At 47.0% G+C, this 133,090-nt stretch overlaps 1 protein-coding gene and 4 long non-coding RNA genes across 14 annotated transcripts; 4 read left to right on the top strand and 1 right to left on the bottom strand.

Annotated features, from left to right (window-relative positions):
- Positions 1-36: 36 nt before the first annotated feature.
- Positions 37-6,079, top strand: LOC139585312 (uncharacterized). Its single transcript, XR_011677032.1, has 4 exons — positions 37-454; positions 3,321-3,427; positions 4,204-4,370; positions 5,313-6,079. It is a non-coding gene; the product is annotated as an uncharacterized lncRNA (long non-coding RNA).
- A 6,689-nt stretch (positions 6,080-12,768) lies between these two features.
- Positions 12,769-77,142, top strand: PRR5 (proline rich 5). 8 transcript variants are annotated; one of them, XM_071417948.1, is made up of 14 exons: positions 12,769-13,498; positions 13,860-14,016; positions 17,670-17,852; positions 31,019-31,203; positions 36,601-36,719; positions 36,955-37,093; positions 47,556-47,669; positions 54,622-54,702; positions 55,895-55,943; positions 56,575-56,632; positions 58,615-58,706; positions 60,489-60,629; positions 72,773-72,911; positions 75,590-77,142. In XM_071417948.1, the coding sequence occupies exons 7-14, from the start codon at positions 47,566-47,568 to the stop codon at positions 76,129-76,131; spliced, it is 1,206 nt and encodes a 401-aa protein (XP_071274049.1). In that variant the 5' UTR covers positions 12,769-13,498; positions 13,860-14,016; positions 17,670-17,852; positions 31,019-31,203; positions 36,601-36,719; positions 36,955-37,093; positions 47,556-47,565; the 3' UTR covers positions 76,132-77,142. The 8 variants fall into 8 exon arrangements, 7 of the variants coding, with proteins under 7 accessions (XP_071274049.1, XP_071274048.1, XP_071274053.1 ...); XM_071417947.1 differs by lacking the exons at positions 12,769-13,498; positions 13,860-14,016; positions 17,670-17,852 and adding an exon at positions 18,896-19,084; XM_071417952.1 differs by lacking the exons at positions 12,769-13,498; positions 13,860-14,016; positions 17,670-17,852; positions 31,019-31,203 and adding exons at positions 18,896-19,084; positions 19,427-19,490.
- LOC139585313 (uncharacterized) lies at positions 15,091-18,591 on the bottom strand. Its single transcript, XR_011677033.1, has 2 exons — positions 17,991-18,591; positions 15,091-15,713 (listed from the first exon to the last, which is right to left on the bottom strand). It is a non-coding gene; the product is annotated as an uncharacterized lncRNA (long non-coding RNA).
- Positions 77,143-101,259: 24,117 nt separating the features above from the next.
- LOC139585311 (uncharacterized) lies at positions 101,260-103,563 on the top strand. Its single transcript, XR_011677031.1, has 2 exons — positions 101,260-102,649; positions 103,059-103,563. It is a non-coding gene; the product is annotated as an uncharacterized lncRNA (long non-coding RNA).
- A 16,207-nt stretch (positions 103,564-119,770) lies between these two features.
- Positions 119,771-124,021, top strand: LOC139585307 (uncharacterized). Of its 3 annotated transcripts, XR_011677028.1 has the most exons (4): positions 119,771-120,434; positions 120,928-120,992; positions 121,613-121,676; positions 121,935-124,021. It is a non-coding gene; the product is annotated as an uncharacterized lncRNA (long non-coding RNA). The 3 variants fall into 3 exon arrangements; XR_011677027.1 differs by lacking the exon at positions 120,928-120,992 and having other exon boundaries at positions 119,784-120,434; XR_011677026.1 differs by lacking the exon at positions 119,771-120,434 and having other exon boundaries at positions 120,443-120,992.
- Positions 124,022-133,090: the final 9,069 nt, after the last annotated feature.

Here is a 133,090-nt window from a genome sequence, read left to right as displayed (position 1 = left end):
AAAATAAAACATTCTTTGTTTTACCTGTTCCAGGAGATTTCTCCTTCAGCCAAGCCCACAGGCAGCAGCTGGCACTGGCCCACCCCGCCGAGGCCGTGAGGGCCCCGCCGAGGCCGTGAGGGCCCCGCCGAGGCCGTGAGGGCCCCGCCGAGGCCGTGAGGGCCCCGCCGAGGCCGTGAGGGCCCCGCCGAGGCCGTGAGGGCCCCGGCGCCATGCTGGGAGAAGCGGCCTGTGGGCAGGAAGGCCAGTGATGGCAGCACTGCAGCTCGGGACAGCCAAACACCGGGAAACGGGCAGAAAACGAGCAGAAGAGAGCCAGCCTGCAGTGCAGGAGCTGCAGGGATCGAAGTTCCCAGCCCAGCACCCAGGAGCAGCCGTGGCCAGCAGGGCTCCGGCACAGGCCCAGCCTGAGGGGCACCCTCACTCTAGGCTTCCACACCACGGGGAACAAAAGGTGAGTGAGCGAGCGGGCAGGCCCTGGGCACAGTGCCCAAAATGTGCCACAGGGCAACATGAGCTCAGGCCAAGCTTACATTTTTTTCAATATTCCCCCAAGCCACAGAAAACATGGACAGCAAGGCTTTGAAAAATGCCTGTGCCCAAGCAGGGCCTCTCCCGGCCCCACACAGAACCAGTCCCTGGCCCTAAAGATACAGCAACCATTCTGGGGCACAAAGCAAAGAACATGGAATATACTATATAATAGCTTACTCCAAGACAACCCATTATAAGGTTTATTAAGTGTCTAGGGGTTTTTTTTCCCTATTGTCATTTTCTTTTTATTCATCATTTACTATATTAAGTTAAATTAATTTTTGTCCTGTTTCTTTGTGATATCCAAATCACAAAGACATTTTTCTAAACCCCCTTCTGTCTAAGCTGTGCAACACAAGGCAGTGCAGAGATTACAGTGTCACTTGTGAATGACTATGGTCACACCACTGTGACAATTTTCCTTAACTAAGTGGTTGAGTCACTTGTCCAATTCGTTCAGACATAGCACCACAGTAAGGAGCCTATTGCCAGTGCCTCTGGACCCACATACACTGGAATCAGGCTTGCAAAGTGCTGTCAGAATCATCCATCACCCCCCAAAATCCTGAAAAACTGGAGGGAGCTTTAACACTTAGGAAGTGACTTCGAGGCTTAAAAATCTGCACTGTACTGGGAGATTTAGAAATTCCTTTGATTCAGCTCATTGGAGGGAAAGCATGAAACATCACAGTCTGAAACACAAATATTTTTCTTTAGATAAAATTATGTCAAAATTAGGGTCGAGGTAGAGGTAAGAGGGAGCCAATGGGAGAAGAAGTGACTTGTCTAGGTCAGTCTTCAGCTGATATAATATAGCCAGAGGAACTGTGCTTTTGCAATGCTTCTTTTTTTCCTCTGTCTATAAAAAGAGTCTGTCTCAGGAATAGGTATCCAGAACCAAGAGACAGAAATCCTGCTCACAAGATATAATTTAAGACTATGTGGATCAATTTGCAAAAGGGAAGGTGATGGTTTTTTACACCATTTGCCATCCTTAGATCAAGACTGGGTAATTTTTAAAAATTTTTCTCAACCTGAGCCTGGAATAGGAATATTAGATAGGATGTCTTGGATGGTGATACATAGATGAGACTGTTTCAGTAACAAAAATCAGTGTCCAAAAGGGATGAGGAGAATGCAGTGTAATTCAAAATCCTGACAAGTCCTCATACTGTAGCTCTGTGTTTCTGCTATGCCAGAACTGCACAATGAGAGTTTGATGCCCTTGACTTTGCTATTAAGAGGTAGTGTGAATAACCAGAAGTTTGGGGCACATTGTACATCATCTCTGGATACAACAACCCAAATTCAGCCATCTGGAAACTGCCTGAAAGATAAGGAGCCAACCCCCCCCGTTTAGTAGTGATTAGAAATTGGGCCAGTTTTGCAATGAACCAAGTATACCGTGATTTTAAGGCCTAAGTGGTGCTAGCAAAGCAAGAAAAAAGGCCATAAGTTTAAAATATTGTTTTATCTTCAGTGAGCACTAAGTATTCCTTCCTTTCATGGAGTTTAATCAAATACCATGAAAATAAATTCTAAGCCACCAGAGACATACCAATAAAAATGTCTCAGGTGCTAACTCCTAACCAAATTATGAACTTAGCGTCTTTCTCAAAAAAACATAAAAAGAAAATTTACAGTTTATATTTTCTATTAAGCTTCCTTTTTGGATTTGCAGTCAGTTCATATGTCTGTGTGCAATACCCTGGAATATAGAAGGAAAATTGCCTGCCTGAGTGTTCATTTCTCTTTGGAAAAGCTGATAATGCTTCCTGTTCAATGCTATTCAATAGCAATTCACTGTTTCAACTGAATGCAAATGCCACACCAGGAACAGGCTGGTAAAACCTGTCAGGAGCTGAAGTCCATGAGCTGTCACCTTCCCTGAATGCACTTTCCTTCAAAAGGTCATGAAAGTGCCCATACAACTGCAAGGAAAGGGGTGTAGGAGCTGAGTGAGCTGGCCACAGATTGAACCTCCTGTGTGCTGGAAAATGATTTGTCAAGGGAAGACCCCTTGTGAAACAGAAGTTCCTTTGTAATGTGCAGGAGGTTCAGTAATTGCTGCAGCTCTGCAACCCCTCAGGCAGAGGTCACTGGAATCTGTGACCAAGCTCTAAATGTTATTGTGTGCTCTGGTGACTGAATGCACCCTTTGTCAGCACGGAGGTGTGTTAGCATTGAGCACTGGTGCTCACCTTTGCACGGGCTGAGAGCCTGCACTCGAGTACAAAATGATTGCTTGTTCTGCCTTGGACACTGCTCCTCGCCTGGCACAGCTGCCCAGGAGCTCTGGGGTTCCCTCAGCCAGGCAGAACTCCTTTGGAACAGTGCCTGTGTGGTTAAAGCAGGCACTGGTGGGAGCAGAAGGAAAGGGGGCTGATGACTGAATAGAAAACGTGAGGATCTTTGGATCTTAGGAGTTAAACTTTTCCAGACACTACCTCCTTCTCCAGAGCTGCCAGGGGGATTTCTACTGAACATAAAACACAGGGAAAGGCAGCCTTTTGTACACTTCCAGAAATGTTGCCTTACACTGTTGCCACCAAGAGGCTGCAGCAGAGAAGAGCAGTAATTCCTACCTCAGAGCAACGTGTAAATCAGAGCTGGGGCTTCAAAATCCATACACCAGGATTTTCCACATCATCCAAACACAAGATTGGTGCAAAGGGAATTCTAAATGTCACAATTACACACCAGGTGCAGCTGTTATTTTATTCAGTGAGAAAACAAAACTGAAATGTCAATAAGTTTGCATGCAGACTTCCAGCTTGTCCTTTCAGGAATGCCAGGAGGAAGACAGAATTAGGAGAGCTGCTCAGCAGATTCTTGTGACAGCAGCAACTCAGTACCAGCTACTGACTTCCCCAAGACTGAGTGGTGGGCTGAGGTGAGAAAAATTAAAAAAAAAAAAAAGAAAAAGGAAAAAAAAAAAGTAAGAACAGTTTAATAGCTGTTCTTTTCTTAATAAAAGAAAATATAAAAATTATTATTAAGGAAAAGGAGAGAGAAAGGAATTAAAGCTAAGAGAGGAATAAGCACCACTCCCCTCTGAGTGATGCCCAGCCCATTCCGGAGCAGCTCACGGCCAACTTCTCCCAGCTTAGCTGCTGCTGTGGAATATCCCTTTGGCCAGTTTGGTTCATCTGTCCCAGCTTTTGTACACCTGCTCTCTGACAGACCCTGGGAAACCAGGAAATGCTTGCTTTAGGGTAAGCACTACCCAGCAACAACCAAAACATCAGTGTGTTATCAGTGCTGTTCCCATTCTAAATCCAAACCCCAGCACTGCCCCAGCTCCTGGGAAGAAAGCTCACTCCATCCCAGCTGAAACTAGGACAGAGATCCCTCTGTAAGAGCAGGACATGCTGCAGTCTCCCAGGGTACTTATTGGAGGTGAGTGAGCTGGACTGCAAACTCTGGAGTTTGAGTTATTTTAAGGGCCATACTGAGCAGCATTATTTTACCTTCTGGGCATCCATTCTCCAGCATTGCTCAGAATCTTGTTTAAACCCCTACAAAATAACTGTCTTCTGCTAGAAGCCTTTAGTTCAATGATGAGCCAAAAGGATTAAACACATTGATAAAAAACTAGATTTCGGACAAAAACACGGCTGAGAGCTGTCAGAGCAATCAATGCTTATCTAAGCCTTCCTTTTTCTCAAGCATTTGCTAGCAAGGAATGGTGGAGGAGCCTTGAGAAGAGGAGCTTTGGGGTGACCTAATTGTGGCCTTCCAGTACCTGAAGATATCCTACGGGATGAATGAAGAGAGGCTATTTACCAGAGCCTGGGGTGGCAGGACAAGGGAGAATGGCTTCAAACTGACATAAAGTAGGTTTGGATGGGATATTGGGATTAAATTCTTTCCTGTGAGGTTGCCCAGAGCAGCTGTGGCTGCCCCATCCCTGGAAGTGTTCAAGGCCAGGTTGGATGGGACTTTGAGCAACCTGGGACAGTGGGACAAGCTGATCTTTAAGGTCCTTTCTAACCCAAACCATTCCATGGTTCTCTGAAGTCTGTGGGTTTCTTTCATACCTATCTCATCTATGCAAAATTGTACAGGTTGTTTTTCGATGGGCATTTCCCACAACTCTCCACTCAGCACTTCACATCATGTTTGGAAAACAGCGTTTGAGCTCAGGCGTAGCATTTAGACTACATGGATTCTCCCTATGGATCACTCAGAAAGCTGAAAGAGGATGTGGAGTTTATTGGAGAGAAAGGAGTTTTGTAATGCCTCTCCAAGTTATAAATCTAACAGGGACAAAGCTTTTGTTCAGTCACTTTTGAAGGAGTCTCAGATTTACAGCCCCCACATCTTTGTATTAGGAATTGTTTGGAACCTGTGACTGTTCTCTTGGATTTGTGAGGAGAACAATTTGTAAGGTTGGGATTTTGCTAGAGCCAGAGCTGCACAGGTCAAGAGTATGTATTTGGTGTTGTTCTGAAGGATTATTTTTCCAGCTTGTGGACTGCTCATTAACATGATGGCCTGCTTTATTAACATGCAATGTGAGACTTGTGGATGAGAGAATGTGAGAGAGCTGCCAACACTCTCTTCTGAAGCATTTGGGTGGTTTGGGAGCTGCTCCAGTGACTGAGGGACCTGCAGTCCTCAGCTGGAAACACGTAGCTTAAGGGCTGGAGAGAAGGGGATGATGCCATCTGTATAGTTGGGAAGGAAAGTGCAGATCACTAAGTGTGTTTGGTCAAGTTTACAGGGGAGGATGAACATCTGCACTGGCTTTTTGTTGTTGGGCTTTTTCTTTGCAGGCAACAAAGCAAAGTCCATGGATGTTTTGGAGGGGTTCAAGATCAGCAGAGCCTGAGTGTAGAGTGGTACCTAGAGCTTGAGGGAAAGGATGCAGCTCAGCGGGTGCGAGTTACCTGTTGAGCACCTGCTCCCGCAGAAAAGGTTCTAAAGAAGGCGGCCGTGCTGGAAGTTGCATTTTCCTTTGCAGCCTGTACAAGGCAAGGATCCCTCTTGCGTGCCCGCTGCCTGCAGGAGCCCGAGCTGCCGGTGCCCGGGATCCGCAGCGGAGCCGTTCCCGCGCCGCCCGCACGAACGGGGCCGGGCCAGCTGAGCGCCCTCTGTGCCGGGCGCTGCCGGCGCTCACCCAAGCAGCCACAGGACGGCGGTGTCTGCTCGCGGAAGGGAGGGACCGCACCCAGCCCAGCTCGGGAACAGCCCACGTGCCCAAGAGCCACGCTGGAAGTGTCGCTGCTCTCCGATCCACTGTGTCAGCAGGACAAAACGATTTCGCTGGTCTTCCCCTTCCAGGGACTAACTCCTGTTTGCACCACACTCAAACGGCACCACGAGCTGCTTTGCCCTAGGAAATCTCTTCACTCTCGCAGAGTCTGGTATAAACTCGAAAAACAAGCAGAGCTCACAGAAGTGCCCGGTGAGAGCTCTTGCTGCTCTCACCTTCAGCTGCACCCACAGAGCCAGCAGCACACCCCTGCACCTGCGCTTTCCTTCTCAGCTCTGTGTATCGAGGGGTGGGCTTGCTGAAAATGCCATCACCATGCTGTGGCATGGAGGCAGGCCGCCCATTCAGAAATCATCGTCTGAATTGCAGCCAAGGCAGCAAACTTGAATTATTCATGAATGCCTGTTACAAGACTTGCTTTTTGCTTGCCTTTTGTTGCTGCTTTTTTTTTTTTTTTTTTTTTTTTTAACAAAAGTGGATAACATCTCTCTGCTTTCTTCAGCACTCTAAGTTTGGACAGCTGGAAATCTCCAGTGCAAATCAGCAATAATGAATGCAAGTAACAGACTAGATAATCATGTGGAATTTATCAGGTACATATGGGTGTCTATTGTCAGGGTGCCTTTGTGCTTTATATAGAAGTTTTCAGAATGTGCCTGCTCAGCAATAATGAACAGAAAAGTCAGTCTGAAAAGAAAAAGGCATTTCTAGAATATTGAGGTTTTTATATAAAAGAAAGAACTACATTTATTGTGTTCAGGTCACTCATAAAACAGATATAGCAGTTTACTTTTAATGTAACTCTTCTGAAATGCACAGGACCCATAATTATATATTTCTATTTATAAATGAATAACATGGGAATTTATCATCAATAATATGGGTTTGTTATAACCGTTATTTCTGTGACCCAAATGAAGGTATTTAATATTTTTACTATAAGTCACAGTCCCTATGAGTGTATTTTCTAGGTGTGTTGGAGCTCAGAGGGGCAGCCAAATGAATACAGGTTTGGATCACAGACTGCAGTTCAGAAACCTTCAGAATATGTGTATTGGTGAGTACAAAGGCATCCCTATTCACCCTGCCAAACTAAGGCCTATCAGAGTTGCTTTTCCTCAGCCATTATACATTACTATGGAAATTTAATCTGTTTCATCATTTCAATTTCATAGTGTGTTACAGCTCCTCCCTTTTAAAACATGTTGGCATTTTACATGGGAGACATGCTTGTCTTTGAGTTGTCCCTGACAAAATAGCTACAGTTATTTCTTTATTTCTTTTTTATTACAGTTGTTCTTCCAGTTTTCACTCTTTACTCATTGCTTTAATTTCATGCTCATCATTTAGGTGTTGTTGATACCTAATAGCATGATGACTGCTCCGTTGTAAATAGGACAAGAAATATGGGACATCTTAAGGGATTTATAATTGAAAATAGGTTGAAAATCATAGTCACTGCATTGCATTCCAGAGTAATCCTCCCTGGGTCTGTGGTTTGTTTTCTTGGGGTTTTTTTCCCTTATGGCTTCCAAATATTTCACAAACTGAATTCAATTTAGAGCACTGGCTCTGTGGTTCATAACTGCTCACCAAATCCCTTCTGCAGCTTTTGCAGCCCTGTCTTTACTGGGTGTTGATACAAAGATTTGTGCCTGGGTTTTACATTGCTGAGTTGCTCCTAAATTCTTGCATAGGAGACTAGAATATGGAAAAAGAATCAATAACAAGTGACTAATGTAATTATTTACTTACTTGTAATAAAATTTTCCAGAATGCAAGTTCAAGTCAAAGACACAAGCAGACAATAAAAGGAAAGATAGTGTGAAGTCTATGCCATTTCTTTAGGAGAGCCCATTGTATAAAACATGTGTCTGTTATAATTTTAATTTCAAACAGGGAGCATAGGACTGTCTTCATTTTGTAAAAAGTAATCCTTTCTTTTGGAATTGTTGAAGGTTTTGTATCAGCCAGTATTTTTATTGCTATCTAGATTTCGTTTCTCTCAAACTTGCTTCTCTTCAGGTAAGGAGGCATGTCCTCAGGTCCTGTCTGCATCCCAAGGCATGAACAGTTCAGCCCTGCAAGCAGGTCAATATCAGTATTCCCATTCAGGATTATATTTCTTCTTTGCTTTTCTCAGTTTGGCGTTTTTTGCATAAGTTAATGACAAACAGCTTAGATAAAGAATGTGTTGACTGAGGAGATTTTGGAGGACCCCTGCATTAAGTGATGTGGGTCTCTTAAAAATATATATCCTGTTTCTCTCATCTGCAAATCTGTGTGAGAGAGGGCTGCCTCAGAGAATGTCTGTGAGCAGAGCAAAAAGCAAAACCTGGCACAAGTAAAGAACCAGTGAGTGTGGCAGAGATTTGGGATTGTCACTTGCCATATGGGCATGCCAAGTAAAGAAATGCAGCAAAGTGTTTCTGCCTTCTCTGCTGTGGGGGAGGCTTAGGACAAATACCTACATTGCTTTCTGGTTTGTTGCATTTGACTTTTCAAGCGTGAAGATTTATTTATGTGTTTATTTATTTGTGTTAGAAAGTTATTTCTGAAGCCCACTACCTTCACTGTTTACTTGTCTCCTTCTTTAGTAGAGATAAAAGCAGGTAAATATGGAGCAAATTATTATTTCCTTGTGTTATCATTGGAATTTCCACCCTGCTGCAGATGGCTTAAGGTCTTGTAGCCTAATTTTTGGCAGCAAGAGGCCTCTTTTTTTACATCCACAGCTAATACTTCAATAATCTACGCAGCTTCTCCCATGTAAATTTTTTGCAGTTTGTGATGAGCATCATATCCTTAGACTAGCAGAAGGAAAAAAGCTAGTAAACTATCCTGTGCATCCTACACAACTCTTTCTGAGGCCCAAGAGATGCAAGGGTTAGACATATGTTAGGAATCCCAGTCAGGAATCTGTCTTCATTGTTTGCCCAGAATTGCCTGAAAAGAAATTAAATGGAACACCATAGCTGCTCTCTTCAACTTCTTTGCTTGGAATTGTAAATGCAAGCAAATATTTTGCATTTGTAGTATTTTTGAAGGTACTTGTGTAGATTCCTGAAGAGGGAGAGGGTTTGATGAAGTAAAAGCCCTGCAGAATTTGAGGTGAGGGGTAAGGAATTGCAAGTGATGGGACGAGGTGAGATCTCAGTTAATGCCACAGTACATGGAGGAAGCTCTGGGAGGGAGAGCTGCGCCCCTCAGTGCATCATTCTACTCCCCAGAAGGGGACAGGCTCCTGCTCATCAAATGACCAGTGTTCACCATCCCCTTGGGCCTGCTGGGCTTACAGACATATCAGTATCCATTGTAGTTACACTGATCTTGGAACAAAGCTTGTATTTTTGATGCTAAGGTTTAAAGAGTAGTTTATGTGGGTATGATGTTCTTGCTGGTGTGTTTTACAGGGACGAGGTGCAAAGTCTGCAGCAGGTATTGTAACATTAGGTGAAGGAGCTGACAGGAGCAAGGTGTGGAACGTGGAATAGATTTGTGTTAGATTGCTGCAGTGCCCACCCTTAGAAAGATTAAAAGGTCTCTAGTATTTATACTCTTTCCCCTCAAATTACTGATCTCAATTAACAACCAGGAATTTGTGTCAATGGACAATAAATTGAACTAAATAAAAATTCCTTGGGTTGAGGTTTTTGCCGCTGATCTTGCAGGAGGACCTGAATTCTCAGGTGAAAGGGAAAAACAAAGGGTCAAAAGCAACCATTTGAATAGGAGCTCCCTGGTCCCAGCTAAAGAACAAGAGAGAGCAAGGAAATGAGGCAGGGATGGTTATGGGGCTCATTACTTTGTCTGGACCATGTATTCCTTGGCTAGAGCTAGGAACAGCAGTAGTCTTGCAAGGTTCCTGTGGCATTTTTGGGTATGTACCTACATGACTGCACACATGTGTTTACACCTGGAATGCATCCAGAAAGGTGAACTAAGCCAAACACAACAGTTGTGTGTCTGGGGCTGGAGTGTGTCCGGGGCACTGCAGAGCTGCACCTGGCAAGTGATGCTAGTGCAGCAGTTCCCTCGTTGGTCACCATTTTAATGGTGTGATACCTCAAAAAAGGGATGTATTTCGTCTGGCTATGAACTTTTCCAACCTCCAATCAATGCATTTTGTAGAACTAGGTTAATTATCCATTTAGTGTTATGGGTCTCCTCTGTTGGAGGTTGTTAGATCACTATCAGGTCTGCCCAAGTGCTTAACTTGTCTGTGATGGAATGAGGACAGGCTTTCCATCCTGAGGTCACAAATTTCATCCTTACACCTTATTTTGGCTTCTTTGAAATGTGGTCATGGGCAGATAAACTGCTGGCTTGTAAATGGGAAAGGGGAAAGTTGAGAGACCATGATCTTTGAGTCTTTTCATTTTTGCTATTGAATTTGTCTTTTCCTGAAGGCTGTGTATTTGGAAAACACCAGACCTAGACTAGAAATATCCATGGTTCTTAGGCTTGTTTCATGCAGTGCAGGTATGTTTCTGTAAGATTTTTAGAAGTGGGTAGGTTTGTCCCACCCACTGAGGAGATGTCTGGGTCTGTTTAGTGCCTTAAAATTTCCCGGTCCTTCACAGAACTTAAGCTGAACATTTTTAGGAAATTTTAATCAAATTGGCTGCTTTTGGCATGAAAAGTCAGGTTTTGAGTCATCCCTTCCCCCCTGGAAAATGCAGCCTCTGTTAGTTCTGAGCTGCATAGGCAGCATGAGCATTACTCCAAAGAGGGAAGCAGCTTAGGCTGAATGCTCCAGGAAGCTGCTGTGCATTTTCCTTCCTGGATCAGCTGCATGGAACGGTGCAGTGCTGTGTAAAGATGTTCTTATTTCCATGCAGAGTCCCACTGACGTCAGTAGGTTTGTGTTAACATCAGGTCCACAGCTCTGGCTGTTAAAAACAGCCAATGGATATTCACTATAGCCTAGGCTGAAACAAGATTAGTGTTTTTTATATGTGCACAATAATGCAGCTGGATTTCATTCTTCTGAATTCTTCTCCACGTACACATGTCTCTGGCAATATGCACTACAACAGGAACCCACTGGAGCAACTGCAGAGCATGAAAATATTAGAAATACTATATTGTCAAACAATACATTTCTATCCAAAAGCTTTAATGCATTATGTGGTGGGTATTTAGAAAATGAGATATTGTGATTTAAGGGCTATTCTGCTTAACTTAAATTGCTGTGAGAAAGAAGAAAAGAACTGAGATTGAAGAATTAAAATTGGCGTTTCTGAAGCTCTTCTGAGCTGGAATGAGTATCAGCAATGTGATACCTGAGAAGGGAACTGCCAGGATCTGCCTCATTGGAGTAGAGGAGCTTCACAAAAGGTCTCTCGTGAATGTCACAGAAGTTGCATTTACTATTCTGGTATATTGTCATGAGTGTGTCTTAAATGCAAAAATCTTATTTGTTCTCTCCATCTCTTCTGCAGAGTCACTGTGGAGGGAGTAGGATAAGGCATTCATTAAATATTTTGTTCTGTGCTGTCAGTCTGCACCTCCCTCTCTCAGGCTCCCTTTAATCTTTCTGAGCAATTTTCTCTCTTCTTGCAGGGGTGACTGAAATGATTCTTTGAAGCCACCGGCTTTGACGTTTGGAAAAAAGAATTAAAAACCAAAAGAATGCTCTAATTAAGGAAGCATCAGTTAAAGCTCAAGAAGAAATCCAAGATGTTGATCAGTTCTTTCATGTCTGCCTGACAACTGCACAGCGTTAGCAGAGGGCCTCATTAGAGGGTGCTCACCCAAAGTCCAGATGAAGGTGCAGAAACACCCATGAGTGATATGCAGGACTGCTTTGTGGAGGAAAATTAAATATCTGCTACCCTTCCCATAACACAGGTTGTGACCTACGGCCCAAGCAGCTCCGGAAAAGAGGACTTCGTTTACAGAGGGGCTATTTAGCACTGTTTCAGAAGTGAAAATGGGCTCCAAAGGCTGTGTATGTATGTTCTCCACTGTTGGTTTCACTGAGAGTCAAATCCTCTGGCTCCACGTGCTTGCCCAGAGGTGTGCTTGATTGTACCTGCATGACTTAATGAGTATATGGCAAGATTGAGAGAGGTTTTTCAAGGCCATCTTCTTCTTTGTCCAAGTGTTTTGTCCTTCCCCAGTGTTATCCCTGTGGCAGGGGCTAATGCTGATACCCTGATGCTCACAGCATGGTAGGTTGAGGAAGTTATGAGAGTGCAAACTTCACCTTGTGTCTCCATGTTTTGTGGCCACCTGCTACAAAATGCTGAATTTGGATGTTGTGAGAGCTGGGTCAGCACTTTTCCACGCAGGATTCCCCCAGCTCATTGTTCCAGCTGTGAATGCCATTGTAGATAAGCAATTTCTTTTATTACAAAAATTATACACATTGTAATGAGTTTTTGTGAAGGGTCTCTGCAGGGCTGGGGAGGATATCAGGGCCCAGCAGTGCCTCAGCCAGACAGTTCACAGAATCCATAACAGCAGTGAGATAGAGTTAAAAATGATTAATTGTGGCATGCTCACACAGCCCTTTGAAAAGCAAGTGGAGTGATATAAATCACTTGCATTGTTTTACTCACTTTCTTTTTTTTGCTGAGTGAGGCATAATTTTATGCACTGAGGTTGTGTGCTGCTGAGGCTTTTTGCCTTGCTTTCTTAATTAATTTAGTGGTTTGGGGGGAAAAGTTAGCAAGACAGGTGGGACTCAGAGAAGCCCCTGGTTTCAGCCAATTTTGGGTGTGTCCACTTCCTGGAATGAATTGTCTTCATTTAGTCACAGGGTTCTTGCTCTGGGCCTGTGGACAGCTAGTTAACTGCATCTTTGCAAATACAGCCCAAGCCCTGTTGCTGGGAAGCTGCCCACGCAGGAGGCACCCACAGGGGGCTCAATGAGCACTGAGGCAGAAGGTGCCAGCACTCTGGTACTCCCAGGAGCTCATTGCCTGCATTAATGATGTCCTGCGCAGGAGAAATAAATTGTGAGGAGTGCCAGCTGGTGGAGGTAGCACTGCGGTGTGAAGGCCTTTCCTGCAGGACTGCATAGGCTCTGTCCTTCAATGTCTCCTGGCCATCAAACACCGTCCCAGGGCACTGGGCAGCCACCCCCTGGCTGCTGCAGGGGCTCTCCTCAGGTGCTGCTGAGGCACGGCTGTCACACAGCACTCTCCGCGGGCTGCAGGGGAGCCTCCTCAGTGTGGAAGCGCTCCTGGATGCTGGGGGAGCAGTGCTGGGCTCTGGGGTCTTCCTGCTCCAAGGGCACCTTGCAGAAATTGCACTGCTGGGACTGAGCAAGAGCCTCTTCCCCTGGGCAGAAACATCTTTTTGTGGACAATGTTGGGTTTTTTTAATGGGGACAACAGACAATTCCTGAATACTCTGGTCATCAGACAACTCAGTGCTCATGCAAGTGGAAGAGCTTCTACCCCCTTTGCAGTTATCAGGGTGGTGCTCCAGAGACCTCCACAGTATACCTGAGATGTGGATTCCTGTGTGGCAATTATTTTCTCATGCTCAAGTACAGCATAACTTAAAATGTGAAGTACTGAAATCCTGAACTGCTAGCAGAACAAGGAAGAGATTGTTCTTTACTTCTTCAGTCATCAGGCTTTTGCTGACAATTATTTTGGCATCCATAGCACGTACACACACAATGACTGACCATACGTTTATGGGAGCTCCTGAAAAAATGAGGATTGTGCTGGTGTGTGATTCTGCAGCCCTATCTGATGCCCACTGTGACAGAAAATAAGATCTAACAGAGTAAGTCTAGTTTTAGTTTTATAGCACACTCCCAGAACATTTACTGGCAGCAGATAGGGTGATTCCATTTTAAAGTTGACTCCTCTGATATCTTCCGTCAGATCTGAAAAAGAAGTCTGTTCCCAACAGATATTTGGGGCTTCTTGGCTGAAGCATCTTCCCAATCTTTTGACAAATTCAATGTCTCAACACTCTGAATCTAACACCCACCACCCCTAAAATACTGTCAAAGCAGGTGGCTTTCTTTAGAAATGCCCTTTTTCCAAGTTTGGGATGCTGCAAATTCCTCTCCATGCATTATGTCTAGCTTAATGCATGGAGAGGATCTGATGATGTCCTTTCTTTTTCTCTTCGTCTGTAGCACATCAGTTGTTCCTGCCCTGTAGCCTTGCTGGGTGATCCTCTCTGGCCTGCCTACGGCTATTAACGAGGCTCCAAAAGGAGTTTCCTGGTGCTCCTGCTGGTCCTGGAAGCTGCCACAAGCACAGGCTGGAAAGTCAAGCCATGTCACCAGATCAGTGAGTAACAAATATTATTGCCACCTGCACACTGAGAGTGACAGCTGTGTGTGACAGACAGTGTGTATTGTATTGTCCTTCCTTTGTAGGTTATCTCCCTGTGAGAGGAGAGTGGGTGTGTACAGAGGGCTCTGACAAAAGAAAGGATGCCCCTTCCCTTAGGGATCAATTGAATCTGGCCAAGGGCCAGAGATGTTTGGGTCCTGGGGTAAAGCAGAGGAAGCAGCAGTTTGCAGCATAGGGGGAAAGGAAAGGCTGCTGAGCAAAGCTGTGAGCATCCTCCAAGCTCTGCTTATGTAAGAGAAAATATCTTAGAGAGCTGAGTGTGCATAGCCGCAGCCCACCAAAACCCCTCAAAAACAGCTTGAGAGCAATGGTCTGCTTTTCTAGGACACAATGAATAGGGAGAGATTTGTTGATAAACCTTTTCAATTATTCCTCTGTCCAAGTGACTCCTAGACACTTGTCATCGTCTGATCTAAAAAGTCAGCAAGTCAGGTTTTTGGTGTAGGGTAGACTAAATTTGAACACCTTCTAGATTGTCTTTGAGGAGCTCCCTGTGAAAGAAAAGGTCAACAGATTTCTATAAAAGCTAGGTCTCGTGTGAAATTCCATCACACAATCCGGTGATTTTCATAAAATGAATTAGCAATCTGACCAGATTTACAATAATTTTTAGTAGTAAATGACACTTTGTTCTCCTGTTACCAAAATTTCTGGGAAATCGTGAGCTCACCATGAAGTGCTTTTCCATCCTCTGTGCCTGGTCTCTGCAGATCTGCTCTGAGGGCGTTGATCTTTGCATTGACACCCAATGGTCTCCTCCATCACGTATTGTACACCTCTAGCACAGAGAACCTGCCTCCCCAAAATGTTCCTTCTCATTTTGCAATATTTTGGGGTGGGTATGCTTTCCTCTGTCCTGAGGGGCAGAGGGCACTGGAGTAGTGGTCACATTAAGTGTGTGACCCTTTCCTTGCATGCTTTTTCTTCTCTCCATCTCTGTTCCACTGGCATCTCTTGGGGCACGAACTGTCTTGCACTGGGAGAAAGAACCACAGTAAAGAGAAAACAGGTACTTCCCACAGGAAAAAAAAAAACAAAAACTTTAATAGTACACAGCTGAATTTGAAAATTGTTACACAAATCACTTTTAAACTCTTCAGTGGATTTGTAGCTGTTCTGACCAGTCTCTACATCACAGAATCTTCCCCTCCACATTATTCATTAAGCAAAGGTATTTATTAGAGCAGCGTGTGGCATAGATAACATCTCTAGTGCAGAGGAAAGAAGCTCTAACAGTCTTTAGAACACACCTTGCTTTTGTGTGAGTAGCAGGTACAACATATGCCTGAGGCCTGGGTGCAGGATTCCCCCCATGGGAGCAGGCAGGAGCCAGCAAACGCCCTACAGGTGCTCCCACCCACCTCACTCATCTCTGCCTGCTGCTCTTGGGATGCTTTCCCCCCTCATTTATCTGGAATGCTCCATGCAGCCAACTTCCAGCTGCTCCTTGAGGGTAGCTTCTAAAATCACTGTCTTTCACTTCCTGTCCCTGGGGACTCCCAGGTATCTCTGATTTGCAGGGGTCCACCCAAATGTACAGACACAAGAGCCATCCTCCTGGCAGGTGGGTTTTCATTCAGCATGTAGGAGGCTGCAGAGTCAGCCCCTTGGAAGATGTTTCAGTTACAAAGCTAAAAGGAGGTTGAAAAACACAGATTAGATAAGAGCAGGAAGGTTATACATGTAATTGAGTATGTTTTGGCTGCTGGATAATGGTCATAATATGGAGCAAAGGCCTTCTCCAAAGAAATCAAATTACACAGGCAGCATTTCTGATGACACACAGGCCTTTCCTTCAGTTGTTTGGATAGGTTGTTCATTTCTTTGTACTGATAAGCATTTTTGTCTTTTAAATTGCTTTGAACTTCTCATTCTGAAAATATGAAACCTACACACTTTGGATCTTGATGGAATATTGAGCTACCTACTGGCATTCTGGTTTTTACATCATCCCAAGTCTTCAGCTCCTTCCTAATGTTCATGAACAGCGAGAATTTTCTCAGTCTTCCATTATTTCTCCTCTCCCTCACAGTGAGTTGTTCCAAGGTGTCTGTGCTGATGCCTCACTGCTCTATGGAGCCAGCAGATGCCAGCAGCTTAAGCTCAGAAAACTTCTAACCTTCAAATATATGAGATTTATATTTGCTGTTGGAGAAAGGTCAGCTACAGGTGCTGCTGCAAACAAGTGTTAGCCAAAGGATAAATGAGGTAGAACAGATCTGATCAGTTCTGGGCAGACAGTTATTATGGGAGCAATATCTCTGGATACATTGAGAGTAACAAAACCACTGGTTTTTAATTTGGAAAAAGTAGTGTCTGTTCAAAGACAAGCAGGATATGCTGTTGAGGTCTTACAGAAATTTCAGATCTTTTATGGTAATTTTTTGAAAGATTTGTTTCAACAAACAGCAAATATGTAAGGATTTATGATTTCATTGCTTTTAGTCTAGTATCAGAGTAATAATCTTATTGAAGTAATTTTGGTGAATGGATATTAAAGAAGATATTATCATTCCCTATGCCATTACTAGTACACTGCTATTAATATTTAAAATCTATTTTATAGGGCTACTGTAAGTTTGTTCTTCAGGGTATTAAAAACAGTACTTAAAAAAGAAAACAGACTCCCTTAAGGAAGAGTCTCAGCAGCAATAAACAAATTGTTCAAAAAACAAATCAAAAATATGAAATGAAAAATATTAAAATTCAAGTATTTTTGTAGAAAGTTGAAATCCCTGCAAATGATGCATGTGGACTCTTTAGCTGAAGAGACCACTAGCACTTAAACTTTTAATGATATGAGATGTAAGGATCCCTCTTTGTAATCAGGGAAATGCAGCCAACACTGGCATGGAAAGTGGCAACCCCTTAGCAGCAAGGCCAACAGCAGTCCAAATTTATTAATCACCTAAAATCTTAGAAGGATGCCCAGAGAAACCCTAAAAGCAATTCCCTGGACCTGAGTAAGTGACAGATTTGGAAGGGCAAGAGCATGACAGCAAAAAACTACCTGCATCAGTATGTGCAGGAGAGCACTGTAGAAACAGCTTGTACCTCCTGCAACACTTCAAAATTCAAATTACTATCTTTTGTTTGTTTTGATTTGGTTTCTTTTGTTGTTGGTTGGTTGGATTTGGTTAGTTTGTTTTTATTGGAGGAGGTGATGAGACAGTGTCCTGGCTGGCAGAGTCCCAGTAATACCTGCTGCCCAGGGAGAGGCAGGGACGGTGTGGGGCACGAGGGAGCTTTGGGAAATGCAAGGACAAGGGGGCAGTGGTGTGTGCAGCTCTTCTGCAGCATGAGGAACAGCGACCCTCCCTCCAGAGGCCCTGCCAGCATGGCTGGCACTGGCGTGAGAGGGCAGCAATGGCTCCTTTGGTAGATTCCTTTTGCTGGGGACCCATGGGATTCACGCTGCCACTCTGCAGTTTTCTCCTGTGCAATAGCAGGGTCACGGGGCAAGAGCCTCCTCCTTCTTCACCCAGTTCACAGTGAGCCATTTACACCAAAATTAATAGTTGCAAAGAAAAGGCAGAGATGGATCCTCCTTCAAGCAGCCAATCACTGCTGTAGTTTTGTTCCTACAGATGCTGTGTGGGACCTGCCTGCAAATTCAGCAGCTGAATCAAAGCAGGACTGTGGGTCCCTGGCATTCTGGACAAACATCTTCAGCCCTCAGGTGCACTGTGTATTCGCAAGGTAAACTCACTGACTGGGATGAAAAATTTCAGATCTTCCTAAAGAATGCTTCACTCAAAAATTACCCAATGGTAAGTAATCTTACGTTCATTTTGATCTTTTAGCTATTGCAGCTATTTTGCAAAATGTCTATCAGCATCTCAGCTAGATGCTATGGCATCTAGTGAAAACTAAATATTTCTCACACCAAGACACCATATTTCACCTACCTAGCATAATCACAAATTAATCCAGCAAAGTGAGGCTCTGATGCCATAAGAGGTTCCTAACAGAAGTTTAGTTCCTTGATGTGCCATCACCATTTAAAGTCCTTCTAGTTGGAATGCAAACTGGATCAAATAGTAAATTGCAGTAAATGGTGATGTCCAGCTTCCACTGGAAGACTCTGAAGCATGAGCAGTCCCTGAGACTGTGTAGGTTGAAACCCATGGTACTGTGACGTGATGTAGTGGCAGTAACACGCAAACACAGCTGGCATTTGAACTCGCTTATTGGCACTGTTATTCCCTCAAGCAGGACAGCTGAAGCAGGTATGAGACCAGTGCCTGCCCGATAGCCCAACCAAGCTATGATTTGATGTGGCTGAAAGTCAAGGTGGAATTGATTTTATAAAACTTCCTTTGGTTTAAACCTTGCAAGGTGTACCTAAAATCCCGCAGCTCAGATCCAAACTACCCCTTCCAGCCGCGGCCAAAGCACCAGTTTGGGATGATCCAGGGGCCGTGTATGCACTGCGTGCTCTAGCAAACAAACCCCTGGCCAGCACCACTGCATACCGGCTCCGTGTGCCAATGGAGAAGGGCGTGATGCTTCCTAGTGGCCTCCCAGCTCCTGCAGCCCTGGAGCACCGGGAGCAGCAGCATTTCTCCTTGGCACGCGTGGATGCGCTGCTGCCTCCACCTGCACCTTTCTCGTGGCCGTGTGTCGCTGCCGGTCGCTCTCGCTCGTTTCTCTGTGGCTGGGCCGGGGCGGGGCCCGCTGGCCGGGCTTGTTCCGCACGGCAGGAGCAGCGGCGCCGGCCCGGCCGTGGGGCCGCACCCGCCCCGGGGCCGGGGGTGCCCGCGGCGGCCCTGCGGGGCCGGGCTCGGGCGGCCCCAGCGGCGCTGGGCGCTGGTTCGCAGCCCGGTTCCGCCCCGCGGGGCCGCCCCCGGCCCGCCCGTGCCCGCCCCGCCGGCGTGGCTCCGCGGCCGCGCATTGTGCGCCGTGCGCTGCCCGGGCGGAGCTCCGGAGGGGTCGCGGCCCCTCAGCGCCCCCGAGCCGGGCCGGGCCGGGCCTCGCCGCCTGCTCTGCCCTCAGGGGCGCGGTGAGTGCGGGTCGGGCGCTGCGGGGGACGCGGGTCCGTCCAGCCGGGGCTCGCCCCGCAGGGCTGCGCGAAGGGGCCGTGGGTCGGTGCTCGGCCCCCGGGGGCTGCGGTGCCGGGGGTCGCGGCTCCCAGCACCCCCGGGCCGGGCGGCGGCCGAGGGTCGGGGCTCTCGCTGGGAGCCGTGGGCGCGGGGGCTGCCGGCTTTGTTCGTGGCTGTGAGCTGCGGTGGGTGAGACGCAGCCCTGGCAGCCTTTGGGAAGGTGCCTGGGAATGCTGGAGCTCGGGCTCGCAGGTTTTGCTGCCTTCAGTGTTTGTGCAGGCACTGCTCTCCTTCTCTTGCAGTCTGTAATAGCCATCTCAGGTAACTGGACTTGGCTGTAAATGCGATTCCTGTGCTCTGACTGCTGTAAGCTTTATTTGCGCGAGTAAGACCTCAATGCATGAGTGAAATGTTCTTGCAGAATGATTTTGCATGTTTCCACCCTGAAATGCAGAGTCTCCGATGGCTCATGCAGGAGATGGGCTTGTCCCTCTCAGTGTGTGTGTCTGTGCGTGTGCGGTCGTTGTTGGTTTTAGCAGCTCGTAAGTGATCATTGGTAAAGGTCCGGTGTCTTCGTGTTCTTCAGGCATGCGTTAGGCTGGATGTGTGCCTGTGTTTTGATATTGCAGAAGCAACAAGAGAGAACAGCCTTTAAAAAAGGTTAAAGGAAATTGTTCAGTTTTCCTAACGCTTATCATTTCCAGCTGGCATACTTGTAAGCAAGTCGTGGTAAATTGCAGGAAACAATTAGGTTTTGTATTTACTAGCACGTTGATGAATAAGAGAAGATAGGTCTAAAGCTAAATTTTGATGCTTCATTTAAAATAAATTCTTGTCATTTCTTCTGTCTGTTGCACCCGTTAGCTCTTAGGAAAAGATGATTGTTAGGTGATGATTAGGCAGCTTTCTTACAACTTTAATTAAAGGAATACTTCACTATAGGCCAGCTACAGAATAATGGACCCACTTGTCATCTTGTAGGTAGCTGAGTGTAGAGCTGTGGTACTGCCTGGCAAAACTGTTCTTTGTCTGAAACTTGTCTCGTTGCCAAAGCAGAGCTAAAACTTCATTCTAGGAGTCAGGTGAATACAGTGTATAAATCTACTTCTCTGTGGTAAACTAGTGACAAGTGGCTTCTTACGAAACATGTATTGACAGGGATTTCATGTCTGTAATACACATCGTTGATTGAGTGACTTCATGCTTCATCTCACTGTTACTTATTAATAATCTAATTAGGGGAAAACTCTGGAAGGAATATGGAACTGAGACACAGTCCCAGTGGAACTCAGTAAAAAAGGCATTGCAGAGCAGACAGAGTATAAGAAGAATTTCCAGCAGTACTTACTCATCACCCAAGACAAGGTCAGATTTTCAATACTTCTAGCTTGTATTTAGGGTCCAGAGTTAATTGCTAGATTTTCAGGTCTTTCTTTTCAGTATTCAGACTTTTCTATCCAGAGTGCTTTGGCAGACAGTGAGGGAAATGTGTCTGCTGTAAGCCAAATTCTCTATCTTCAGTGCATAAGAAAATCACACCCTGAGCACTTAAAAAAATCTGATCCTTGGGCTGCAGTCATAACTCCTACCACTTCCATTCTGGAGGCACTTCCATTTAATTTGTGTAACAGATAGAACTACAGTTGTAAAACCTAGCCACAATAAGGCACGCCAGTAAAATTACTTTAATTAATTTTTTTTGTAGTGTAGAAGCTGTCAGGATTGATGAGCAGCTCTGTAAATACAGTAATAGTATGTGGCACTTAATCTCTGAACAAAAGTAATAGGTAATGGCTAAAAATAGTATTTCCTCTTTCAACTGTAGAGTTAAATATGGATATTAACTGCAGCAAGATAGATTGGTCCAGAGCTGGAGGCTCAGATCATTCATGCTTGCTGACGTGGCCTACTTCTTCATTTTCCTTTAAAGTATCACTTTTGTGAGTGTGTTTGAAAATAAATCACAACTGCAGATCAAAAAGCTGTTCTTTACAGCGCAAACTGGAGCATGTTTTGCTGCAGCATGAAGGCAGTGTAATTTCCAGAATGTGTTCTGATCCCGTGTGGCTCAGCACAAACTGCTGAGCTGCACTGGGGCTGTGCCTCCATTTACACGAGTGGCTGGTCTCACACGTGGGCAGCAACAGCTTTGTGCCAGGGAGAGCTGCTAGGGTGGTTCTGATCATTTCAGCAACATCCTTGTGCCTGGGAGAGCTCCTAGGGTGGTTCTGATCATTTCAGCAACATCCTTGTGCCAGGGAGAACTGTAAGCTCTGGTTCTGATCATTTCAGCAACAGCTTTGTGCCAGGGAGAGCTCCTAGGGTGATTCTGATCATTTAACCCTGTCTGAAGTGGTTCAGTGTCACTGCTCAATAAATGCCTTCAGAAAAAGGGCAGTGAAATTTTGCCTCTGCAACAGCCCTGTCACAGCCTCTCAAGAAACTGTTGAATTATGAGAGCTGGTGATTACCTGCCTGTATCTGTGGCCTGGGACTCACTGGCACTGAGCACAAAGTGACAAAATCACAAGTGCTTGTCCAGCAGCACATCCTCTCGGAGGTGTTTGCTTTCCCCCAGTTTCATAGGATAGCACTGGTGAGTTTGAGGTGTTGCTAAAAGAGTGATTAATTAGCCAGTGCATATTAGCCCTTGGAAGATGGAAAATAATGTATGGGGATGATTTTAAATTAAGTGCTTTTATTCCCTACTGTGAAGGAAATTCCTTGCCTGCTCTGTGTCTCAAGTTGGAGCTCTAGGCAATTTTAAAGCATTATTTAAGCTGTGGTTTAGGTTTCTTTAAGCAGAAGAGTGAGGGAAAGTCTTTCAACAGGAAAAAAATAGTAGATAAAGATTTTCTTGTTTAAGCCTTTTTTTTAGTAGCAGCAAATCTGTGTATATGGGAATGAGGAAAAGGGAGTTGAATGGAACTGAGCGAGGAACTGTCGTGTGAGGTAAAATTCTGATATTCTTCTCTCAAGTCATCCTGAAAATACATTTGCATTTAAAATTTCCAGGCGAACCAAGCCACAGGACCAGTGCAGAATGCTAAATGAAACCTGAGAGCTCACTGAAAATGCCACTCAGTGGTGCTGGGCATTCCTCTGCTCACACAATTGAGTTGGAGATTGTTTCTTTTAATGATTGCAGATCTGAAATGAAGACTGGTTCTGAAAACAAATGGGATGGCAATTTTATTCTGAGATATTTTCACTTGAAAGATATTTACTTTCTGTCACATTACCCCACAACAGCTTGAAAACTCCCAGAAACTGTAAAGTGAAATCCCTTTGTGCCCATCAGATAGCCACAATATACTCCTTTGTGCTGCTCAGGCTGAAATTCAATCTGCCTGGGAGGCTGCTGAGTGGATTGGAGCACAGTTGTGATTCCAGAGATGCTGGGTGCCCCCACAGAGGTTCCTTCGTGTTGCTCGTGTGAGTAGACAAAGGAGCAGCTCTGTCAGGAAATGTGGTGCTGCATTTCCTGAGCAAGAGTAAAACTCTTTCTGCTCAGGAGTAGTGAGACGTAGAAGCCAGGATGATGGCAGCTGGGGAGGGAATGTGAAAGGGGCCATGAAAGGCATCACAAGAGAGGGGTGAGTTTTACCTTTTCACGTGTCAGACCTGTGTGCCTGCAGTTCCTGGCAATACACTGTGCAGACACACCAGCGATGCAGAACAATCTGAGGAGACTGAGGGCGGGGAAGAGAGAAGAGAATGATCGGTGGGTTGATGTGTGCACGGGCTGTGAAAGGGCGCCTGCAGCCACAGGGGGCCTGTGCGTGGCTGTGGCTGTACAGTGTACAGCACTGTACACACAGCACGGGGCCCAGGCAGATATCCCAGCTATGGACAGGGAATAGCAGGCTTCACATAGGCAGTCTGGATGCACATTTAGCTCCTGCCATAACTGTAAGCTGCTTGCCCTTGGGAAGTTTCTGAGGGAGCGCAGAGAGCTGACTAGGAGAGCAAAGTGACTGATTTCTGAGCAATGATTAAAAATACTTCATATAGATAATCTGAGAAGCAAAGACTCCATTGATTTCAGGTGTGATTACTCAAGAAACATAATCTCTTAGCCTTGGCAAGGGGGTGTGATTAGACATAAGGGGCTGCAAAAGAGAAGGTACCTTGAGCATCAAGAAAAGCTGCTTGGGATGAAGCTAAGTAATCTTCCATGGAAAATGGGTAACGTTGTTTGGTGTTGTGTGACACAAAGAGCTGGGAAAAATGTTGTGCAGGGCTGGTCATTTGGAGACATCTTCCCTGGCTGAGCTGTGCCTGGGGATTAAGGGTGCAGGTTTTGGAAACAAAGCTCCTCAGTCTGCCAGGTCAGCTCCTCTGTTGGGAGCTGGCTGCTGAGCCGCCTCTGTGGTCTGCTGGAAGGGCAGTCACTCCCTGGTAGCTTGGGTTTGTATGGATGAATTAATAGGTCCCATTCCATCCTTAGCCTCTGATGCAGGAAATACATGAGCATCAACTGGCTGCTGTTCTGTGAAACAAATGCTGGAGCATCTGGAATTCTGTTCTGATCCTGTGGTGAGGGAGTATGGGAGGAGGCAAGTGATGGAAGGTGCTCCAGTGGTGAGCACAGCAGGCTGGGCTAGAAATATTGCTGGGTTTGCATTGGCTTTGTTGATTTGTGTTCTTGGACCCATGGTGCATTCTCCTCTTGAAGAAAAGCTGGAAAGAAACAGACCTGGGGTGCTTTCCTGATTTTAGTTTCAGCCGTAACTGGCAAAGAAAGCCTAAGGGATAGTCTTGGACAGTAGTGGATAAACCTAATGGATGGTCTGGGACAGCAGCTGCCTCTTCCTTTGCCGAGCCCAGTAACAGGCACAGCTTGTTGGTAGAATGTGGAGAGCCATTTCAGAGGCTTGTGCAGCTCTGGGCTCTGTTGTGTTACTGCACTGCTGCCTTTATCTCTTCAGATACCAGGGGGCTGGGCTCATGCAGAGTCTGATCAGACACTGAGAATTGCAGTGTGTGATAACTTGTGTCTCCTGGTGACTGGATGTTGTAACAGGCAATCTCTCCTCCACTAGATTTCTGCTGTCCCACAATAAACTGAGAGTTTTTATAAATTGGACGGGCTCTTCCTGCAGAACTGGTGGAGTTACAAGGGCTCCAAGATGGCATGTTGTTGCTAGATAGGGAGGAGTACACTTATTCTGATTCACAGTGGCTGGTTTAAAAATTGGAGATGGTTTGTCTGTCTTCAGCATGAATGGGTTATTGAAGGGCAGGCAGGTAATACATGGACAAGCATTTACAACACTGGTTTAAGGATGAACCTCTTTTAATGAAGTGTAACTAGAGTCACAGAAGTTCCTCATCTGGTGATTTGGGGGAAGGGGTCACATTTTCCATTCCAAGATAGGTTCCCACCTTCCTTGGCAGATCCCTGGCCTTCAGACCAGAATACTTACTAGTGAAGTCTGGATCAATCCAATTCACAGTGCCCGGAAAAATACATACTTGTGGTAATTCTGGCATCCCTGATGACAGAAAGTGTTGGAAAATTTGAGAAAGACTTGGTTCTTATAAAATATCCAGGCCAGTCTTGTGAAACCGAGAAGCAGCTTGCAAAGTTCAGATAAGAAGCCAGATGTTGGCCCGAATTAGTGAGATTTGCTTGCATGAATCAAATTTGGCATTACAGCATGCTTCCCAAATTAATTCTGTCATGTATAATTCCAGTGTGAGTTGGTTTTCTGTTTTATTCTGCATGACTTCTGTTCATTTATCATTATTAAGCTATTTCCTGGAGATACTCAGGCATAAGTGTGTGCTTGTGTGACTACCAGAATTGTCTGCAGTTACACACACAGAAAATACTAATCCAGGTTAAAAGGTAAATTTTCCCTGTGTACTGTGTATACTGTGTTTCAGTCACCATTTCTCAGTTTACCTGAATATTTGATTTGCAGAATTATCCCAGCCACGAATAAGATACAAGGTTTACAGTTAGAATTTACTGTACATGCGTACAATAAGCTTTCTTTTGCTGTTTTTAACATTGGTAATACACTTCTGGTATCATCTCTTTTAATTTTTTTGCTGGGAAAAGACTATGCAAAAGAATATTTATTAGCTGATTTAAATTCAATTAACTTCATTTCCCTTTCATGGAGTTTTTAACAATGCTTAATGAGAGATGTAACTGAATTGCAGAGCTTTTACTTCCCTCTGAATACATTGAGATCTTTACTGAATTCTCATGGAGGTTTCTTGATCATTCACACTTTAATCCTGGCCTTTGTAATTATTTTGTAGCATAAGGAAAGTCCCATAGATGCTAATTCTATTAGCCTTTGCCATGCCTATTTAACAAATAGTTTCAGTTCCTCGTTTATCTGCCTTAGTATCTATTGTTGATTGGTGACTTTTTTCTGCCTTTGAACCCCTGGGCTGAGGCACTGAGACCACCCTGTGCCAGGCAGAGTGTAAACACAAATCAAAGTGCATTCCCTGCCTTGCTCATTTATACTTTCATTTTGTCACTGTGTGAGGGAGATTGCTAACTGCCTTGTGCTCAAACCTATACAGACACTCAGTTGCCACTTCAGCCACATTTAGAAAGTAAATCTCCAGCTTAGGGAAAAAATAATTAAAATGGAGCACCATTGTTGCTGAAAAAATTCTTGTGCTTGTTGGAAGGTGCAACAATTTAAGTTTATAGAGACTATCATCTGCAGGCATAGGCAAAGATGTGATGCTCTTTCCTCTCCTCTCTGCCTTGCCTTTGCTCTCACACAAGCCAATGAGCTGATAAATGCTGGAAGTTGTGTATCCCTGTTAGCCTCCTGGTTTGCTTGCCTTCCTTCAACAGCTTCTCCACTCACAGTGTTAAACAGCAGGAGAAGAAAAATACCCATCAAATGGAAATACTCTAATACCGAGTAATCCTGTGAAGAAGGGTGCCCTGCTTCCCCCACAGATGGTCAAACTGGATGGTCATTTCTTGTCCCAAAGTCTGTTATGGCACGAAGGATGATAAAAGCACACTGAAATTGCAGATCATGGCATTGCTGAGCACAGACTCCTGTGAACTCCTCTGAGCTCTGGGGAGACTGGAGCCTGGGGTGTGATTTTGTGGGCAGCCAGGGTTTGGAGGCAGAGCTGGTGGATGGTAGGGCAGTTAACTGAGCTAGGCTCTTTCCTAAGCATTTCTTAAGCATTCCTTGTTTTTCCTTTGGTTTTCCATGCAGGGACACAGATGTACGTGGACAAACATGCAGCCACACGGTGTTTACAGACTGAGCATGGTGGCTGAGCCACTGCTCTGAAGCCAACATCCCTGCTCTGCTGGATGTGCACTGTGTCCTCTCTGGGGCCTGGTGTACCCTTCTGTGGGGAGTTACCTGGCATGTGACTCCAGAAGCACACAGTATGGGTCTAGATGATGTATTTCTTTATGGATCTAGATGATGTCTTTCTTTATGGATCTAGATGATGTATTTCTTCTGCTGACACAGCTGGTGGAAAATGCTCATGAGGCTTGCCATTCTTTTCAGCCAGGAGGCAGCGTGTCCAGGCAGAGCCTGGCTGGCCTCTCTGAGGTGATGCCATCAGCTGCTGGGAAGGTTGGATGCAGCCCTAAACTCTGGGACATCCCTTGGGTGCTCCTTGCTTCGTGCTGTTATGGGGAATGTGGAGAATGCTGCACAGCTGTTGGGATTCCTGCTCGATCCATCTGGGCTTTGCAAAACCTGGGGGAGCCTTGAGGAGCTCAGAATGGCTTTCTGTCCACAAGCCCTGGCAAACAATGTCCACATAACCTGGGGCAGTGGTCTGATGTTTGGGTGTGACCCAGCTCCCTATGGGATACAGTCCGGAGGCGGGCTGTGGTTTGGGATGGCCACGGTGATCAGGAGAGCTCCTGGAGGGGAGCTGAGGTGGTCACTGCTGCTGCTTTGGCTGGCTGTACAGCTCTGTGCACACATTCACAGGTCCCAGATGGAAGCAAGTCAGAGCTTTTGCTTTGGCTCCCCCTTACTGGTGGCTTTTTATTAACTCCTGCATCCACTATGATGCACATTCCCCTGCCTGCCTGTATGAATGAGACAGCAGTGCAGCAGATTTATTAGGCTGATAAAGAACAGGAAAAATCAGTGGATTTAGTGGAATTTAAGGACAGTTCATAGCACTGAGCAGCACAGAATGCTGTGCTGGAATAAAGTGCTGTGAGATGGTGCCCTTGGTCAGGATTTGCAAAGTCATAGGGGATATTTGAAGCTGTTTAAGAGAGTCTTGCTTTGATTATGCTTTAAAAACACTTTCTTTTGCTGACTACAGCAAAGCTCTTATCTTCCTACTGTGGGAACAGAAATCTCTAGTATGTGAGTGCTGCAGATCCTGCTCAGACCAATATTCAGTTTTGTTCTTAATTTATGATGGTTTTGGCTTTCTGTGAGGAAGTGAAATGGGTTGTGGCTGTTTGGGAAGTGGCAGGAGATGTCTGGGAGTGGTGACTCCAGCCCTGGTGCAAACAGATCTCAGTGTTCATGCACTGACCCTGTGTGGAGAGCATAGCAGCAAGGATCTGGCCCATCTTCCCTTGGGAGCTGCTGCCTGATCATCATCACAGAGATGCTGACCCAGCACGGCATACGTGGAGTCCCCCAGCCTTTTGTGACATCTTGACTTTTTCTCCCTCCTTGTTTGAAAATGAAAAGATATAGGAGTTTTCAGGTTTGTTTTTGAGTCATCTGGCTCCTGCTGTGAGATTTTGTGGAAACGCTGTCGCTGTTCTTTAGTTACCCATAAATGGTTGTGCCTAGAATGTATCCTGGGAGAACACCTGCTTCTATTATTGCTTAATGCTTGATTATCTTTTCTTGTGCTGCATTCCCACAACAGCTACCTCTGTCGAATTTTGGTCTGGGAGTCTGTGACTGAGCTTCCACAGTTTGAGAATAATGAAAAAAAGAACCCAAGAAATAAGAATTCTAAGCCTTTTAGTACAATTGCTTTTATGCTATTTGGTAAATGCTTAGGAGCCTGCTCAATAAGGCCTGGGGGAAAACCTGCCTGACTTGCAGTTAATTTTCACTGAGTGTAATCACACCTTCAAGGTGCACTTGCCCTTGACGGTCAGAGAAAGTTTTCCCTGAATAAGAAGTCTGAGAAATGGTGCTTAGGTTTGTGCAGGCTTCTGAGCATCTTTCAGGTTTGGCGTTAGTTTCAGGGGGGTTTCCCCTCCTAGTTTGCTTTGCCTGGAGCCTTGGCAGGTTCCCAGCACTGACCTGCTGGGAAGGAGTGGAGAAACAGTGCTCTAATTCAGCAGAGGTTGGGTGGTTTTGTGAAGGTTAGAGCTCTTAGCAGTTGGTATTGTGCACCATCACAGATTCAACAAGCTCCCCAGTATGCCTTGATACCCAGGTTCTTCCTCCTCTTCAGTTACCACCTAATTTTTGCTATTGTAATTTTGTAAGATTTTCCAGAGTTTGGTTTCATGTGTAGCAAAATCTTCTGGTTGGGTTGTGCCACTGGATCTAAAATCTAAATCGTGTTGTTCTTCAGTTACTTGTCATGTGGGATCTCTGGTGTTTCCTCTGTTTTCATGGAAGCTTGAAAACTCTTCAACTCTACCATCTTTTGTGGAAGAAGCAGTTTTGTTCAGGTTTTAACTGGTATTGTTTTCAGGTCTTTTCCTCTGTTGTGCCTGGTGAGAGGCTGGTGCTTGAGGCCGAGTGTGTTTTTCATCCCTGTGCCCTTGTGCAGGCTCACAGAGTGCTGTGTTGGTAGCAGGAGGTGCGTGCTCTCAGGAGGTCATACCCCTCCTTTGCTGGAAACAAGCTCATCCATCCATTTGTGGGTGAAAATTGCACTGGTCTTGGACATTTTGGCAGGAGTGACAACGTGACAGTGGCAGTCTCTGCAGCCAGCCTGGCAAATGAAAACAGAGAGGCAAAAGACACCACCCCCCAGACTGAAAAGGTTTTTATTTTAAAAAGCTTGAGGTTGCACAGAACTTCAGCCAAGCTGGCAACCTGTTGGGTGGTCCAGGATAACTTGTTGCTTTATCAAGTGAAGGAGAGTGGGGAAGAAGTCTTAGGTTGTTCTTTATATTGATGAATTGGGGTTCCTTTTATTACCTTTTTTTGTGGTAAGGTTATTTATCTTTAATGATTCTAATACCAGTCTTGCCCTCAAGATGCTCCTGAGGCATTTGAGTTTGTGTGCCCACAGCCATGGCAGCTGGATGCCAGTGAGGCTCTGGGAGCCTCCTTCAGTAAAGGCCCAGTGCCAGCTGGCACAACGCAGGAATTAGTGGGCTCATGCATGAGGCTTTTCTCTGATTAACCAGCAGCCACTCTGCAGGAACAGCTTCCCAATCACACTCCCCTCTGCAGCAGGCAGGGATTTCTTCCTTGGTTTCTTTGCAGCTCATGAGCCAAACCAGCATCGCACCTGCCTGCCCTGCCATTCATCTGCCAGCACTGCTGTGCCAGAGCAGCTGTGCAGCAGCAGCTGCTGTCTGTCTGTCTGTCTGTCTGGGGAGAGGACAGATTGCTGCTGCAGGGACTCAGGAAGCAATTGGATCCAAACCATCATTTGCTCTTTAGGCACAGTGAGGTCCAAGTGGATCTCATTCCCCCCACCAAAGGAACTGGGTGGAGGGAGAGGGGGGTTGGATGAAATAGGACGATAGGAGGGAAGTAAAGAGAGGAAAGAGCTGAGCTGCATCCTCGCCATCTGCCTGCTTGGAGTGGTGCAGCTGCTCTGCCACTGACAGGCTCTGTCTCTCCACTCAGTGCAGACAGCCAAATGGTTTGTATCGAGAACAGCTGAGGGTTAATGCTACTAAATAGCCAGGTCACAAAATGTACCCCGAGGCAAAGCCTCTAGCTGCTTCAAAACCTTCAGAATCCTCTCCCTCTCATTCACACTTCTCTTCAGAAACTTGCACCATTTGGGAGCCAAACATTTGATCCAGAAAAAGCACGCATGATTTTTCTGGATCAAATCCTGTGTCTTTGCAGCACAGTCAGTTTTGGAACATTGATAGGTTATCTAGAAACAAAGAGGAATGGCCAGTTAGAGTTACAGTGGTACTGCTACTGTGCTTAAAATTAGTTAAGGATGTATTTAAAGCTTCATTAGCTCAGGGTCTGTCTGCTACCCAGGGCTGCACAGTTTCTGACAGTCCCGGGGATCTGTGGAAGATGCTCTCCTTTTAATTGTGAAGAAAATGCTCTTTGCATCAAGTGCTGTGGAAAACAGGCAAGCATGAACTGCAATGTAACAGACACAAAACTAAACCAAAATTCCAAAAGTATAGTGTGCTCTTGTGAATGGCTGTAAATACCTTTGGTGAAATATCAGTTGGGCACTCAAGAGGTTTCTGAGGGATTCACCCAGGGAAAGCAATGTAGGGTTTGCTTTTCCTCTCCCAGAGCACAGGCTCTTTGAGGTGGTCTCATGACAGCCTGGGTCCTGATCCTGTACTGTTGGCATCCATTGAAGAATATGTTGTGTACCCAACCTAAAGAAAATAGAACCCAGCACAGCACAATTGTGGATACTCCCCTCCTGGAGTTATCAATGATGATAAAGATTTTCCAGAGATGAGTCATTGGCAAGTGTCCCTTGCTGAGCCTGAAGGACCATTCAGGCAGTTGTTAAGCCCTGAGAATCGTTCTGTAATTGAGTCATTACAGAAAATCTGAATATGGTTTAGGGGCCCAAGGTGTCTCTCAGAACAGTTCAGAGAGGTCATGATGGGATGGCAGCCTTTGCATCACATATATTTGCAGTGTGGGACTATAAATTAGTGACAGCAGATAAATTAGTGATAACAAAAAGATAGCTGAGTTGAGTCCAAGTGCTTTTGGTGATAGCCCTGTAACTGCTGCTACTTCTATTCAGCTCTTCTTTTTTTTTGTTAGTTTATTTCCCACAAAGCCATTCCCTCCATGCTGCCGCCAGCACAGCAAGTCCTGACTTTGGTGCACAGCTCATCCGGCCTCTGGCTGCTTTCAGTTTTGGAGAACCAATGGAGCCATGACCTTGCCAACCTCTGCACAAGCCCAAGGCCTGTACTCACACCACCCCAGACTCTGTGAGCTAAAAGGTAAGGGACCTGCTCTGTCTCCTCCCAGAGGAACTTGTTCTCAGATGTCCAGGCATATCAGCCTCACTGGAGAGGAGGCACAGGCTTCTTTTAGATCCTTTTCTTCTGCTGTTCTCAAGGGGTTCAGGCAGGAGCGTGTGCTCTGAGAATGGCAGCAGATGCAGGCTGTGTTCTCATATTTCTGGGTTTCCTGGGGAAGCTTTTGACTAAGCAGCTGCCATCTCATGCAGAGTCAGAATGTGAGTCTCACAATGTGGTAGAAATGTCAGAGGAAATATGAGAAGTTGCTGCCCCCAGCTATTTGCTGCCTTTCTTCAAAATCTGCAAGGCTGCTGGAGCAGAAAGTTATCCTGCTATTGCATCTGGCAGCTTCAGCAAAGCTTCACCCACTGGGCAGAAGAGCTGATACCACTGGGTAGGAACAGTAGAACACAGCCCCATGACCATCCTTGCTCTGGTGGGCCAGGAGGCATAGTAGTGTGGCATCATTTCTTAAATTTCTCTTTGCAGACTTGAGAGCAATCTCTAATGAGCTTAGGATGAACTGCCTGCTTCATATTCTTATTCCAGTTCTTTCCTGTTTCCATCACACTATTAAATGCAAGTGACAATTATTTCTGTTTTCAGGATTCATGATGCTAGAGTGCTGTCCATGTAAGGATTCAACTCTTTTTATTTTTTCCTTTTTTTTAAGTTTCCCTGTAGTCACAGTGGCCATGGGAATTGAGAATTAAAATGTTTGCCATTGCTTTTGCCCAATCCCTGCCATTCACTCAGAGTTTTTGTTTGTCAGTGGGCTCTTGTGAGCATCTCTTGTAAAATTCCTCTGCATTTCTCCATATGCCTGTACCTGGTGCCGTTGCTTGGCACCGTGTGTGATCCCCACTGTGGAAATGGAGCCATGTGAGAGGTGAATTCCTGGTTTCTGGTGTGCCAGGAGCCTCGTGGTGTGAGTGGAGATGTTCATGATACCCTTGGTGATCCTTAGAGCGTGTTCAGCCAAGTCTACACAAGTGTGAAAAGAGACAGATAAAGTTGTCAAGGAGGTTTGTGAGTTGTGACCCAATAATTCCCTTTTTGCCATGCACTCTGTACATTCCTGCTGCACTGGAAGTCACTCCTGGCTCTGCTCTGCTGTCAGTGCTTCTGTGCCTCTCTCCTCATGCTCCTCCAAAGCTTGCTTGCTGCTGGCCGTGCCAGGAGCAGGGGCTTGGGTGAGAAGGGTGAGATCTGTTTCTCTGAGGGGCTGTGAGTCCAGCTTGCCCAGGACCCATCCCTGTCCTAATCTCCTTAGAGGGTTGCTGTTGCTCCTAATAGGAAGCTGCTGTTCCTGAAGGTGCTTTCCACATGGGCTCTGACACCTCAGCAGACGGGCTGAGCACTGGGCCCAGGGTAAGGATGGCTCTGAGCAGGACATTGTTTATAAATAGGAGCACCAATTGACATGTTCCCATTTTCTATTCCCACCTCCCACAGTTCTGGGAATGAGGAAGGAAGCCAATAAGAAATGTTGATGTTGGCATTTGGCATTTCAGTCAAAAGCAAAGGAAGATGAAGTGGAATGCTTTTTATGCCTTTTTTTTTTTTGTGGTGGGCAGAGAAGTGTTGCTGCAGAGGTAATGCCAGGCTGCTGCCTGGATTTATTCAGTTTTCAGATTCAGGGGGAAAACAGTTGGCAGTTTTTGTCTCTGAGATTCCTGCAGTGACTGAGCCAGGAAAGGAGATCCAGAGCATTCTCAACTGAAATTCTTACAAAATGACCTCGTTTACACTCACTGCATCCTCTAGCATGAAAACCCTTTAAATGCTACTTCAAAAATTCATGACTTCAAGTGCTTTAATGGAAGCAAAGGAAAGGCCTTTCTGTTTTGTCCTGAAAGAGCTCATGGAGGGTTCAAAGGGAACTTTTAGTGCCTGGTTATGCTGTGCCCACCCGTCCAAGAGCCCTTTTCCTTGAGTTAAGCTGAAGCTTTAATGTTTTATTGAAATCACTGTGGGATGTTGACTTTAATGTGAGACTTACAAATGGGCAGCCTGTAAACCAAGGCACTAATACATCAAAGGTGAATTTAACTTCAAATTATGCACACTATGAATAGGATTTTCTAGTCTTTTCCTGCTGAAATTGTTCAATATTTTTCTATGATTTTCATGAAGGCAGAGCTAAGACAGTGCCGAATGAGAGAGTCTAAATATGAATTGCTGGAGCTGTGATGTGAAGAGAGCTTCTAAGTAGTAGCCCTGAGTATTGAAAAAGTCATAATCTGAGATAAGATGGGGGATATATTGATGCTTTTAGACCATGTTAATCCTGTAATTAGCCCCTTAAATTTTCAGTTTTGTTTTTAGTACATTCTAGCTTTCTCTTTGTCTCCAGAGCTAAATTTGACACTTTCTAATCCAGAGCTTTCTAGAACTTTTTCATCTGGCTTCTTTTAAGAGTAGCACAAAGGATTTCCAGGAGAATTATTTCCTTTAGGTTTTGATCTTCATTAGTTTATGTCCTCAGAGATACAAAAGCAGACTCGGTGTAACTAATGCAAAAGAAAAGAAAGTCAGAACTTGTGCAACAGAATAGGCTGCCAGGAGTAACATTTTGGTTTTGAGCAAATTCACCAACAGCATCAGTAACCACACTGCACCTTGTCCTCCTCTGCCTCACATGTGGAATTTACCTGGAAATTGTACTGCCCCATGGCTCAGAGGAGTTTGGGACGAGTTTGGATTTTGTGGCAGCTTTTTAGGGAGTCCTCTGGAGTCCTGTTTGTTTCCATGCTGGTCAGGAGGTCTCTAAAGCTACAGCCTGAAGGTCTGGGTCATTAACAGGGATTCTCCTGAGAGCCTCGTGTGTCTGCTGTCCCTGGGGTGAGGTGGAGGGCTAGGCCAGCAGTGTGTGCCTGAGAAAGCTGCCATGCAATTCTGAAATCCTGCTGCTGGGAAATGCTTGGTTTAAGGGATGGTATCAATACTTGATGACAGGTCAATGAAATCTTCATTTGCTTTATCTGCCCAAGAATGCACTGATTGCTCAGCTGGAGAAAGGAATATTTAATTACAGTCTCCCGGAACTTCTGTGCAACAGCATCATGAGCTGGGTTTTTCTAGGCATTCTCTTTTTCTCCTGGACCTATAAGTATTTTAGATATACTAAATGTTAGATAAAGGCAAGATAAATGTATTTCAACAAGTTTTTTAGAAAAAAACTGTACCTCACACTTGCATTGATGGAATAGCTGGGCTTTAATCATCCAAGTTAAGTCAGTTCAGAATTTTATTCTGAAATGACCCCCTTAAATCCTAAAGAGTAGCACTATGATGTAGGTTTATTATCCTGGCTGATCAAATTATCGTTGATTAGAGGCAAAATGGAGGATTTTTTTTTAAATCTGCTAGCATAGAAATGTCAAAGCAGGTTCTCCAAGCAAAACACTATTTTCATACCCCTAAGCACTTCATTTTTTGAGAGCAAATTAGCTATTATTGTGCTCTCTGTTGATAATACCTGTCTGAAGTCAGGAGGTGTTCTCCCAATTGATTGGGGCAATTTAAAGGGCACAGACACCAATGGAAGGAGTGGTCTCATTTTACTGTGTGTTTCAAGGCAGCACAAAAGTAAAATGATGCATCTAATAAAACTACATGCTTGGCTTTAGCAGCAAGCAAAAGTAAGAAAGGTGATGCACCTAACCAGTGCTGTACAAGAGAAAGATTAGTGATTGAGAGAGATAGAAACATCACCAATTGCCTAAATACTCCAGCAGCATGCAGAGCCCACAGTCCCTGGGGAGCCCTTCCTGGCAATGGGGGAAATCCTACCCAGGGCTTCCACCCACAGGAGAGGTCTCCAAACTCACTCCAAAATGGGCCCAGCATTTATAGGCACAATCAGTAAGTCCAAGTGGCTGGATTGTATTTTATCACAGAAACTCCTGGAGCTGATGGCACACTTCACAACACAGGGACCAGGGCTCGGCCAGGGCCCCGCCTTGGCTGGGAGGGTTTCTCATAAAATACCCCATAAAATACCCTACAGCCAAGTCTCTGCTCATGTCAGTTGGGAAAGATCCTTGAAATGCTGTGTTTCTTGCAGATAACTGCACAGGGTTACGTGCAAGTCTCTAAAGCAGTGGGTTTGGTGTTAAGCAGAGAGCTCCAGCATCTCAGTCATGGATTTTTAGCTAAATAATACTGATGGTGTCAGCCACGTATTGCCCAGGGTGCATCTGTAAGGCAGCTCTGGCCGAGGCCTGCTGCTCATCCTCAGCCTCAGCACATCCGTGGGATTCCTGATGCAATTAGGGCAGCTTTCCATGCACTCCTGCAGGCTCCAGCTGTGTCCACAGCAATTGCTGCTGCTCTGGGTGACCATGTTTGTACCTTGTGGTTGGGTTTTGTTGTTATCTCCTGCGTGCTGCATTTTGTTGCTGCGTTATCTCTGATGCATTTTGTTGCTGCGTTATCTCCTGATGCATTTTGTTGCTGCGTTATCTCCTGATGCATTTTGTTGCTGTGTTATCTCTGATGCATTTTGTTGCTGTGTTATCTCCTGATGCATTTTGTTGCTGTGCTATCTCTGATGCATTTTGTTGCCTCTGAGCTGCGAGTGATGTCTGCAGCTCTGCTGAGCTGCTGTGTGTGTGCTCCTCAATGCGTTGCAGGCAAAATGCACTGGCTTTGCCCAATGCTCTAAGTTCACCTGAAATAAGTGGTAACAGAGTGAAGCTGATATCCATGGAGTAGACAAAGGGGGAATAGAAGGGGGTTGTTTTGTTCTCTCAAGTGCAGCAAAGATTAACTGTAAAATACATACTTTTAAACACATGCAGTCACATCCTTGCAAAGTGAGTGTGAAATGTTACAAAACAAAAGCAAGAGTGATTTATACCCAGGATGAACTAAGCCAAAAAGGACACACATGTATTTTTAGTTAAATTTAGCGGTTTAGTGTTAGAGTTGGTTCTAAAAACTGCCAAGTGCAAGGCACGAAGAGCTGTACTCAGAATGTGGATGCCTGTGAATACCACTATGTATCTGTGTGCATGCTATATGTGTGTATGTGCATGTGTGTGTGTGTGTATATGTATGTATGTGTGTATATACACACACACATATATTACTTTCCTAATAGTGTTCTATATTTATTGGCCAGCTATTTGAAAAAGTAATATTTTAATGATGAAGATGTTTAGTTGGGGTTAGAAGTCCCATAATTCTTAATTCTGTGCTTCAGCTCTTTATCCACTCTGGGTTTGTTAACTGTGTTTATAGTCACCACAGAGGGGCACTTCACGACCAGCCCAGGGCAGGCAGTGAGACTGTGCCCATCATTTGAAGCCCTAAAGAAAGAATCCCCAGTGTTCCTTAATTATTCATTTAAGGCTTTCTTGGGCCTTCCAGGACCTCTGCTCTCCAAAGCTAATCACAGTAGATCATGCAGCATATTTCAAACCCTCTTCTGTCACCTCCTCAATGTTGGGACACAAAACTGCTTGCACCGTCTCGTGCCTTCTTTAGAGGTAAGTGTAGCTTTTGGTGATGGTGCCAATGAATTGCTCCCCATGAAGAAAATAAAACAGAAAAGGGAAAAGTGCGAGAAGAAATATTTGAGTCAGCAATGAGGTGGAACAGCACTGATTATTGTGCTTATTTTACTTCTGTGTATGTCATTATGGGTTTATTAGTGCACTCTTGAAACATCCTGTAGAATAGCAATATTTACAATGCTGATTTTTTGTTCATCTTCTGTTGCAGAGGTGACTTTTTTGCAAGGGCCTGACTTTTTTCAACCAGTTTGAATTGCCTGTCAAGAATTTTCATGTTGACTCTCGGAAACCTGCTTCAGAGTCTTCCCTGTTTACTATTCAGTCCTGTTTTCTTCTTCCTTTAGCAGGTAAGCATATATTTCTGCAATACTAATTCCAACTTGAAAATGTTTCCAAATTCAGACACCTGAACAGTTCATTTTGTTGGACTCTATAGGGTTAACATCTCTCCTCCAAAGTTTCTGCCACAGGAAAATACCTGAATAACAGTGCAGTGCTTTGGAGTCTTTAGCATCAGTGCCTGTCAGTCTGCATCCCCCCAGCTTTAATGCAACTCAGAAAATGCTGTGCATGAACTTTCAGCTGGGAATCTATTTAGAGCTGAATCAGGATTGTGAGCAAGCAGTACAGAAAATTGCTTGAATTGTTGCTGCCTGAGAGGAGCCTCTAAATAACTTTGTGTTCTTGAGGAAAAAAGCCCTGAGGAGGAGAGGCAGAGTGGGTGATGGAAGGGCTGGGGTGTCACCCCACAGTGCCCTCGAGCTGAAGGGGAGCATTCAGCCATTGTTCACCAGGATCAGTCAGTGCTGCAGAAACACATTTAGCTGCCCTGGCTGGCCATATGTGATCGAGATATAGATACATATGTATATATGTGTAGGTGTGGCAGAAGGGACACGGAGCAGCTGGGCTGTAGGAGTGTCTTACACAGCTGCAGCCTTCCTGCAGGGGGGCCTGGCCAGACCCTTAACATTCATTGTTAGAATTGGATTTGTGTTTGAGATGCAAGGTTTTTAGGAAGAAATAGTTTTTTAATGATTTCTTGAAATCGCTTTTGTTAAATGCTGGTTGTCAAAGGAGAGTGTGTATGGTGGTGTGCACGTGCATTTATGTGAAAAGAAAGTAAATGTGCTTTCTCTGTCTTTGCTGTTGTTCTGTTTTCCTGTTAATATTATCATTACATGTAAGAAGTCTTGTTTTTTTGAAACAACTTAGAAATTTTCCCAGAAAACAGTTGTCAGTTTCCTCCTGCAAAAGGATTTCCTTTCAGAATGTATAGTGATTTATTTACTTCATCACTAAACTGCAGAATCTAACCTCTGCCGTGGCTTTGGCTTGTTTTCCTTTGTTTTTTTAAGGATGAGGTCTTTTCTAAAAGGTTGGCTCTGGAAAATTTTTATTTTGATCTCCTTGGTAGTAATGCATGCTTTCTTCCCAGTCTGTATGGGGTGGGAATGGTGGGAATTCCTGCTCAGTGCTACTTTATTGCAGTGGTAGCTGCACTTTGCTACAGTGTCACTTGGTCTCATCCCTATAAACTGCAGCTTGCCAGAGCCTTGCATGGCTCCAATCATAGCCACAGTGCCAGGGTGGAAGGGACCTTGAGGGTCCTCTTGTTCCAATGCCCCTGCCATGGGCAGCAGGAGCACCTTCCACCAGAGCAGGCGGCTCCAAGCCGTGTCCAGCCTGGCCTTGGACACCTCCAGGGGTGTGTGCAGGGCTGAAACCTACAGCAGAACTTATCTTGTCCTGTACATTGGGCACAGATGTTGCAAACTGAGGGCAAAGTGAGCCCACTCCTTTTGAATTGTGCTGCGCTTCTTGTCCCTCAGGTGCTGTTCAGGTACTGCCACTCTGGATTCCTGACACATGAGTTAAGGGTGTCAGTGGCAGAGAGGGGATATTGTACCATGGGAACTTGACAGTCCCAGTTCATGAGGAGTATGGGCATTTTCTCTTCATAAGTGATTCATCTGGAAAAGGTGAGGGGAAAATGACTCAGGCAGGAAATCCCTGCTATCTCTGCCTGCATATACCCAGAAAATTTATGTTTCTGAACTTTACAACCCTCCCTAAAACAAATGCCCACATCTGCTTTTAGCTAAATTAACAGTCTACCAACTAATCTGCTACCAAACATGTGTTCTGTCAGCTGCAACTCCAAATACTCCTAGGAAGATTCAGCCACTTCCAGCAGAGCTAAAAGCTGCTTTCATGCCTCACTGGAATGTTTTAACCATTCACTGTGTACAACTGGTCTTTGGTTTGTTCATTGTTAAACTTTTTATTCTTGGTATTCTAAATAGCTCAGGATAAGCAGAGATACGTGTAAGCTCTCTGATCTCAGTGCAGCATTTGCAAACTATCCTGTTATAAACTGTTTCTGATTGCCATGGAATCTGTAACCTCGCTGTGATGGACAGTCAGCTCAGAGCTCCCACCATGTGAGGAGATATTATCCAAAACTGCACCTTGAGCAACTTACCAGCACCCTGACAGAGTTTGCTGGCTGGAAATAGCAACATCTTACGAAAAATCACTGCCTCCCCACTGCAAACTTGGTTTTTTTCTTTGCAAAAATGCATTACTTGGCTGGCAATATAGTAAACTTTAAGCGATGTTTACAGTTTTAGTCAACTTTTATATTCCAACGTCAATTTATAGTCATAAGTATTACTTGCTGTTCATTGTGGAATGCTGTAATCTAAAGATTTTAGGAATATGGCTGTAACAGGGGCCATAGAAAACAGGTATTGAAGGCTTCAGACCCCATTAGTTTACATCTGCAGGCCACAGCCTTTGTCAGTGTTTGTACTTAGGTTTGTACATTACTTTCTGCACGTGTCCTCTGTTATTTCATGGAAATGTCACAGTTTCAAATCCAGCACATGCAGAAGCCTTGGCATGTCAGGGCCAGTCAGAAATGGCAAAGTGACACATTTGCTGTCCTCATGAGGAGACAGAAGTCACTAGGAGAGTGCTGAGATAATAAAGGAGGTTAGAAGGGTTTACTGTGTCACAGCAGAGGAGCACTCATTTTTACAGTAATCAGTATTATGGGAAAACCCTGGCAAAATTGTCTTTGTTTGTTCCCTTTTTCGCCTCCTCCAAATACAAAGAAGAGAATCTGACAGTATTTTCATTTATTGTTCAATTTTTGTTCACTGCTGGAGGGTGTAGCTGTAAGCTGAAGTCTCCCTAAAATTTCATTTGATTTCCTAGCCAGGAGATGTTCTTAGCCAGTCTTTCTGTTGAGGCTGTTTCATGAAAGCCTTTATCCTTTTCCTCTCAGTCTCTCAATGCCTTTGGTCAGCAGGACATTCTCCTAGAAATACTAATTTACTACCTCCCAACTTGAAATACCAGCTGAGCTTGTACCAGTGATAGCTCTCAAAGATTTCTTCATCCAGGGTCAGAGCATGTAATTGAGGAAATTAAACATTCATTAACTGGATGCCAGATTATTTGTACTTGTATTATGCTCAATGTGGCAAAAAAATCCTGGGGATGACATTCATGTCATCCAATTGTAGGTGTTTACAGCTTGGAATGCCATATCCATATCTGAACTGCTCACATTATAACCCAGCGTGACTTTCCTGACCAGGCTGCAATGTTCTTTAAAGGATGCACTGCCCCCTGAATGTGCCCAGCTTTCTCCAGCAGTTACAGAATGAGATCTGAATTTTCCTGTACTAGAATTTTCTAGCAGCTAGAGCTGAATGAGCTAAAAAAAGGTGGAAGACCAAACTGGAATGACAGAACTTTATCTGAAGAGTGTCTTAAATGCACCTTCCAGTTCTGACCTGCCAGGCCACTACTCTGCTGTTGCTGTGGTCATGAGCATCTTGTCTCTCTTCACAGCTCTTATGGAGAATTTAATCAAAAGGAAGAAAGTCATTCAAATGCTGTTTCCAGTTTTCATCCTTTTACTTATTTGCCATCCACGAATACAGGCAGTAGTAAAGTGTAGGTACAAGCAAAATATTCTATCTATAGATCTACCTGTTACTACTATGTGAAACAATTCTACCCTATAACTGCTTAAGTCTTACTTTTATTACATTGAATTTTGCAGTAAGTAAAGGTAAAAGTAGTACCTTTCATCCCTCTTCCATTTTCTCCAGGAGGACAGGTCACGTCACTGAGGTTTGAATAATCCTCCAAAAGTTAAATTATGAAGATTACATTCCACCTATGTGATAACTCGGATGTTGATGCCATGTTGTGTCCGATTGAAGACTGACACTGGCAGTGACAGTGAAGAGTTCTTCCAAATCTTGCTGTGGAGTGTAAAACATTCCATCACTCTGCCCTTGGAGATAAATTATTTGCCAGAGCATCTGAGAAAACACTCAGAATGTGATACATACTGAGAGAGGTCATGGTGCTGGGCTGGCTGACCTGGTGAAATGAAGATTTAAAGGTGCAAGTGTAAAATAATTTGTGCAATTAAGGCTTTTTATACTCTGGCTGCTTCCACTGCCCAATATCTCAGTCTGAGGGGACTGTCTCAGTATGGGGAGGTGTGAAGGATGGCAAAAAGTCCCCATTTTTAGTTCCTATGGAAGTTCCATCACACTGAGCGCTGCAGAGCCTAAGTGCACAGATAGATGTTGCAATTTGGGATTGTCATTCAAATCTCTCTGGCAATTGTTCCATTCAGGAAGATATCCATGTGAGGCAGGGGGGAATGATGAATTTTCTGAGAGAATCCATTTGTGTGGAGCACTAGGCTTGTGTTGATCCATGCAGGGCTGCAGGACTTGCTCCAAGGAGCTGTATAGCACCGTGCAAATCACAGCAGTGTAATTCCACCAGAGTCAAAGATTGCCCAAGTTCCAGAGCACTGCTCGGGCCTGAGGTAACCTCCCTCCTTGGGCACAGGAGGGGACAGCAGTCTCAAGGCACAGCTCATGTTCTAGCCATGCTCAGAGAGAACACTGCACGAGCAATGCCCTGGCTTGCAGGGAAAGGCAGGGTATTATTGCTTGTAACTCACAGCTGCCCACCCGTGCAGCTCATTAGAAACCCACTGAGTTGCTGCAACGGGTTCTTCGTCTTGGTGACCTTCCAAGGCAATCAGAGCCTTCTTGGAACACCTTGAATCAGAAATATTTGGATATAAGAGAAGTAGCACTGTGCAGCACATGGCTCTGATCTCTCAGGGCTCACAGATTTGGAAGGCAGGGTACCATGTATAACTGCAGAAGACAGCACTGAGATACTGTGGCTGCTGCATTAAGGTCATGGTGTTCTGGGAGCCAGATAAAATTATGCAAGATGGCAATTTAGGAAAGAATTGACATAGAGCTCAGGAAGGCAAAAAATCATGTGTATAATGAGCTCAATTACTTTGTAAGATTAATTTTCCACTGTCTCATGATCTTGTAATAAGGGCACAAAGTATTTTAAATGTTTGATTTACTTACTGATCAGAACTCTTGAGACCTTGCTTTCTAAATCAAAATGTAAGATTTGACTCCTGTTTAAGTGCAAAGTTGTGAGCTTGTCTTGGAGTGTACACTGGTTACTGGGTTAACAGGTTATTAATTTATTTACTGGGTGGGCAGCAGTAATACCTGAAACAGGTACATTTGGCACTCAGAACCCCATCCATCTCCTTTCCTGGGGCATGTGAGTGGGAGGTGGTAATGCCACAGGTCATGTAATCCAGAGCATTGGTCCTCACTTCCTCCAGCAGGGCCACTGCCTTTTTTGGGTCACTGCACTGTCTTTAACTCCCAGAACCTTTACAGAGATAACTAGGAGCCAGACTGCAAGCCAGGAGAATTGATTTATCGTGAAACCTTGATATTTTGCATGGGGGCAGAAAAGGCCCATTCCTGTCCTAATTCTCTCCTGGTGCCTTTATCCTGAAGAACAAGACAAAACAGATTTAGCTGTCGACTGTATTTCAAGAACAGCTTGTGTTGCTGTGCTCTGTAAAACCAAAAACTTCTGACAAAGGGGGTGGGATTTCATGGATGCTTTAGCAGGTATTGCTCAGTTCAGAGCCTGTGTTAGCCTGTGCTGGGGACTGGGGTCTGTACCTGAGTCCAAAGGGAGGGAGGCAGCTGTGCTCGTGCAGGCATGGTTGGTCTCAGGATGCAGAGGTACAGGAGGGGTTCCAAAGGTTGGGAAGATGTCCCAGTAAGGCCAAGTCCTCTCTTACAAATCAGCACTTGGCTGTGGTGAGGGCAAAAATAAGATAAAGGATTAGCAAAAGCAAAGGTGTCTTAGGACTAACCTCAATAAACAAAAGGCATCCTTAAGAATGCCTTTATCTCAGAGGTTGCAGAGAGTCGGTGGGATGGAGGAGGAAGGGTGGAAATAGACCTTGTTTGGTTTCATACTTTCTTTACTCTCTTTATTCTCTGTTTTCTGATGATAAAGGAGCTTTATTTAGATACTGTAGCAAAAGAATTGATGAGTCCTAAGGTTTACAACTTCATTTCCTCCTGGCTCTATTTTTTCCTGGTGACTGCATCTCCTTCCTCTCTGCTGCATCTCCTTCCTCTCTGCTTTGCTGCCCGTGTGCTGCTGTGGCAGGCTGTGCTGTGCCTTTAAGAGGGCTGTGCTGCTCTGACAGACTAATTCCTGAGCCTTGGCATGTGTCAAGGCATGCCCTAAGCTTTGTGGTGTACTTTGTGAAAAACTGAAATGCGTTTTTCTAGGGAGATTTTTAACTCCTTTCTGCCACAGAGGTGCTTCACCATTCTCTTCTTTGGTTGCAAAGTGCACACCACTCAACATCACTATAGCAAGTTCTGCTCTCTTCTCCAAAAGAGATGGGGAGATGAAGTGAAGTAGTGGGCTGCTTTTTTCTTTTCCAATTAAAATTTGTATTTATTGAGTTGTTTTGTTTCATGGCAGAGCTCTGAAGGGTGACTAAAGCTGAGATGGCAAACTCTGTTACTGTTTATATCTTCCCTGGTAGGGATACCACTGCAGTGCTCACCTCTCATTGCAGCAGCAGAGTGGTGTAGTGTGAAACATGCTGACCCACAGCAGTCACAGCTTTATCAGGGATTTCATAGATTGTGAATTTCCTAATGTTTCCCATGGTGAACATTACCTTTTGCTTCTTTTTCCCTCTCCTCATGATCAAAAAGAAACTTTTAAGTAGACAGTACAATTAAACTGTTAAAACTAACATTAGTACATAATATGTATGGTTCTTTCTTTTTCTTTTATTTTTTTTCAGCAAATCTCATTCTATTGAAATCAAGTGTATGCTTGGAGATTTTTTTTCCTAATGTTTTCTAGGCACAGCGATACAGTCTTTAAAGCATAGTCCCAGCAGGAATATTGCAGACATAAATGACATATCAGGAGGTAACTGTGCAGTGACCCTTGTGATTTTAAAAGCAGTGTCTAATACAAGGTCCTGGATCTGTATGTTAACTTGGTTTTCTAGTAAAAGCATAAATCCTCTTCAACTTCCAGGTATTTACCTACCTATATATTGTCTCAGGCCTTTGGAAAGAAGTGAGTCCAGGTAAGCAGAAATTCCCCATGGCTCTGGCACTGTGGTGGCTCTGGAGCTTGCTGTGCAGTCCCTGGCAGGATGTGGGCCCCACAAATCATAGGGCTCTTTCTGGTAGAGACTGGCCTGTTTTTACAGGAGAGATGCTGGAGGGGAGGAGAAGGAGCTAGGGCTGGCAGTGCCTTCCTTGCCGAGGTGGTTGTGTGGTAAACCACTTAACCTTTGAGCTGCAGGCATGGTGTGAGCCAAACAGTGGTGTTGGTACCATGTATGGCATGCTGGGTTTGAGTGAGTTACCCTACAGTGCTTCACAGCCTCAGCTCTGGGGTTGTGCTGAGTACACTTGCTCTGTTTAAGCAGCTTCTAGTGCTCCTTACTGAGCCTTTGGGAGGTCTCCCCTCCCTCCCAGGAGGTCTGACAGGGCTCTCATCCCTCTCCATGGCCAGTGGCGAGCAGTCTGTGCTGTGGAACTGCTCTGGAAGCAGCGCTGCATGGAGAGCTCTGCCCCAGGGCTGCATGGATGGAGAGCTCTGTATGGAGAGCTCTGCCCCAGGGCTGCAGAGGCACAGCTCAGCACAAGCCCTTCCCAGGAGTTCTGTCCTCTCCTGCATTGCCCTCTGGCTGCCCGGGCCCCAGAAATCCCCAGCTACCTGTGCCCTGCAGGATCCACTTGTTCCTCTGCTGGAACAGGAAACAGAGCTCCAGGATCTCCTGCTGTCCCTGCCACCTGGGAATGGGAAACAGAGCTCCAGGATCTCCTGCTGTCCCTGCCACCTGCTCATGGGGTGGCCTGGGCATGTCACACCACCTCTCTCTGCACTTGTAATGCTGAAGTGCAGATTTTGTCTTCTCCATTCATACCCAAGAGCTGCTTAGGCCAAGTTAATGAATGACCTAAAGTCAAGCGTGTCAGGGGACTCACAGCATGGTATAAGTTTGAAGGTTTACTCTGCAGTTAGGGGTGGAGGTAGCCCTTGTTGAAAATTATTTATTTTATCATAAATCATCATTTGGTCAGGTGTAATCATAAAAAGGAGAAAGGAGTGTAGAGAAAGCCCGTCCCCTGTTAACAATGTTTCAGGAGATTGAGGCGCTGGCTCAGCTGTGGTTTTGGTGCATGTGCTGACTCTGAGGCTAGTACTGCTTACTGCAATTGATGGGGTGGCATAAAAACAGAATGAATCCTACAGGTGTAGTGTTTCACCATACAGATGGAATCCAAGAGTTAAAAGATCCAAGGATCTAATCCAGTATAATAACATTTTGCAAAACCTATCAAATTCACAGCAAGTGACAAGCAGAAAAGCTCCTGAGCTAAGTGGAAAATGAAATTAGAGAGAATTAGATTGCTCCTTGTCTATCTAAGTCGTTGTTTCACTTAACAGGGCAAACAAACATTTTATCTGAGCCCTTAGCAGAAACTTAGGCCGGGTTGTGTTGCCCTGCTCTCCCCAGCCATATTGCCCACAGAAATGGAGTACCCTTCATGCTATCTGGATAAAGCAGTGTTCTGCTGGAGGTGTGTTTGCTCCCTCATTGGTATGCCGTAGAAGGCATCTCATCCCTTAAAAAATGAATATATATATATATAGTTGTATTTGTTTTCCTTGTGCTGCCATATACATAATAGATTGTTCTTTGTTTGAAGGATTTAAACATAAACATCTGGCAGAGACTGGGGATAGTAATGTCTTTGTTGGTTAGATGTGGGGCTGCAGGTCCCTTCCAAAGTGAAATGTTGTATGCCATCCACTGTGATCCTGGTTTGTATACTTGAGAATTTTGGTGTGGGAAGGGCAATTAATGCAATGCTAATTCACACAGCTGGATAAAACAACTATGCCTAAAACTGGCACAAGGTAAAAACAGATTTATTTCTGTAAGTAGTTCTGCAGTTGGTTCCCATGGAGCTAACACCAAATTCAAATTTTGGAAGTAAATATTTATAGGAAATAATTTTATCTGACCTCAGTTGGATAGTGAGAGGAATTGTTTTTTACTAAAATATGTCAGTATATGATGCACATGGGGCAGATCTCTCTGTGAGAAATTGAGTTTTCCTGTAATGTAAGCTTTGTCATGTTATTTGGACACCAACAAATCTGGTTATAGCCTGAATCTAGACAACAGGCTATCACAGATGAAAAGAGTAAAGAGAAAACAGAAAGAAAAAAAAAAGCCAAGGCTAGGTTCTTGTATTGCAGCCCCTTTGCAGTGAGTGGAGGTTACCCTGCAAGGAGCCTTTGTGGCTTTTACCAAACCATTTGCAGATCAGTGCCGTGGCCACAGAAGAGCCATTCTGATGTTCTGGCTCCGTCTGTTGCAAACTATCCCAGCAGATGAGCCAGGCACTCGTGGGTTTGAAACAGAACTGCCAGTGAGTGTCAGTGAACTGAGCACGGGCTGGAGTCTGGTGGCAGCAGCACATCCTTCAGCTCCGCTGCTGCACTCAGAGAAAGATTTTCCTTTGAAGATAAGACACATGGGGCTCCTGTAGAAACATAGTGTGCCCCATGTTGTGCAGCTGTTAGCACAATTTAAAATAAAAGCCAGAGAAAGGCAAAGCGTCTGGCTCTTGTGTGGGCCACCAAGAATTCCTGCAAATGCTAAACCCCAGACCGTCACTTTTCACTCTGCAGTTAAATTGCTCGTGAACCCTTCGTGCGAGCTCTGAGCCAGAGCAGCCTCTGAGGGTGTGGATGTGCGAGTACTCGGTGTCGTAACGTGGCAGGGCACAGGCACTTGTTATGAAACTGCACAGTAAAGGCTCCGTGCGTCAGTGCTGGTTCTTAGGTTTGCTGTTTCTGTTTGCTTTTGTTCCTGTCCGTGGCCCTGCAGTTTTGTTTCCATTTATGAGTGCAGGAAGAGGGGGAGAGGTTGGGAAACGCTGCTGGAGGAGCCGGGCAGTTCCTGTGACAGGTGGAGCAGCGCAGTGCTGAGCGAGATTCCTGGGACACCACAGGGAAGGGAAGGGAAGGCTCCACGCCCGGGGCAGCCGCGGTTACAGGGGCCCCTTCAGTGCGCTGTGGCAGCAGCCAGAAGTTTGACTTATTTCTTGAAAGGACTGGAGAAATGATTAACCCCAGTTGGTGACGTCAGAGTTGATCTGATTAAAGGTTTGTTTTCTTGCTGGCAGAGGTGTGCTCCGTAGAGACCGGTTCTCTCTTCTTTCTTTTTTAAGTTTGTTTTTTGCACAGCAGCCGGAGGGAACCGCTCGCGCTGCCGCCGCTGCCCAGCCGCGTGTGTATGCGTGTGCACAGGATGGTGTGTCTGTAGCTGCCACACGCACACACACCTCTGACCATGAGGACTCTTCGCAGGTTGAAGTTCATGAGTTCGCCCAGCCTCAGTGACCTGGGCAAGAGAGAGCAGGCAGCCTTGGACGAGCGGGGGACGCAGCAGCGCCGGGCCTGCTCCAACGCCGCCTGGAACAGGTAAGGTGGCGCCGTGTGCCGGCTCCTGGCACGGGGATTGGTGTGCCGGGGGCTGCCCGCTCGGATAAACACGGGAGTGCTTTTTACCCCGTGCTCTTCATCTTCCTCTGAAGGCTTATAACAAACAGGGATCCCTGCCTTCCCTTTGGGACAACAACTTGTTTCCTAGGCTCCAGCTACAAACATATCTTTGTGTCTGTCTAGATATTCAAAGTTTATTTGGCTTAGGTTGTTTGGTTTTTTTTAAATTACATGTGCGCAGCTATTAAAATACGTATGTGATATATGTTAGAAATCTATTGATCATTTATAACACATACTTTTTATCTGCACGTCTATGGCTGTTGCTGGTAGTTAGGGCAAAGTCTGCTAAGTTTACTCATGTTACAATACACGTACAAATAGATCTGTGCATGTATGTATGTACACACGCAAACACATGCAATGCACTTATTTTGCACTTTGGATGGGCAAAATAAGCCCTGATTGTTTACTTTATTGTATTTATGCATTTTAATTCTGTGGCTGTTTTACAAGAAAACCTATGCAAACATTATATTGTGAATGTGTCAATTAGCTCAGCTAGTCAGAAAGTCCATTTTGGTGACAATCTTAAAAGATTAATCTAAGTCTCTAAATCATTAGGAATTAAATCCTTAGGTCATTTTTGAAAATGAAATGTCACCTCCTGGATCACAGCTTGGAAAGTGTCATCTGTAGTATTTTATAAATGTAAGGTGGTACAACTCTAGGAAGAAAAATACTAGTGAAATGCAGAAGCATTTGCTAAAATTCTGAGAAAAATAAAATATATAAAATAGCATATCTTCTGTCCTTCTCACCACTTGATTTGTGGTTTCGTGTCTGTATTACCAATTAGTTGTTTAATGCCAACAGTGCACTAAACTCTGAAACTGTGCTGATCACAAAAGAGACTGATTTTCCTCTCAAATATCGTGCTGCTAGTATGACCCTGAGTTGTACCTGATGTGCAGATGGATGGCGGTGGTAGTTCAAGGATAGATTGGGCCATCTTGAGTCGTGCCAGTTGGGACTTTATTTGTCAGTAGCCCTAAGGGAAGCAGCGGGGAGTAAGAGACTCCTGGGAGGGGATCAGGGTGACAGAGTCCCCAGACCCTTTTTGTGATGGTGTGCTGACAGCTGTTGTTGGCAGAGGTTGGTTTTTCCAGGCTTTGCATCTGGGGAGGGAGCTGTGGAGGCCGCTGTGAATGGAGAGCAGGTCAGGCACCCAGCTTGCTGGGAGGCAGAGAGTTCCAAGCTTGGGCCTGCTGATATTCAAACCAGAGAATTTCCCTAGTTGGGATGCGTTTGTTAGCAAGTGAGAGTCTGTAACTTTTAATTTTGACAGGACAGGTGCAGCTCTGGCCAGAAGTGGCTGCCAGACTGGCTTGCCAGTCAATGAGCTGTACATCTGCACGTTTCATCCACACAATTGCACAACTGTCCCATTGCCTGTTCCTTGACCGGGTGTCCATGAGTCACCCTGACACTGCTTTGCATGAACTCACACCTGGCCGTGCTTTCCAGCCCTGGGTGGCCTTTGCCAGTGCAGGCATTGGCAGGCTGTCCTTGTGAGGGCATGCTCCCCTGGAACACCCCAGAGCACCAGTGGGGCTGTGCTGTGGCTCAGGTGTGCACCATGGGGCTGTGTTGTGGCTCAGGTGATGGCACCATGGGGCTGTGCTGTGGCTCAGGTGTCACCGTGTCCCTGCATTAGCAGCTGCCAGAGCTGTGACAGCTGTTGCAGACATGAGCTGGGTCACTGCACGGGCAAAGGGAAGGCCCTTGGTTTCTTGTTTAACAGGGCAAGGCCTTCTTCTGAGTGAAAGAGTGAGGGTAATTCTTCTTCCAGGGTCAGAAAGACTCGTATCATCTGTTGCTGTTAAGAAACTCAGATATTCTACAGGCTGAAAAACTGGGTCTTTGTCCTGAGGAAGGTCAGGTCTTAAATGATACTGAACATTCCTGGACTTCTAAAGTTTCACTCACCAGAAATCTGGTCTGGCTTTTTTAAATCTTGGGCTGTGCAATTTCTTTTCTTTTTCTGCTGCAAAATTGAAACAACCCAACATAGGACACTTCGCATACTTCGGTTTACAGGAGTATTTTTTCCTTCCAAATGAAATGATTGCTTGTGTTGTTTCATTCTGTGTAAGCATAAGAGCTTGCTGATCAGGGAAGTCAAGATGCACCAGCAGAGCTCTCCCTTCTCACCAAGGCTGGCTGTTCTATATTTAAATGTCTGCTGTTTCTTTGCCTGGTGTTAGCAGCTGTGCCTGGGTGTGGCACGTGTGTGTCTGCTTTTCAAAGAGGCTTTGAATCTGTCCCTGCTGCTCCTGGGGTCTCTCACAGTACAGCAGCTCTGTCCCTGGGGTGCATGCATGGCTGCCCCTCTGCACTTGCTCTGTGTGTGGCCCCCATGGCCCAGTGCTGTACCCTCTGCTGCCTCTGCCCCCTTCACACCAGTCCCAGCTCAGGCTGAATTGTCACACCTGAGAATCATTTCTGCATTTAGGCACCAGGGCAGGACAGCCTGAGGGAGCCAGATTCAGCCTGCTGGGGGAGCGTAGCACTGTGGTACCAAGGAAGGTCACTTCGTCCCTGAGGACCTCCCTTAGGTCTGAACTAAAACGCAGTGGAACTTCTCAGCACGGTAACATCAAAGGGAAATCAGTGCCAAGCTGCTGCCTGCTTTTAGGCAAATGAGACTTTGTATCATGGCTTTTCAGAGCTTGCTTTCCCATGGACCCTGGATCTGTGCAGCCAAACACTGACGGTGCAGTTAGCTAGCAAGCAATGGCAACATAGCGGGACAGTTTCCTGAATTACAGCTCACAGAATTTGCATTGGATTGAAATAGTTCAGATTTTTTTCACTAGCCCTGTCTTCAGTTCTTGTTCTCCCCCTCAGCCCCCATTTCTGCTTCAGGCAAGAAATGAAGGCTGAATGCTGACTAAACCCATTGGGCTGAGAAACGAAGGGGTTTTAATCCTGAGCTCACACACCAGGGGCCCACTCAGGCCAGATAAAATCCATGGCAGCATTTCCATTCCGACTGAGCCAGCACAGACTGCCTCATCAGGAGCTGATACTGGCTGAGCTGTGCTCTGGGAAAGCCTCTAGTCAAAGGCTTGAGATCCTCTTTGATGTAAGAAAATATGAAAAATTCACAGAGACATGAAGGCGTAGGAGACAGCAAAGAAAAGGTGAAGAAAGCAGGTGAGTTTCTTGTGACATCAGTGAGATCAGCAGTAAATCAGAGGAGACATACCATACCTGAAAGCATTTTTTGGCCTGGGCTAATTTTTTACAGGGTTGTAATAAGCACAACAACTTCCTGTAAAATAACTTTTACAGCCATGAAAACCATATTTCATCTCCCAAGTTATGGTTAATGTTTTTTCAGATCACAGGAAGGCTTTTCCAGTGGAGAAAATATTCCAGACCAGCATATTTTTCTCTTTCTTCCATTATTCAGTTTTTATTTAGAAATATTAGTAATTCCTCATCTCTGTGGCCAGACTGATTCTGACCTGGCAGAAAGCTGCTTTAATCACAATAGTTTTTTCTTCTTGGCTTCCAGATGTCAGTGAAAGAACACTTATGGGTGGTACTGGAGGGAGCCAGCCTCCCACCCTGTGGTGTCTGGATGGACAAACAGCAGCTCAGGAGAAATGTCTGTTCTGGTGGTAATGATGGACAAACAGCAGCTCAGGAGAAATGTCTGTTCTGGTGGTAATGTTGGACAAACAGCAGCTCAGGAGAAATGTCTGTTCTGGTGGTAATGTTGGACAAACAGCAGCTTAGGAGAAATGTCTGTTCTGGTGGTAATGTTGGACAAACAGCAGCTCAGGAGAAATGTCTGTTCTGGTGGTAATGACAGACAAACAGCAGCTCAGGAGAAATGTCTGTTCTGGTGGTAATGAGCCCTGGAGGCAGTAGCCTATAATTGATTAATACTCTGTAAATATCAGAATAATTCAGCCCACCCTGCCCACCTGGAGCCTGCCCCTGTTGGGCTGGTTGGGGGTGCCCTCAGCAAGCATCCAGCTCTGTGCCTCAGGGATTTGCACCTTCCAGTCCCTTCATGGTGAAGCTAATGGTGGGCACAGTCTGTGCTGTGTGTGCTGGAGCTGCCATTCCCCACATGATGGTCAGCTGGAGCCACCTCCTCCTCTGGAGGTTCAGTCAAATGTGCACTGAGTTGCTGTCTTCTGGATGAGATGAAGTTTCTTAGGCTGCTGAGTTGGTTTTTGTGGCTGTGAGGGCTGCCTTGGGTGTTGATAGTTTTCTTTGGCAATCTGTAGCTACCATGGGTAGATAAGTGCAGTAAATTGTTGGAGCCATCTGACATTTTGTTACTCCAAAGGCAACCCCCCAAAAAAGGTCCCTTCAGTTTGCACATCCTGATTTCCCCTTCTCCAGCAAGCCTGCTCTGTGGAGTTTTCTGGGCTCTATTGGACTCTGTTTCCTGCAGCACCATGTTCTGTGCACACACACACAGAGCAGGTGCAGAGGAGGTGCTCACAGCAATGTTAGTGCATGAGGGCACCCATTATTAACTTTCATGTTGTAAAAGAGTTAGAGAAGGGAGTTCACAAGGCATTTTCAGTTCAGGTGAGCTATTGCAATGTAAGTTTCATTGTGTACATCACTGCCTTAAGCCTCAATGGAAGCTGGTTGCAGGCACAGGTCAGGCCATCCACCCACCTCAAGCATCTTGCAGGACTGCTGTGTGTGAGCAGCAGCTCAGGTTTTCTTTACACCAAAAGGTTGAACCATTCTGACCAAATCTTTTTAAGCAATCACTTGTTATGGAAACCCATTGATTTAACCAAGGTCTAGGTCTGTTTTTTTTCATTAGTTTAAGGTAACTAAGAAGATTTAAGCAAACTTTTCATTATCCTTGCACAAACTGAGGCCACCAGCAGCATCCCACATAACCTGCAGGCTGGGGCTGTGTCCTGCGCCCTCCCTACCAGCACTGCTGTCTGTGATGGGAAGGAAAGGCAGCTGGTCACCTTAATGAGGTCAGGGCTTGTTTTCCAGACAAGGATATTGTCCCTCACTACCAGGGAGATCAGGGCAGATTGAAAGTTCACTGTTAGGATGTTTTATGTAGGTGCTGTTCTATACAGACAATAAATTAAATGCTCACAACCTGTCCCTTTTAATTCTGGTTAAAAAAGCTTGCTCTCTCCTATTTCTTTGAGGAATAATGATGGACCTCTTAAGCTGCAGAGAGAAGACCTCTCCCTCATTTAGAAAGGGGTGCCCGAGGGAAAGAGAGGGAGCACGTTGCCTTTTAGGAGAGGTATTTATTTAGTCATTGTTCTCTGCAGAAGTCTGGCAGGCAACATTGCAAAGTTCATTTCTGAATCAGAGGAGCGTGTCAAGACTGCTTGTTTTATTCACTACATTGATCTTATTTCCCATATTACTCATAATGTTCAAATACCCACGTCACTTCACTGTAAACCAGAGACATTTATCTGCTGATTTTCAAGTAATTGTAAGTTGAGTGTGTCTGTGTGAGCCAGCCAAAATAATCTGGGTTAGATCGTGGATGTGTATCTGTGCCTGTGTGTGTAGGGGGGAAGGAGGGACTGCTGTGGCAGCAGTGGTGTGAGAGGCCCTGGAAACATCTTCAAAGGAACAGAAGAGAGAAGAGGACATGGTTCTTATTTCTGGCTACGTCTGTATTTCCCCACAGCCGGTCAGACCCTTCACTGCCACTTTCAGTTTCCTTCTCCTTAGCTGAAGGTGGCTGAGCTGTTCGGATCGTGCATCTCTGCCATTGTGCATTTGGAATCTCTCAGTGAGCAGCGTGGAGTTCACCTTCCAACCATCCTCTGCTCCCAGCCAGCATTGAAAGGAGCTGTCCTAGCATGGGCTGGCGAAGTTTAACGTGGGCACTGGCATTGCTAAGGCAATTTCTGCTGCTGCCTGGCACAGCTCCTGCAGGGACAGCCCCTTGCAATGGGAGCAGCTGGACCTGGGCATGGATCAGGCCAGGGCTGACCACATCCTCAGTACATGAGGGGAGCCTACAAGAAAGGAGAGGGAGACATTTTTCAGGGACATGTGGTGACAGGAAAAGGGGGAATGTCTGCAAAGTGACAGAGAGTAGGTTTAGATTGGATAGCAGGAAGGAATTCCTCCCTGTGAGGGTGCTGAGGCCCTGGCACAGGGTGCCCAGAGGAGCTGTGGCTGCCTCATCCCTGGGAGCATTCAAAGCCAGGTTGGATGGGACTTAGAGCAATCTGCTCTAATGGAGGTTGTCCCTGCCCATGGCAAGGGATGGGACAGGATGATCTTTAGGTCCTTTCCTACCCTGACATCCTGTGATTCTCTGATAAGCTCTTCTTCCACCAGCAGGAATCCCCTGGAGACCTTATACCAGATACTGACCACCTTTAGCTGTTCTTCACAAGGCACAGCAGCCCCACAGCCTGTGTGTACAGGATGGGCAGATCTGGTCCTTATCCTGCTTTCCAGAGTTCTGCAGCTGCTGCTGCTGCACAGACTCCAGCACAATGGAAGCTGTTAATTGTCTCTGTACTGAGCCATGCAGATAAAAACTATACTTGCAAATGCCTCAAATATACTTAATGTGTGTATTAAAAGTTATAGTTGACATACTTGAAGTACTTAAAAATACTGGCCTAAGTTTTTGAAATTACTGATTTCAGATGTGCAGGTGTTGAAGCTACTGAGCTGGAACAATTCAAAAGGAACTGATTTTCAAAGATGTTATCTATTTTCTAGGCAGTAATTTCCTTTCAGGCATTTGGGATGGGGGGAGTACCAGAATCATCTATGACTTTTTAAAAGGTGCTGGAGTGTCTAGACGAAATGCTGGGATAATTGTGGAGGTGATACCCATCTCACATCTTGCTGGGCACTAATGACTCCTCATGTCCTCTTTCAGCATCCACAATGGAGTGATAGCAGTGTTCCAGCGCAAGGGTCTGCCAGACCACGAGCTCTACAACCTCAATGAAGGAGTCAGGTAAGAGCCTGGGCCCTGCAGGGCCTGGCACAGTCACAGCTGCCTCAGACTGTTCAGGTTTGTCCCTGTGCCAGTTGTGCCCAGCTCAGTCACAGCTGCTGCCTCAGAGGGTTCAGGTTTGTCCCTGTGCCAGTTTATCTGCAACAGATTAACTGTAGGCCAGTGGGATGCGTGATGGGAACTTTCTTCCCATTAAAAAAAAGTGAAATATCTACTATTTGAGTTATTTACGTTACAGTTGATAAGAAAAATTACAACGATACAAGCTGATACCTGTATTTACAACACTTCACATTTTACTGCTTTTTCAGCACTTATTATTGTTACCAAACCCTCTCACTGGCAAGAGCAAAGCAGCAGATTTCCTTATAGAAATTTGTCCAATGCTTTATAAAATAAATGGTGGGAAAGAATCTGCACTTACAAAAGACAGACAGCTTATTACATTCCCTAGCTGTCTTCAGATATGATCCTTAGTTATTCCCTTTCCCTTACTACCTTTTGCTGCTTTGTTTGGGCACTGGAGTCAGACTCTGCAGTATATTCCCCACAATACACAGATATTCTGGGTTTATTTGTCCCTGTCTGATTCCCAGGCTGGGATAGATGGTCCAGTCTGGTTCCTTTAATTGTGACAATATCTCAGACAAGTCCAGCCCGATGCTGTTGGGCCTGTGCTTGCTCTTCTTGAAATTAAAATAAACTCACTCTTCAGTTATTTCTTACATGGCTGGTGAGAGAATGACATGCATAGAGTAGCTTTTCCAGGATGTCTGTCAGTTAGCATGGTCCATCAGTCACATTGAGTTACTTACTGGAATAATGGTTAATCAGCGTTACTATTGTAAGTGCCTTTAGGATTATTCAGCTTTACCTGACTGACAAAAAAAGGTACTTCTGGACTGAGATTTCTTGGCCCAGTGCACTTCCCTTAATATGCTCATCTGCTGGTGAGGGACGGAAGAGAAAATATTTTCTGCTGATGTGTCAGACAAATATAATCTGGTATGAGCCAACAAACAGACAGAAATGTGCCCACATTTTGCTTTAATTTCCTTGGCTATAAACCCTGCACCACTTGGTAACATAGTTGACTTGAAGTTATTGCAGCATCTCATTTGGCTGAACATGCAAGCTGACTAGAAATGCATTGATGGAAAGCATGATTCTTTTCTTGCTCTTTTTAATACAGGCAATTACTGAAAACAGAACTGGGATCATTTTTCACTGAGTATCTGCAGGTAGGCCTGTGTTTTCTTTATTTAAAGACAATTCTGTTTTATGCTACCGAGAACAATAATTTTGCCCACTCTAAATGATGACCTGGAGACCCTTGAAACCATTCAGAGACTTCTCTGTGGTTTTGAAATTAACAGATTAATGAGATTGGGATTTTGTATACGCAGGTATAGTTTGACAGGGAAAGCCCAACCCATCATGGTGTTTCTGTAGGTCACTGCTGTCTTTCTTTTGGTTTCAGACCTTGGTTTTTAGCTTAAAATTGAAGTAAACCAGTGAAGTTCATTGACATAGAGTTACTAGGAAAGACTTTTGGAAGTAACTACCACTGTCTGTTGAAGCAGTATTCTTTCTGCCTCTCCAAACACGGGTTTTGTAGGTCAGTCATTTGAAGTTCGAGAAGCACTTTGCAAAATACATCCTTTGCCCTAAAAACAGAGGTGATTTTAGCATAATTTCACAAGGGTCCCAAGTGAGTTAAATAAGATGGATGCAGCAAGAGCTCTTTGATGATTAATTTTTAAAATAAAAGACCCCCTTCACTGTCTAAAGTTAAGAATGAAGAAAATGTAAAATATTATGGCTGTAGGGAAGTACAGGATTGAGTAAATGTAGTCTGTGTTTTATTTACAGAATCAGCTGCTCACAAAAGGCATGGTGATCCTAAGGGACAAGATCCGGTTCTATGAAGGTAACTTGGATTTTAGCGTGGCTGTGTGTGTCATGGGTGTTTTAGCAAATGCTCTCTGGGGGCCCTGGCATGCTTTCCATCTCTTCCTGGCACTGTGGGTCACCATATCTCTGTCCATTCCTCAATCCATGCTCTCCACTCTGTTCCTGTGGGTCACCATGTCTCAGTCCATTCCCCAATCCATGCTCTCCACTCTGTTCCTGTGGGTCACCATGTCTCAGTCCATTCCTCAATCCATGCTCTCCACTCTGTTCCTGTCGGTCTCCATGTCCATGTCCATTCCTCAATCCATGCTCTCCACTCTGTTCCTGTGGGTCACCATGTCTCAGTCCATTCCTCAATCCATGCTCTCCACTCTGTTCCTGTGGGTCACCATGTCCATGTCCATTCCTCAATCCATGCTCTCCACTCTGTTCCTGTGGGTCTCCATGTCCATGTCCATTCCTCAATCCATGCTCTCCACTCTGTTCCTGTGGGTCTCCATGTCTCAGTCCATTCCCCAATCCATGCTCTCCACTCTGTTCCTGTGGGTCTCCATGTCCATGTCCATTCCTGCAGTCTGCTGTTGGGCCCTGCCTTGGTGCTCTCATTTCCCTTTATAAAGGAGAGGTGATTGCCCAGAGCAGCACTGAGGGAGTCAGGGAAGGATTGCCTCCAGCAAGGACCCTTCCTTCTCCTTCAGTGACATCCTGCTCAGGAAAAGTGAAAATAGACCCGTCCCAATTCCTTGTGTCCCCCCAGGCCCTCACTGGTGGGGTGGGAGAGGAGCAGAACAGGCCTTGGCTCTGTGCACACCCTGCTCAGCAATAACTCAAGCATCCCTGTGTTATCAGCACTGTTCCAGCCCCTGCCAGCTACTGGGAAGAAACTGATCCCGGCCAAAACCAGCACATGTTTATTATTACTATTACTACTACTGCCACCATTGTTATTATTATTATTATTACTACTACTGCTGTTACAGCTGCTAGAAATCTTTTTAGTTGGTCTCCTGCTGTATTTCATTAAAACTAATGAAAAACAGATTTTTTAAAAATGGAAATAGAGAACACCCTTTTCAGTCTTGTGCAGGAAAGAGAGAAGTCCTGCCTGGTGGTGCTGAAAACAAGACCTTGGTGTGTTCCCCAAGCCAGCAGCTTGTGGAACACAGTAGAACATGATGGTCCACATCTGCCACTGAAAGCACCTAAAGTCCTCAACGTGGAAATCATTCAGGAGTTGCAGATTGACCACAGCTGATGTTATTATTCATCATGTGCTTAAAAAGGCAGAGGGATCAAGTATCCCATAGTGAAGATTGGCTCACTCTGAGTGCAGTTAGCAGTGTCAGTGCTTTCATGCAGAATTGCTTTGTGATATCTGTGTAATTCTGGACAAAACACTCCCTGGATGAGGCTCCAAGTAATGCTCTCATACAAAAAGTAAGAATAGCATCACATTCTGACACCAGTAGCAATATTGATTGATTGCTACTGAATGTGCTTCGTGGTAAGTCACATCGTCCTGTGCGAATAGGTCAGAATCTCTGATGTCTTTTCCTCCATAACACTTGCTGGTGGAGGTGCAGGGACATTGCTCTGCTCTCACAGCTGGGCTGGGGTCACAGGCATGGTAAAGACCTTCTCCAAGGTCCCGTGGGCCCTTTTGGGGAACAGGGATCTGAGGCCAGAACCCACCTGTTCAACCAGATCTCCTCTGTGGATCTTGGCTCCTGCATTTGCCTCTGTGTTGTGCAAAATGTTCTGTGAGGAGCTCAATATCCAGCTTGGCTGTGCAGCCTGGCCAGAGCTTCTCCAGATTCTGCTGGGGCGGATTCCAGGTGGCTGCAGCTGGGGAAGGATGGACATGCAGGAGGGCTTGTTGTGAGGATTCCAGGTGGCTGCAGCTGGGGAAAGGATGGACAGGGAGGTGGCCTTGTTGTGAGGATTCCAGGTGGCTGGAACAACCAAAACTCTTCACTAGTTTGTTTTGTGTTTTTGCAGGGCAGAAGCTACTGGATACCTTAGCTGAAACCTGGGATTTTTTCTTCAGCGATGTCCTGCCCATGCTGCAGGCTATTTTCTATCCTGTGCAGGTGAAAAAAATTATTGTATTATCATAGAATCTTGAAAAACTGGAAGAAGCAGCTTTGCAGGTTCATCAGCAGATTGACGCAATCCTCAAGTCTCTCTCCTTGGGCCAGCCTCCCAGTGCAGCTGTTCTGTTTAGCCATGTCATGCAAATAAGTTATTTATGCAAATGGTTTGAAGTGCTCAGAAGGAAAAGATGAACGGGAACTTTGAAAACAAAAGTAGAGTGCAGGGAGGCTGGCTAGTCCATCTGCCAATCACACTAAAAGTGAAAAAAGGTCATGAATGATAAACTGAAGTGTTGCACAGTGGGATAAATGGAGTTGTGTTGATTTAAATAGATGCATTTTCCTTCTCTGCAATGTGAATTTTGTCTTTGAAGTATCTCCACTTTTTGAAAAGGAATTGTATTTCTGAGATCAAATTCTCTGCTATGGTAAGTGGACAGCCAAAGTCAGTGGAGCTTGATGAGCACAGACTGTGAGTGCAGTAATTTTAAATACACAATAGGTACTCGATCCTCTGATGCAGTGATAGCCAGAGAGTATTGCTTATCACTGAAGTCTCAAGGAAATCTGTACCAGACAGGTGCAAGTGATCTTTGCAGTTGCTCATGGATGCCTACAGATTTTAGTGGGAGCTGGGTGCCTGAATATATCTGGGGAGACTTGAGAAACCTTCTCCCATGTTTTCAGGTGGACTTTATACCTCAAATGATTACCCAGATGTTAAGGATATTACTGTTTGCATCCTCAGACAGTTACAGATATGGAGTCTGAATTTAGACTCTGTTGTGTATCTGAGGCCTTTCACAATATTTTAGTATCACAAGTCTTATCCCCTGTCAGATGGAAATAATGACTTGAATTTCCAAAGGAACCTTGAGGATTTAAGAATCCTAAGTCCCATGTAAATTCAAATAGGTCTCGTTGCTCATGTTCTGATATTTCTTCCAAAAGCCCAGTTGGTGCTTATGTGCTCTTGTAAATTCTATTCATTAGCAACTGAAGCTGATATGGGGCCTTCTTTACTTCAGTTTAAATAATTTAGGAAGTGAAAAGGAAGGGGTTGGGCCAGGCTTATTTATTCCAGACTTAAGTCAGCACCAGTTGAACACCAGAGTTCCCATATGTGCAGCCAGGTATAGCCAAGGAAAAGCCCTAATGGCAGAAAGAGAAACAGTTGCAGAGCTCTGCATGAGCCTGCAGACAGAGCTGGAGCTGTATTCTTCAGCTGGGAGGCTTCCTCAGTGAGATGGTGCTGCTGAACCAAAGACAGATGGCCTTGAAAATGCAGCATGAACCTTCAGCTCTGCTCCTGCTTTATGGTGAGGTCTCTCAAACTGTGCAGAGAGGAGCATCCACAGCTGGGCTGAGTCAGGATTCCTGCCACATTTGGAGAAAGTCAACAGGGAGTACTCGGCATCTTAATAATGGAAATTCAACCAATGCCAAAGGCAGTAATGCCTTTTTTTTAACTTATGATACATTTAATTTGTGATGAACTGTTAAAATACAAAATATTCCTATCTCATCCCACCCCAGCCCTTCATCCTCTGCACATGCAGTCAGACACAGTCACCATCTGTAGAGTTCATTGGAGCCAAATCAGATTTACTGTGCAGTCTTGGGGGCTGCTCTCTGTCCTTTGGTGTGTTTCCTTTGTGTTTCATTTGGGTTTGCCATTCTTGTAATCCTTCAGGAGTGGAGGAAGGAATTGGAAGAGAGGATTTTGGAACTCATTTTCACACTGCTGATCATCGGTCTTGCTTTCTTTGTGTTTCCAAGGGAAAGGAGCCCTCAGTTCGGCAGTTGGCTCTTCTGCATTTTAGGAATATCATTACCCTCAATATCAAATTGGAGGATGCATTATCCCGTTCCAGAGCCAGAGTTCCACCCTCTATTATTCAGATGCTGCTCATACTCCAGGTAAATTGGTTCCTTTTCTCAGCCTTTCTGTACTGCATTGCTGAAGTTTTCTTAACCAGTCTCTGATTTTGCTCATTCATTGGAAATATCCTACCCAGAATGCCAGAGCTTCTGTGCTCCTGTGGTCATAATGTCTAAATCCTAATATTCTAGTATCCAAGTACCCAAATGTCTAGTGTCTAAAAAATCTTATTAGCCTAATATCTAAACTTTCCCATCGTGTAATAGTAATAATGTATATTAATATGTCATCTAGTATAGAATATCTAATTATAATGTGACATATAAGGGTGTAATAAAATAATAATTGTAATGTAATAATTAAACTATCAAATATCTTCAAGTAGGGACGTAAGATCAAGTGAGTGTGAGAGTACAGACTTGTTTTGCAGCTAGGCCTTGAAAGATGAAGTTTTGAACGCTGACAGGTGTGTGGTGATGCCATGATTTCCATTGGGTGCTGTGTGTTGCTGCATTAGCAGCTCAGGATATGAAGGTTCACATCTGGAATAGGCATCAAAGTGAATATACAATTAATACAGCAATGGTTGAATCGTGGTCATACTTGGTAACTGGAACCAAACTCTATCCAAACTGATGATATAAAAACATTAGGACCAGATACTGGTATTTGACTTCAGTGTTGGATTTTTTTCTCTCTGTGTGTGTGTAGTAGTAGGAGAAACAAAATGAGAAATCCAGGTGAAAGGCAATTTTAAGATATTTTTATTTGCTTAATTAAATAAAAGCATGAGGTATGATGTGGAGAAAAGGAATGAGGCAGAAGGGAAAGAGAGAACCAGGGGTGGATTTTTAAAGGGTGAACGAATTGAGATTTTCATGGCTTCTGATTTTTTTATAAATGTTTCTTTGCTCCTCATCACAGTATGAAATAGTTCTGTATCCAAAATTGTTTTGAAGAGCAAGATAATATAATGAGGCCAATCAATTTTGAAAATGAAGGAAAGGAGCAAGATCCTGTCTGCTGGGTCAAGAAATGGGATTTCAGCTCTCAGTGAAATCAGTGATATCTCAGTGTCCATTTGTTGGGGTGTTCAATGGTGTGTTCAGCCTGATTACCTCAGAACAAAAAATTCTTACCATGTAGGAATGTCTGCTTGGTCTGGTCTCCCTTCTCATGGCCCCCACCTTCCAGAAGCTTCTTGGAACTGCTGGCTGATTGTGACACAGGACAGCAGCTGGGGAGTGTCATGGAAACTGGTGTCTGCAGAGAGGAGAGGAGCCTCAGGGAGAAGCTGGGGCATGGACTCAGATGCGTAATCAAGGAATTGACAGGGACTGAGCCATGAGCCCAGCTGCCTTAGCAGACACCAGAGACTCCACACAGGACAGGACCAGTGCAGAAACCTCCTTCAGGGGGATGCTCTGACTGAAATGTGCAATGAGGCATCAAGGGCTTCACAGGGACTGAGCCATGGCCCATTAGCAGACACCAGAGAGTCCACACAGGACAGTGCCATTGCAAAAACCTTCCTCACAGGGATGTTCTGAGGTCTCAGCCCCTCTGAGATGTGAGTTGAACTGCCCCTTCCACATCAGGCTGCAGCAGCATTGTTACTGGCAGGTCTGAAAGCTTTTTGTGATTGCTTAGGGAGTCTGTGCTGGCTGTGGGCAGGACCTGGCATTGAATGGATTCAGTGCTGGGCTGGCAGCTGAGTTCCATCCTGATTTCTTCTTTGCAAATCTGCTTTCTTCAGCAACCCCAAGTATTGACACCGTGGATGCCCTGTTTAGGGCAAAGGGTCAAATCCATTCTGGTTGCAAAGCTGTTCATGGAAATCAATAACCAAGTGAGAGGGAATTTGCCCCTGGGTGTTTATTTCTGCATACTTTGCCTATGGTTCTGTGGTGGGGATGGTGAAAGTCTTTTCTTGGCAATAGCTCCGGCAATCTCGTGGTTTAAAACCTAATGGGAATTGTGGGAAGAGGTCAGAAGAAAATCTGGGAATTAGCTACTTACATTCTTAGTGGTGTTAGTGAGTAGTTGGAATTCAGAGCAAAGACTTTTTCCTGAACTCAAATGTCATGTTAAACAAAATCAAATTTTATACATTAGTGGCATAATGGAATTTTCTCAATTTAGTTGAACTCCATTTGTTAATAAGGCTGGAAGAGAGCAATTCAGCTGTCCAGTGAGCACATGGTGGTCTCGTGGGCTTTGATTTCCTGGACTGAGACGTGGTGTCCTGATGGGGATGTTACCTAATCCTGGTTTGTGACCACTGTGAATAGCTCTTCCATAAGAGACTTGGGGACTGGAGCAGGCTCCCATGGACAGAAGATCCTGCAGTAATAGCATCTGGAGCAGGTGTTGAACTTAGTGCTGAGATTCCCTGTTTCTGTCCCTGACATCCTCATGCAGCTGTGGGATGCAGTTAAGGAACAGCTGATGTTCTGTAAGACAGTAGCTGTAATGTCAGAGGATGAAATCCACTCTGTTGGACTGGAGCAAAGGGGCAGAGCTTTGGGAACTAATGCAGGGTGCATCTGGTGTTAGTTATGTTTTAGCCTCTCAGGGTGCAGGGGAAAAGCTCTGGTACTTTGTCAGGAGAAGACACTTTCCTTATGGGACAGAAAGGGAAATTTTTTAAAGAGGAAATGGAATGGCTCCATTTGAAGGAGCAGAGATCAGTTCTCAGGTTAATTATTAGGCTTGGGTTCCTCAGTTCAATAGAGCTACTTCTCACCAGGGCTGTGACCTGGTGTAATTACAAACCAGCAATCTCTCAGCAAAGAGGGAACTCTGGGAGGAATAATGTTCATGTTCTGGCAGTCAGTGGTGGTTTTATCAAGGCTTGCAAGCAGGGCCTTGTATCACTCAAACTGTGAGCTGCCAGCATAGCCTGACTCAATTGCCAAGCACAAACTGAAATGTTGATCCTTTGTGGCTGCTCACAGGCAGCACAGGCTGTAGTGCCTCCAGGATGCTCCTGTTTGAGCTGCAGGGAGTTCAGGAGCAGAGTCAGGGAGGAAGGAAGGGAGGAAGGAAGGAAAAGAACTAACACTGCTTGTCAGCACTGAATGGTGCACAGGAGCTCAGGCTGCTTTAAATGAGGATACCAGAAGGAGAGGGGTGAGTAAGAGTTTAAAAAGAACTTTGTGAACCAAAAAGCAGAACTCCCACTATCCAACTTGCTTCCCAAAGTATGTTGTCACAGATTACCCTGGCTGCTGAAACTGGAACATCTTATCTCCAGGTCACTCCCCTGAGGTCTGAGAAAGCTGAAAGAGAAGAATTAGAGAGTGTTCATCTGCATCTTTCAGTTTACATCAGGATTATTTGAATTCACAGAATCTCTTAGGGTCACCTGACATATTTGCACAATATCTCTTGTGCTGAGGGAGGAGGCCTCACTAAATACAAGCTCTGAAGGAAAAAATGAAACCTGTGGTTTCCTCTGTGGCTCTCTGTGTCTTGTTTGAAGTCCCTTGCCCGTTGTCTCTCTCTGTTGAGGAAGACAAAATAAGCTGCCCAGCGTGACTTTTTTTGCTATTTCTGCAAAGTTCCTTCCATTTTAAAGGAGTGGAAAGTCCATTGCAAGATGTGAAAGTGAAATGCAGAGGGTGCTGTTTTTCCATCTCAGCAGCCACACGTGAAACTAAGGACAGCTCGGTGGTTAAAAACAAAACAGCCTTTGCTGTCAGAAAGCTGCAGCTGTGGAGGTGCTGTAACACTGCAATGCCAGTTGTAGTCAGTTCTTTATGGCCACAGGTTCCCACAAGTGCTGCTTGCTTCTGGGAGGCTTTCTTACTAAGTCTCTTAGACCTGAAGCATAGGCTGAACAAAGTGGTGTGGGTGCTTTAATTTATCTTTATATTTGTCTGAGTTCCTGGTTTAAAAGACACAAAAAGCGGAAATCAGTAAATAAATGTATTGTAGACCTTATTTAAATATAAATCACCATATCAAAAACCTATACTTTATCTGGGTTGTGCATAAATTGGGATGTTTTCTTCCTTCCTGGTGAAAGGGGGTTTTGTTTGTGTTGTGTGCATCAGCGCCATGAGGAGTCAGGTAAGAAATCTTGCAGCCAGGACACAAAGGGAAAGAGCCCTCTGTTGCTTTGTGTTCACATGTGCAGAACTGAGAATCTGGCCCTCAGCATTCACACTGCAGAGTATTTTGTAGATACATTTGTTTTTGTGCAGTATTCTCTCTTCTTCTAGTCTGTTTATTGTCTCTATCAGCAAGTGCAGTTTGCAGTAGTTAAATTGACACAGGTATGTTATCCTGGAGTGAATTTGTATTGCTGGGATTTTTAACAAGGCATAGCATCTGATGAGGAGTCCTTGTCATATTTGATTTTGTTGTGTCTCTAGGGGCAGAGACTGGGGAGCCCTGGTGGTTACTCCTGACCATTCCTGACTGCTGGGATTTGCTCAGGAGTAATTCCAACACAGCCCATGCTTCTGCACCTCAGACCTCAATAGTTCTGCACTCATGTGCACCCTCCTTGTAACTAAGGACAGGGGAAGGCAATTGCCACCCAAAAAGAGATTTTATTTTCAGATCCACTACTCTCCAAAACTAGCTCTCAGTATATTTCACAGCACCATGTGTTGCCAGTTTTGTAAACTTAGGCAGTGGAAAAACAAAGAAGCAACATAAAATGATACAGTTCTCCTTTGAGATATGTGAACCTGTCTCATGCACACCATGTCACAGCAATTTAAATGTGCATCTTGTCCCTCATCTTCAGCAGATGGATGGTTTTCTGTACCAATTAAACACAATTATTTTTGAGGGCAGTTTGCATTGTCCAGATTCCCTTTGGGTATTGCAGTCATGGTGCATTTTAAGAGTACCTCATATTAGGTAAAGGATCAGTTCTGTGAAGGATACTGGTTACTTAACCAAAGAGAAGTCTTTGGGCAGAGTTGGTTAAACTAAAATAAATGTCTTCTGGAATTTGCCTCTGGTGATGAAACTGGTCCATTCAAACCAGTACAAGTACATTGCTAGGCAAACCCTTAATCCCTGCCAAAATGGAGTGAAATCAGTAAAATCATTCTTAACTTGAATTAGCGTGTTGTTGCAGACCCTGTAACGTTGTTGAGTAACAGAAGGAGAAGATTTTACCCAATTACATTCATCTGTACAGATGTCTTTTGTGGATCCATTTGGGCTAGTAGACTAAATCTGGCATAAAAGACAGCTAGAAATTTTAACTGTTGAAAAACTCTGAGCAGGAGGTGTTCCCACAGTGCAAGAATGCTTTGAGTCAGGATGCTTTAATTCTGTAATTCATGAGTTGTCTACAGGAGGAATAGAAAAAAGTTAAACTAAGCTACCTTTAAGGAAGATTAATTAAACCTCATTAGAAGTGTGTATGGACACTCATTCTGAGAATGAAAGGAGTAGGAAGGGAGACAATTAATGATGCTCCAATTCTCCATCAGAGGCCTAAGCATAATTTATCTTAACAGATTTGTTCTTAATTCAGTTAGTATAATTTAATTGCCCTGGATGACCCCGGGTGGACAAAGGCACAAGGGAATGGTGGGTTTTGAAAGCACCAAAGAGACCCTTGCTCTCCCCTGTTCAGAGGACTCAATAGCTAAGCTAGTTCTTTATTTCTGGAAATTAGTTATTCTATCACTTATTGACAATCTTCATCTTGATTGTTAAATAATTTCTAGCACAGATTGTTTATGCCTAAGGGATACTGCAAGTCTCATGCAGCAGGTTTTTACATCCCTGTCACTAGCAGCAGCACATCCTCCAAGAAGGCCTGCACTGAGCGTGCCCTATTTCCTTTCTTGGCCTGTACATTTCTCCTGCTATCACTGTTAGCAGGAAAATGTGTAATTTAGTTAACTTTTAGGTCTGAAACTGCATGGCTGATTCTATGCATTGCGTTACCCTTGGTGTCAAGGTAGCAAAAGCTAAGAATCCATTATCACATCCAATACTTCCATGAGTTTACTCGTCGGTGAGCATTGTTTGCATGTGTAAATGGAGGCCAGCTGTTGCTCACAAACGTAGTGCAATACTGCTATATATAAATGTGTATAGTACTGTGGGGTTTGCTCTGCAGGACTGACATCCTGGACACTGGAGGGGAGAGAAGAGTCCTCCTTGCTGTGTGTGAGCTCCTGCAGTGGGTGTAAGAGGGAGATCGTAGAGCTTTTCCTCAGAGTGCTGTGATGGCCATTGAAGAGGGAGGGCAGTGAGCAGGAGCCTTGCAGGACGATGCAGGGTGCTGCGGGGTGCTGCAGTCAGAGCAGCAGCTCCTGTGTGCTAGAGGAAGGCCTCAGCTCTTGGGCAACACTTGCTGCTCCAAGAACCACTGTGATCCCGTCCAGAGCATGTGCTGGATGGGTTTAGACAACCAAACAGGGCTGTGGAGCAAACAAAAGCTGTGCACAGCTGGCGACAGCTCCTGAGGCCTCTTCTCAACCAAGTAAACCACAACGTAACTCACTGCCACAGGTTTGTCTGTGAGCAGTCTGTGATTTTGGCTGGAAGATCAGTGCAAATTGGATGATTGGCTGTGAAGTCTGTGCATCCATCTCTGGTAAGGAAGATCCATCCTGGATGTGACCCACAGTGTAACTGGGAGCATGTGCTGTGCCATTGGTGATGCATGTGGCAAGGACCAGTGACGCACTCGTTTCCAGCTTGTCCCCATGGAGATTTCCTGCCTGCCCTGAGGCAGGGCTGCTCTGTGTTACTCAGGTTCCAGAAGGTTGTGATGCAGTCAAAGTGGGATAACAGGCAGTCCTGTAAGGGCACTGGTTTCTCAGTGCCTCACAAGTAAGGCTGCTGCTCTCTCTTTGGCATCTTGCTGTCTCTGTGGTCGCCAGGGTGTGCAGACTGCCCTGCACCAAAGGTCTCCACCACCAGTACTGGCTGAATCCTGTATTTTCACAGTGGATATTATTCTGCATCTGCCTTGTGACTTTTAATTTCAGTTTTCTCTGTGAGTGTTTGGGCAACAATTGTTATCCAGTCTCTGTCAGATTATCACCATTGCCTGAGTGTTTCTTTCTGTCATACTGAGATTTCCTTTTCTCCAAAGAATCTGCTGCTTCTAAGCAGAGAATAGTTCCATTTCTTGGCTGTTTGCCTGTATGGTTAGACAGGGCAATACCTGAGGCCAAGACATGTGCTTTCAGAACTGAGCCTGTGAATGCTTCTGGCAGTGTTTCCTTTCACATAGCATCAGGTCAGGACTGCTTCAGCATTTTGTGGTAGACAAGGGTGACTCCAGCCATCAAGGGTGCCCCCGATGTAACCATGTGGAGGATGCTCCAGCAGACTGAGATCCAGATTGTTATCTGGCCATGAGCTGAGCCATACACAGTCACTTCTTGTCTGTGAGCAGAGGACTTTGCTCTCTGTTCCATTAAGTTACCAAGAGTGATCATTGCTGAATTGCTTTGTCAAATAACCCAGAGGTTTGCCTTTTCCTCTTTTCTTTGCCAAGTTCAGAAGTTGCACCAAGCCCCAAGCCATGCTGTGTGTCCCTTGGTGCTGTGTCTGTTACTGGCAGGGCCTGGGGCTTGGGTCCAGAAGGTCTGCTTTGTTTGTTCCCCTGGGTCTGGAGGAATACAGATTTTATTTATGTTTTATTTTATTCTTTTTTATTTTTTCATTTAAAAGCTATGCAGCAGTTTATCAGTTGAAGCAGAAGACAATCCTTTGCAGCAATATTACTCATGTACACATGCTGATCAGCTGAAGTGTTAAAGCTCCAGGTGAGTGCTCCAGCCTTTAATCAATGGCCAGTCATTGATTTAGCACATCCACAAGCTTCAGGTGGGCATGAAGCAGTTCCTCCATTGCATCCAGTTTTTAGGGCACCTTTAAACACTAGAGGTACTTTTCAATGTATAATTTATTAGGTGAATGGCCTGTTAATAGCCTGTGCTAAAGAGGATGTGAAAGCAGCTGAGCAATACTGCCCTTTCTAGGTGTTACAGGTGGTGGGTACTATTAACCAGAACTGGAAAACACAGAACCTGTGACCTTTTATAAGTACTGAGTTACTGCTGTCAATGCAAAGCTGTTTGGGTGTTTAATAGTTGTTTATGATGACATTCATACACAGATGAGTGAGGAGTTCCCTGAGGCAATGTGTGTGCAGCTGTTGAGCCAGAGCTGAAGCAGCCTCTGGTGAAGGTGAATGCAGAGAGGCTTTTGTGGCAAGAGCAGAAACAGCATCCCTGATGCTGGGGATCCCATGGAGAGCTGCAGTCCCTGATCCCATGGAGGAGCTCAGCAGATGATGGGGGTTTGCCCAAGGACTAAAAGAGGAGCTGGGGATGGGTGGGGGGTATTAGGAAACCGCAGATGTCAAAGGGATGAAGCAAAGCTTTAAACGGGAAGGAATCAGACTTGAGAGAGTGATGGCCAGATGGACATCCAGCTAAGGCCCTGAAGTGGAATTCTGTAAGGCAAACATCAGTGACAAGCAGCTGGGTAGCAGGAACAGCCAGCAGGCAGGCTTGTTTCATTTCTTTGCCATCTATGAAACATCCCTTTAGGGTGTGCACGATGGCCAGAGGATGTGGTAGCTTTAGCTGTAGATCTTTAGTCTCCACTGTTGTGAGTTCTGTGCTTAGGTCTGTGCTCCGGTGCACTGCAGGATTTTTAGGGTAAGTCATTTTTCCACCAGTTGCTAAGATTTCAAGGCAGCTGGATGGGGTGGTGAATATACTGCTCTTCTGCTGGTGGCTACCAGAAATAGTTAAGAAGAAAAAGGATGGGAAAAATTAATGTAATAGGAAACAGAAGTACAGACTCGTGATTGTGCTTATTTTGTTACCGTGGTAGAGCAAAGCATGGACATTTGATGATTTTTAAAAATTTATTTAAAGAAAAATTGTGGCAAATGTTACCAAAATAATTTATGTTTCTGGAAGCTTTACAAGTCAGGCAGCCTGTGCCTAGATACAATGTTAATAATGGCTTAGCGGTTTTTTTATTAGAATTAATGTACATTAAAAAATTGGAGTGCTTTGAAGAACAGCATTTAAAAGGTTAAAGTAATGAACATGGAATATGTTCTAAGGTTATCTTTGAGAGGGACCCTTTGCATCCTTAAATTCCTGCCTGAGGTGGCCTCTGCTTTAAGACTTTAAAGCTTAAAGAAATCCTATATCCAGCAGAAATTCTTCCCTGTTGCAGTGGTGAGGCCTTAGCATGGGTTGCCCAGAGAAGCTGTGGCTGTCCCACCCATGGAATTGTCCAAGGCCAGGCAGGGTGGGGTTTGGAACAACCTGGGACAGTGGAAAGTGTCCCTGCAGGGGATGGGATGGGATCAGCTTTGAGGTCCCTTCCAACCCCAACCATTCTGTGATTCTGTGATTGTGCATATTGAAAAAAGAGGCTGTGGCCTTATGTGCTCAGGTACAAATCCCCCACCTGTTCTTCTGAACATACCTCTTTGCTCATTTATTCTTTCCTTTGTGCTTTCACAAGGAGCCCTTGTGCCCTCAAAAGCTCAGTAGGAGTTCATGGTTAGTTTACAGAATTAACAGGGATGGAAACCTGAGCAGCTGGACGCATCCCTGCTTGCTGGAATGGTTCTGGATGTGACTTACGGGGTTTTGTTCCTAAATAGAAGAAGAGTTTTATTCCAGTACCACACTCAAGTGTAGCAGATGGGGCAGTGTCCTCATAAAGTAAATACATTAATAACCTGCAGGCTTTAGGGACGGGGCCCTTCGGAGAGTGCTTGCATGTTTCATATAAAAACCAGTCATGCATAGGGCCCTTTTGATGCATTTGAACTGCAGAGGATGCTTGTCATTGAATATCACATCAGAAGGGAATGCAGGAGAACCGCTGGTTTGGGGGTCAGGACGGGATCTGCACACTGGTAATGCTCCTACTCTGACAGAAGCTCCACAGCCAGTACAAGGTTTAAGCGGATTGCTCCATCAGGCCCCCGCAGAAAAGCTTTAAACAATGGTCAACGCAGGAAGGATGTCACAGGTAACAGAGCATGTTTGTGCCAAGGCACAGTGCAGAGTCAGCACTGGCTCCAGCCAGCACCACGTATTTTACCAGTTTTCAGTATATGTTTTTAAAAGTATCCCGCCTGTGGGGCCGGCAGTGCCGCGCCCGCAGGGCCGTGCCCGTGGGGCCGGCAGGGCCCGTGGGGCCGCGCCTGTGGGGCCGCGCCTGTGGGGCAGGCGCAGCTCATACCGCGCTGCCTGCTCCTCGACAGCCATTCCCATCCTGCTGGTCTGAATGCCGCTTTCCCTCTCGGTCTCTCTCTCCCTGCTCTCCTTTTCCATTTTCCTTTCTCCTTCTCTGTCTTTTCTAGCCCTCTTTAGTAGGTCAGCTTCTTCTTTTGTTCTTGGTTTTGGTTACCAAGGAACACTTCTCATATGTAAGGTTGTCTCAGTTCACTTAATTTCGTTCTAGACCATCCATTTTTAAAAGAACTGCGACAGGGTTCTTTACCCACAGCTGATATTTAGCTATTTGTCTTTCACAAGTACAAAAAATACTGAAATGGTAGAAAAGTAACTAAAGCTCTACAGCAAAGCCTGGGCATGAGCAATGCTAAATATCACTGGCTTCTGCCACTCATATGTGTCCTGTTTAGGAGACAGTTCCAGAGGTATTTGGTGCTGTGGCATGTCCCCAGCCCTGGCCTTTGCTTGATGTGCTCATGATCGGTTTGTGAATATGTAGTAAGGTAGCAGGCATGCTGCCTTTCTGAGGGCTTGGCTAAATCCCAGCAGGTTTAGAAACCCTGGAACAGAGCTCAATAAGCCAGGAATGACTTGGAAATAATACATGCACCTTCATTACATCTTCTGAATTATTCCAGTGTTAATTTTGCCTGGCGGAATAACTGTGGGCTCATTCTACTGTTCCTTTGATGTTTGCAAGCTTTTGGATCCACTGGATATGTCTTTGTCCTCACATTTTTATTTGTGGCTGTCCCAAAGGTTTTCAGGACATAGCACATCACCAAAGATCGTTATTTGTTATTTAAAAACTGCTGAGCTGGAATTCAAATTCTGTCCAAATTTGAATTGTCTGTTAGCCATTATTCATTTTCCATTCATAAACTTCTATCAAGTGAGGAGGCAGGGCAGCAAGCAGGGTGTGGAGTCAGCCATTCAGAAACACATCTGAGAGTCACTCAGGACTGGCTGGTGAGTCACACTGAGCTGTGAGCACATCCTGAATGTCGGGATCCTTTCACGTGCTGAAGGAAGTGTTGCAGCTTCACTCATCTGCTCTTTATATTGCTCTCCAGAGCCTTTCATCCCAATCAGTTTCTTTGTACAGTAGCTCAGGAACACATCATGAAATCTCCTAAATTCTGGCAGAGTTCTTGCTGAGTATGGCATTTAGGATCTTAATTCTGCAGCATGACGTGTTGAGCACGTGGAAAATGTGAATTTGCTCCATATTGCAAGGGGTATCCTACTCAGGAGTGCACGGGGCTCTGCTCAGAGCCCATGGAGCCCACACTCTGCAGCTGGGAGCTGAAGGGACAATGCAATTCTGCAAGGTTTGCCTGTCCCCTCTGCCACCTAACAAGTGTGCTTGTGGGTGGAAGTGCAGAGTTAACAGCTCAAGGCTAAACATTTTGGCTGTGGATGATTCTTACCATGCTGATTATAATGTGACTTTTGCCTGGAACATGATAGGTGCCAGGGGATGGATGAGGAAAGCGAACAAACCTCTTTACTGGAAATATTGGTTGTTGAAAATATCCTGGCCAGAAGTATTTCTGAGGGTCTCACTTTCACCTTTTCCTAATGCTGTTGGCATTGCCGAGATGGCAGTGACACCCTGTGGTACCAGATGCCATCATTCAGGAAGTCACTGTAAGGTTGCAACAGCAAAAAATCCAGGGATGTTTTTAATTCCTCCTTACAGATCATGTCCTCTGTCCTTCCCTGAGGGCTGTGCTCTAAGCAGGATGTACTTTGCTGGATTTAAATGTCCTGCAGGTAGCTCTGGTCTGATTCCCATCTCTTGGTTTCACAGCAGAGGAATCAGCTGTACCAGCACACCAGGCTCACATTGCAGGGCGCCTTTGCTTTCATCAGTGGAAATGCTTGTTCTGCTCTGCTTGCCCTGGGGAGCCAGGAGAGCTTGTGATGGAAGGGGGCAGCGCTCATGCTGGCTGTTTGCTCTTTTTCAGGGGGTCCATGAGTCCAAAGGTGTGTCTGAAGATTATTTGAAGCTGGAATCCCTGCTCCAGAAGGTTGTTTCTCCTTACCTGGGCACGTACGGGCTGTACTCCAGCGAGGGACCCTTCACGCACTCTGCCTGTATCCTGGGTAAGCACAGCACAGACTGCTCTGGCACAGCACACAGAGCTTCCCAGACCTCACTCCATGCAGGGCCAGGGCCTGCACAGGAGGTGCTGCCACTGCTTTCATGAGTACATCAGGCTTCTTTTTTAACACCATCCCAGGTGCAGAGCCACAGTGAACCGTGCCATGGCAAAAGATGGAAACAGTTCATCATAAAAGTGCTCAGTAACAAAAACATCAGTAAAATTATTCTAGAGTGTTTAGCATGTCCATTCTGCCTTTTACCAAGAGAGCTTTAACACAGGATGCTTCATGGACAGTGAGAGGAAGAAGCAAGAGGCCACCTTTAAAGTAGTCAGTAGTTCATTTTCATTAGTGTTCATTAGTATACAAAGATTGCACAAGGCTGCTAAAACTAGGGAAGAAAGTAGGAATTTGTCTTAGAAAAGACTAACACCTAAGCCTCCAAGCATGTAAAAGCTTTCTGCAGAATAAAGGTAATAAGCTGTTCTCCATCCCAGTGGAGATAAGAAATACAGAGTGGGTCTTACATAGCAGTGAGAATTCCTAGTACATGGAAGGAAAATTCTCTTTAATTTCCCATGCATTGCCTCTGGAGATCATTGAATCCTCCCTGCTGAGACACTTTTACCTGTCACAAACATCAGCGTCCATAAGGGGCGAGGGGGAAACGTGGGCTGGCCTGGTGGCAGCTTGAGTTCCCTCCAGCTTAATTTCTGATTCTTGGAGCTCTGAAGCCTTTGGTGACTTCTGTGATGGCAACATTTAGCCAGGGTGAGGGTGCAACATCCTACATACCAATGCAATCTGGTCAAAATACAAGGGAGATACTAGCAGTGCAAGTGACAAAGGAAACGTGGTAGTACCTGAGTATTTGATTGTAAATACTGGGAGGGCCTGGTTAAATAGAGCAGGCAGAAGGGCAGATCAGTTCAATTGCATGTTTTCTCTGCAGTCAGTTCAGCCTGTTGGCTTGTCAGAAATGGTCAGTAAAGTAGTTGATTTTCTCTTGGAGCTGAATGGCAAAATGGTTGTGTTGCAACAGGTGTTTAAGAAACAAATGAGTTTGAAGTGACTAAATGGAGGCTGGTTATGTCCTGAAAATGGTTCGGGATTACTACTTCGTATTTATTGCTTGCCATTAAAAGGCCACAAGCATTTAAGTGGAGCCTCAAATGGACATTTTCTAAATACAAGCTTTTGTATGTCAAGATAGGAAAAATGCACCCGAAGAGACCAAAGCATCAGTGAAAGGAATCGTTAGCAAACAAATGTCTGATGACATGAGCGCAGAGGCTAGGAAGATTTTGGTGGGCTGGGCACTTGCTCTTGCTGCAGTCTGGGCTGTAGATGTAGCAATTCTCCTGAAATGGGTCTGACTGCAATCACTGAGCCTGGATGCCAGGGAGTTGTGTGGAACTAATGCATCTCATTCTCCTCAACTATTTTGGTAGCATGTTGTTAGCAGAGTTCACAGCCCCAGGAACCTTTTCTGATTACCAGCTCAAACTCCTAACAATGAAAAAGTCCAGAAATGAACTTGGATCAGATGATTTCACTGCTGAGGCAGACACAGCTGCAAAATCCAGCCTTAAATACAGAAACTGGCTTTTTTAGTAGCACAGCATATGATTGGAATTTGTGTCTAGGTAAGCACATAATTGCACAATAGCATGAATTTAAGAGATTGGAATATGTTTGAGGGAACATGTACCAGCATCCTGATTTAAAGCAGACAGGTTATTTGCAGTGGCTGTGTGACTTCCAGAGGGTAATTTGATCCTCTGCTCCAGCTGTGCCTCTTCATGGGATGGCAAAGTGAGAGCAGCAGAAAGCAAGCTCCAAAAGTGAGACCTGTTATTCACAGCACTTTTTCTTCTGATAGCAGGAGTGAGTCTGAGCACTGAGACTGCACAGAGTTTGAGTGGTGGTTGTGATGGTCACTTTATTCACACTGCCAGGACGTTCCAGCGCTCAGCTACTGCCAGAGAGGGAGCTCAGCACTCACTTGCTGCCATCTGCTGCCTATTTTTTTTGAAATCCCCACTTGCTTAACAGCATTCAGGCAATCACTGCTGGATTTAAGGCAGATTTGCACCCCCAGAAAGAGGTTTCTGTGGGCACTGCCCTCTAGTTAACATTTTCAGTCACTCTTGAATGTGGTCTCACTCTCCCCCATGTGGTCTCTGAACTTAGAAGGTTTTTCCAGAATTAGTAGAAAAACTGCCTGTGTTAATTCTTGTGCTCCAAATTTGAAGAGACTTTATTTTCCCAGGGTGGGTGGAAAAGTTAGATTTCAGCTACTAAAAAAGGAGTAAAAATGTTTATAGCCTGAAAAAGAACAGAATTGCAGTTTCTGTTCTTGTCTAAAGGAAGTATTTACAACTGTCTATCACCTCTCTCACTGTATTTACTGTTCTAGTTCAGCCACTGAAGTTGTGTGAATATAAGGGAATCTCAGTTATTATTTGTTGAGATAAATTTGGGCTCTTCAGTATGCTAAAGAAATCTAGGAAGTCTGAAGCCTGTTAATCTCCAAAATCAGCAAAATGTCTTGTTCTAGAGAAGTTTCATTCAGAAAAGCTTGTGAGCAACCAGGGCTTCACACTTCTTTGAACACGGATAGTTGTGGTGCCGTCCCAGGAGGCAGTGCAGGTGTGACTGTGGTTCTCTGTTCACAGAGAAGCGGTTCTTCAGGCGCTCCAGGTCGGGGGAGATGCTGCCCAAGAACCCCGTGGTGCGCTCCAAGAGCTACAACAACCCCCTGCTGACGCCCGTGGCCGAGTACGACAGCGAGAGCGCGGCCGCCAACGGGGCCGGCATCCGCAGGCACTCGGTGTCCGAAATGACCTCCTGCCTGCAGCTCCAGGGCTACCCCAGCCTCGCCCCCATCACGGACAGCGGCTCCAGGGGCTCCGTGAAGGGCTCGCTGCCCGCAGAGCACGAGAGGCCCGGCGCCGCGCCGGGGCACTGCCCCAGCAAGCTGGGCACAGCCGAGCGGCAGGAGGGACCCTTCCGCTCCACCGGCGACACACGCAGCTCCTTGGAGCTGGACACACACGCTGCCTTGCTGCCAGCTCCGTCCTCCAGCCCGGAGAACGTGGTGGATCAGATCTTGGAGTCCATCGACTCTGACTCTGAAGGCATTTTCATTGATTTTGGCCGAGGCTGTCCCAGTTCATCGGCCTACAGTGTGGATGTCAACAGGCAGAGCATTGTGTGAAGGATGTGAGGAGACAAACTCTGGGGTTTCATTAAACATGGAAGTTACTCAGAGTGTTGGACTGTGGGCAGTACAGCCCCACAAACTGTGGGGTTTAATGATACATGAGTTACTCAGTGTGTTGGACTGTGGGCAGTACAGCCCCACACACTGTGGGGGTTTAATGATATATGAGTTTCTCAGACAGTGTGTTGGACTGTGGGCAGTACAGCCCCCCACACACACACTGTGGGGGTTTAATGATATATGAGTTTCTCAGACAGTGTGTTGGACTGTGGGCAGTACAGCCCCACAAACTGTGGGGTTTAATGATACATGAGTTACTCAGTGTGTTGGACTGTGGGCAGTACAGCCCCACAAACTGTGGGGTTTAATGATACATGAGTTACTCAGTGTGTTGGACTGTGGGCAATACAGCCCCACAAACTGTGGGGTCAATGATACATGAGTTACTCAGACAGTGTATTGGACTGTGGGCAAGCTCTCTATGCCTGGCAGATCTCAGGCAGGTTTGCCAGGTCATTGTGGCTGTACTGAACAAACCCAGTTTGGTTATAGCAGCTGGGAGTCTGCTGAGGGGGAAGCAACTCCAACTGCTTTTCCCCATCCCTGTCACCCTGCAGATGGATTTCCTATTTCTTTATAAACCTAGGGCATCAGAAGCTCACAAGTGTCTGGTGAAATGCTATTAGCGCAGCTGGCAGTGTTTGTTCAGGAAAACAGCTCAGCAATAGCTGTGCTCCCTTGTGATTTTCTAGAGAAGTTTCCTGCAGATGGTAGGTTGTTCTCCGAAGCGCAACACCTCAGCCAGAATAGAAACATGGCCTTTAAAAACAAACCAACAAACAAATACAAAAGGCTTTTGGCTTTCGTGCCACAGAATACAATAATGAAGAAGTCTCTTTTAATCTTTTTCTTGTACATCCTTGTATGCACTCCTTTGCCTGATGGTGACTTGGAGTTCTTGAAGAAAGGCAAATAAACAGAAATTTGCTTCCTGATGTCACACAATGCCGAGTGCCTCATTTTCTGTTTCACTGTTTCCTCAGCCAGTACCTTGTGTCTGGGAGGATTGTCTCAAAATTGGCTTCCAAGACCAAAATTAGTCTGCTCTGAATGTGGCACTTGGAGAAATCTGTACTGTCAGCTCCTGAAGCATCTGTTGTATGGAGAGATTTCAACTCAGTTGTTTCCTAGATAAGTGAAAATTTGGCCTCTCAGGGAAATCCTCATTCTATGTTTATATTCTTCTAGAAATACCATCATGCATCTGGTGTCAGTGACGGTTTTGGGAAGTGTGAACCTTGCAGCTCTTCCTATCCTGAGCACACCCAGCACTTTGTCCCTTGCAGTAACAGTGGTGTGAGAGCTGGATCAGCAGTGCTGCAGAGGAGTGATGCATGTGATCCCAAGGTGGAGCAGAAATCCTGCTGCACATTCCAGGTTTGAGCAGGGCTTTGCAGTGAAATCCTGCTGCACATTCCAGGTTTGGGCAGGGGTTTGCAGTGAAATCCTGCAGCACATTCCAGGTTTGAGCAGGGCTTTGCAGTGAAATCCTGCTGCACATTCCAGGTTTGGGCAGGGGTTTGCAGTGAAATCCTGCAGCACATTCCAGGTTTGAGCAGGGCTTTGCAGTGAAGGCAGCTCCATTTTGTGTCTGTGCTTTGGTGGAAGGAGTCAGTCAGTAGCTCCTGAGCTGGATGCTGTGATGAGCCCTCAGTCTCAAGGAACTCTTGGAAAGCACAGCCGAGAGTGGAACTCCTGCTGAAATGGGATGCAGAATATGGCAGGAGCCATGATTCCCAGAAGTGTCCTGGAGTGGTACAAGCTGCCATGCAGTCTCTACCCTCACTCTTGCTGACAAACACTGTTCTGTTTCCTGAATTATTATTGGATTTGGAGACAAGGAGAGCCCACAGCCGTGTTCTGAGGACGCAGTGCAGGGAGGAAAAGGTAAGATTCAAAGCCTTCCATCAAAATATAACCTGAAACGTAACAAATACAGTGCCTCCACACAGCTTCATCCCCAAGGAACTTGGAACGTTTGGAGTCATGAGCACAGCTCATTGCTGGGGAAAAAATGGCCACGTCTTTGCCTGCCGGGGCACCCCACCCCCCTGCTTCCAGCAGCAGCAATTCCCAGCAGGAAAAAAGGCAAGGACAGAACAGAAAAAAGGCAAGGCCAGAAAAAGGCAAAAGGAAAAGGCAAAAAGAAAGGGAAAAAAGGCAAGAAAAGCAAAAAGAAAGGCAAAAAAAAGGGCAAAAAAGGCAAGAAAAGCCAGAAGAAAGGCAAGAAAAAAAGGCCAGCAAAAAGGCAGCAAGAAAGGCAAGAAAAAAGACCAAAAAAAGGCAAAAAGGGCCAGAAAAATGGCAAGGGGAAAGGCCAAAAAAAGTCCACAAAAAGGCAGCAAGAAAGCCCAAAAAAGGCAGCAAGAAAGACCAAAAAAAGCCCAGAAAAAGGGCAAAAAAGGCAGCAGGAAAGACCAAAAAAAGGGCAAAAAAGGCAGTAAGACCAAAAAAAGCCCAAAAAAAGGGCAAACAAGGCAGCAAGGCCAAAAAAAGCCCAAAAAAGGCAGCAAGGCCAAAAAAAGCCCAAAAAAGGGCAGCAAGAAAGGCCAAAAAAAACTTTAAAAAAGGGCAAAAAAGGCTGCAAGAAAGGCCAAAAAAGGGCAAAAAAGGCAACAAGAAAGGCCAAAAAAAGCCCAAAAAAGGCAGCAAGAAAGGTCAAAGCCCAAAAAAGCAGCAAGACACACCAAAAAAAGCCCAGAAAAAGCCCAAAAAAGGCAGCAAGAAATGCCAAAAAAGCCAGAAATGCTGCATGGGCACATGTGTGTGCTGTGCCTCACACATCCATAGGGATTGACCTGAATGACCCACACATGGCTGCATTTGGTATTTATTGCACATTCTGACATTTATTCTGGTTATGCCTTCTGACACGTGGCAGTTTGCTCATGCTCTTGCCTTGGGCTGATGACAGGATCACAGCAGGAAATGGAGGCCAATCCCAATATTTTGTAACCAAGAATATTTCAGCCCCAGAGTTTTTGGCCTTTGGTTTCCAGCGGTTGATTTGCTGTGTGTGCAATGCTGGCGCTCCCATGGCCAGGCCATGCCCATGAATGATGGAAACTCTGGGTGCTTCTCTGAACATGTGCAATATCTGCCCTGGCAGGGGCTGCCTTGGTGTGTGCCCCGTGGCACTGCCAGCTTTCCCTGGCACAGCCAGGCCATGATTTTATCCCGGCCTCAGTCACAGGGACTGCAATGGCTCTGGGGGCACTTCAGGAATATTGTTCTGCTATTCTGGCACACAATTGCTCAAATACACACGGATGGTGTGGAAGGCACCGCCTGTGGCTTTTGTTCTGCCTCTGCTTTCTTGTTTTCCTTTCTTGTTTTCCTTTCTTGTTTTCCTTTCTTGTTTTCCTTTTTTCTGCCAGGCAGAAAGGCAGCGACACATTGGAAATGACATTGTCACCATCATATTTCAGGAAGGTGCAGAGTCTTCTCCAGCATTCCAGCCATCCAGGATTCCCTCTCATTTTACACCCATCTTTTTCCTGACATTTTCTAATTTTTCTTTTTTTTTAAGATTTTAACTCTGCCCTGAATTCCTCCCTCTCTGCTGTTTATGGAAGTGAAAATTATTTTCCCAAAAGAGTTGCATTCTTGCATTCTTGCCCTTCAGCTTCCTAACTAGGAGTTTCCAAGTCTGCAACATCAAGCAGTGTTTGTTAAATCCCTCAGAAAATAAGGGAAAAGCGGGAATGGGAGTTTGAAATACTTTTATTGAAAGCATTTATTTGTATCCTTTCACAAATCTAATTTTATACCTTTTCAAAAAATACAAAGTTATAAATACATTTCTCTTGGTTTTGTAAATTACTTTGGCATTAAATTTTGGCATTTTACTCAATATTGCCTTTCAATGTTTAGATGCTGTTTCTTTTAAATTTGGATTTTGGATCAGTATTTGTCAAATGTTTCAGACTATTTACCATCCATGCTCCAGTTTTTTAACAGCCTGTGGTTTGCAGACTTTTGGTTGAAAGCATTTTGCAGACGATGTGATTGCAAAAAGCAGCAGCCAATATCTTGGAATTCCCATGGGCTCACAGTAGCAGTAACCTGTAGAGCCCAGCCTGGCCCGTGTCAGACAGAATGGAACGGAATGAGGAGAAATGAATGCAAAGAAGAAAACTCTCATTTCTGTCTCTACTCGGTTGCTGAGTTTGAAAAAGTTATCACAGAGCTTAAGACTTCCACATCTCGTTCTCAGGCAGTGAATGTTACTAGAACCCACTTGCTAGGGGTGAACGGAAATGAACAAAGTTGGAAAGAATAATAAAAATCTTTACTTGTCAAAGGAACCTAAATACTAAGAAGAATTGTTTACCACATCAACGTAACTCTGCAATAGAGCATCGGCCTTAGTAGAACTTGCACTGGGAATCGGGCGGGACGCGGCAGCGGGAGAGCCCCGAGCCGGGCGAGCTGAACGTGAGGCGGCGGCGCTTGCCCGCCCGCCGTCGGGGAGCCGAGGCGAGGCGAGCGGAGCCGAGGCGCGCCGAAGGCACAGAGCGGCTGGGAGTTGGGCCGAAGCGAGGCGAGCTCGGCCGAAGAGGCGAATGCAGGCGCCAAGAGCCGAGTTGAGGCGACAGTAGCCGACTGGAGCCGAGCGTCTCCGGAGCGAGCCGAGCTCCGCCGAGCGCCGCAGCATCCCGGGCAGGGCGAGGCGCCGGGCCGGGCTCGGGGTGCAGCCGGGGCTCTGGGAGGCTTCCCCGCCTGTCCCTCTCTCTAGCCCTCCTTCCTTCTCCCCGTATTCGCCTTCTCTCGCTCCCTTTCCCCCATTCCCTCTCCTCCCGCAAACCCGGCTCCTTCCTGTCCTGTCCCTAGCCCGCTACTCCCTTCTGTTCCCCCTCTCTCCTTCCTGTGCCCAGCCTCCGTGTACCCTCGTCCCGGGCTTTCCCTTCCCGTGCCGCTTTCCTGCACAGCCCGAGCTCCCTCGCCGCCCTTTGTCGTGCCCTGCTCTCGCTCCTCTCTTCCCGTGCCCCCTTTCCTTCTTTGCCCCGCAGCCGCGGGGCTCGGGCTGCCGGAGAATAAAGCCCCGAGGGCCGGAGCCCGGCGCCCCTGGGCCCTTGCGGGAGTCCCCGCGCGGGGCCGGAGGCTCTCGGCGGATCCCCCCGTGCCGCTCAAGCAGCGCGGCCGACAGCGCCGGAGCTGCGGCTTTGCCGGCATCGCGCTGAGAGCGGCCCCCGCTCCGTGCCGGGCCGTCCCCGCCGTCTGTGCCGCTCCCTCTCTCGCTGCCCCTGGCCCGTGACAGCGAGGCTGGGCAGGAACCTCAAGCCTTCTGGGGGCTGCCCCCCCTTTCTTGTTGCAGCAGAATCCCTTGCTGGGACCATGCACGTGTGGGAAGGGCTTGGGGGAAGCGCTGCGCTGCTGTCCGGGGCAGTCGGATTCGTTCGGAGCCTTCTTTGGGGGTCAGGGAAAGGCGGGGTGAAGACTCGGGGCTCTGATGCCGTTGGGGGCAGCCCAAGGTGCCCGGGAGAGGGAGCCCCACGGCGGTGCAGGAGCAGGTGGGGGGCGGGCGAGGGGCGGGGGTCACGCTGGGTGCCGTCCCCCAGAGGGACCCAAAGCTGCCACCAAATGCACAGGGAAATTGCATTCCAATGTCTTGGAACAGAGGCTCATGGGAAGTTTTCTCAGCTCTCTAAGGCACGGAGCCCTGGAGCCAAGTCAGCCTGAGCTGCTGCGTGCTTGCTGTGAGCCTTGAGGTGAGCGCGCATCATTGCGGGCTTGGGATCGATTGAAATGCGCTAAGGAAACCAGCTCTGGGCACTCTGGGCAGGGAGGGAGGGAAATGCTCTCTTAACATGTGCCAATGCTTCTGTCAAACTCATCAGGGCAGGACAGCGTTCAGACTGAAAGTGTAAGAAGATGTGGAGGGAGACAGAGAATCTGACAGGAGCACCGGACTCACAAGTGCACGAATTTTGCTTTTGGCTTGGATTCAAACTCAGAAGTTGTAAGGAATTTGGGAAGGAGAAGGGACATTTCAGAAGGAGAAGAAGAAAAAGAAGTTGTTGTTGTTACAGCCCTGGCAAAATCTTTGGTTCTAGCTAATAAAGGAAGTTAGTTGAAATTAAAAAAAAGAAAAAAACCTGGGGTTTTTTCCTTCACCGTTCTATTCGTTGGTGGTAGATGGTGTGTTGTTTTATTTCTTGGTCTTATTAACTCTGTGTAAATAGTTTTTTGAGTGAAGCTCACTTTCTGGATGGGTTGGTTTGTATTTGAGGTAGGATTAATTTCAAGAGGTTTCTTTCATAGACTTCTGATAGGTATTCCTGGGATTTTGGTTTTGTTTACTGCATGTATCAACAGAGAGATTTGGTAGGGACAGCTGGGCTGCTGGAGTTTTGGGTGTTAATTTATTAGATGGCTTTTGTTAAACACAGAATAATTATGTAAGTTAACAGCAAATTACCCAATTTATCTAGGTAAGCTACCTAAACACAATGCTTTATGTCTTACCATTTTTCTGTTCTTCTGCTCCAAGTAGTTGTTGTAAAAAAGAAAGCGCTGTTATTTTTCTGAAGAGCTTTCTTCTATAACAAGGCCTTTACTCCCTTTGAATTTGAGTCAGAGGAGCCAAACAGCTGTAGCTGCTCTGAGGGCTTTTATATTTGGTGGGATTAGCCCCCTCCCTTTTCCCAGGCATCATGGGAATGGGAGGCGGGCACCATCAGGGGTATATTAACCCCAGCTTTTGCTGAGGGGCTTCATTCCCTCTCTGGGATGTGCTGGGGTGAGAGCTCTCCTGTTATTTCAGTGAAGAGCCTCTTTTAGCTTAGCTTGCTTTCAGCAGGTGTTTCTGGGCATCTAAAGCAATAGAGGCTTGGAAGATACTGTGAAGAAAATGGCATGGAATACAGGGAGTACTTAAGGTGACGATTTCGGATTTTGTGTTTAGGGGTGATAAAGCATATCTGCAATTTCTGGTTTTGGTTTTTTTTTTGTGTTTTTATTGTTTTTAGGAGGTGTACAGCTTCCAGAGATCCCAGGTTGTGTCAAGCACAGCACTTCTTTCAGCAGATTCATCATGTCACAGGAGGCATCTGCCCAGTGTTAAAAATGATGTTTGAGATTGAGGCTTCAGGTGAGTTGAGGGTTGTGACTGGGAGAGGGAGGGTGAGCAGGTATCCAGTTAGGAGTTATTGGGGGGCAGGGGGGTTTGCAGGCAGCAGGGTGAGAAAAGGTGTTTATTTGAGGGCCCCCCCACACAAGGCTTTTCAGAAGCATAGCAGAGGCATTCCCATGTTTTCCTCACACAAGGTCATCCAGTGCACTCACAGGAATGCCATTTCACTTTGCTTTTCTCTAACCCAGGTGCCACTAATAATAAAAGGCCACAGCCTTGGAATCAGGATGAAGGTGGAGCCTGAAGGAGCCAGGCACACTCAGGAGAGGGCAAGTAGCTGACTTGCTGGGATTTGGCCTACATAACTCTAAACTCATACATTGGTTTTGGTTTTCTTTATTGTAGCTGACCGAGAGGCTAACAGGCGATCACGGGGCCCTCCGAGGCAGACTCATTTCAGGTGCAACGTGGATTCACATCGCTGATCATCCAAAAGATAAGTCGGGGGCCATGGCCTGGAGAAGGGAGAGTAGCGGGTTGGGAGTTCCTGGGACAGATTTAAAAATTAGCAGAGGGACAAGCAATCTTCTCCAAGGGGCCTCTTAGGACAGCTAAAGGGAGAGACTCCACATTTGATGGCAGCTTTCAGGCGGTCAGGGCAGAGCAGTTCCGGTCCACGTCGTGTTGTCCGGTGTACCGTGTTACCTACTGTGTCTTTGGGGTCCCTTTTGCCTTTTCCCCTCGAGACCCTCACCACAAGCATAATGTGTCGTGTTTAACGTCCCCCCGTTTGTCACGTTCTGTGTCACGGGTGTCTGCACATATTTGTGCCGGAGCTGCTCTGCCCTGCCGCAGAGGCTGCTGCAATAGGACAAGGCTCAGGGACACGCAGTTTGTGGGGTGTCGCCGGACTCTAGATGATATTCCTAGATAGACAGAAGATGTTTGGAGCTGTGAAGATATCCTGCAGCCCTTTGACGTTTGTCCTCGCTTTCTTTCAGACGCAGAAGGATAAAATCCAGAGCAAAATCCATCCACCCATCCCGAGTGAGGAGGTTCCCCCGAGCAGGTCAGTCACCGTTTGTCTCTGCAGGGAGAGTGTAAAGTGTGACTCTGTTACAGCTCTGTTCTTTTTCTTTTTAGGAAGCAAAGCTGGACATCAGCAGTCAAGGTGAGGTGGGCAAGGTGAGCATTGAGTAGTGTACAGAAGCAGTTAGTTGTTATTGCTCCAGTCTCACTTTCCGGTGCAACTCTAAGCATCCGTTCCTGTTTCTGCGCTTTAGGCAATCCACTCGGAGTACGCCGAGTCCCAGTCACCAACCGGCCGACGCGCCGGGTTTGCTGCTCTCCCGAGCCCTGCGGAAGAATCACGGGACTCGGCAATGAAGCCTCTGCCTTTTCTGTTTAAAGGTGTCACGAGGGTAGCCTTCAGCAGTGGCCGAGGAGTTGCGGTGAGTCAGGGAAGTAGGGAGGAGGAGTGAGGCTCCGCTCAGGTTTCAGCAGCGCCACATCACCTCGTCTCCTCTTAGCCCAGGCGTGCCCCACGACGATGGCGTCAGCCTCCGAGTGCGGCTGAAGCGTGCGGCCCCAGGAGCCGGGCATTCTTGGGAAAAGAGTGAGTGGCAGAATTGTTGGGGTTTGGCCAATGTGCTGCTGAGGTTATGCATTGATATTTTGTTTACTTTATTGGAGCAGACGAAGAAACAACAGGAAGTTGTTTAACAACAGTGCCAGCAGGACCTTCCCAGCTGTCGAGGCAGCCTTCCTTTGCACCTGACACAGGCCGGCATCCCCAGATGTCTGAGAGATAAGTAGAGGGCTACAACCCACAGAAGGGATGAAACCAGGGCGCAGGGCAGGGACCCACCGGGAGGGGTTTTTGAGTCCGCTTTGGAGACGGGGGTGTCCACGAAGCGGCCCCTTAGGCCTGGGGGGGAAATAAAAGCAAAGTATCACTTTTGATCACAGTGCTGAGGTGCGCAGGGCAGAGCAGTGCCGGTGTGTACTCTGTCATTTGTCTATTGTGTGTTCTGTGTGGTTGGATGTGTCATGTCCTTTACTTTAGGCCTTTGAGGAGCCTAGCAGAAACCCTGGCATCATTGTTAGCATCTGTAATCTCTACATTCCTTGGCCTGGTACCCAGGCCATTGAACTTTTGACTCGGGAGCTCCAACAGGCATCAGAATTGCATCTCTCTTTGGAAGCATCCAGTCAGGTGGCTTTTCAGGTCTTGTTCTGAGCTGCACGGACAGCCGTGCTCCGCAATGCTCCATTTCAACGGATTAGGCTTTGTAAGAATGCGAGGTTAGGGTGAGGATTCTGACCGTAGGATTCTCCGGCATCCATCTTTGCAGTTCTTGGAATAAATCATTCAGCCAGCATCTTCCTCCAGGGTTCTCTGAGCCTCATCAGTTTGCCATCTGTCTCATCTCGGTCATCTCCTTTTGCATTCTCTGAGTCCTTGCAGCCACTTTCCTTGCCAGGAGCTTTCTGTTCCTGTTGTGTCCCCCCTGTCTGTCACGTCCCGTCCTGTGTCACGGGTGTCAGCACACACATTTGTGCCGGAGCTGCTCTGCCCTGCCGCATAGCCTGGTGCAGTAGGAGAAGTCCCTGGGAGTTTGTAATGTGGGGTGTAGTGGGACTCTAGATGGGATTTGTAGATGGACACAAGACGTCTGGAGCTCCTAAGTTATCCTGCAACAGTTTGACTCTTGTCCTAACTTTTTTTTCAGATTCAGATGGATTAAATGTGTGCCAGAGGACCCCATCCCGGGTGAGGGGTTTCCCCCGAGCAGGTGAGGCCCCGTTTGTCTCTGCAGCAGAAGTGTAAATGGTGACTCTGTTACAGCACTGTTCTTTGTCTTTCTTTTTAGGAAGCAAATGTGGATACCAGCTGTCAAGGTGAGCAGTGGAGAGCAGTAGTTGTTATTGCTCAGGTCTCAATTTCTGGTGCAGCTCTAAGCTTCCATTCTCGTTTGTGCACTTTAGGCAATCCACTCGGAGTTGCCAAGCCCCTGTCACCAGCCGGCCGATGCACCGGGTTCCCTGCATGTGTGAGCCCTGTGGATGCATTACAGGACTTGGTGATGAAGCCCTGAACTTTTCTATTTAAAGGTGCCATCCAGGTGGCCTCCAGCAAGTGCTGAGGAGTTGTGGTGAGTCAGGGAAATAGGGAGGCGGAGCGAGGGTCCACTCAGGTTTCAGCTGTGCCAAATCACCTCCTCTCCTCTTAACCCAGGCGTCCCCTGTGATGACGGCCTCGGTCTCTGAGCGTGCCCGAAGCGTGCGGCCCGAGCAGCTGAGCGTTCTTAGGAGCACGGTGAGTAGCAGACTTGTGGGGTTTTGGCCGATGTGGTGCCACGATCAGGCACTGATGTTTGGTTTTCTTTAATACAGCTGTCTAAGAGACACCAGCCCGGTGCCAGCAGGACCTTCCTAGCTGACGAGGTGGCCTTTCTTTGCACCTGAGACCAGCATCCCCAGATGTCTGAGAGAGAAGTAGAGGGCCACGACCCCCAGGGGGGATGAAAGCAGGGTGCTGGTTTGGGAATTACTGGGATGGGTTTTTGAGTCCGCTTTGGAGGTGGGGGGGTGTCCATGAAGTGGCCCCTTAGGCCCCATAAAAGCAAAATCTCACTTTTGATCCCAGTGCTGAGGTGCGCAGGGCAGAGCAGTCCCGGTGTGTATGATGTCCCTTGTCTATTGTGCCTTGTGTGTTGTTTGGGTATCTCATGTCTCTTACCTTAGCCTTTTCAGGGGCCTGTCAGAAACCTTGGCATTGTTCTTATCCTCTGTGATCTCTGCATTTCTTGGCCTGGCACCCATGCCATACAACCTTTGCCTGGGGAGCTCAGACATGTATCAGAATTGCATCTCTCTTTGAAAGCATCCAGTCAGATGTCTTTTCAGGTCTTGTTCTGAGCTGTATGGACAGCTATGCCCTGCCAGGATCCATTATGGCAGATTAGGACTTGAAAGAATGTGAGGACAGGTAGAGGCTTCTGACCGTAGGATTCTCGGGCATCCATCTTTGCAGTTCTTGGAATAAATCATTCAGTTAGCATCTTCTTCCTTCAGTGTTTTCTGAGCCACATCAGCTTGCCATCAGTCTCACCTCGGTCATCTCATTTGGCATCCTGTCGTTGCTCGCAGTAATCCTTTTTGCCAAGAGATTTCTGTCTGTGTTGTGTGCCCATTGTTTGTCGTGTCCTGTCTGTCCTGTGTCACAGGTGTCTGCACATATTTGTGCCGGAGCTGCTCTGCCCTGCTGCATAGCCTTTTGTAATAGGACAAGCCCTGGGGAGTTGAAATTTTTCATGTGGGGTGTACTTGGACTCTAGATGCTGTTCCTAGATTGATATAAGGTGTTTGCAGCTTTTGAGTCATCCTGCAGGTGTTTGACATATGTTCTAACTCTCTTGCAGGTGCAGATGCATTGCATCCATGGCAGAGCACCCCATCCCGGGTGAGGGGGTTCCCCATAGCAGGTCAGTCACCATTTGTCTGTGCAGGGGATGTGTCAAGTGTGACCCTGTTACAGCGCTGTTCTTTGTCCTTATTTTTAGGAAGTATAGCTGGATCTCAGCAGTCAAGTTCAAGAGGGTAAGGTGAGCAGTAGCCTTTCTTGTTGCTGAGGTCTGAATTCCAAGGGGGCAAGTCTAAGTCTCCATTCTCGTTTTTGTGCCTTAGGCCATCTGCTCGGAGCATGCCAAGCTCCCATCCCCAGCTGGCCGACGGACCGGGTTTGCCGCTCTCGCGAGCCCCGCGTTCCGGGCAGCCGTCAGGAACCGCCGAGGAGTTGCGGTGAGTCAGGGAAGTAGGGAGGAGGAGCGAGGGTCCACTCAGGTTTCAGCAATTCCACGTCACCTCCTGGCCTCTTAACCCAGGCGCACCGCACGACGACGGCGTCGGCCTCCGAGCGCGGCCGGAGTGTGCGACCCGAGGAGCCGGGCTTTCTTAGGAGAAGGGTGAGTAGCAGACTTGTGGGGTTTTGGCCAATGTGGTGCCACGATCAGGCATTGATGTTTGGTTTCCTTTGATATAGCTGTCTAAGAGACAACGGCCCGGTGCCAGCAGGACCTTCCCAGCTGACAAGGCGGCCTTCCTTCGCACCTGACATGGACTGGGATTTCCATATGTCCAAGAGATAAGTCAAGGGCTACGACCCACAGAGGGGATGAAAGCAGGGTGCTGGGTTGGGGCTCCTGGGGGGGAGGGGGTTGAGTTGTCTCTGGAGATGAGGGTAGCCAAGATGTGGCCCCTTAGGCCACGTAAAAGGAAAGTCTCACTTTTGATCACAGTGCTGAGGTGTGCAGGGCAGAGCAGTCCCGGTGTGTATCGTGTCCCTTGTCTTTTGTGTCTTATGTGTGGTTGGGTATCTCATGTCTCTTATCATAGCCCTGTGAAGGGCCTGTCAGAAACCTTGGCACCATTCTTAGAATCTGTCATCTCAGTGTTCCTCAGCCTGGTGCCCAGGCCATTGAACCTTTGACTCCGGAGCTCCAACAGGCATCAGAATTGCATCTCTCTTTGGAAGCATCCAGTCAGGTGGCTTTTCAGGTCTTGTTCTGAGCTGCACGGACAGCCGTGCTCCGCAATGCTCCATTTCAACGGATTAGGCTTTGTAAGAATGCGAGGTTAGGGTGAGGATTCTGACCGTAGGATTCTCGGGCATCCATCTTTGCAGTTCTTGGAATAAATCATTCAGCCAGCATCTTCCTCCAGGGTTCTCTGAGCCTCATCAGTTTGCCATCTGTCTCATCTCGGTCATCTCCTTTTGCATTCTCTGAGTCCTTGCAGCCACTTTCCTTGCCAGGAGCTTTCTGTTCCTGTTGTGTCCCCCCTGTCTGTCACGTCCCGTCCTGTGTCACGGGTGTCAGCACACACATTTGTGCCGGAGCTGCTCTGCCCTGCCGCATAGCCTGGTGCAGTAGGAGAAGTCCCTGGGAGTTTGTAATGTGGGGTGTAGTGGGACTCTAGATGGGATTTGTAGATGGACACAAGACGTCTGGAGCTCCTAAGTTATCCTGCAACAGTTTGACTCTTGTCCTAACTTTTTTTTCAGATTCAGATGGATTAAATGTGTGCCAGAGGACCCCATCCCGGGTGAGGGGTTTCCCCCGAGCAGGTGAGGCCCCGTTTGTCTCTGCAGCAGAAGTGTAAATGGTGACTCTGTTACAGCACTGTTCTTTGTCTTTCTTTTTAGGAAGCAAATGTGGATACCAGCTGTCAAGGTGAGCAGTGGAGAGCAGTAGTTGTTATTGCTCAGGTCTCAATTTCTGGTGCAGCTCTAAGCTTCCATTCTCGTTTGTGCACTTTAGGCAATCCACTCGGAGTTGCCAAGCCCCCGTCACCAGCTGGCCGATGCTCCAGGTTTCCTGCAAATGTGAGCCCTGTGGATGCATTACAGGACTTGGTGATGAAGCCCTGAACTTTTCTGTTTAAAGGTGCCATCCAGGTGGCCTCCAGCAAGTGCTGAGGAGTTGTGGTGAGTCAGGGAAGTAGGGGGGAGGAGCGAGGGTCCACTCAGGTTTCAGCCATGCCAAATCACCTCATCTCCTCTGAACCCAGGCGTCCCCTGTGGCGACGGCCTCGGTCTCTGAGCGTGCCCGAAGCGTGCGGCCCGAGCAGCTGAGCGTTCTTAGGAGCACGGTGAGTAGCAGACTTGTGGGGTTTTGGCCGATGTGGTGCCACGATCAGGCATTGATGTTTGGTTTTCTTTAATACAGCTGTCTAAGAGACACCAGCCCGGTGCCAGCAGGACCTTCCCAGCTGACGAGGTGGCCTTTCTTTGCACCTGAGACCGGCATCCCCAGATGTCTGAGAGAGAAGTAGAGGGCCATGACCCCCAGGGGGGATGAAAGCAGGGTGCTGGTTTGGGAATTACTGCGAGGGGTTCTTGAGTCCACTTTGGAGGTGGGAGTGTCCATGAAGCGGCCCCTTAGGCCCCATAAAAGCAAAATCTCACTTTTGATCCCAGTGCTGAGGTGAGCGGGGCAGAGCAGTCCCGGTGTGTATTGTGTCACTTGTCTTTTGTGTATTATGTGTTGTTGGATATCTCATGTCTTTTATCATAGCCCTTTGAGGGGCCTGTCAGAAACCTTGGCACCAGTCTTAGCATCTGTACTCTCAGCGTTCCTTGCCCTGGCACCGATGCCATGGAACTTTTAACTCAGCAGCTCAGACAGGTATCAGAATGGCAACTCTTTTTCGAAGCATCCGGTCAGATGTCTTTTCAGGTCTTGTTCTGAGCTGTATGGACAGCTGCACCCTGCAAGGTTCTGTTATGATGGATTAGGACTTGTAAGAATGTGGGGACAGGTAGAGGCTTCTGACCATAGGATTCTCGGGCATCCATCTTTGCAGTTCTTGGAATAAATCATTCAGTTAGCATCTTGTTCCTCCAGGGTTCTCTGAACTTCATCAGCCCGCCATCAGTTTCCCCTCGGTCTTCTAATTTTGCGTCCTCTTGGTGCTCGCTGTCATTTTCCTTACCCAGAGATTTCTGTTCCTGTTGTGTCCCCGTTGTTTGTCCTGTCCTGTGTCACGGGTGTCTGCACACATTTGTGCTGGAGCTGCTCTGCCTTGCTGCATAGCCTGGTGCAATAGGAGAAGTCCCGGGGACTTGATGTTTGTAATGTGGGGTGTCATTGGACTCTAGGTGGGATTTGTAGATGGGCACAAGATGTCTGGAGCTCTTAAGTTATCCTGCAGCTCTTTGATTTTTGTCCTTTCTTTCAGGTGCAGAAGGATGAAAGCCAGGGCAGAGCCTCTCATCCCGGGTGAGGGGATTCCCCCGAGCAGGTCAGTCACTGTTTGTCTCTGTAGAGAGAGCATAAATGATGGCTGTTAGAGCAGTCTTCTTTGTCTCTCTTTTTAGGAAGTCAAGGCCAAGTGGGCGAGGTGAGCATTGAGTAGTGTACAGAAGCAGTTGTTTTTGCTGATGTCTCAGTTTCTGGTGCAGCTCTTAGCATCTCCACTTTTTATTTTAGGTGGTCCACTTGCCATCTATCCTGGCCGGGCATGCCCATTCCAGCTGTGTGCAGCTTAAGGTATCAGTGTGGCATCCTTGTCAGATTTGGGAGGTTGTGTTTTCACAGTGTCTCAGCATGCTTTTCTGCTTTGTTTCTTTGCAGGTGCTGTCGCTGCCCTAGGCACGCCAAGGAACAGAGGAGGGCAGGTGAGTCGGTGTTTAGGCAGGCTGACTCACAGGTGAGTGTTACACAGCAGCATGCTAAGTGTGTACCTTTTCTCTTTGCAGGTATCTTCTGGGCACCCTCTGGAGTCAAATCAAGATTTGAGGTGAGCCGGGGCAGGGGTGCGGAGGAGCCCTGGGGATTACTGTTTTTGACGGCAATAGTCACCTTTTCTGTTTTGTCTTAGGTACCCTGAGGAGCCTCGTAGCCAAAGGTTGGAAACGACAGCACCGAGGCACACACGGAGCACGTTTCAACATCCACGTCCGACCGAGGATGGATTTTGTCTGCTCCTTTTCCAAAAGCTAAGTGTCAGGGCCAGCAGTTGGGAGAAGGGGAAAAACCTTTACTATCACAGAGGGCAATTTGATGTCAGCTTAGCGGAGAGGTCTGTAGTGGGACCAGCTCTCTGGAAGAAAAGGGAGAGGGTTTCTCCTCAGCCTGACCAGAGCCTTTGCCGGGCAGGGCAGTTCCGACCCATCTCAGGATTCTCGTGAACTTTGCATCGTCCGCCTTCCTCGGCCCGACGTCGTCACGGATCTTTCCCCTGAGGAGCTCGCCTTCACGTCCGGAGCTATAGCCACGGTCACCTGGCCGTTGGCTTCCTTCTCTAGGCTTGCTGAGCCTCTCGAGCATCCTCTTAACTGCTTTGGCACTAACTTCTTTTAACGAGTTACATTTCATCATCACGTGCTATCGTCATAGGGCTTCCTCTCCTTTGGCATCATCAGCCTCTGGCACATCTTGCGCTAGGCATCTCGGGTGCCTAAGGGGACAGTGCCAGGCAGTTGCCACTTGTCTCTGTGTTATGTCACCCGTGTCTGTGTTGTCCGTGTCTGTGTTGTCCGTGTCTGTGTTGTCCGTGTCTGTGTTGTCCGTGTCTGTGTCCGTTGTCTTCCACGTCATAGGCCTTTGTTACGTCTCAATGCTTTATTGGCACTATTCTGTGCCGTATAGGCTGTATTCTACTCACGTTCCTTTCTGGATATCCCTTATTCTGGCATCTTTACATTTTTACTCTTTGAGACAGGAATGTCTCAAACGGACAAGATGTTCTCATCCATCTTCCTTCTCACTACCAGCTTTGGTAGTGCCTTTTTTTCCATGCCATTTTCTTGGACTGCTAGAGGGAGTGTCTTGCACCCTCCTCATGTGACTGCAGTACTTCTATAGGTTCCATCTTCTGAAGGGTATAGGACTCAAGAATTCATCTTCCAGCGAGTTATCTCAAGTCCTGGCTTATATTGTGTGTACCTGTGCTGGCTTATACTGTATGTACCTACCCTCTATGTACACTTGCACTGTATGCATCGACTTACATTGTTGTGTGTACTTATATTGTACCACTTATGGTTGGAGCTGCCCTGCCCGGGCACGTAGTCACAGTCAGGTAGAAGAGTTATAAAAACTTTACTGTTCATCTGTCTTTTATGGGATTTTGGGTAGAAAACTTATTGGTCCAGAGTGGAGACAAGTCCTAGCTGTCAGATAGCCACTCGTTGACCGCTTCCTGTCGTCTCACAGGTCCCCAAGGCTACCGATTTCCCCAGAACCTACCAACTGACGTCAAGGAGCGCAGCCAGATGATGTGTGGCAGCACGTTCTTCAGCGTCTCGAGTAAGGGCCGCAGCGAGCGTGTAAGTGGGAAGAGCGTGTGAGCGTGTGTGAGAGCACGTGTCTGTGTCTGTCTGCGTCTGCTCGTCTCTGCGTGTGTCAGCGCATGCCGACTGGATTACTGGATTTAACCTTGTGTGTGTGACTTTTGCTTTTCAAGTTTTTCAACTCATTTTTAAATTTAGAATAAAAAATCCCCAGCTGGGTTTCCCTCCCCCCGGCTGTTTTTTTTTTCCTCGGTCCCAGTCGGTCTGTGAGGCGATGCTCATCACCAGAGTTTGGGCGCGGACTGGCCAGGGACCGGGGTTTTTGTCAGGCAGGAAGATTTTTTTGAGGCTCCCGGGAACCACGTTCCCGAGGACCAATGATTGCTGGGGTGTAATTTAGCAGTTGTGATGAGAGGGATGGTGACTTCGTGTGTCATCTGAAGGGGGTGTTAATTGTAGATGAGTGTTGTTTTTTGTGTGCTTTTGTTGTTTTGGGTTTCCTATAACAATAAATCCACATGTAAAGAAAATAGAAAAAGGTTATCATCTTGTGTTAATATGTGTGTTGTGTTGTATTGCTCTGTATTGCAGGGTGAGCACAGGGTGAACTCTCTCCTCCTTGCTGTGACACCTGGGCTGGCAGGGATGACACAGTGACCTCGGCCGGCCGATGCTGCCTGTGCCATCACCTGGCACTGACGTGTTTGATGAAAATCCTTTTGCAGGGATTTTTCTCCTGAGAAGCCTCAGAACAGAAATGGAACCAATTATGATCTGCTGGCTGTGGAGTGTGGGCTGGAGATGGTTTAGCAACAGGGGCATCTTGGATTAGTCTCCTGTGCAGTGTCTACTTGATGACCAATCATGGTCCAGCTGCGTCGGGGCTGTGAGCAGTCCCAGGTTTTTATTATTCATTCCTTTCCAGCTTTCTGATGTCTCCTTGCTCTTTTAGTATAGTTCTACTATCTCATTTTCTTTTAATATAATAGAGATCATAAAATAATATTTCAGCCTTCTGAAAGGTGGAGTCAAGATTCTCGTCTCTTCCCTCGTCCTGGGGACCCTCAAACACCGCCACAATCAGCAGCCGAGCGGGTTTGTGCGAGCCTCTCAGTAACCCTCGGCCGGTCCCGAGTCGGCAGACACCGGGGGGCAGCCCTGACACGCCCGAGAGCGGGGAGACACTCTCTGTGCCCCGAGGGTGCTGAGGGCACCTGGGCTGGGGGAGACACTCTCTGTGCCCCGAGGGTGCTGAGGGCACCTGGGCTGGGCCCCTGTGCAGCACAAGAGACACCAGAGACAGCGGTAGATGATAAAGGGCCGACTCTTAGCAGGGGTTAATCCAAGGTTTTATTAGGAGTCCCAAAGGAGCTCCTGCACCTCAGGGGCCTCCTGCCCAGAGGCCCAGGGAGATGTGCCAAGGTTACATTTAAAGGGAGGTGGAAACCAAAAGTAGATAACATTTTACCAACCAGTAAGTGACCCTAAGGGATGGATGCTGGGGCATAGACATACAGGACAGCGTATGGGGCAAGGCTCAGGGGGCTGACCCCTGGCCTCTGGCTAATCACTGGACGACTTGGACCGAAACTTCTGCATGGAGGGGATGGGAGGCTGAGTCATTGACAGAGAGCCAGGGTGGGGGTTTGGGGATGATCTCATCCCGGGAGAGGGATAACGCAGGTAGAAGGAGGGGGGTACAGTTTGGGATAAACCATTTGGGAAAAATATGGGGATACAAAACAAAACGACTTCAAAGTATTATAAAGTATAAAAATGCACTACAGCAGGTTTGGGCAGCACCAAATGAAATGTAATAAAATGCTTTAAAAATAGAAAAATTAAAAATAAAAATTAAATAAAAGTAAAAAAACAAAATTAATTTAAAATAAATGAAAAACAAAATAAAAACTGTAAAGTGCTGTAAAGTGCGGTAAGAGTTCCATAAAAGGTAGTGCCGTAATGCAAGACCCTCAAACACCACCACAATCACCAGCTTGAGTTGGTCTGGGCAGCACTAAATAAAAAAAAAATAAAAACCTTTAAAAATAGAAAAATTAAAAATAAAAAATAAAAAATAAAATAAGAAAAATAAAATAAAAGCTTTAAAAATAGAAAAATAAAAATTATAAAATAAATGCTTTAAAAATAGAAAAATAAAAAATAAAAAATAAAATAAGAAAAATAAAAGCTTTAAAAATAGAAAAATAAAAATTATAAAATAAATGCTTTAAAAATAGAAAAATAAAAAATAAAATAAGAAAATAAGAAAAATAAAAGCTTTAAAAATAGAAAAATAAAAATTACAAAATAAATGCTTTAAAAATAGAAAAATTAAAAATAAAAAATAAAATTAGAAAAATAAAATAGCTTTAAAAATAGAAAAATAAAAAATAAAATTAAAAAATAAAATTAAAGCTCTAAAAATAAAAAAATTAAAAATAAACATTAAATAAAAAATAAAAATAAATAAAATAAATGCTTTAAAAATAGAAAAGTTTAAACTTAAAAAAATAAAAAATAAAAATCTTTAGAAATAAAAAAATTAAACATAGTAAGTAAAATTAAAAAATAAAAAATAAAATAAAAGACGTTAAATATAGAAAAATTAAAAATACTAAGTAAATAAAAAATAAAATTAAAAATAAAATAAAAATGCTTTAAAAATAGAAAAATTAAAAATAAAAATTAAATAAAAGTAAAAAAAAAAACAAAATTAATTTAAAATAAATGAAAAACAAAATAAAAACTGTAAAGTGCTGTAAGAGCTCCATAAAAGGTAGTGCCGTAATGCAAGACCCTCAAACACCACCACAATCACCAGCTTGAGTTGGTCTGGGCAGCACTAAATAAAAAAAAATAAAAACTTTAAAAATAGAAAAAAATATAAATTTAATCAAAAATAAAATAAAAAAATAAAATAAATTCCTTATAAATAGAAAAATTAAAAATAAAAATTAAATAAAAAATATAACTAGAAAAATAAAATGTGTTTTAAAAATTGAAAAATAAAAATAAAATTAAAAAATAAAATTAAAGCCCTAAAGATAGAAAAATTTTTAAAAAATTAAATTTAAAAAAAACAGCTTTAAAAATAGAAAAATTAAAAATTAAATAAAAAATAAAATTTAAAAAATAAAATAAAAAGCTTTAGAAATAGAAAAATTAAAAATAATAAGTAAATAAAAAATAGAATTAGAAAAATAAAAGCTTGAAAAATTAAAAATAACCATTAAGTAAAAAAAAAATTAATAAAAAATAAAAATAGATTAAAAACAAAATAAAAACCGTAAAGTGCTGTAAAGTACCATAAAAGTTCCATAAAGGGTAATGCCATAAACCGTGAGTGTCGCAAAAGGTGCCGTAAAGCGCGACTGTCGCAAAAGGTGCCGTAAAGCGCGACTGTCGCAAAAGGTGCCGTAAAGCGCGACTGTCGTAAAAGGTGCCGTAAAGCGTTACTGTCGTAAAAGGTGCCGTAAAGCGTTACTGTCGCAAAAGGTGCCGTAAAGCGCGACTGTCGCAAAAGGTGCCGTAAAGCGCGACTGTCGCAAAAGGTGCCGTAAAGCGCGACTGTCGCAAAAGGTGCCGTAAAGCGCGACTGTCGTAAAAGGTGCCGTAAAGCGCGACTGTCGTAAAAGGTGCCGTAAAGCGCGACTGTCGTAAAAGGTGCCGTAAAGCGTTACTGTCACAAAAGGTGCCGTAAAGCGCGACTGTCGTAAAAGGTGCCGTAAAGCGCGACTGTCGCAAAAGGTGCCGTAAAGCGCGACTGTCGTAAAACTGCCGTAAATCGCGACTGTCGTAAAAGGTGCCGTAAAGCGCGACTGTCGTAAAAGTGTCGTAAAGCGCGACTGCCGTAAAATTGTTCCGTAAAGGCTGGCGGCGCCCTGGCCGACACGGGGTGCCGTACAAGATGGCGAGGGCCGCCCGAGTGGGCGTGTCCTGGGCGGGGCGCCGTGTCGACGGGCTGACGTCATTAGGCGGCACTCTGCCTGCAGTGCGCCGATGCAGACGGCAGGGGGCGCTGTGCCTGTAGTGCGCCAAAGCAAACGGCAGGGGGCGCTCTGCCTGCAGTGCGCCCATGCAGACGGCAGGGGGCGCTGTGCCTGCAGTGCGCCAAAGCAGACGGCAGGGGGCGCTCTGCCTGCAGTGCGCCCATGCAGACGGCAGGGGGCGCTGTGCCTGCAGTACGCCCATGCAGACGGCAGGGGGCGCTGTGCCTGCAGTGCGCCCATGCAGGCGGCAGGGGGCGCTGTGCCTGCAGTGCGCCCATGCAGACGGCAGGGGGCGATGTATAAATAGAGTATAAAGTATAATCTATATAGAAGAAGAAATAAAAGCTCTATGTTACCTGCAGCTGTAGAAAATTTCAGGCTCCCATGGAGGAAAAAGTTTTCCTAAAATCATTGCCGTTTTGGGGTTTTTTGCACTCCCCAGTCGCCTGAACGTTTCTACTGCTGCTTTTTTTTATTCTAAAGCTAGAATGGAAAGCCAAGATTAGAAATACAGCGAAAGAAAGAGAGAAAGAATTAAAGAGAGAGAGAGACAAAGAGAAAGAGACAGAAAGAAAGAGAGAGAAAGAAATAAAGAGAGACAGAAAGAAAGAGAGAGACAGAAAGAGAGAGAAAGAAAGAGAGAAATAGAGACAGAAAGAAAGAAAGAGAGACAGAAAGAAAAGGAAAAAGGAAAGGAAGAAAGAAAGAAAGAGAGAGAGAAAGAAATACAGAGAGACAGAAAGTGAGCGAGAGAAAGAAATAGAGAAAGAAATAGAGAGAGAAAGATAGAAAGAGAGAGACAGGAAGAGAAAGAGAGAGAGAAAGAAATAGAGAAACAAATAGAGAAAGAAAAAAAGAAAGAGAGAGACAGGAAGAGAGCGAGAGAAAGAAAGAAAGAAAGAGAGAGAGAAAGAAATAGAGAAAGAAAGAAAGAAAGAAAGAAAGAAAGAGAGAGACAGGAAGAGAGCGAGAGAAAGAAAGAAAAAGAGAGAGAAAGAAATAGAGAAAGACAGAAAGAAAGAAAGAAAGAGAGAGACAGGAAGAGAGCGAGAGAAAGAAAGAAAGAAAGAGAGAGAAAGAAATAGAGAAAGACAGAAAGAAAGAAAGAAAGAAAGAAAGAGAGAAAGAAAGAAAGAAAGAAAGAAAGAAAGAAAGAGAAAGAGAGAAAGAAAGAAAGAAAGAGAGAGAGAGAGAAAGAAAGAAAGAGAGAAAGAAAGAAAGAAAGAAAGAAAGAAAGAAAGAAAGAAAGAAAGAAAAAGAAAGAAAGAAAGAAAGAAGACAGAAAGAGAGACAGAGAGAAAGAAAGAAAGAAAGAAAGAAAGAAAGAAAGAAAGAAAGAAAGAAAGAAAGAAAGAAAGAAAGAAATGAAGAGGGACAGAGAGAGAGAGAGACAGAAAGAGAGACAGAGAGAAAGAAAGAAAGAGAGACAGAGAGACAGAAAGAAAGAGAGTGAGAGAAAGAGAGAAAGAAAGAGAGACAGAGAGAAAGAGAGACAGAGAGAAAGAGAGACAGAGAGAAAGAGAGACAGAAAGAGAGACAGAGAGAGAGAAAGAGAGACAGAGAGAGAGACAGAAAGAGAGACAGAGAGAAAGAAAGAGAGGGAGAGAGAAAGAAAGAAAGAGAGAGAGACAGAAAGAGAGACAGACAGACAGAAAGAAAGAGAGAGAAAGGAAGAGAGCGAGAGAAAGAAAGAATTAGAGAATGACAGACAGAAAGAAAGAAAGAGAGAAAGAAAGAAAAGGAAAAAGGAAAGGAAGAAAAAAAAAAGGAGGAAGAGAAAGGAAGAAAAAAATGAAAAAGGAAAAGGGTGAGAGTGAAAAAGAAAGAGCGAAAGTGGAAAAGGGGGTGAAAAACAGAGTGAAAAAAAGAAAAAAGAGTTGGAGTGGAAAAGAAAGGACATTCGGGAGGGGCGGTGCTGCCTAAGGTGCTTCCGCGCCCAGGAGCGAAGGAGCCGTTTGATCCCCTGGCGGGAGCGCAGCTCCCGGTGGCGGAGAACGGAGCGGTGGCTGTCAGTCCGAGACTCCAACTCCCGGCAGGCCCTGCGGCCGTAAAGCGCGGCGTCTGACGCAACGGCCGACGCGCCATATGAATGGCTGGCGGGCCGAGGCGGCCGCTCGCCGGGGGAGCGGGCTGGGCGCGGGGAGCTCCCGGCGCCTGTCCCGCGCGGGACGGAGCCGCGGCAGCGACGCTGGAGGGGCGAAGCCTCCGTCCGGCCGCCCGCACGGAGCCGAGCGGCGCGGAAGGGGCGTCCGCCCGGTGCCTCGGCCTCGCTCAGCGGTCCCGGTGGCGGGGGCTGAGCTCGGGCGGGGCGCGCTGCCGCCCGCCGATGGCGGAGCGCCAGGCGGTGCTTTGCTGCCGCGGGCCGGGAGCTGCAGGAGCCGCCCCGGGCGAGCGGCGCCGGGCGCTGCCGCGGTCACTGTGCGGCGGCTGCCCTCGGGCTGGCGGAGGCGCGGGAGCCGCCGAGCTGCAGCCGTCTCCCTCGGGCCGCTGCCGCTGCTGCGGGCGGGGGCGGACGAGCGGCTGCGGAGGCGGCTCCGCGGCGGGCTCAGCCTTGCGAGCAGAGAGCGCTCGACATCGCTGGCATGACACGGCTGCTGAGTGCCTCAGTGCTCGTGGCTCTTCCTTCCACGCAAACAGATGGAGCGGCATCGCTGAGCAGTAAAACACAGCGATGGCCCGGAGAATGGCGAGCGCAAGGAGCGCCGGGCTGGATCCTTCTGATGGCACAGGTGCGATCGGCAAACTCAGCCCCTTGTGGCCCTGCCCTCCCGACCCCCAGGGGAAATGCTCTCCAGCCTTGAGCTGCTGAGAGACAAAACGTGTGATTTGACACTAGGGTCCGGAAAAGGTTTCCGTTTAGATTAGCAAATGCCTCCATTGTTCTCGGTTACATCCTAGGATCGGTTTTAGGCAGTGACTTTCTACCGCTTGTCGGATTTTCTTGTGCAATGGTAAGAAAATAGGCAGGTCTGATACTGGTTTCGCTTTTTTTCTACTTCATGTTCCATGAGCTGCTTTTATCCAAGCAATTGTTTTAAAGTTCTACTGTAGGCGTTTCTGGTTCACTTTTTTTTTTTTTTTTCCTCTAAATCGGCAGTAAATATAGCTGAGTAAAATTACCTTGGTTTTCTTCCTTCTTAAGTGTTTTTATTGATAATCCTATTTGAATATGCAGAACACGTGGGTATGTCCTGTAATATATCCTAGCTTTTCTTGTTTACAGGGTACTCAGAAAATATTTTTCCCTTCGAGTCCCACTGAAACATTCTGCGTGCAATCTCCGTTAAGGTCTGTGTTTACAAATAAGCCACCATCAGCTGAGATATTTGCCTGTGTACCTTTTCCTGTCATTCAGAGCTTGCGTTCTGTGGTTTTTATGATAAACCTATCAAACTTGCGAAACTGTTTTGCAAGTCTTAACCGTTGAAGGCAGCAAGAAGTGGTTTTAAAGCCTGTTCTTGAGCAGACAAAGGGGAAAAGTGTGAATTTGCTGCTGAACTTGTCCTTTTTCATTTGACTTGCCTTGAATTATTTAGGAAGAGAGAGAACTAGAAAAAAGAGAGAAATAGAATTGGTTCTTGAGCCCTCCTAAAATGCTCCCCGTGATTCCGTGTGGAGCCAAAGTGAAGGGTGATGGAACAGAGCCCCTGTGCTTTAGAAGGAAATCAATTTCAACCTGATCTCCACCCTGAGTCTCCCTAATTTCTGTTTTTAAAATGCAAACTCAGTTTAGGAAGTGTTGGGAGTTAGTATTTTGGGGAAGAAATGGCAGTTGCACAAACCGTTCCATTTCCCAGAGGCTCTGGGAAGGATTCATTTTGTAAGCGCTGTAACTGCCATCGGTTGGTGCTTCGGGGTTGGAATGTGCACTTGCCCTCCGATAAAGCACTTGTTCACTTGCATTTCAGTGCCAGGAGTCTGGAGAAACTGGAGAAGAGCCCAAGAGACATTTTTCATCCTGAGATACAAAAGGTAGGAAGTGACTTTTTTTGGTTTGGTTCTTTTTCTTTATGATTTCCTGGAAATAGAAGTAATTAAGTATAGATCCTACCGGTTTGTTTCTTCCAGTAGCTAATAAGAATAATAATAATAATAACCTAATACTACTTAAACTGTCTCTTTATCCATTGAACTGGCCATTTCAAATCCAAACTTCTAAACACCAATAAAAGCATCATCCTTGTAGAATCTTTAATAGGGGGGGGCTAAAGATGCTGTTTTTGTTGACAGGATGTATTGGTTCTTGAAGGGCAAGAGGTGAGTACAAGCCTAACTACTTCTTGCTCACAGACCCGTCCGGTGAATACGGCTTTGTATTTGGATGGGCTTTTGATGACTTCTAAATCAATTGCTCGTTACAGTAAAAAGAAGTCATGTTTTTTGGAACCTGACAGCAAAAATAACCTGAAGCACCAACTTAATCATAATTGATCACCCGTCTAAGTTAATGATTTTATGCTATACTATCAAAGTTTAAAGGTAAATTATTGTGTAGTAGGAGATGGTATAAAATGTATGTTCTAACGTGTAGGATGTAGGCAAAGATTAGAGGAACCAAATTTTTATGTCTTCTGTTTGACTGTTCACCAAATAATATTTGGTTTTATTTTCCAGGGATCGGTGAATTTTAAATTTGGAGTCCTCTATGCTAAGGATGGTCAGCTTACAGGTGATGAAATGTTCAGTCATGGTGAGGTTTTCACCTTCTCCTTAATTGTTTTGCTCATCTGAAAAGAAAAAAAAAAAAAAAAAAAAAGGTATGTTTATTATTTGTTACCCCGTTCTGTCCGTTTCCTCAGTATTTGCTGGAGCTCTGCTTACCCAAGCTTTGGGTAAAACAAGCTTTGGGTTCCTTCTGTCCCACTGGGTGTTGCCCAGTTTGGTTGCATCTGGTGAAATTCACCCTGAGCCCTTACAGAACCAGCTCAAACCACGTGAGAGCCATTCGCAGCTCTCTCAGGACACCCGGAGGAGGATGGGTGACGTTTCTGAGCATCTGGCAAGTGTACTTCTATCAAAACTCGGCCTGTGCAATTTCTGGGGAAAACCCTTCTGTATCCTGAAGGGTTCCTCAAAGTCTGTTGAGGATCCAGTTAGCAGTTGCTCACCTGGATGGTTCCAGCTCCACAAGCTAACACTTGTACTCTTGCCCTGTAGTTTAGATCTATTGTAGTTTTGTTATTTTGCAAGATTTTACGTCTTTGGACAGTAACGTGCATTTCACTCTTTGGAACCTCTCGGATCGTGCTTTGGTGCAGCACCACCTGATGGGACACTTGGCTGCTGTGCTGAAGGGCTTGGTTACTAGAATTGTAAATCCCGGAGAGTTTGTAAGTCTTCTGTCCCCAGGGAGGTGTCACGCTTTGTTCACCGTTGCTCTGTTTGTCGGGTGCTGCTTCTCGTCGGAGGTATTAACTTCAAACTGCCCTGTTCTTTTTTGAACTTTTTTTCCTGGTTCTCTCCGTAGGGCAGGGAAGGACTCTCGTATCCCGGTCGTCAGACTCAGCGCTGCCCGAGAAGATACAGAGACTGTAAAAATCATAAGAAGCAACTAGGACTGCAGAGGAAACAAACTGGAGAGAACAAAAGGTGACATTGTTCTCCTTAGCCTGGATTAGAAACATCCACTGCGCTTTGATGCCGGTGGCTGCCAGGGGCTCGTTAGGTCTCTTGAGGCAGGTGTAGGTGTTCACTTGTAGGTTCTATTTTTTGGCAAAGGACCACGAGAGAAGTTTATTTATAGATCCAAATAAACATTCATCTTATCTGAACATAACCTGTCATCCCCTTGCTGACATTAAGGACTCCTGTATAAATACTTGGGGGGGTTTTCTTTGTCGTTTCTGAATGGTTCCATTTTGCCGGCTACTTGAACAAATCTGAGGGGGTTTAATTGCATACTGCTTCCTTGAAATTCTGTTGGTCTCTGCTTGGAACCCTTCTTGTACTGCTTAATGAAAGACTTCGGATGGTGTTTTCTTGCCTGTTTGTGGTTAAGGTCGTGCTCTGATGCATTTACAGAAGCCATGGCAGGAGAGAGTCAGCTGCTGGAGAAGAGGAGACAGTACTATCCCTGTGCAGCACAGAACTGTGCTACGGCTGTGTCATCAGCTGTGTCTGCACTGAAAGTAGCCACCTTCACTTGTAGGTAGCTCCTTGGTGCTTTAGGACACGCTGAGGGATTTATTCCTTTTGGGATCCACGATGAGAATTCCCAAGAGAGGTAGTAGTAATAAGGTCTGAGATTGGAAAAAAGCCTGTGTCCTTGGAATGTTGTTGTTGTCGTCCAAAGTTAATTTTTCCTTCTTTCTTAGCCAGTAGTCGGCTTTTTGCTTTATTTTTTGTGGTATCAGTATTTGATTGTTTAAAAAATTGCTTCAAAAGAACTGCAGTGGCTGGCCACCAGGACCTTGTTCCGATGATTTGCCTATTTGCTTGTAGCTAAAACCTTTCCATATTGTTTATCATTCTATTGAAGAAACTGCTGCCCAGTCAACTAAGAACTGAACATCTATCTGTCTAGGACATGGGGAGAGGATTTAGGTCGTGTCTTTGTTTCCAGAAAAAAGTTCCAGTGTCGTTTCTAACTAGAGGAAAAGGGGGGGGGGGGGGGGGGTGAAGACTCGGGGCTCTGATGCCCCTGGGGGCACCCCGAGGTGCCCAGGAGAGGGAGCCCCACTGCGGTGCAGGAGCAGGTATGTTATCACGTACTAGAGAGCAAATTATAAATAGAAATAGGAAAATTATAAATATAAAAATATTTTTTAGATCGTTAAAGAAAGCGTTTTTTTTTTTACTTGTCAATAGGCAGGGTTTTGATGATAAAAATGATAAATACAAAGAATATGAAGGTAGAAATCTAAGTCTAGAAAGATATCATAAATACATACAGAGAAAGTTTAAAACTAGAAGAAAAAATCAGTTGCAGCAGTAGATACGATACATAATATAGATAATACTTTAAATACATGTCTAGAATTTTATAGATATTATAGATAATTATTAATAGATTGCATCAAAAGAAACGATAAATATAAATGTGAGTATAAGTACACAAAGTATAAAAATATTTCCATACCGTTTAAAAGAAGGTGTTTTCTTGTATTTATTTGGTTAGAGATGGGGTTTTTGTTTGGATTAATAGAAGTATTCTAGAAATATAAATCTAACTGTAGAGAGATCCAATCGATAGAGGAGGCTATTTCTAAAACCACAACCAAACGCCGCCGCCTTCGGGGGAATCGCACGAGCTCGGCCGAAGCAAGGCGAGAGCGGCCGACCCTGACGGCCTCGAGCGAACTGAGGCGAGGCTTCCGAGGCTGCCTGAAGCGAAGCGAGCCGAGCTCAGGCGAAGCGAGCCTGCTGCTCTCGTGCGCGCTGCTTAGCGCCAGTGCGCTCCCAGCCTACTGAGCTCCTGCCCGAGCCCGCGCTCCCGGTCGTGTCCGCGCCGTGGCCGGGCCGCCCGCGGGACGCGGCAGCGGGAGAGCCCCGAGCCGGGCGAGCTGAACGGGAGGCGGCGGCGCTTGCCCGCCCGCCGTCGGGGAGCCGAGGCGAGGCGAGCGGAGCCGAGGCGCGCCGAAGGCACAGAGCGGCTGGGAGTTGGGCCGAAGCGAGGCGAGCTCGGCCGAAGAGGCGAATGCAGGCGCCAAGAGCCGAGTTGAGGCGCCAAGAGCCGACTCGAGCCGAGCGTCTCCGGAGCGAGCCGAGCTCCGCCGAGCGCCGCAGCATCCCGGGCAGGGCGAGGCGCCGGGCCGGGCTCGGGGTGCAGCCGGGGCTCTGGGAGGCTTCCCCGCCTGTCCCTCTCTCTAGCCCTCCTTCCTTCTCCCCGTCTTCGCCTTCTCTCGCTCCCTTTCCCCCATTCCCTCTCCCCCCGCAAAGCCGGCTCCTTCCTGTCCTGTCCCTAGCCCGCTACTCCCTTCTGTTCCCCCTCTCTCCTTCCTGTGCCCAGCCTCCGTGTACCCTCGTCCCGGGCTTTCCCTTCCCGTGCCGCTTTCCTGCACAGCCCGAGCTCCCTCGCCGCCCTTTCCCGTGCCCTGCTCTCGCTCCTCTCTTCCCGTGCCCCCTTTCCTTCTTTGCCCCGCAGCCGCGGGGCTCGGGCTGCCGGAGAATAAAGCCCCGAGGGCCGGAGCCCGGCGCCCCTGGGCCCTTGCGGGAGTCCCCGCGCGGGGCCGGAGGCTCTCGGCGGATCCCCCCGTGCCGCTCAAGCAGCGCGGCCGACAGCGCCGGAGCTGCGGCTTTGCCGGCATCGCGCTGAGAGCGGCCCCCGCTCCGTGCCGGGCCGTCCCCGCCGTCTGTGCCGCTCCCTCTCTCGCTGCCCCTGGCCCGTGACAGCGAGGCTGGGCAGGAACCTCAAGCCTTCTGGGGGCTGCCCCCCCTTTCTTGTTGCAGCAGAATCCCTTGCTGGGGCTATGCACGTGTGGGAAGGGCTTGGGGGAAGCGCTGCGCTGCTGTCCGGGGCAGTCGGATTCGTTCGGAGCCTTCTTTGGGGGTCAGGGAAAGGCGGGGTGAAGACTCGGGGCTCTGATGCCGTTGGGGGCAGCCCAAGGTGCCCAGGAGAGGGAGCCCCACGGCGGTGCAGGAGCAGGTGGGGGGCGGGCGAGGGGCGGGGGTCACGCTGGGTGCCGTCCCCCAGAGGGACCCAAAGCTGCCACCAAATGCACAGGGAGGGGTGAGTGGGTGTAGGATGCTAAAACCTGGCAAGGCATTCGGTTTTCTAGGTATTGCTAAAGAATAGGAATTGGTCTCTAAACTCAGCTGGGGAGAAAGCCTCTCTATGCACTCATTTGTTTACAGGAAGGTAGAAGGTTCCGACTGGAGATGCGTAGTAGTTCTGAAGATATTGCCGTGAGGTTTTGATCTAGGAACGGAGCGAGCTGTGCCCTGGAACCCTCAGAACAGCTGCAGGGGCTGAAGGCGATAGAAAGGGCTCTCTGGCACCTTTTGCCTCCGTTCTCTGCCAGCGCCCAAAGCGTGTCGCAGTCCCGGAAGAGGCGCTTGTCATCCCGAGAGCCAAAAGGAAGACGTGTCAAATCCCAGCTCTGCCTTGTGTTTCGTGTGGGTTTTTTTACTTCGTATTGATGTCATTCCAGAGAGCAAGGAAAGAAGAAATGGGACCGGCTCCCACTATTACTGTGTGAAGGCTTTCTTGAAAGGCTGCTGTATTTCTATTGTCTTTTTCCACTCCAAGCTTGACTTTTGCCCTCGTTTTTCGAGCTCTGCTGCATTGGGGGTGTCCCAAGGAGGGCGGGGTTCCTCAGCAGGGCTCTTAGGAGGCGGCGCTGATTCTGCTTTTTCTGAAGGCGTCTCAAAGCGTGCTACCAGAATGACAGTTTTGTGCACTGGAAAGCTTTCCCTCAGTGCCATCAGCACACGTCCGTGTCTGAATTGTGGAAGCAGACGGACTAAGAACAGCCAGCACCCGGAGCAGATTTCTGTTGGCTCTGTGTCTGTGAGAAGCGGGCTGTGTGCTGGACGGGGAGAGGCGCTGTTGGAGAGTGGCATCAGCGCCAGGTGTGAGCTGTGAGGATGATGAGGGGCCGGCTCCTGCCGGGCGGGGGGGGGGGGGGTGCGAGGCTGTTTTAGGGGGAGGCTTCGCCTCAGCTGCCTTTTGCATGGAGCTGCTGAGTAGAGGGGTTCACGGGGGGCTCCCGGGGCTGTCTCATGGAAGGACTGCGAGAGCTTCTGGCAGCGTCTGGGCGAACACCTGGATACGCGCTTGGATCCGCGGAGCATCGCTTCAAGGAGGTGCCGAGGGACGAATCTTTGTGCCGGGAAGCAGCAGCCGAACGGGTGAGCGCGTGTGGATTTGGAGCGGGGACTTTGCTCCTTTCCCTTTTCAATTGGATCTTGGCAGTCCCCCCTCCCCGGTTCCCCAGGAACAAAAAGGGAGCTTGTGAAGACAAAAGAAATGAAGGAGAGGCAAGCAGCTACTCTCCTAATATTGTCTGTGTTGGAACTGGGGGGGATCCGCTTTCGCTTGCGGTTCCAAGGATGTCGGTTGAAGGAAAAGCTGCCTTTTCCCGGCTGTTAGGGGTATCCCAGGGGTGACAGGGAATCCCTGCGTTCCATTTGAACGGGAATGGGCAAAGTATTGTTGTCATCGGATGGCTTTGATTTGAAGGTAGCCAGCCCATTTTCGTCATCCTAAGGTTTAAATGGAGGGGACAGCGCTGGTGTCCCTCCTTTGCAAGGGTTTGAATGGAGGTCAAAATCCCCCTTTGCACATGGCTTGCAGGATTTCATTGGAGGAAAGCCCCTTCTTTTCTGCTCTCCTAGGGGATGAACTTGAAGGGGAGAAGCCATTTCTTTGCCCTTGTTGAAGCGAGGTGAGCGCCGCCCGCGGCGTCAGTTTCGGGGTTGAGTTGCGGGAAGCCGCAGCTCTGGCGGCGTTTGCAGGGCTGCAGTCGGGCTGTGCCGCTGCATTTGCGGGCGCTTCTTGTGGCCGCGGCCCGGGCCGGAGCGTTGCCGCTCGGGAGCGCTGCCGGCCCGGGCCGGGCGGGTGCCGAGGCGCGGGGGGGAATTTGGCGCGGCAGCGGCGGAGCCGCTTTGCCGGTGCGAGCCGCCGTGCGGAGCCGAGGGCAGCTGGCGCCGGGCCGGCCAAGGGCGGCAGAGGCGGCGCGGGCGCTGCTGCGCCGGCCCGGCCGGTGCCGGCCGCTCTGTCCGCTCCGGGCGCGGGGCTCGGGCGCCGCCGGGGCCCCCCGGGCAGGGGGAGCGGGCGGGGGCGGGGGGGTCTCCGGGGCGGCGCCGCCCCTGCGCGCCGGAGCAGCCGCCGGAGGAGCCGCTTTGCCGCCGGGAGCCGCGCTCCGTCCGGGGCCGGCAGCGCGGGGTTGGGCTGCCGCAAGTTCTGGGGTGTCGTGGTTCGGAGGTGGCTTTGTAGGGATCGATCGCACGGGTTTGTTCTGGTCGCAGCGGGTGTGCGCTAAGGGCTATGGCGTTCTTCCTGACCGGTACGGTTCTCGGTTCTTCGGGTGGTGACGATTAAGGTTTGGTTTGAATCGAGTTCCGTAGTCGGATATTTTTTTTGCCGGGCTATTCTGTTTTTAAAGGCGTGCAATGGTTTCTACGGGTCGTTGCGTGAAGCAGCGGCTCGGATTTTAACTCTGTCGCGGTGGCTTTTATTAGCGTGGGCGTGTAGCGTTTGTTTCGGTGCGTTCGAGGTGGCGTCGTGTCGTTAATAGCAGCGGGGTTTTTAAAATCTCTCTAATTGCGTTTGTGTTTCTCGTCTTCCAGGGCTTTTATTTCTTTGGTTTGCTTGATTGTAGTGTACGTTTTATTGTGACGGATCCTTTGGGAGATCATGTCAATGGTTACGTTTCTCTTTCGGCTTTGTGTTTATTTCTGGGTGGTGTTTTTATTTTGATCGAATGAGGCTCTATGCGTTTATTCTTCAGTTGGGAATAATTTATTTGAGGTAAATTAAAGTTGCTTTGGTTTGGGGGACTTTTGTTTTACAAATGTATTTTCTTTTGGTTTTTTTTTTTCTTTTTTTCTTTTTTTTCTTTTCGTTTCTTGTTGTCCTTTGACGTATTTGGTGGTTATTGATCAGTTTTATTTTTGGGAACGTGGGTATTTATATGGTGGGTCTTTTTAAGTAGGGTTTTTTTTTTTGGGTAGTTATTTTCTTATTTTTTAGTGGTTGAGATTTTTTGGTTTTTTTCTATTTCGTTCATTAGTTCGCTTTCTAAAGTTCTTTTGACAGAGTATTGCTTATTCTTTGAGTTAGTGTAGATGTAGAACTTCGGTTAGTTTTTAAAATAACGTTCAGGGTCAGTGGCACTGATTGGAGTTGAGCGAGTTGGTTTGGGTTTTTTTAGAGGTTTTTGTGATTTGCTGCGTGTGTTTCTCCAGGGTTTTCTTTTCGTTTGGTTCCATTTTTCTGATGTGATGAGAACTGTTAGTGAAAAGAGTGTTGTGTGTTTTTTTCGCTGGCAGTCGTTTGGCTGGTGGAGGTATCTTGATGGTTTTGGAAGACATTGGTGGGAATTCGATGCTGTTTGTTTTGTCATTGCATTTAGGAATTGGATTTTAAATGTAAAATTCTAAGGATAGCTATCTTTAAAGAAAACGAGTAGATGTGTAGAAATGGGAATCAACTTTTTTTTTGATCTATTCGATCTCTATTTAAAATTTAACAGGTAACTTAAGTCATGATCTATTCCAATAAGATATTGTATTTTTCAAAGAGCATTGCGTATGTTGATAGATATATCAATAGAGATGCTAAATATAAACACAGCTCAAAGGAAATTTTAAATCTAGAAATGTGTTGCGAATCTATGCAGATATATATATATATCAAATGACTAAAGGATTGTAAATGTAAAGTGACATAAATCCATACAACACGTAATACAAGCGATACCGTATATATCTTATGATGGTATATTATAGGAAACAGCTATAAATCTAGTCCATCGCTATGATCTAATATGTAAAACATTATAGATATGGTAACTGTAAATACAACAACATTATTAAAAGTAGTTTAAAAGAAAGGATGGTTTTGTTTTTTACTTGGCAAAAGCAGGGGTTTTATTATAAAAACTACAAATACAAATGATAGAAAGGTAGAAATCTACTTGTAAAAAGATCTCATGAATACATCAAGATGGATATAAAAATTGAAACTATTAGAAAAAAGAAGTTGTAGCAGTAGATTTGGTACATGATAAAAATAATGATTTATCTCTATGATGTGAATAATAGATATGTGCTATGTAATGATGAATGGAATGCATCAGTATAAACGGTGACTATAAAAGTGAATCTAATTATGCAAGCTCTAAATATAAAACTATTTCAATAGAGTTGAAAAGAAGGGTTTTTTGGTATTTGTTTGGTTAGAGATGGGATTTTTTTTGGAAGAATAAAAGTATGATAGAAATCTAAATGGAAGTCGAGAAATATACAATCAATATATAATGATATTGCTAAAACCACAAAGTATGAATAAATACAGATAATAGGAATAGGCATAATAGATGGTATAAAGGACGTAACACATCACTGTCCGGTCTAAATATGCGTGTGAATAGAACTAGGAAAACTAGAACTATCAAATTTATTTCAAGAAGGCACGAAAGAAAGGGGGCTTATTTGGTTCTTGTTTGGTAAGAGGCAGGTTTTTGGCATTTATTTTTCGAGGAGTTTTTGGGGGGGATGGCCCCTGTTCTTTTTTGCCGCCTTGGCCGCCCGCAGGCCCAAGGCGCGCGGCGCCCCCGGCTGGGGTGGGCGGCAGTGCTGCCGCCTTGTGGGCAGAGCGCGGTACTGCAGCCCGGCGCCGCCGCCAGGCAGCCCTCTTGGGCGTGGCGCGTGGCGGAGTTTGGTTGACCTTCTGAAAATGGCGGCGAAAAGGGCGGGAAAGCGGAGGCCCGCGGTGTGTCTATGCGGACTGCCTGCACGGAACACCGACGCCGGCGCAGCCCCGGCGGGATTTTTGTGGCGTTTCAGGTGTACCTGACACGGGCTGTGGGGTCAGCGGCGCCGCGGGCGGGCGTATTTTGGCGTGTTTCTGACCGGCATGTGAGTAACCGCCTCTCTCGGCCGAGGGGGGGGGGGGTCCTCTCTCGGCCGCCATGTTGGGAGTGGCGCGTCACCACTGTCGCGGGAGTTTGTTTGACCTTCTGAAAATGGCGGCCAAAAGGGCGGGAAAGCGGAGGACCCCGGTGTGTCTATGCGGACTGCCTGCACGGAACACCGACGCCGGCGCAGCCCCGGCGGGATTTTTGTGGCGTTTCAGGTGTACCTGACACGGGCTGTGGGGTCAGCGGCGCCGCGGGCGGGTGTATTTTGGCGTGTTTCTGACCGGCATGTGAGTAACCGCCTCTCTCGGCCGAGGGGGGGGGTCCTCTCTCGGCCGCCATGTTGGGAGTGGCGCGTCACCACTGTCGCGGGAGTTTGTTTGACCTTCTGAAAATGGCGGCGAAAAGGGCGGGAAAGCGGAGGACCCCGGTGTGTCTATGCGGACTGCCTGCACGGAACACCGACGCCGGCGCAGCCCCGGCGGGATTTTCTCTCTCGTTTCAGGTGTGCCCGACACGGGCTGTGTGGTCAGCGGCGCCGCGGGCGGGCGTATTTTGGCGTGTTTCTGACCGGCATGTGAGTAACCGCCTCTCTCGCCCGAGGGGGGGGGGGGGGTCCTCTCTCGGCCGCCATGTTGGGAGTGGCGCGTCACCAATGTCGCGGGATTTTTTTTTTTTTTGACCTTCTCAAAATGGCGGCCAAAAGGGCGGGGATATCGCGTACCCGGGAGTCTGCCGCCCTGTGGCCAGAGCCCGGTACTGCAGCCCCCCGAGCCAGCGCCCTGCCCCTCGCCGCTGGCTGCCGGGGGCGGGGCAAGGGCGCGGCTGCCGAGCGAGGCAAGGGCGAGGGGCGGGAGCAAGGGGCGGGCGGGAGCGAGGGGCGGGCGGGAGCGAGGGGCGGGCGGGGCGGGCTCCGTAAATGGCTGGGAGGGGTGAAAGACGTTCAGGAGTGCAAAAGGGACACGATGGCTGAGAAGAATGGCCGGGGGGGGGGGGGCGGCCCGGCGGGGCGGCTTTCGGCGGGCGGCGGAGGCGCGGTCGCAGCGCTCCGCGGGCCGGGGGCAGCGAGCGGGGGCGGGCGAACGCCGTCGGAACGGGAACGGGGCTGCACCCCCCCCCCGAGCCCGCGCACGCGCCTCTCCAGGCGGCGGAAGCGACGGCGGGCCGGAAAATCCCGGCGGGGCGGCGGCGCTGCCCGCCCTTTCTGCCGCCAGCTTTGCAAGGTAAGACCGCCCGCCCCGTCCCGCCGCCCTCCGGTGTCTGTAAACAGACGGACTCTCTCTGGCTTCCCACTTCTCCGTGCTGGAGAGTGGGAGAAAGGTCCGTGCTGCTTGCCGTGTCCTCGGTGGGCAGAGAGCTCGGACCTTGCCTTGCATGGGCTGCTGAGGATTGGATCCTTGGGGATGTGCTTGGATGCATTTAGTGACCTTTACAGATTTCTTTCCCCGCTTTTTTCAGTTCCCAGAATCATGGAAGAATTCAGGTTGCAAGGGGCTCTAAAGATCACCTCATTCCAAGGCTGCTGCCGCCGTGGGCAGGGACGTGCTTCCATCGAGCAGCTTGCTCAGAGCCTCATCACAGAGCACCGACGGGCCTTGAACACTTGCAGCGATGGGGCAGCCCCAGGACCTCTGAGCAACCTGTGCCCTGTGCCAGCCAGCTGCCAGAGGAGGAAGGAAGCCCTTCCCACCTGGAGCAGAGGCTGCGTAGCCTTGTGTCACCGAGCGTGTGAGACAGAAAGGCCCTTCCTTTCTGGAGGGGTAACAACACTCAAAGCTCTTTCTCGGGACAAGCCGAGCAATGGAAGGCCAAAGTAGCCTTCAGTTCTTCCAGCAGCTTTGGGAACAACTTGAAGGAGGAGCAGAGCTGGCCTGGTGCCTGCCGGCTCTGCAGGCAGTGGGCATGGCGAAGCTGCAGCTGCATCTGTCTTCTTGGCTGAGGCTTTATAAATGAGGCGCTTTTCTGTAGTTCCTTTTCAGGCATGACGTGCAAGTTGCCCCTAGAAGTCCAAAGGCAGCTGTTTTCCTAGCAGAAGGAAGTCAGGAGGAGGCAAAGCCAGCAGCTAAGTCTGGATAAAAAACTTGGCTAACCTCTTTTCCCCCCCTCCTCCAAACAGGCAATTGTGAAGCACTCAGCAGAGATCTGCCCGGGAGGAAAAGCAGAGCCAATCTCTGAGAAGAAGGGACGTGCGAGCTCTGGCGAGGACGGCTGCTCCCCCTGGCCTTGGTGTGGGACCTCCTGAGCTGCCATTCCTGTGGTGGGAGTGTTCCTCCTCTCCTCCTCCGGCCAAGCCAGAGACCGCCTAGGGAAGGAGCAGGTAAGGTTGAAGTACCGAGGTCTCCCAGGTAAGAAGTGACACGGCAAAAGGAAATGGCCTCAACTTGCAGCAGGGAAGGCTTAGATTGGATTGGAGGGAAAATTTCTTCACTGAAAGGGTGCTCAGGCATAGGAGCCCAGGGAAGTCCCCATGCCTGGAGACATGTCAAGGATGTCAAGATGTGGTGTTTAGGGACCTGATTTGGGGGGGCAGCAGCTGGGCTCGATGTCCTTAGAAGGCTTTTCCAACCGCAAGGATGCTACGGATCCTATGGTTCTGGAAAGCCTTGACCCCTCTGGCTCTAGCACAGCACCTGGATGCTGACAAAATGAGGCTGGTCCTAGAGCCTGGAGGTCCCTGTGCCACAGGGAGAGGACAAGCCGGTGTCACCTGCAGGGAGGGTCTCGTCCCCAGAGAGCCGTCAGTGACTCCGTCCCTGCCCGGGGCTCTGGGTGCGCCCTCGGGGGGCGGGGGACGACACCTGCCCTCGGGTGTCCCTCTGGGCACCTGGGAAGGGAACCAGGTCCATCCGTGCGGCAGCTGCAGGGCTTGCAGGCTTTGGGGCTTTGCAGCTGTGTGCCTTGTCACGAGGTGGCAGGGACGTGACACTGCCTGGCAACGCTGCTGGCCTCGGATCCTTGCTGCTCTCATCCTTATCCCATATGGATTTAGCAGCAATCTTCTGTCTTTGCTTTCAAACTGTCCTTGGGAGAGTTCCAAGAGAGGGTCATTAGTTATTCCAAAGCCTACATCTTTTACCTCTTGGCACTGAAGAGAAAAGACACAAACCTGCTTTGCATCCTTCTGCCTGGAAGTCATTGTGACACGGGGAAGGGAGGAAGGGGCTGGCCGGGGTCAGCCTCTGCTGAGCCTCAGCTCTGGCTGCTCCTGCTCACAGGGTAAAGCCAAAAGCTGTCGTGATCAAAAACGCAGGCCGCCCTTCTGACCTGAGTCACAGGGGCCCTTTCTTCTGAATGAATCAAGGTGGGAAATCATTCTTGGAGCTTCAGAAGAAAAAAAACCCAGAACCGTAGGTACGTTTGTAAGAGTGTGTATGTACGTACATTTCCTTCGATGAAGAAGAAAATCTTAGAAATATCATGTCACGTCTGGCTTCCTAGAGAAGATCCTGAACTCTGGGCTTCTGAAAGCAAATGGCTGTGCATTTATAGGAGCGTTTCCCTTCTTTTTATGTGCCTCCCCCAGTCATCTTCTACCCTTGCCCACGGCAAGGAGAGCGCGGTGATTTGGCTGCTCCGCTCTGCCGAGGTTGTTGCAGGCTGTGTAGCAGGGAGCGAGGCCTTTTGTGGCTGCTCATCAGACGTTTTCCTACAGCCTTCTCCCTGCAATGGTAAAATGAGACTTGTGTTAGCGAGCAGTCAAGTAGAGCAGGTAACATTAGAAAAGAATTGTTTCTGAGCTGCTGTTCACTAGCACGTGTTTCCCCTTTCCGGCAGAGCGCGCATCATTGCGGGCCTGGGATCGATTGAAATGCGCTAAGGAAACCAGCTCTGGGGAGGGAGGGAGGGAGGGAGGGAAATGCTCTCTTAACATGTGCCAATTCTTCTGTCAAACTCATCAGGGCAGGACAGCGTTCAGACTGAAAGTGTAAGAAGATGTGGAGGGAGACAGAGAATCTGACAGGAGCACCGGACTCACAAGTGCACGAATTTTGCTTTTGCCTTGGATTCAAACTCAGAAGTTGTAAGGAATTTGGGAAGGAGAAGGGACATTTCAGAAGGAGAAGAAGAAAAAGAAGTTGTTGTTGTTGTTACAGCCCTGGCAAAATCTTTGGTTCTAGCTAATAAAGGAAGCTAGTTGAAATAAAAAAAAAGAAAAAAACGTGGGTTTTTTTTTTTCCTTCGCTGTTGTATTGGTTGGTGGTTCGTTATATGGTGTGTTGTTTTATTTCTTGGTCTTATTACCTCTGTGTAAATAGTTTTTTTGAGTGAAGCTAACTTTCTGGACGGGTTGGTTTGTATTTGAGGTAGGATAAATTTCAAGAGGTTTCTTTCCTAGACTTCTGATAGGCATTCCTGGGATTTTGGTTTTGTTTACTGTGTGTATCAACAGAGAGATTTGGTAGGGCCAGCTGGGCTGCTGGAGTTTTGGGTGTTAATTTATGAGATGGCTTTTGTTCAATGCAGTTTTGAATTGGTGAAAGGGTTTTTAATGTAGTGGTTTTAAGGCGGCCTTTAAGAATTGTTTGTATCGTTTCACGTTGTTTGTAGTCGGTGTACGATCAGGGATATGGTGGAACTTCTTGAACGTTCTGGTTTTAGCGTTCCTAAGTTCCGATTTCTTTCTGCTTTGCTGTTTTGTTTCTGGTTTTCTTTTGGGGGACAGGGGCGTTTGTTGACGGTGGGTTTCTAGAGGCAATGTGTCTTTCAATTTGGGTAGTGATATTTTTTAGTATTTTAATAGTTTCGATTTTTTTTATTTTCATGCTTTTAATGAGTTGTTTTAAAATTTGGAAGATAACCTTTCTAGATGATTGGTTATTATTTGTGAGTTAGCCTCAAGGTAGAGCTTTGGGGGCTTTTTTTAGTAATGTTTAGGGTCAGTTGTAGGGTTTTGAGTTTAGTGAGTTGGTTGGATTTAATTTTTCACGGGTGTTTGTTTTGACTAGCAGTTCTGTCATTTTCCATGTGTATCTGAGTTTTTTGGGGTTTTGAGCCATTGGTTGAGGAGGAAGTTTATGATGAGAATGTACGGAGCTTTTGGGCTAGTTATAGTGGGATTTCAAATGTCTTGACAGTTCGGTTGATTTGAGTTTTTCTTAGGGTTAAATGTTGTGGGGTCTTTGTTCTGTTAGTCCTAGAAATAGGTTTGGTTTGGATACGCTGCGATGGGATGAGCGTGGGCTGCGTACCGGTGCTGCCGAAGGTGCGGTATTTGTGTGGTTCTGATGCGTTGGGTTAATGAATTGATACGGTCTAATATATAGATTAATTAAAGTAGAAATAAATATCAATATAAAAACAAATATAAAATGATAGTGGTAAACATAAATAGAGAAAACAAATAGATAAACACATAAAACTATACTATATAGTATATTATTGTAACAGATGCTAATCTATAGAAATGATAGTCTATTGTATATGTATACAAAGATATCTAAAGATCGGTTGTAAATATAAAAATATTTAGATAGAGTTAAAAGGAATTGGGGATTCTTTGGGATTTTTTTATTAGGTTATAGGCTGGGGTTTTTTTTCTAGATAGAAATAATATAAAAATAAAAATCCAGATCTCCAAATATATAACGCGTATACCGATCTCTCTAAATATTTAATATAAAGAAATAGAAGTAAAAGAATATCTAGGATATAAAATACTATATATCTATTATTCTATTAAAAGGTATTCGCTCGAGTATGTTTAATACCTACAAATGTAATAAATAAAAATTATAAAAGTAAATGTGAAGAGAATGATGAAAAATGAGATGATTTTTAGAGTTTTAAATATGGTTTAGATAAAGGGGTGTCTTTGGTTTTTGTTTGGTTAGAGGCAGGGGTTTTATTTGAAAGAATAGAAGTATTATAGAAATGTGAATCTTAAGATAGAAATCTATCATAAGTCTAGAAAGAGAAATGACGAAACTATGGATAGAAATTGAAATCTAAATCTATGTCAGTAATATGAAGAGTTGTAGTATAGAATAGAAATGACCTTATGTGGCAATATAAATGAGAAATGGGAATAGAAATAGAAGAAGATGTAAATATAGTTGGAAAGAAAGGGAATTTTTTGGCTTTTGTTTGAGTAGAGGCAGGGGTTTTATTTGAAATAATACAAGCGTTCCAGAAGTGAAAATCTGAAGGCAGAAATAGATAATCAATGAATCAAAATACGTATAAAAATATAGAAATAAGTCCTCGGAATAGATGGAATATAGAATATCAATTGATTTATAAATTGACATTGATAAAGAGAAATGGATCAGTAAGCAATACACATTATAAATAGAAATGTGACTATCAATAGGAAAACCTAGGGGTAAAATCTATTCAAATATTGTCTAAAGGAAAGGGTTGGGGTTTTTTGGGTTCTTCTTGGGTTAGAGGCAGGGTTTTTATTTGAAATAATATGAATATAGATATTACTCTTACCTGTTTCTAAATATTGAGATAGATAATCAAGATATAAATATAAAACCTAAGGAAATAGAAATAATAGGAAGGGATGTAATATAGAATACAAATAAGAGTAGACATTGATATACAGTTTAAATGTCAATGTGAATATGAACCTGAAAGATACAATTTTAAAAAAGATTGAAATAGAGTTGAAAAGAAAGGGGTTCTTTTTGGCTTGAATTTGGGTAGAGGCAGGGGTTTTATTTTAAATAATGGAAGAGTTACAGAAGTAAAAATCCTAACACAGAAATATAGATGAAATATAGAAAGATATGAATAAAAAGATGTCAATAAATAGAAGAAATAGGAACAGATGTAAAATAGAATATAAACTTATAAAAAATCGGAAATTATAAATGTAAAAATAAACATTACACATCAATATACATTTGAAATATAAATGTGGATATAAAGATGAAAAAAAAAATTTTTTTTACAAATTTAAATGCAGTCGAAATTAAAGGGGGTTCTTTTTGGCTTTTATCCGGGTAGGGGCAGGGGAATTATTTTAAATAATGTAAGCGTTACAGAAGCAAAAATCCTAACAAATATATACTTACTATGTAAAAATATGTATCAAAATAGAGAAATAAATTTAAGTACTAGGGAGAGATGTAATATAGAATAGAAATTTATTTATAAATAGAAATGTATAAATATACATCAATACGCATTATAAATAGAAAGGTGAATATTAATATGAAAAACTATTTTTAAAAATATTTACATATTTTTTAAAAGAAATTGTTGGGTTTGGTTTGGTTTTTTTTTTTTTTTTTTTTTTTTATCCTATTAGGTTAGAGGCAGGAGGATTTTTTTCTTCTTCCTGGTTGTTTTGGGGCATTTATTTTTAGAGGAGTTTTTGGGGGGGATGGCCCCTGTTCTTTTTTGCCGCCTTGGCCGCCCGCAGGCCCAAGGCGCGCGGCGCCCCCGGCTGGGGTGGGCGGCAGTGCTGCCGCCTTGTGGGCAGAGCGCGGTACTGCAGCCCGGCGCCGCCGCCAGGCAGCCCTCTTGGGCGTGGCGCGTGGCGGAGTTTGTTTGACCTTCTCAAAAGGGCGGAAGAACGGAGGGCCCCCGGCGGTGTGTCTATGCGGACTGCCTGCACGGAACACCGATGCCGGCGCGGCCCCGACGAGCTTTTCTGTGGCGTTTCAATTGCGATGATGGCATTCCGGTTCGCCTGCAGGGTTCGGCGTCGCGGGAAATCGTTTCTAGGGCTCGAGGTGGGTGTCGGCATTTTGATCAGGCAGCTGGCAAAACGGCTACGCCTTGGGGTCTTTCCAAGGGGCGCTGCGGGCGGGGCCGGGGCGGGGCGCCGTGTCGACGAGGTGACGTCATTCGGCGGCACTCTGCCTGCAGTTCGCCCATGCACACGGCAGGGGGCGCCGTGCCTGAAGTGCGCCCATGCAGGCGGCAAAGGGCGCCGTGCCTGCAGTGCGCCCATGCAGACGGCAGGGGGCGCTGTATACATAGAGTATTAAGTATCAACTATCTAGAAGAAGAAATAAAAGCTCGATGTCACCTGCAGCTGTAGAAAATTTCAGGCTCCCATGGAGGAAATAGTTTTCCTAAAATCATTACCGTTTTGGGGTTTTTTGCACTCCCCGGTAGCCTGAACGTTTCTACTGCTGCTTTTTTATCCTAAAGCCAGAATGGAAATCCCAGAGTAGAAATAGAGGGAAAGAAAGAGAGAAAGAAAGAAAGAGAGAGAGAGAGAGAAAGAAAGAAAGAAAGAGAGACAGAAAGAGAGACAGAGAGAAAGAAAGAAAGAAAGAGAAAGAGAGAGAGACAGAAAGAGAGACAGAGAGAGAGACAGAAAGAGAGACAGAGAGAGAGACAGAAAGAGAGACAGAGAGAAAGAAAGAGAGAGAGAGACAGAGAGACAGAGAGACAGAAAGAGAGACAGAGAGAAAGAAAGAGAGACAGAGAGAGAGACAGAGAGACAGAAAGAGAGACAGAGAGAAAGAAAGAGAGACAGAGAGAGAGACAGAGAGAAAGAAAGAAAGAGAGAGAGAGAAAGAAAGAAAGAGAGAGAGAGAGAAAGAAAGAAAGAGAGAGAGAGAAAGAAAGAAAGAAAGAGAGACAGAGAGACAAAGAGAGAGAGAAAGAGAGAGAGACAGAGAGAAAGAATGAAAGAGAGACAGAGAGAAAGAATGAAAGAGAGACAGAGAGAAAGAATGAAAGAGAGACAGAGAGAAAGAATGAGAGACAGAGAGAAAGAATGAAAGAGAGAGAGAGAGAAAGAAAGAAAGAGAGACAGAGAGAAAGAAAGAGAGAGAGACAGAAAGAGAGAGACAGAAAGAAAGAAAGAGAGAAAGGAAGAGAGCGAGAGAAAGAAAGAAAGAGAGAGAGAAAGAAATAGAGAAAGACAGACAGAAAGAAAGAGAGAAAGAAAGAAAAGGAAAAAAGAAAGGAAGGAAAAAAAAAGGAGGAAGAGAAAGGAAGAAAAAAAATGAAAAAGGAAAAGGGTGAGAGTGAAAAAGAAGGAGTGAAAGTGCAAAAGGGGGTGAAAAACAGAGTGGAAAAAAAAGAAAAAATAGTTGGAGTGGAAAAGAAAGGACATTCGGGAGGGGCGGTGCTGCCTAAGGTGCTTCCGCGCCCAGGAGCGAAGGAGCCGTTTGATCCCCTGGCGGGAGCGCAGCTCCCGGTGCCGGAGAACGGAGCGGTGGCTGTCAGTCCGAGACTCCAACTCCCGGCAGGCCCTGCGGCCGTAAAGCGCGGCGTCTGACGCAACGGCCGACGCGCCATATGAATGGCTGGCGGGCCGAGGCGGCCGCTCGCCGGGGGAGCGGGCTGGGCGCGGGGAGCTCCCGGCGCCTGTCCCACGCGGGACGGAGCCGCGGCAGCGACGCTGGAGGGGCGAAGCCTCCGTCCGGCCGCCCGCACGGAGCCGAGCGGCGCGGAAGGGGCGTCCGCCCGGTGCCTCGGCCTCGCTCAGCGGTCCCGGTGGCGGGGGCTGAGCTCGGGCGGGGCGCGCTGCCGCCCGCCGATGGCGGAGCGCCAGGCGGTGCTTTGCTGCCGCGGGCCGGGAGCTGCAGGAGCCGCCCCGGGCGAGCGGCGCCGGGCGCTGCCGCGGTCACTGTGCGGCGGCTGCCCTCGGGCTGGCGGAGGCGCGGGAGCCGCCGAGCTGCAGCCGTCTCCCTCGGGCCGCTGCCGCTGCTGCGGGCGGGGGCGGACGAGCGGCTGCGGAGGCGGCTCCGCGGCGGGCTCAGCCTTGCGAGCAGAGAGCGCTCGACATCGCTGGCATGACACGGCTGCTGAGTGCCTCAGTGCTCGTGGCTCTTCCTTCCACGCAAACAGATGGAGCGGCATCGCTGAGCAGTAAAACACAGCGATGGCCCGGAGAATGGCGAGCGCAAGGAGCGCCGGGCAGGATCCTTCTGATGGCACAGGTGCGATCGGCAAACTCAGCCCCTTGTGGCCCTGCCCTCCCGACCCCCAGGGGAAATGCTCTCCAGCCTCGAGCTGCTGAGAGACAAAACGTGTGATTTGACACTAGGGTCCGGAAAAGGTTTCCGTTTAGATTAGCAAATGCCTCCATTGTTCTCGGTTACATCCTAGGATCGGTTTTAGGCAGTGACTTTCTACCGCTTGTCGCATTTTCTTGTGCAATGGTAAGAAAATAGGCAGGTCTGATACTGGTTTCGCTTTTTTTCTACTTCATGTTCCATGAGCTGCTTTTATCCAAGCAATTGTTTTAAAGTTCTACTGTAGGCGTTTCTGGTTCACTTTTTTTTTTTTTTTCCTCTAAATCGGCAGTAAATATAGCTGAGTAAAATTACCTTGGTTTTCTTCCTTCTTAAATGTTTTTATTGATAATCCTATTTGAATATGCAGAACACGTGGGTATGTCCTGTAATATATCCTAGCTTTTCTTGTTTACAGGGTACTCAGAAAATATTTTTCCCTTCGAGTCCCACTGAAACATTCTGCGTGCAATCTCCGTTAAGGTCTGTGTTTACAAATAAGCCACCATCAGCTGAGATATTTGCCTGTGTACCTTTTCCTGTCATTCAGAGCTTGCGTTCTGTGGTTTTTATGATAAACCTATCAAACTTGCGAAACCGTTTTGCAAGTCTTAACCGTTGAAGGCAGCAAGAAGTGGTTTTAAAGCCTGTTCTTGAGCAGACAAAGGGGAAAAGTGTGAATTTGCTGCTGAACTTGTCCTTTTTCATTTGACTTGCCTTGAATTATTTAGGAAGAGAGAGAACTAGAAAAAAGAGAGAAATAGAATTGGTTCTTGAGCCCTCCTAAAATGCTCCCCGTGATTCCGTGTGGAGCCAAAGTGAAGGGTGATGGAACAGAGCCCCTGTGCTTTAGAAGGAAATCAATTTCAACCTGATCTCCACCCTGAGTCTCCCTAATTTCTGTTTTTAAAATGCAAACTCAGTTTAGGAAGTGTTGGGAGTTAGTATTTTGGGGAAGAAATGGCAGTTGCACAAACCGTTCCATTTCCCAGAGGCTCTGGGAAGGATTCATTTTGTAAGCGCTGTAACTGCCATCGGTTGGTGCTTCGGGGTTGGAATGTGCACTTGCCCTCCGATAAAGCACTCGTTCACTTGCATTTCAGTGCCAGGAGTCTGGAGAAACTGGAGAAGAGCCCAAGAGACATTTTTCATCCTGAGATACAAAAGGTAGGAAGTGACTTTTTTTGGTTTGGTTCTTTTTCTTTATGATTTCCTGGAAATAGAAGTAATTAAGTATAGATCCTACCGGTTTGTTTCTTCCAGTAGCTAATAAGAATAATAATAATAATAACCTAATACTACTTAAACTGTCTCTTTATCCATTGAACTGGCCATTTCAAATCCAAACTTCTAAACACCAATAAAAGCATCATCCTTGTAGAATCTTTAATAGGAGGGGGCTAAAGATGCTGTTTTTGTTGACAGGATGTATTGGTTCTTGAAGGGCAAGAGGTGAGTACAAGCCTAACTACTTCTTGCTCACAGACCCGTCCGGTGAATACGGCTTTGTATTTGGATGGGCTTTTGATGACTTCTAAATCAATTGCTCGTTACAGTAAAAAGAAGTCATGTTTTTTGGAACCTGACAGCAAAAATAACCTGAAGCACCAACTTAATCATAATTGATCACCCGTCTAAGTTAATGATTTTATGCTATACTATCAAAGTTTAAAGGTAAATTATTGTGTAGTAGGAGATGGTATAAAATGTATGTTCTAACGTGTAGGATGTAGGCAAAGATTAGAGGAACCAAATTTTTATGTCTTCTGTTTGACTGTTCACCAAATAATATTTGGTTTTATTTTCCAGGGATCGGTGAATTTTAAATTTGGAGTCCTCTATGCTAAGGATGGTCAGCTTACAGGTGATGAAATGTTCAGTCATGGTGAGGTTTTCACCTTCTCCTTAATTGTTTTGCTCATCTGAAAAGAAAAAAAAAAAAAAAAAAAAAAAAGTTATGTTTATTATTTGTTACCCCGTTCTGTCCGTTTCCTCAGTATTTGCTGGAGCTCTGCTTACCCAAGCTTTGGGTAAAACAAGCTTTGGGTTCCTTCTGTCCCACTGGGTGTTGCCCAGTTTGGTTGCATCTGGTGAAATTCACCCTGAGCCCTTACAGAACCAGCTCAAACCACGTGAGAGCCATTCGCAGCTCTCTCAGGACACCCAGAGGAGGATGGGTGACGTTTCTGAGCATCTGGCAAGTGTACTTCTATCAAAACTCGGCCTGTGCAATTTCTGGGGAAAACCCTTCTGTATCCTGAAGGGTTCCTCAAACTCTGTTGAGGATCCAGTTAGCAGTTGCTCACCTGGATGGTTCCAGCTCCTCAAGCTAACACTTGTACTCTTGCCCTGTAGTTTAGATCTATTGTAGTTTTGTTATTTTGCAAGATTTTACGTCTTTGGACAGTAACGTGCATTTCACTCTTTGGAACCTCTCGGATCGTGCTTTGGTGCAGCACCACCTAATGGGACACTTGGCTGCTGTGCTGAAGGGCTTGGTTACTGGAATTGTAAATCCCGGAGAGTTTGTAAGTCTTCTGTCCCCAGGGAGGTGTCACGCTTTGTTCACCGTTGCTCTGTTTGTCAGGTGCTGCTTCTCGTCGGAGGTATTAACTTCAAACTGCCCTGTTCTTTTTTGAACTTTTTTTCCTGGTTCTCTCCGTAGGGCAGGGAAGGACTCTCGTATCCCGGTCGTCAGACTCAGCGCTGCCCGAGAAGATACAGAGACTGTAAAAATCATAAGAAGCAACTAGGACTGCAGAGGAAACAAACTGGAGAGAACAAAAGGTGATATTGTTCTCCTTAGCCTGGATTAGAAACATCCACTGCGCTTTGATGCCGGTGGCTGCCAGGGGCTCGTTAGGTCTCTTTAGGCAGGTGTAGGTGTTCACTTGTAGGTTCTATTTTTTGGCAAATGACCACGAGAGAAGTTTATTTATAGATCCAAATAAACATTCATCTTATCTGAACATAACCTGTCATCCCCTTTCTGACATTAAGGACTCCTGTATAAATACTTGGGGGGGTTTTCTTTGTCATTTCTGAATGGTTCCATTTTGCCGGCTACTTGAACGAGTCTGAGGTGGTTTAATTGCATACTGCTTCCTTGAAATTCTGTTGGTCTCTGCTTGGAACCCTTCTTGTACTGCTTAATGAAAGACTTCTGATGGTGTTTTCTTGCCTGTTTGTGGTTAAGGTCATGCTCTGATGCATTTACAGAAGCCATGGCAGGAGAGAGGTCAGCTGCTGGAGAAGAGGAGACAGTACTATCCCTGTGCAGCACAGAACTGTGCCACTGCTGTGTCATCAGCTGTGTCTGCACTGAAAGTAGCCACCTTCACTTGTAGGTAGCTCCTTGGTGCTTTAGGACACGCTGAGGGATTTATTCCTTTTGGGATCCACGATGAGAATTCCCAAGAGAGGTAGTAGTAATAAGGTCTGAGATTGGAAAAAAGCCTGTGTCCTTGGAATGTTGTTGTTGTCGTCAAAAGTTAATTTTTCCTTCTTTCTTAGCCGGTAGTCAGCTTTTTGCTTTATTTTTTGTGGTATCAGTATTTGATTGTTTAAAAAATTGCTTCAAAAGAACTGCAGTGGCTGGCCACCAGGACCTTGTTCCGATTTGCCTATTTGCTTGTAGCTAAAACGTTTCCATATTGTTTATCGTTCTATTGAAGAAACTGCTGCCCAGTCAACTAAGAACTGAACATCTATCTCTCTAGGACATGGGGAGAGGATTTAGGTCATGTCTTTGTTTCCAGAAAAAAGTTCCAGTGTAGTTTCTAACTAGAGGAAAAGGGGGGGGGGGGGGGGGTGGTGAAGACTCGGGGCTCTGATGCCCCTGGGGGCACCCCGAGGTGCCCAGGAGAGGGAGCCCCACTGCGGTGCAGGAGCAGGTATGTTATCACGTACTAGAGAGCAAATTATAAATAGAAATAGGAAAATTATAAATATAAAAATATTTTTTAGATCGTTAAAGAAAGCGTTTTTTTTAACTTGTCAATAGGCAGGGTTTTGATGATAAAAATGATAAATACAAAGAATATGAAGGTAGAAATCTAAGTCTAGAAAGATATCATAAATACATACAGATAAAGTTTAAAACTAGAAGAAAAAATCAGTTGCAGCAGTAGATACGATACATAATATAAATAATACTTTAAATACATGTCTAGAATTTTATAGATATTATAGATAATTATTAATAGATTGCATCAAAAGAAACGATAAATATAAATGTGAGTATAATTACACAAAGTATAAAAATATTTCGATACCGTTTAAAAGAAGGTGTTTTCTTGTATTTATTTGGTTAGAGATGGGGTTTTTGTTTGGATTAATAGACGTATTCTAGAAATATAAATCTAACTGTAGAGAGATCCAATCGATAGAGGAGGCTATTTCTAAAACCACAACCGAACGCCGCCGCCTTCGGGGGAATCGCACGAGCTCGGCCGAAGCAAGGCGAGAGCGGCCGACCCTGACGGCCTCGAGCGAACCGAGGCGAGGCTTCCGAGGCTGCCTGAAGCGAAGCGAGCCGAGCTCAGGCGAAGCGAGCCTGCTGCTCTCGTGCGCGCTGCTTAGCGCCAGTGCGCTCCCAGCCTAATGAGCTCCTGCCCGAGCCCGCGCTCCCGGTCGTGGCCGGGCCGCCCGCGGGACGCGGCAGCGGGAGAGCCCCGAGCCGGGCGAGCTGAACGGGAGGCGGCGGCGCTTGCCCGCCCGCCGTCGGGGAGCCGAGGCGAGGCGAGCGGAGCCGAGGCGCGCCGAAGGCACAGAGCGGCTGGGAGTTGGGCCGAAGCGAGGCGAGCTCGGCCGAAGAGGCGAATGCAGGCGCCAAGAGCCGAGTTGAGGCGCCAAGAGCCGACTCGAGCCGAGCGTCTCCGGAGCGAGCCGAGCTCCGCCGAGCGCCGCAGCATCCCGGGCAGGGCGAGGCGCCGGGCCGGGCTCGGGGTGCAGCCGGGGCTCTGGGAGGCTTCCCCGCCTGTCCCTCTCTCTAGCCCTCCTTCCTTCTCCCCGTCTTCGCCTTCTCTCGCTCCCTTTCCCCCATTCCCTCTCCCCCCGCAAAGCCGGCTCCTTCCTGTCCTGTCCCTAGCCCGCTACTCCCTTCTGTTCCCCCTCTCTCCTTCCTGTGCCCAGCCTCCGTGTACCCTCGTCCCGGGCTTTCCCTTCCCGTGCCGCTTTCCTGCACAGCCCGAGCTCCCTCGCCGCCCTTTCTCGTGCCCTGCTCTCGCTCCTCTCTTCCCGTGCCCCCTTTCCTTCTTTGCCCCGCAGCCGCGGGGCTCGGGCTGCCGGAGAATAAAGCCCCGAGGGCCGGAGCCCGGCGCCCCTGGGCCCTTGCGGGAGTCCCCGCGCGGGGCCGGAGGCTCTCGGCGGATCCCCCCGTGCCGCTCAAGCGGCGCGGCCGACAGCGCCGGAGCTGCGGCTTTGCCGGCATCGCGCTGAGAGCGGCCCCCGCTCCGTGCCGGGCCGTCCCCGCCGTCTGTGCCGCTCCCTCTCTCGCTGCCCCTGGCCCGTGACAGCGAGGCTGGGCAGGAACCTCAAGCCTTCTGGGGGCTGCCCCCCCTTTCTTGTTGCAGCAGAATCCCTTGCTGGGACCATGCACGTGTGGGAAGGGCTTGGGGGAAGCGCTGCGCTGCTGTCCGGGGCAGTCGGATTCGTTCGGAGCCTTCTTTGGGGGTCAGGGAAAGGCGGGGTGAAGACTCGGGGCTCTGATGCCGTTGGGGGCAGCCCAAGGTGCCCGGGAGAGGGAGCCCCACGGCGGTGCAGGAGCAGGTGGGGGGCGGGCGAGGGGCGGGGGTCACGCTGGGTGCCGTCCCCCAGAGGGACCCAAAGCTGCCACCAAATGCACAGGGAGGGGAGAGTGGGTGTAGGATGCTAAAACCTGGCAAGGCATTCGGTTTTCTAGGTATCGCTAAAGAATAGGAATTGGTCTCTAAACTCAGCTGGGGAGAAACCCTCTCTATGCACTCATTTGTTTACAGGAATGTAGAAGGTTCCGACTGGAGATGCGTAGTAGTTCTGAAGATATTGCCGTGAGGTTTTGATCTAGGAACGGAGCGAGCTGTGCCCTGGAACCCTCAGAACAGCTGCAGGGGCTGAAGGCGATAGAAAGGGCTCTCTGGCACCTTTTGCCTCCGTTCTCTGCCAGCGCCCAAAGCGTGTCGCAGTCCCGGCAGAGGCGCTTGTCATCCCGAGAGCCAAAAGGAAGACGTGTCAAATCCCAGCTCTGCCTTGTGTTTCGTGTGGGTTTTTTTACTTCGTATTGATGTCATTCCAGAGAGCAAGGAAAGAAGAAACGGGACCGGCTCCCACTATTACTGTGTGAAGGCTTTCTTGAAAGGCTGCTGTATTTCTATTGTCTTTTTCCACTCCAAGCTTGACTTTTGCCCTCGTTTTTCGAGCTCTGCTGCATTGGGTGTCCCAAGGAGGGCGGGGTTCCTCAGCAGGGCTCTTAGGAGGCGGCGCTGATTCTGCTTTTTCTGCAGGCGTCTCAAAGCGCGCTACCAGAATGACAGTTTTGTGCACTGGAAAGCTTTCACTCAGTGCCATCAGCGCACGTCCGTGTCTGAATTGTGGAAGCAGACGGAACAGCCAGCACCCGGAGCAGATTTCTGTTGGCTCTGTGTCTGTGAGAAGCGGGCTGTGTGCTGGACGGGGAGAGGCGCTGTTGGAGAGTGGCATCAGCGCCAGGTGTGAGCTGTGAGGATGATGAGGGGCCGGCTCCTGCCGGAGGGAGGGGGGGTGCGAGGCTGTTTTAGGGGGAGGCTTCGCCTCAGCTGCCTTTTGCATGGAGCTGCTGAGTAGAGGGGTTCATGGGGGGGGTCCCGGGGCTGTCTCATGGAAGGACTGCGAGAGCTTCTCGCAGCGTCTGGGCGAACACCTGGATACGCGCTTGGATCCGCGGAGCATCGCTTCAAGGAGGTGCCGAGGGACGAATCTTTGTGCCGGGAAGCAGCAGCCGAACGGGTGAGCGCGTGTGGATTTGGAGCGGGGACTTTGGTCCTTTCCCTTTTCAATTGGATCTTGGCAGTCCCCCCTCCCCGCTTCCCCAGGAACAAAAAGGGAGCTTGTGAAGACAAAAGAAATGAAGGAGAGGCAAGCAGCTACTCTCCTAATATTGTCTGTGTTGGAACTGGGGGGGATCCGCTTTCGCTTGCGGTTCCAAGGATGTCGGTTGAAGGAAAAGCTGCCTTTTCCCGGCTGTTAGGGGTATCCCAGGGGTGCCAGGGAATCCCTGCGTTCCATTTGAACGGGAATGGGCAAAGTATTGTTGTCATCGGATGGCTTTGATTGGAAGGTAGCCAGCCCATTTTCATCATCCTAAGGTTTAAATGGAGGGGACAGCGCTGGTGTCCCTCCTTTGCAAGGGTTTGAATGGAGGTCAAAATCCCCCTTTGCACATGGCTTGAAGGATTTCATTGGAGGAAAGCCCCTTCTTTTCTGCTCTCCCAGGGGATGAACTTGAAGGGGAGAAGCCATTTCTTTGCCCTTGTTGAAGCGAGGTGAGCGCCGCCCGCGGCGTCAGTTTCGGGGTTGAGTTGCGGGAAGCCGCAGCTCTGGCGGCGTTTGCAGGGCTGCAGTCGGGCTGTGCCGCTGCATTTGAGGGCGCTTCTTGTGGCCGCGGCCCGGGCCGGAGCGTTGCCGCTCGGGAGCGCTGCCGGCCCGGGCCGGGCGGGTGCCGAGGCGCACGGGGAATTTGGCGCGGCAGCGGCGGAGCCGCTTTGCCGGTGCGAGCCGCCGTGCGGAGCCGAGGGCAGCTGGCGCCGGGCCGGCCAAGGGCGGCAGAGGCGGCGCGGGCGCTGCTGCGCCGGCCCGGCCGGTGCCGGCCGCTCTGTCCGCTCCGGGCGCGGGGCTCGGGCGCCGCCGGGGCCCCCCGGGCAGGGGGAGCGGGCGGGGGCGGGGGGGTCTCCGGGGCGGCGCCGCCCCTGCGCGCCGGAGCAGCCGCCGGAGGAGCCGCTTTGCCGCCGGGAGCCGCGCTCCGTCCGGGGCCGGCAGCGCGGGGTTGGGCTGCCGCAAGTTCTGGGGTGTCGCGGTTCGGAGGTGGCTTTGTAGGGATCGATCGCACGGGTTTGTTCTGGTCGCAGTGGGTGTGCGCTAAGGGCTGTGGCGTTCTTCCTGACCGGTACGGTTCTCGGTTCGGGTGGTGACGATAAAGGTTTGGTTTGAATCGAGTTCTGCAGTCGGATATTTTTTTTTGCCGGGCTATTCTGCTTTTAAAGGCGTGCAATGGTTTCTACGGGTCGTTGCGTGAAGCAGCGGCTCGGATTTTAACTCTGTCGCCGTGGCTTTTATTAGCGTGGGCGTGTAGCGTTTGTTTCGGTGGGTTCGAGGTGGCGTCGTGTCGTTAATAGCAGCGGGGTTTTTAAAATCTCTCTAATTGCGTTTGTGTTTCTCGTCTTCCAGGGCTTTTATTTCTTTGGTTTGCTTGATTGTAGTGTACGTTTTATTGTGACGGATCCTTTGGGAGATCTTGTCAATGGTTACGTTTCTCTTTCGGCTTTGTGTTTATTTCTGGGTGGTATTTTTATTTTGATCGAATGAGGCTCTATGCGTTTATTCTTCAGTTGGGAATATTTTTTTTGAGGTAAATTAAAGTTGCTTTGGTTTGGGGGACTTTTGTTTTACAAATGTATTTTCTTTTGGTTTTTTTTTCTTTCTTTTTTTCTTTTTTTTCTTTTCGTTTCTTGTTGTCCTTTGACGTATTTGGTGGTTATTGATCAGTTTTATTTTTGGGAACGTGGGTATTTATATGGTGGGTCTTTTTAAGTAGGGTTTTTTTGGTTTTTTTTTTTTGGGTAGTTATTTTCTTATTTTTTAGTGGTTGAGATTTTTTGGTTTTTTTCTATTTCGTTCATTAGTTCGCTTTCTAAAGTTCTTTTGACAGAGTATTGCTTATTCTTTGAGTTAGTGTAGATGTAGAACTTCGGTTAGTTTTTAAAATAACGTTCAGGGTCAGTGGCACTGATTGGAGTTGAGCGAGTTGGTTTGGGTTTTTTTAGAGGTTTTTGTGATTTGCTGCGTGTGTTTCTCCAGGGTTTTCTTTTCGTTTGGTTCCGTTTTTCTGATGTGATGAGAACTGTTAGTGAAAAGAGTGTTGTGTGTTTTTTTCGCTGGCAGTCGTTTGGCTGGTGGAGGTATCTTGATGGTTTTGGAAGACATTGGTGGGAATTCGATGCTGTTTGTTTTGTCATTGCATTTAGGAATTGGATTTTAAATGTAAAATTCTAAGGATAGCTATCTTTAAACAAAACGAGTAGATGTGTAGAAATGGGAATCAACTTTTTTTTTGATCTATTCGATCTCTATTTAAAATTTAACAGGTAACTTAAGTCATGATCTATTCCAATAAGGTATTGTATTTTTCAAAGAGCATTGCGTATGTTGATAGATATATCAATAGAGATGCTAAATATAAACACAGCTCAAAGGAAATTTTAAATCTAGAAATGTGTTGCGAATCTATGCAGATATATATATCAAATTATTAAAGGATTGTAAATGTAAAGTGACATAAATCCATACAACACGTAATACAAGCGATACCGTATATATCTTATGATGGTATATTATAGGAAACAGCTATAAATCTAGTACATCGCTATGATATAATATCTAAAACATTATAGATATGGTAACTGTAAATACAACAACATTATTAAAAGTAGTTTAAAAGAAAGGATGGTTTTGTTTTTTACTTGGCAAAAGCAGGGGTTTTATTATAAAAACTACAAATACAAATGATAGAAAGGTAGAAATCTACTTGTAAAAAGATCTCATGAATACATCAAGATGGATATAAAAATTGAAACTATTAGAAAAAAGAAGTTGTAGCAGTAGATTTGGTACATGATAAAAATAATGATTTATCTCTATGATGTGAATAATAGATATGTGCTATGTAATGATGAATGGAATGCATCAGTATAAACGGTGACTATAAAAGTGAATCTAATTATGCAAGCTCTAAATATAAAACTATTTCAATAGAGTTGAAAAGAAGGGTTTTTTGGTATTTGTTTGGTTAGAGATGGGATTTTTTTTGGAAGAATAAAAGTATGATAGAAATCTAAATGGAAGTCGAGAAATATACAATCAATATATAATGACATTGCTACAACCACAAAGTATGAATAAATACAGATAATAGGAATAGGCATAATAGATGGTATAAACGACGTAACACATCACTGTCCGGTCTAAATATGCGTGTGAATAGAACTAGAAAAACTAGAACTATCAAATTTATTTCAAGAAGGCATGAAAGAAAGGGGGCTTATTTGGTTCTTGTTTGGTAAGAGGCAGGTTTTTGGCATTTATTTTTCGAGGAGTTTTTGGGGGGGATGGCCCCTGTTCTTTTTTGCCGCCTTGGCCGCCCGCAGGCCCAAGGCGCGCGGCGCCCCCGGCTGGGGTGGGCGGCAGTGCTGCCGCCTTGTGGGCAGAGCGCGGTACTGCAGCCCGCCGCCGCCAGGCAGCCCTCTTGGGCGTGGCGCGTGGCGGAGTTTGTTTGACCTTCTGAAAATGGCGGCGAAAAGGGCGGGAAAGCGAAGGACCCTGGTGTGTCTATGCGGACTGCCTGCACGGAACACCGACGCCGGCGCAGCCCCGGCGGGATTTTCTCTCTCGTTTCAGGTGTGCCCGACACGGGCTGTGTGGTCAGCGGCGCCGCGGGCGGGCGTATTTTGGCGTGTTTCTGACCGGCATGTGAGTAACCGCCTCTCTCGGCCGAGGGGGGGGGGGGGGGGTCCTCTCTCGGCCGCCATGTTGGGAGTGGCGCGTCACCACTGTCGCGGGAGTTTGTTTGACCTTCTGAAAATGGCAGCCAAAAGGGCGGGAAAGCGGAGGACCCCGGTGTGTCTATGCGGACTGCCTGCACGGAACACCGACGCCGGCGCAGCCCCGGCGGGATTTTTGTGGCGTTTTAGGTGTACCCGACACGGGCTGTGTGGTCAGCGGCGCCGCGGGCGGGCGTATTTTGGCGTGTTTCTGACCGGCATGTGAGTAACCGCCTCTCTCGGCCGAGGGGTCCTCTCTCGGCCGCCATGTTGGGAGTGGCGCGTCACCACTGTCGCGGGAGTTTGTTTGACCTTCTGAAAATGGCGGCCAAAAGGGCGGGAAAGCGGAGGACCCCGGTGTGTCTATGCGACTGCCTGCACGGAACACCGACGCCGGCGCGGCCCCGGCGGGATTTTCTCTCTCGTTTCAGGTGTGCCCGACACGGGCTGTGGGGTCAGCGGCGCCGCGGGCGGGCGTATTTTGGCGTGTTTCTGACCGGCATGTGAGTAACCGCCTCTCTCGCCCGAGGGGGGGGGGGTCCTCTCTCGGCCGCCATGTTGGGAGTGGCGCGTCACCAATGTCGTGGGATTTTTTTTTTTTTTTTGACCTTCTCAAAATGGCGGCCAAAAGGGCGGGGATATCGCGGACCCGGGAGTCTGCCGCCCTGTGGCCAGAGCCCGGTACTGCAGCCCCCCGAGCCAGCGCCCTGCCCCTCGCCGCTGGCTGCCGGGGGCGGGGCAAGGGCGCGGCTGCCGAGCGAGGCAAGGGCGAGGGGCGGGGGCGAGGGGCGGGAGCGAGGGGCGGGGCGGGAGCGAGGGGCGGGCGGGAGCGAGGGGCGGGCGGGGCGGGCTCCGTAAATGGCCGGGAGGGGTGAAAGACGTTCAGGAGTGCAAAAGGGACACGATGGCTGAGAAGAATGGCCGGGGGGGGGGGGGCGGCCCGGCGGGGCGGCTTTCGGCGGGCGGCGGAGGCGCGGTCGCAGCGCTCCGCGGGCCGGGGGCAGCGAGCGGGGGCGGGCGAACGCCGTCGGAACGGGAACGGGGCTGCACCCCCCCCCCGAGCCCGCGCACGCGCCTCTCCAGGCGGCGGAAGCGACGGCGGGCCGGAAAATCCCGGCGGGGCGGCGGCGCTGCCCGCCCTTTGTGCCGCCAGCTTTGCAAGGTAAGACCGCCCGCCCCGTCCAGCCCCGCCCCGTCCCGCCGCCCTCCGGTGTCTGTAAACAGACGGACTCCCTCTGGCTTCGCACTTCTCCGTGCTGGAGAGTGGGAGAAAGGTCCGTGCTGCTTGCCGTGTCCTCGGTGGGCAGAGAGCTCTGAGCTTGCCTTGCATGGGCTGCTGAGGATTGGATCCTTGGGGATGTGCTTGGATGCATTTAGTGACCTTTACAGATTTCTTTCCCCGCTTTTTTCAGTTCCCAGAATCATGGAAGAATTCAGGTTGCAAGGGGCTCTAAAGATCACCTCATTCCAAGGCTGCTGCCGCCGTGGGCAGGGACGTGCTTCCATCGAGCAGCTTGCTCAGAGCCTCATCGCAGAGCACCGACGGGCCTTGAACACTTGCAGCGATGGGGCGGCAGCCCCAGGACCTCTGAGCAACCTGTGCCCTGTGCCAGCCAGGTGCCAGAGGAGGAAGGAAGCCCTTCCCACCTGGAGCAGAGGCTGCGTAGCCTTGTGGCACCGAGCGTGTGAGACAGAAAGGCCCTTCCTTTCTGGAGGGGTAACAACACTCAAAGCTCTTTCTCGGGACAAGCCGAGCAATGGAAGGCCAAAGTAGCCTTCAGTTCTTCCAGCAGCTTTGGGAACAACTTGAAG

The sequence above is a fragment of the Agelaius tricolor genome, unplaced genomic scaffold (assembly GCF_023055355.1).
Source record: "Agelaius tricolor isolate 1412-34295 unplaced genomic scaffold, bAgeTri1.0.p SCAF_72, whole genome shotgun sequence".
In the NCBI taxonomy this organism is placed as follows: domain Eukaryota; kingdom Metazoa; phylum Chordata; class Aves; order Passeriformes; family Icteridae; genus Agelaius; species Agelaius tricolor.
This window is presented reverse-complemented; position numbering and strand designations above follow the sequence as displayed.

What these genes read in the sequence shown, in the direction of transcription:
- PRR5 (XM_071417946.1), top strand. Translation starts at nt 47,539, where the DNA reads ATGAGGACTCTTCGCAGGTTGAAGTTCATGAGTTCGCCCAGCCTCAGT. An exon ending in AACCTCAATGAAGGAGTCAG is followed by an intron (nt 54,703 to 55,894) that starts GTAAGAGCCTGG and finishes TTTTTAATACAG; the next exon opens with GCAATTACTGAAAACAGAAC. An exon ending in CAAGATCCGGTTCTATGAAG is followed by an intron (nt 56,633 to 58,614) that starts GTAACTTGGATT and finishes GTGTTTTTGCAG; the next exon opens with GGCAGAAGCTACTGGATACC.